This window comes from Neofelis nebulosa, chromosome 1, assembly GCF_028018385.1.
Source record: "Neofelis nebulosa isolate mNeoNeb1 chromosome 1, mNeoNeb1.pri, whole genome shotgun sequence".
Lineage (NCBI taxonomy): Eukaryota > Metazoa > Chordata > Mammalia > Carnivora > Felidae > Neofelis > Neofelis nebulosa.
The window spans coordinates 93,020,020-93,164,198 of record NC_080782.1 but is presented as its reverse complement, the minus strand read 5'-3'; the positions used below and the strand labels follow the sequence as shown (position 1 = coordinate 93,164,198).

Below are 144,179 nucleotides of genomic sequence, written 5' to 3'. Positions count from 1 at the left end.
GGCTCCAGGCTCCGAGCTGTCAGCCCAGAGCCCGATGCAGGGCTTGAACTCACAAACCGCAAGATCATGACCTGAGCCGAAGTCAGATGTTTAACCCACTGAGCCACCCAGACGCCCCTTTTTGTTTTTCTTTTTTCTTCCATATTCCATCTTGTTTGCTTGCTCCCACTCAATCCTATTTCTATTAAGAAGATTTGAGGACTGCAAAACTCCTCCAAACTTGAATTCAAATGACAAAAATAAACTTACCAACCCACCCCTCTTCTCTCCAAGCCATCGCCCTCCTTCCTTCCAGCAGCCTAACCCTTGCCTTTGGCATTTCTCCCAAGAGTGACTTGCTCCTCAAGATCTCAGCTTTCACCTCCATAGGTGAAAAGGGTAGAGGCCTTTAATCAGTGGTATCTTTTTGTTTCATAAGGAAACAACAATAACATCAAAACCACACTCCTTCAACAGCTAGTTGCAATTATAAGGCAACTGAATTTTGACAAACACTGAGGCAAAAGCTTTCTAAGCCAGAGTGGTCCAAAGGGACACTGCCTGTCTCTCTGGTGGTTTTCTTCCACTTTCTCCTAAAGCTCACTTGTCCTTCTTGTCTTATAAGGCTCTGCCCTCTCATGTCATTTTCTTTCTTTCTAAAAAAATTTTTTTAATGTTTATTTATTTTTGAGTGACACAGAGAGAGACAGAGCATGATCAGGGGAAGGGCAGAGAGAGAGGGAGACACAGAATCTGAAGTAGGTTCCAGGCCCTGAGCTCTCAGCACAGAGCCCGATGTGGGGTTCTAACTCACAGACCGCGGGATCATGACCTGAGCCAAATCACATCATTTTCAAAGGCTCAGTGTTCTTAATCTGTGGGCTGAGGATTCTAGCACAAAAGCTTACCACTGGAATCCACGGATAATTTCAAGGGGAAATGACCCTATAAGTATAAAGACCCTTTAAACTATTTTCAAGAGGTGTGTGTGTGTGTGTGTGTGTGTATCTGCCTGTCTGTTTTTCTGTGTGTATGTGTTTATATGTTCATGTGCACAAGCAGTTGCATTTTCTGGGACAAGGATCATATCTATTAGTAAAATCCCAAAGACCCATCCAAAATTAGTCAAAATTTGTAGGACTTTAATGGTTTATTTAAAAACTTAATTCCATTTTTAAAAAATGTTTTTTAGTTTTTGAGAGAGAAAGTGCAAGCAGGGGAGGGGCAGAGAGGGAGAGAGAAATCTCAAGGAGGCCCCACGCTGTCAGTGCGATGCCCAATGCAGGGCTCGATCTCACAAACCATGAGACCATGACCTGAGCCGAAACCAAGAGTCAGACACTTAACCAATGGAGCCATCCAGGTGCCCCCTCAAATGCTTATTTCCATTTATTTCTGTTTTGTTTCCACTTCTCTCATTGCACTTATGTTTTCTTTATACACTAATAACTCTTTCTAGGCATTGCAGATCTCAAAGCAGAAATATTTCTCCCTTATCCACTATTATTTCAGAGGATCGGCTCCCAGTTTGGGCCTATATAATAGATACTTGAATTAAAATGATGGTTTCAAACAATGTGGATGCATGGTGACACAAAACATAATTCAGTTTGGCTCTTGCTGTCCAGGAGCTTATGATATAACAGGAAGGCAGATATATTGGGGAAAAAAAAAGCACCACCAATCACAGCAGTACAGAGTCTTACTTATGGGGAATTGTGGGAAGAATAACTAGTACGTTTTAGAATCTTTCTGGGAGAGTTAGGATAGACCTGTAGAAATAGGTGATGTTTAAATGTATCTTGAGGGGTGCCTGGTTGGCTCAGTAGAAAATGTGACTCTCCTTCTTGGGGTTGTAAATTCAAGTCTTACACTAGGTGTAGGGATTACTTAGAAATAAAATCTAAAAAAAAAAAGAATCTTGAAAGTCTTGGGGAGTTTTTATAGGGACAAGTGGGCATGGGCATTTTTGGCAGGAATGGGAACAGTGATTCGTTTGGGTATACTTGGGGCCTGAGGTGAGTGAATAGGCATGGCAGGATCTGTGACTGGTGGGTAGGGGACATTGGAGTTAGGTGAACCATCTCAAGTGAACAACATGGGATTTCAGGTCAAATCACAGATGTGTGTGTATGCCCACGTGCATGTATGCGTGTGCTTACATACATGCCTATCTAGAGAAAATGTACTTCAGCTCAGTTGTCCAGAACTTCCAGGGTGTGGGAGATAAGGAAGTAGAGGGTGAGCAGACAGAGACCATTTGGAAACAGAGTCGTCCAGCATCTGAGCCCTAGAAAGGCTCAGGTTTGAGGTGGAGATAGGGAGACAGTTCCCTGAGCCATGAATAAAGGACTCAAATCTGTCACAAGGGAAAGAAAACAAAGCTGCTATAAACACTATTTAGTTCTAGGAGCACTTTAGGGGTGCCTGGGTGGTTCAGTCGGTTGAGCGTCCAACTTTGGCTCAGGTCATGATCTCTCAGTCTGTGGGTTCGAGCCCCGCGACGGGCTCTATGCTGACAGCTCGGATGGAGACTGGAGCCTGCTTCAGATTCTGTGTCTCCCTCTCTCTCTGCCCCTTCCCCGCTCATGCTCTGTCTCTCTCTCTCAGAAATAAACATTAAAAAAAAATTTTAATTCTAAGAGCACTTAAAAGGCACCAATGACTATAGATCCTTAAACACTTCTCATTTTGCCTATTTAAACTAGGAACTTACAGCTTACTTTATCAAGAAGTATCTTGGTTTTTTGTGGAGAGCATTGTACAGAGTGCACATGGTTTAGATCACGCAATTATGTTCCAAATGAAACTCTATTATTCACTTATAAAGGTCACAAGTAAAACGACTATTTTTGAAAAAGGTGACTTTCACATAATTCTTTTGCATTTTAATAACATGTTCGTGGACATTTTATTCTGAACATGTCTTTAGTGCCTTAGCAAACAAGCCTACATAATATTTTCACTGATAAATACATTACTAATGGCAGAGCCTATAGACCAAAGAATGTAAGACTAAACATTGTAAGGTTGTTTGTAAGTTATGGCTCTCTGTGAGAGAACCAGACATTTGTATCCTTTGCCTAAGGCTGCTTAGAGACAGTTGAGCTGTCAAATAAAGTTACTAAATGGGCTTTTAATTTACTGTATATATCAGAACCTGAGGATAATGTTGCAAGTATCTGAGAATTGGCTTGTGGAAGAAGCTAAATTTGGCTGTTATCACTATTAAAGGGGCCATATTTGATTCATTGTTTTAGTTTGCAGAATTTAAGTATATTTGAGGAGGTGCTGAGATAATATATTTGAATTAAATATAGTGGGCAGAGTAACTTGGAAAGATCTTTTTGCTCTGAAAATGGTTTTTATTTAGATAAAAGGGCTTAGGCCCTTTTCCATGGGAAAAAAAAATAGAAAATTTATAGGCTGTTATTTTGTTTTGTTTTGTTTTCTCACCAAGGAGTATCTACTAGCTATCTTTCTTGATGACACAAGCCTGTTTCTTCCAATGTTACCCTTGATGATCTTGTCTAAGCATGTTGCTAAGATATGGGTTTAAATCAAGAAACCCCAGGGGTTTGCAAGCAGGAGGGTGCATGATAATGTTTTACAGGTATAGTACAGAGTGTAGTATTTGCTGGAAGTGAAGGGAGGTTTCTGAAGAAGGATCCACCTGAAAATTTCTCTCCTCTTACCAAAGTCTATAGCAGTGTATGGAAATCATGACCAATAGAGCCACAGGGAGAGAAGCATCCTTGCCTGAGTCTTCCCTACAGGGTGCATTTGCAAATGGGAATTAGCAGACAGTGAACCTCTCAGAGTCCAGCTCTGCAGGACTCTGGACATATTGCATACGGACACTTTCCAGAGAAACTGAACCGTGTTAATAATGGCCAAAAAATATTTCTCCATAGTTGGTATATTATCCCTAACCCAAAGATGTGATACGCTCATTGCTGGCCAATTTGGAACACAGAAGAGGAGAAGCAGACAAGATAGATCACAAAGTCAGGACAGAGGAAGCTCTGGGAAGAACGTTCCTCCAACCTGTCTCCTTGAAGACCGGTAATCTCTTGCACGTGTACTTGTTTGAACCTCACTTAGGTAGATCTGTCTATGGGTTCTAGATTGTTGCTTGGGTAGTGGTTTGAAGAAAAGATTTTAGTCACCCATAGTGGAATTTCTGTTAAAGAAAAAGTACCTCGAAAAGGGAAATCATTTGTGTAATAGATCAGGTGAAAGATGAGAGCGTGGAGGTGAATGAAGAGATGGGGAGTGGCTGTGCATTAGGATTTGGAGAGAAGGAAGACATAAGTGGAAGAGAAACAGAGATATGGTTGTATGGTACACATGACAAATAACATTTAAGAATAGGCACTCCTAATATTCAATTTAAAATTTTATGTTGCACACAACACGTCTCTTCCTTGCTCATAACGACAGTCAATGGAGTCAGCTGGGTACTCCAAGGCTTTATGCAGTTGCTAAGATAGTTCTTTTTTTGGCCATCAGAGCCATATGCAAATAATGTAAAAATAAAAATATGTGCAATGTCCTACATCTGTCTTCACCCCTTTAAGTACAGTTGTAAAATGTTAAAATGTTAATCAGAATGTTAATATATGCAGCATGTCTAGGGCCTTTATAGAATTAAACAATAGTTAGAAGTGGTTTCCCACTGTGCTTTTCTATTTATTTCCATTTTTTGGCAACCCACTTGAAATTCTGTCTGAACTATTTAAAAAGTAATTTTATCTGGGGGCTTAAAGTATCTTTATCCTACCTCTTTTATGGCAAGTTATGATTGTTATTATTTAAAAAGCAATTTATTTTTCTAAGTTGACAAATTGTCATAACCAGTTAACTTTGGGTGCTGGAAATCTATGGTGACTTCTAAAGCTTTACATATCTTTTGCGTATACATTGTAAGCTAAAAACATATTGTCCAGAAATGTTACCAGTTAGCAATTTAATTCTTTCTGAAGGTTTCTCTTGTTTAAATGTGAAATCACAACTTACGCTTTTCTCTAGGGACTATTTATCTAAAAACACAGTTATTTTATTTATTTATTTACTTATTTATTTATTAATGTTTATTTATTTTTGAGGAAAGAGAGACAGAGTGTGAGTGGGGCAGGGGCAGAGAGAGAGGGAGACACAGAATCTGAAGCCGGCTCCAGGCTCTGAGCTGTCAGCACAGAGCCCAATGTGGGGTTTGAATCCATGAACCATGAGATCATAACCTGAGCTGAAGTCAGACGCTTAACTGACTGAGCCACCCAGGTGCTCCAATGTTTAAATGTTTTTTACGTAAACACGACATGAGTCTAACAAATAAAAATAATCCAAATAGTCGTTTTAAAATTTTTTTTAATGTTTAATTTTGAGAGAGACAGAGAGAGATGGAGTGTGAATGGAGGAGGAGCAGAGAGAGTGGGTCATAAGATCCGGAGCAGGCTCCAGGCTCTGAGTTGTCAGCACAGAGCCCAACGCTGGGGTCGAACTCATGACCCATGAGATCATGACCTGAGCGAAGTTGGACACTGAACCAAATGAGACACCCAGGCACCCCCAAAGAGTTATGTTTTGTTTTTTTTTTTTTTTTTAATTAATTAATTAATTAATTAATTTATTTTTTAATATATGAAATTTACTGTCAAATTGGTTTCCATACAACACCCAGTGCTCATCCCAAAAGGTGCCCTCCTCAATACCCATCACCCACCCTGCCCTCCCTCCCACCCCCCATCAACCCTCAGTTTGTTCTCAGTTTTTAACAGTCTCTTATGCTTTGGCTCAAGAGTTATGTTTTTAAAGGCAAATAAATCAATACATCTTGGTGTGTGTGTGTAATTTTCTCTTCTTCCTTAGCCTAATCTTGAATTACTTGAACATGTTTGTTTTGTATCTCTGCCAATCTTAACCCCATTTCTCCAGCATTCTGATCAGCACTAGTCCTATATTATCATGAGGTTGTCACCAAAGCTAATATAGAATTTATTCTGAATTCACAAAGCTTCCCTCTTCTCAACACTTAAAAAATGTATATAGGTGGAAAAAAAATTAAGTTCCTTTTCAATGCTTATAGGGAAGTTGTTTACTTAAACTGCTTATTTCTTTAAAGTAATTACCATTCTTTGATGCTATTGACACAATTCCTTAACTTGAGTTTTTTGTTGAAACAGAATATGTAAAAAAGAGCTGTTAAAAATGTATTTTATCACCATGGCTAACGTGTATCAGAATCTTGAAAATCAGTCATTTGATCCATCAGATGAAATATGAAGGTAAGTTAACTCTGGAGGTCACAAAAACCCTTTTTTCTCCAGCTTGTTTCTGGTGAACAGTGATGGTGCAGATGCGGCCCCTTGATGCCACTGCACAGAATTCCTTCTGGCAGAAATGGGGATACAGGTCGGCTGCTTCTAAGTGCTCGGCAAGGCCACAAGGAAAAAAAAAATTATCAACTAGAATTTTAAATTGTTGGCTCGGGGCACGGTCAGAGGATCAGGATTATTTTAGACTGATGTTTCTTTCATTACCACAGGGTTGTCGTAGCTAAAATAAGACCTGAGACTTGCCGATGATGGAAGAAGTTGAATTTACAGCCTCCCTGGATCTCTTGTCTGTGGTTGGGAAGGAGGAAGACCAAGGGGACTGGAAAGGGAGCATCTGTATCAGTTTCAATGATGCTGAGCGTCCTGGTCCCCTCAGGGTCTCCTCTGCCAGCAGAGTAGCTCCTTCTTCCTTGTTGGGGAAGTTGGTGCTGCCTTGCCTGGAAACCTGCAAAGGTGAAGCTGCCTCCCTCACGGACCCTTTCCATTTCTTGTTTTTCCAAACCTGTAATTACCGTCAGGTCCCAGAACACCCTAAGGGTCAGATCCAAAGTGTGACTTGAGAGGAAAGAGCTGACATCATAAGATTTGCAAGACTTTCACAATTCTTGTAATCAGAAAGCCAAGGGGATTGATACTAATGGTCTGCAGACAGGGAGGAAAGAACCTGGTTTGGGGAGGCACTCATTCTCTCAGCTACTGGGCACGTTGGCTGCAGAAGACTCACATCTGAGCTCCTCCCTTGGAGTTGATCTCTCCTGAAGGGACTTCTCCTTGGAGCAGCCTGCATCCAAAAACTGGTCAGCTCAAGGACACAAAGACCTTGTCCCTTTTTTTCTTTTTTTAATGTTTATTTATTTTTGAGAGAGAGAGAGAGAGAGAGAGAATGTGTGTGCACTTGCACTCAGGGGAGGGGCAGAGAGAGAGGGAGAGAAAATCCTGAGCAGGCTCACAAACCATAAAATCATGACCTGACCCAAGTTGGAAGCTTAACTAACTGAGCCACCTAGGCTCCCCTGACCTTGCCCCTTTCTTAATTTGGGAAAGCCATTAATTCAGGAAGGTCTATCCCAGCTCTTAAATGTCTGTGGGGTTGGCCTAGGCCTCTGCTGCAAGTACCCGGCAGTTCAGCTTCTCCTTCTGTCCAGCTCTGCTAGCTGTGGCTCCCTCATAAATGTTATTTCTGAGACCACTGCTCTGTCCATTTCCTGTGCAAATTTGCATCTTAGAATCTGGATGGTTCCAGGAGAAATAGACCTGAGACAGCTGCTGCCAGGACTAATCCACAGAAGTGGACTGTAAAATGAAATGCTTGACTTGAATCCTTCCTGGGCTGCTGGCTGGCAGTTAAAACCCAACCTCCACTTACAGGTAGAATTTGTAGAGCCCTTGGCTTATTATGGTGTTGCAATTGGGAAGACTTTCACTGGTGTTGAATTAATGGACTTTGGTGAAGGAAATGCACTTGTGGGTGCAATATCTTGAAAGTTCCAGAGATTTTGGGAGAAATGATAATTATAAGGGCTGTGGAATGGGATCACTGTTGCTACTGGCCACTGATACATTAGAGAAAGACAAAGAAAAGCTGAGGGTGATTAATCACCACTTATTGGCAAAGTGTGAGTCAGAAGGTGTTTTTGGAAGCATGAAGGATTGGGCTCAGGACTTAATTAGAAGAGTAGCAAAGCTGCAGAGAAGCAATGTGGAAATCCCACCCCTAGCAAGTCTGTATGTCAAGGTCTGGGCTGCCAGAGGGAAAGTACCGGACCCTGAGACTTGTATTTGGTTCACTGAAGTACCTTAAATCTCTGAACCCTCTGAGCCTGTGGAAGTGACCCACCCCTCCCCGTAAGAGGCTAGTGCTCTGACCTTGTTTTGGAGATGACACACAGGGGTCTGCCTCGGAAGATAACAAGCACCTCATTTAGGATATAACCCCACCTCTGCTAGTGAAAACCAGATCAATTGCTAGAGTTGAGTCACAACATAACCTGGTCAGCAAGTGCCAGGCCAAAGAAGGCAGGAAAGACACTGTACTTTGAAGAAGCTATAGGACTTAGCCAACACATACCACCAGAAGTCGGGAGACCATGGATTGGACCAGATTCTGAGGGTGCTGGAGCACAGGAATAGAATGTGAAGTTGGACAAGCAGAGTTTTTCAGTATGTGACAGAGGAAGTAACACCCTGACACGGACCTGGGGGATGGTGCCAACACGTTCTGAAGACAGCTCTTAAAAGCTTGGAAGAAGTAATGGCCCACACTGAGTGAAGGAGAACTGTGAGAACGGCTGAGACCAATAGTGGAAAAAGATGAGATACAAGCTAGAGGTGAGTGTGCTCTGTGGATATATCACGTAAGAGCAGAAAACACTGGCTTAGTTGAATCTGTGAAGAAAAGCAAAACAAAACTTTTGCTGTATTCTTTGAATTCCAGGGTAGAGGTCATTGGCAGTCCATAATTATGCATTACATTCTGGGTTGTCCCTATTAGCATATGGTTCACAGGCTGTTTTTGTTGGTGGTGGCTTGTTGTTCACCATGTGTGTCCTGAGAAAGAGAGTATGTTGGGGGCTGTGTGTTCCACCTCAGAGCCCATTCTGGATAGCCCTCTTTGCTCTGGGAAGGGGCTTTCCCTCTTTCACAAGGTGTAACACGTCTCCTCTGTTCTGGATGGGATGGTTAGGGGGCTGGGAAGTCTTGGGGTGCAAACCATAGTGGATGGTTGATGGCTAGGCAGTGGGCTGAATGATGCAGATTGGTGGCATCAGTTCTGCCCAGACCAGAGCCTTCCTGTTTTTCTTCATCCGTTGTCTTCCATCATTTTTCTAATGCTGGGGAGCAACCTCTCTGCAAGCATCCATCTGAAGCTCTCAGCTCCTATTTGGCCAGAGTGTTGTTGGAGAGTTGAGTATCTTAGCTTTCTTTTCAGGCTCTGCATTGGTGACTCGTGTCCGCCTCCAAGCACTGGGGTGAGAAAGCACTAGGGGGATGTAAGTGAACAAATTGAGTATTTCAGCAGAAAGATGCAAACTGATACTTCAAAATCTTACTGCACCATTTCACGAAACTCTTGATTGTTTGTGGTATGCGAGGTAACAGAAAATAGTTTGAGAACTGCTGAAATACATAACATTGTCAGACTGGACCATTCAGGAAACATTTCAGTCAAGTTGGAAAAATTGGTCTGCTCTTAAAATTTGTGGACTTTTGTAAGTTCTGCTGGGACAAGTTACATACACTTCCACTCATGTATTTACCAAGCTGAGGAACACTTGCAGACTTGGAAATTTATCTTATGACCCTAATTTCTTCTCCTATTTACCAAGACTAACTCACATTAAATCACCCAACAAAACTTGAACAAGCATCAATAACATTTTCCCCCTTACACAATTTCGTTTTCATTAAAGGCTACATCAAGAGGAGAAACTCAATTATTTCAAGATAAAAAGTTAGGTTAGGTGGAACTCTGCATATTTGCCAGACATCTGGTTAAGTCACAAACACCCCAGGGATCCTGACCATATTTGCAACTGAAAAGAATTTGAACTTGAATGACTTTTAAATTGGGACGTAAAATGTGGCAACCCAGACTATGCACAGATACTTAGCAAGGACTAATGAATAAATCTGTTGTGAGCACGATGCTCCGTGATGTTGTCTTTTCTTCAGAGATAACTAGAAGGATGCAAACATTTGTGAATAATTGAATGAAAAATTCTTTCCCTGAAATTAAACCATACCTGTAAAATACATTGTAAATCAATCTACTAACTACCTATACTGCATTTACCTCCTCTAAGGTCTTGACCAACACAGGCTGAGACAAGAGATGTCTCAGGATTATCACTTAATGATATCTCAAACTTTTCATGCAATGTCTTTGACAGTAAACAATTTTGAGACCATTGATTCTAATTTTAAGTCCCAGAGAGAGGATCTTTAGTCAATGAAAAAAAGCTTCACTTGCTACAGGAGGATTTGCTAAAGTAGGAAAAAAATACTTTCAGTTCAAATGTCACTTGTTTCTTATTTTAAGAAACTTCGGCCAGGTCAGACCATGAGAAAATTTTTCAGAGCACGTGGTTGATACAAATTTGACATTGTATTTGGCTTCACAATTCAATACATGTTGGTAAAAACACGTATTTATTAAGAATTTTGGTAATCTTTTTTTGAAAAATATATTGCCAAAGCCAGATTCATTGGGTCTATTAGAAATATGAGTACGACTTGCAAGTTTCACATTTTGACCTTTGGGCAAAAACTGTTTAGGTCTTAAGCTGATCATTGCCAGATTGGAGAAGGAATAACTTGCTTTGTACACAGCTTGGCATATAGTAGACTGAAGGGTAATCATTTTAAGCTTTAAGGCTTGGACCTTGGGAAAAAATTGCTACTTGATGTACTGTGCCTGCAAAGGAAATCACAAATGATGATGATGGTGGTGATGATATTGACGATGAAAATAGCATGAATTGAACAGTTGGTAGTGCCAGGCATTTTTAGAGGTGCTTACACATTAACTCATTTAATTAACAAATAATCTTAACCGATGGGATAAATGCTGAGATGAGTTCATTTCTTTCATAATGGAAGGCACTCCTAAAAGGACTGCCCAGATAAAAGATGAGGGTTGGGTAAAATATCCAGGGGCTTCCTGGAGAGAGTCAACCTTGACGGAGCCACAGAGAGGTGGCTGGTTGAGGGAGGAACACTCCCATCCAGCTCTGGTGGACATCAAGGCAGGAGATTCGTTGTGGCCATTTAGCAGATGGAACAGCTCCACTGGGGAGCATTACAGTTCCTTTAATCCCCCTTCTACTCAGATCATCCACCTTGCAATAAAAAAGGCAGGCATTTCTTTAGAAAGGAACTACTGCCTACCTTGGGGATGTAGGGAAATGTGTGGTGTGCTTTGAGTTGTTGCAATGATTGGAAGGGGGTAATCCCTGGCAATGAGTGCCTCAAAGAGTGGGAGGTGTTAAGTGTCCTGGGAGGTGAGATAATCCCATACAGTAAAGAATTACTTTATTTAAAATGCCCATGGCCCTTCTTGAGAAATACTGGAGGTAATTCAGGTCATTGTGGCTTTACAGTGGCAAAACTGGCATAGAGGATGATGCGGTGGGGGGGAGTTTGTAGAATTAAATGTTGAATGTTTTTCCAGGTTTTTGGGAAATTGTTAGGCTCCAATGACAATGCACTAAAATTGTGGCACGTCACTTTGTTAAATAATTTTTGAATAATATATCTTTGCTGTGGAAACTTTAGAAGTAGTTTTACTAGGCATGTGAACTGACTGATTGCAGCTAGTTGAGATCATAAAGACAACAGACTTTATTAAATCGACATTTTTGTTACTTGCATAGAAGTGAAGAACTCTCATAGCCTCAGATCAATACTGTATGCTTGTAAATTTTGGAGTTTTTTGAAGGTTTCTATATGTGAAGAGATAGATAGAGGTAAGCTTTAATTATATTTTCATTGTTTTATTTATCTCTGTGTTATTTCAAATAGATAAAAGGGAGTTTATTTACATTACACATCAAAACTGACTTGTGCAGTAAAGCTTTACCTTGTGAGATGAGGGTATTTCTGCAGAACAATTGTTACCTGATAGCTTTCCTCCATGGACTCTTAAAACATATAAAACATATGTTTTATATAAACACAGCATATAGATGCTGTGAAGCTATATGCTGGCTCAATGTTTCTGTTTCCAAAGTCCATCCTGAACAGTGTTGTTCCGCCAAATCCTCCAAACACCGATGCCTGGGATTTCCTCCACCGAGCCTTTAATATGGAGTCACCTCTCAATGAATGTCATACTTTGGTGGTTACCTGTATCTTTTTGGTGGCAACTAACTGTTGTCATATGGTTAGTGCAACTTTCTAATTAACGTTTGTTATTTTTAATCCATCCAAGTAATTGGATATCATTCTTTTCTTGGAAATTTAGTTATTCTTCCCAGTAGAGAGGATACAAAATAGAAGTTTATTCTTTCTTTTTCATATAGGAAGTATTCTGATAGGAAGTCTTCATGTCTTTAGCCATTAATCTTTCCTTTGTTTTGTCTAAAGCTAGGGATGAAGGGGCAGGCCTTTATCCACTCTGCCAGGGTCAGATGGTTGGCCTCTGTGCTCTGCAGAAGCCATAGAATTAAGGAGGCTGAAGGGTGGCTAACGGAATTTCAAGCTATGCATTGTTCGTGTTTTACATTTGCCTTGGAGTATGTTGTAGCAGATTCAAGTAGCTGTACCAGAGCCATAGGCAAATTAGGAAATCACTTAATAGATTTATTAATGACATAGTTTATATGTTTTATAATTTGTAGAATTGATTAATCAATTAAGTGTTTGAATAAAATCTATAATTTAATTTTATTAAAAATTATGACCTATTGACATATACAATGGAAAATACGATACTATAAGGCAAAAATTTAACAGTGATTTTGTTTTCTCCCTCTGGATATTTGGATGGGTGATCTTCATTGTTTGGATGCTTATCTGTATTTTCTGGAATTTTTACCATCAGTACATATTAGTTTATGATAAAGACATTAATTATCAATTTACACCTAATACTAGCTTTTGAGGTGAACTATTATTAAAACAGCATTGCTTAGTTCCGGAAGATGGCGGTGTAGGAGGACGCTGGGCTCACCGCGCGTCCTGCTGATCACTTAGATTCCACCTACACCTGCCTAAAGAACCCAGAAAACCGCCAGAGGATTAGCAGATTGGAGTCTCCGGAGCCAAGCGCAGACGAGAGGCCCACGGAAGAGGGTAGGAAGGGCGGCCAGGCAGTGTGCGCTCCACGGACTGGCGGGAGGGAGCCTGGGCAGAGGGGCGGCTCGCCGGCCAAGCGGAGCCCCCGAGTCTGGCTGGCAAAAGCGGAGGGGCCTGATGGACTGTGTTCCGACAGCAAACGCGACTTAGCATCTGTGAGGTCATAAGTTAACAGCTCTGCTCTGAAAGCTGGAAGGCTGGAGGACAAAGGGAGGGAGAGTTGCTGAGCCCCCGGACGACAGAGCTCAGCTTGGCGGGGAACAAAGGCGCTCGCCAGCGCCATCTCCCTCGCCCACCCCCCAGCCAGAATCCCAAAGGGAACCAGTTCCTGCCAGGGAACTTGCTCGCTCCGCGCAAACACCCAACTCTGTGCTTCTGCGGAGCCAACCCTCCGGCAGCGGATCTGACTCCCTCCCGCTGCCACAGGGCCCCTCCTGAAGTGGATCACCTAAGGAGAAGCGAGCTAAGCCTGCCCCTCCCGCCCCCGTGCACCTTGCCTACCCACCCCAGCTAATACGCCAGATCCCCAGCACCACAAGCCTGGCAGGGTCCAAGTAGCCCAGACGGGCCATGCCACCCCACAGTGAATCCCGCCCCTAGGAGAGGGGAAGAGAAGGCACACACCAGTCTGACTGTGGCCCCAGCGGTGGGCTGGGGGCAGACATCAGGTCGGACTGCGGCCCTGCCCACCAACTCCAGTTATACACCACAGCACGGGGGAAGTGCCCTGCAGGTCCTCACCACTCCAGGGACTATCCAAAATGACCAAAGGGAAGAATTCCCCTCAGAAGAATCTCCAGGAAATAACAACAGCTAATGAACTGATCAAAAAGGATTTAAATAATATAACAGAAAGTGAATTTAGAATAATAGTCATAAAATTAATCTCTGGGCTTGAAAACAGTATACAGGACAGCAGAGAATCTCTTGCCACAGAGATCAAGGGACTAAGGAACAGTCACGAGGAGCTGAAAAACGCTTTAAACGAAATGCAAAACAAAATGGAAACCACGACGGCTCGGATTGAAGAGGCAGAGGAGAGAATAGGTGAACTAGAAGATAAAGTTATGGAGAAAGAGGAAGCTGAAAGAAAGAGAGATAAAAAAATCCAGGAGTATGAGGGGAAAATTAGAGAACTAAGTGATACACTAAAAAGAAATAATATACGCATAATTGGTATCCCAGAGGAGGAAGAGAGAGGGAAAGGTGCTGAACGGGTACTTGAAGAAATTATAGCTGAGAACTTCCCTGAACTGGGGAAGGAAAAAGGCATTGAAATCCAAGAGGCACAGAGAACTCCCTTCAGACGTAACTTGAATCGATCTTCTGCACGACATATCATAGTGAAACTGGCAAAATACAAGGATAAAGAGAAAATTCTGAAAGCAGCAAGGGATAAATGTGCCCTCACATATAAAGGGAGACCTATAAGACTCGTGACTGATCTCTCCTTTGAAACTTGGCAGGCCAGAAAGGCTTGGCACGAGATCTTCAGTGTGCTAAACAGAAAAATATGCAGCCGAGAATCCTTTATCCAGCAAGTCTGTCATTTAGAATAGAAGGAGAGATAAAGGTCTTCCTAAACAAACAAAAACTGAAGGAATTTGTCACCACTAAACCAGCCCTACAAGAGATCCTAAGGGGGATCCTGTGAGACAAAGTACCAGAGACATCACTACAAGCATGAAACCTACAGACATCACAATGACTCTAAACCCGTATCTTTCTATAATAACACTGAATGTAAATGGATTAAATGCGCCAACCAAAAGACATAGGGTATCAGAATGGATAAAAAAACAAGACCCATCTATTTGCTGTCTACAAGAGACTCATTTGAGATCTGAGGACACCTTTAGATTGAGAGTGAGGGGATGGAGAACTATGCAGCATGCTACTGGAAGCCAAAAGAAAGCTGGAGTAGCCATACTTATATCAGACAAACTAGACTTTAAATTAAAGGCTGTAACAAGAGATGCAGAAGGGCATTATATAATAATTACAGGGTCTATCCATCAGGAAGAGCTAACAATTATAAATGTCTATGCGCCAAATACCGGAGCCCCCAGATATATAAAACAATTACTCATAAACATAAGCAACCTTATTGATAAGAATGTGGTCATTGCAGGGGACTTTAACACCCCACTTACAGAAATGGATAGATCATCTAGACACACAGTCAATAAAGAAACAAGGGCCCTGAATGATACATTGGATCAGATGGACTTGACAGATATATTTAGAACTCTGCATCCCAAAGCAACAGAATATACTTTCTTCTCGAGTGCACATGGAACATTCTCCAAGATAGATCATATACTGGGTCACAAAACAGCCCTTCATAAGTTTACAAGAATTGAAATTATACCATGCATACTTTCAGACCACAATGCTATGAAGCTTGAAATCAACCACAGGAAAAAGTCTGGAAAACCTCCAAAAGCATGGAGGTTAAAGAACACCCTACTAACGAATGAGTGGGTCAACCAGGCAATTAGAGAAGAAATTAAAAAATATATGGAAACAAACGAAAATGAAAATACAACAATCCAAACGCTTTGGGACGCAGCGAAGGCAGTCCTGAAAGGAAAATACATGGCAATCCAGGCCTATCTCAAGAAACAAGAAAAATCCCAAATACAAAATCTAACAGCACACCTAAAGGAAATAGAAGCAGAACAGCAAAGGCAGCCTAAACCCAGCAGAAGAAGAGAAATCATAAAGATCAGAGCAGAAATAAACAATATAGAATCTAAAAAAACTGCAGACCAGATCAATGAAACCAAGAGGTGGTTTTTTGAAAAAATAAACAAAATTGATAAACCCCTAGCCAGGCTTCTCAAAAAGAAAAGGGAGATGACCCAAATAGATAAAATCATGAATGAAAATGGAATTATTACAACCAATCCCTCAGAGATACAAACAATTATCAGGGAATACTATGAAAAATTATATGCCAACAAACTGGACAACCTGGAAGAAATGGACAAATTCCTAAACACCCACACGCTTCCAAAACTCAATCAGGAGGATATAGAAAGCTTGAACAGACCCATAACCAGCGAAGAAATTGAATCGGTTATCAAATATCTCCCAACAAATAAGAGTCCAGGACCAGATGGCTTCCCAGGGGAGTTCTACCAGACGTTTAAAGCAGAGATAATACCTATCCTTCTCAAGCTATTCCAAGAAATAGAAAGGGAAGGCAAACTTCCAGACTCATTCTATGAAGCCATTATTACTTTGATTCCTAAACCAGACAGAGACCCAGTAAAAAAAGAGAACGACAGGCCAATATCTCTGATGAATATGGATGCAAAAATTCTCAATAAGATACTAGCAAATCGAATTCAACGGCATATAAAAAGAATTATTCACCATGATCAAGTGGGATTCATTCCTGGGATGCAGGGCTGGTTCAACATTCGCAAATCGATCAACGTGATACATCACATTAATAAAAAAAAAGAGAAGAACCATATGATCCTGTCAATCGATGCAGAAAAGGCCTTTGACAAAATCCAGCACGCTTTCTTAATAAAAACCCTTGAGAAAGTCGGGATAGAAGGAACATACTTCAACATCATAAAAGCCATTTATGAAAAGCCCACAGCTAACATCATCCTCAACGGGGAAAAACTGAGAGCTTTTTCCCTGAGATCAGGAACACGACAGGGATGCCCACTCTCACTGCTGTTGTTTAATATAGTGCTGGAAGTTCTAGCATCAGCAATCAGACAACAAAAGGAAATCAAAGGCATCAAAATTGGCAAAGATGAAGTCAAGCTTTCGCTTTTTGCAGATGACATGATCTTATACATGGAAAATCCGATAGACTCCACCAAAAGTCTGCTAGAACTGATACATGAATTCAGCAAAGTTGCAGGATACAAAATCAATGTACAGAAATCAGTTGCATTCTTATACACTAACAATGAAGCAACAGAAAGACAAATAAAGAAACTGATCCCATTCACAATTGCACCAAGAAGCATAAAATACCTAGGAATAAATCTAACCAAAGATGTAAAAGATCTGTATGCTGAAAACTATAGAAAGCTTATGCAGGTAATTGAAGAAGATATAAAGAAATGGAAAGACATTCCCTGCTCATAGATTGGAAGAATAAATATTGTCAAAATGTCAATACTACCCAAAGCTATCTACACATTCAATGCAATCCCAATCAAAATTGCACCAGCATTCTTCTCGAAACTAGAACAAGCAATCCTAAAATTCATATGGAACCACAAAAGGCCCCGAATAGCCAAAGTCATTTTGAAGAAGAAGACCAAAGCAGGAGGCATCACAATCCCAGACTTTAGCCTCTACTACAAAGCTGTCATCATCAAGACAGCATGGTATTGGCATAAAAACAGACACATAGACCAATGGAATCGAATAGAAACCCCAGAACTAGACCCACAAACTTATGGCCAACTCATCTTTGACAAAGCAGGAAAGAACATCCAATGGAAAAAAGACAGTCTCTTTAACAAATGGTGCTGGGAGAACTGGACAGCAACATGCAGAAGGTTGAAACTAGACCACTTTCTCACACCATTCACAAAAATAAACTCAAAATGGATAAAGGACCTGAATGTGAGACAGGAAACCATCAAAACCTTAGAGGAGAAAGCAGGAAAAGACCTCTCTGACCTCAGCCGTAGCAATCTCTTACTCGGCACATCCCCAAAGGCAAGGGAATTAAAAGCAAAAGTGAATTACTGGGACCTTATGAAGATAAAAAGCTTCTGCACAGCAAAGGAAACAACCAACAAAACTAAAAGGCAACCAACGGAATGGGAAAAGATATTTGCAAATGACACATCGGACAAAGGGCTAGTATCCAAAATCTATAAAGAGCTCATCAAACTCCACACCCAAAAAACAAATAACCCAGTGAAGAAATGGGCAGAAAACATGAATAGACACTTCTCTAAAGAAGACATCCGGATGGCCAACAGGCACATGAAAAGATGTTTAACGTCGCTCCTTATCAGGGAAATACAAATGAAAACCACACTCAGATATCACCTCATGCCAGTCAGAGTGGCCAAAATGAAGAAATCAGGAGACTATAGATGCTGGAGAGGATGTGGAGAAACGGGAACCCTCTTGCACTGTTGGTGGGAATGCAAACTGGTGCAGCCGCTCTGGAAAGCAGTGTGGAGGTTCCTCAGAAAATTAAAAATAGACCTACCCTATGACCCAGCAATAGCACTGCTAGGAATTTACCCAAGGGATACAGGAGTACTGAGGCATAGGGGCACTAGTACTCCAATATTTATAGCAGTACTCTCAACAATAACCAAATTATGGAAAGAGCCTAAATGTCCATCAACTGATGAATGGATAAAGAAATTGTGGTTTATATACACAATGGAATACTACGTGGCAATGAGAAAAAATGAAATACGGCCTTTTGTAGCAACGTGGATGGAACTGGAGAGTGTGATGCTAAGTGAAATAAGCCATACAGAGAAAGACAGATACCATATGGTTTCACTCTCATGTGGATCCTGAGAAACTTAACAGAAACCCATGGGGGAGGGGAAGGAAAAAAAAAAAAAGAGGTGAGAGTGGGAGAGAGCCAAAGCATAAGAGACTGTTAAAAACTGAGAACAAACTGAGGGTTGATGGGGGGTGGGAGGGAGGGCAGGGTGGGTGATGGGTATTGAGGAGGGCACCTTTTGGGATGAGCACTGGGTGTTGTATGGAAACCAATTTGACAGTAAATTTCATATATTAAAAAATAAAAACAAACAAACAAACAAACAAAAAAAAACAGCATTATATTGTCCTTGCTTTTGGAAGCTTATAATGTAGCATATTGTCCAAGAGTTATGCAAATAAAAATTTAAATAATTTTATATTAAAAATTTCCATAGTAACAAAATGAACAATAAAGATATTTCATGGTAGTATGTAATGATGGGTGATAAATAACTTTATGCCTTTAGATAATCTCATTTAATTATGAGAAAAAAGAAGTTGTAATGCTGGTATTGTGACCTCTTTTCTGAGATGAGGAAACTGAGACCTGTTTTTCTATTTGATTTGTGAGTCTGTGTATGAATTCTAATATAATACGTAATACTTACAGAGTGCTTACAATGTGCCAGGAGCTGTTCCATCATTTTCCATGAGGTTACGTATGATACAGTGGTTAAGAGGGTGACTCTTTGGACCATCTGCTTGATTTAAATCTTTTTTTGCTAGTTCTAGGAAACTCTGTGACTTTGTGCAAGTCATTTAACCTCTCTGGACCTCCATTTTCTCTTTGTAAAAATGTAGGTAATAATACATGTATCATTATAGGGTTAAGTGAATTAAACAGATTGTATAGGTAAAATACTTTCAATGTAGTGTGGTATATTTTGTTAGCCATTACCAAAATATATTCCCTCAATCAAATTCTATAACCCTATGAGGCAGGCATTTATGAGATCATTAATATTAACATTAATATCTGTACTTTTCGATGGGGGAAATCAACGCCAAGATGATTTTCCGAGAAACAGTAGTGGCAGAGCTAGATTTAACTGAGGGACCCTGGCTCTAGTGTCTGTGCTTTTAACCACTGTATTGAACTCTGTCTTCAAATTATAAGTAGCCCAATATGTTTCATTTGATAAGTGAATTAGTGGTAATGTGATAAGGAATGCATGCCATGTGCACCCTTAGAGTTTAAAAAAGTAAACAGTTATCTCTGGTACTTTATCAAATAACTGAACTATCAAGTAATTGAACCTTATGTCTCTACTTAGGGCAGGGGTAGAATTCTTTATCTTCTCACTTTCCTATATCTTACTTATTCTCTGCCCCCTCCATCCCTGTACCCTCAATTCTCTTCTTTCTCTTACTGGCATTGTGTTGTCTTTTTTCTTTCCTTTTGTTTTGTTTTGTTTTCTTTCTTTTTTTGTCTAAGTGTCCATGTTTGTAAAGTAAAGCTCACAGTGGGCTTAGATCTTTTTTTTTTTTTTCTTCCTGAGATACAACTGAAATATCAGAGGCTGTCAATTTCAGGGTAGAGTTTGAATTCTTGTCCCCAAAATATTCTACACAGTTATTGTTATAGCTCAGTACTTTAAATAGGATAGAGTTTGATTTCAGGATGACATATAAATGGCTTCAATTAGTTTTTATAGAAGGAGTGACAATAATAGGGCAGGCAGGCAGACAGATAAATAGCTTACTAGATACACGTTTGCTGATATAATTGGAATTAACACTGGAAGACAAAGAGCAAATCTAATGAATAAAATATTCATATTTGAAGAATATTCTAAGTTCAATAAATTGAACTGAATTATACTAGTTTAAAAATTTTTAATTGTGAGTTATAAATATCAATTGAACCATGTATCACTTATATGGCTTAGTTTCTTAATCGGTTAAGACTGGTAGTTCTCAACCATGGTTGCATATTAGAATTGACTGTGGTTTGGTGGGGGGGTGGTTTAAAAATTCCCAAAGTCCAGGAACACCTAGGTGGCTCAGTAGATTATCTGATTTCTGCCCAGGTCATGATCTCATGGTTCTTGAGTTTGAGCCCCACATCTGGCTCTACTCTGACAGTAAGGAGCCTACTTGGGATTCTATGTCTCCCTCTCTCTTTGCCCCTCCCCAACTCACACTCTTTCTCTCTGTCTCTAAAAAATAAATAAAAATAAAACATTAAAAAACTTAAAAATAAAAATTCCCAAAGTCCAGACCACACCCTTCACCATAATCTGTTGGGGAGAGATGCAGATCTTAGTGTTTTTCAAAAGTTCCCTAGGTAATTGCAATATGCTGAATACAACTGCTTTAACAGATTACTAAGTTTTCATGTACATTGAACTTAAAGGTTGGCTTTTAAAAACATTATTCCTATTAAAACAACAGAATTTGCTTCTCAGCCACTTGAAATTTGACTCTCCTCACAGGAATAAGTACCTTCCAATGGAGTAAGGACTTAATTCATCTTTTCTCTGCGCTCACAGCAATCATTATACACAAATGTGCTTATTTATCAAAATAGTAAAAGACTCATTCTGCAAGCTCCATTTTAGATTCACATGCAAGATTCTCAGCATCTTCAAAGAAGAGCCATTCAAAGACTCTAAAACCTCAAACTCACTTGATTTTTATCTTTTTCTGCGCTCTTGCTCTCTCGCTTGTGCTCTCTCTCTCTCTGTCTATATATATATATATATATATATATATATATATATGTTTTGGTAGGTAGAATTTTCATTGACCAAAATCAAAAGGAGAAAAATTTTAAAACAAACAAATTTAAAAAAGCCAGATATTTTAAGCAGGGCGAAGAACTGGCAATGGGGCCCTTTCCTTAGAAAGAAAAATATGAGAAGAAAACATTCTTAGAATTCCTTGCCATCCAAGAATCTTGCATTTGTTGTTAAAGCCACTAGCTTTTCATTGTTAGGTAAATGAGGAATCTGAGCTTTTTCCTACACCTTGGGAATACTCCCCTAGATAAATAGAGCTCAGCCTGTAGTCAGATAACAACTAAATAAAGAGCCATCTTTTAATAGCTGAAGCTTGTGATACTGAACAGCCCCAGTGGACAGAGATAAACGGAGAAGGAAAATTGGTTGATTTCAAGAAAGACATGGAATCACTTTCTGGGCTGACCCAAGTTGTTTAAGATGATGAGTGGCTATGGAGGTGACAAAATTTATTGGCCTGAAAGAAATATAGAGAAAATAAATAAGCTTTGTTAGCTTCTTTAGTGAAAAAAACTGTGTGCAGTGAATTTCCTCCCTAAGATTGGTGTGCATAGCCTGATGTCAGTTTCCTAAATATATCACCTTACAGAGAACCAAAGACTCCGGAGCCATCTTAAGCTGTGTCTCTAAGCAATTCTAAATAGAAAGCCCAAGAAATTGAGACAGGAAAGGAAATATCCTTTTCTTACACTTTTGGTATCAGTTTCTTCTTAGTGCATCCCTAGCTCCCTCATACTACCCCATAATCTTTTACTATTTTTAGTCTCCTTACATATCTGACCATAGTAGACGGGTCCCTTTTACTTCAGAATAGTCTCAGTATGAGGTGTTAACACTTGGTAGGGGACTAAGGACATCACATGTGAATAGTTTAACTTGTTTTTAATGTAAGTACGATGGAATTCCATGGGACCCTTTGATGCTAGTACCAACCAGGCTTTGTGTTTGACCAGGCAGTCGTCATACATGAAATTTGCTGGCAAAGTTGAAGATGATATCCTTCATCTCTGCCAGAAGTTAAACACTTAAAGATTATGTAATTTGATATTTACCCTTGAACTTTCTTTTCCAAGGTTGTTCATTGTATTCCACATAAATAGGGGTAAAATTTTAAAGGGCTCTTTTCTATTTGAATGTCAATGCCTCAAACTATTTTGGGTGTGTTTGAATTCAAGTCATTCATTGTACCAGCAACAGCCTCTGTATCCAAGAATCTATTTCTATATACTAGCACTCTCCAGAAACTATTTTCCATGTTGAAAATTCAGGGAAGGGATGGAAACATTGAAAAGTACATTCCTTGTTGCTAGAGTATAGAAACTTTACTATGAAAATAAAGGTGTTTCTTTTAATTCAGTACTAATAATTGAAGTCATAAAGTGTCTCAAGTACATTAATTTAATCAATACCACAGATTTCTGCAATTGCTAACCTGGTGAAGAAAATAAATTAAAGTATTTGAGTTATATAAAAATATTTTTAAAAAGCCAATAGATTTGGGGACATAATATTGCTGATTTATCATTATTATAGATATGTACCTTCCCCCCCCTTAGCTTTGCAAAAACAATAGGAAATGGAAAATGTTATGTGTTTACAATTTGAACTGAAATGTATGAAAACAAGAATGGGTTAAATGTCTTTTCTTGAAATGATGTAACTTACAGAGTTTCACCGAAGAATAATAGCTAAGATTCTACAACTCAGAAGAATCAAAAGATACTGCAGTAACACAAAATTGACTTTTAATGTTTGTTTACCAGTTCATTGTATCTTACAGAAAATGAAAACATTTTTTTTTTTTTTTGGTAATACAGATTGGTTTTTCTCCTCAGATTTGTACTCAGTAGGTATTAAATGCCTTTAAGTACTGATTGTTCTTTTAATCAGGTGGCTTAATGACTTTTGAATTTTGCATTTCTTTTGTTGTACATCATTGCTGCTCTGGCAGTAGTGAGCTATGATACAGTTCACTTATCAACAAAATTATGTCAGTTATCCATTGATTGTTCTTGATGCATTCTATGCTGAAAACTGACAGGTCATTCCCTTTTAATCCTCCCCTCCTTAGTGGTCAGCTACTCCATGAGACCACCATATTCTTTGGAGCACTGAAATCAAGAAACCCAGTATGGCTGCCAGCAACCAAATCAGAATCTCTTTTGAGTCTACTTCTAATTGCCAAAATAATAAGCAACTATATTATTGCATACAATAAAGCTTTAACAGGTACCGGCCCCCTTTCTATGACAGAAAGTTTAAATTTACAAATACCATATTTGACTAAAAATTACTGTGATAAAATATGGCAGCAGTCATTTAAAGATGGTTTCCAGTGTTAATGTGACTTATTTTCATTTCCATTCCTTCTTTTCATATGAATCATTTCTTTTTGTTTGTGTTTTCAAATGTAGGTAACTCAGTGGAATTTTCAAATCAACTTTGTTCTTTATATGGGCCACAAGTGTTAATTATGGACAAAATGATCAAAACAGGATTTCCTAACTCAGACTCCCATCTCATCCCTCTGATACTCTTGGAACCCTAGTCTGAGGAGTAATTTCTGAATTTGTCAGTGCTATGCTGACTTTGTTAGGAATTGTATTTGGATAACTTTTCTTTTTTAGAAATTCTTAATGAGATATCTTGGAGAATGAAGTAGGAAAATAGACATTGGTGGAAAACAGCAAAATAAGAACATTAAAAAAACCCTTACTCAGGTAGAATTCCAAAGGGATAAGAGGATTCTGATCCTTGGAGGGAAGTCAGAAGATAAAAATTCTGCCCAGCAGTATTCATTCTGTTAAGGTTTTTTTTTTCTTTCTTTTTTTCTTTTTTTACAAGCATGGAAAAATGGTGTGCAATCAGTATAGATTTTATTTAGCTAACAGTCACTCCAGAGATTTTGATCAGCACCAATTCCAATACTAGTAAGTATTCAAAAGTTAAGAAACACTACTATGCTTAATATTATAAAGGTAGAGTTCTGCAGCAATAACTGAAAATAATATATCTGCCTCAACAGAAATTTGTTCCCACTTGGATTTCCAATAAAATTATTGTAATGTGGGTCATAATCATTCAAGTATGGGCTTCCTCCAATAAGCTAACCCCCGTATTGGAGGTGTGTTAAAGTTGTTATTTTGGAGATACCCCTCTTTAAATAATATATTCATCTTTTCCTAGACCGTTCAGGTATTTTTAATTTTGAAGTTTGAGTTCTAGTTATATCAGCAGTGTGTTTGAGTTGAACTTCACAATCTCTTTGGATTTATATTTTTGTACAATTTGCATATCCAACCTAATGTAAAAAGTGCATGCATACATTGTCCTCTTTAAATATTAAAGCATCGGGAATTTCCCAGATCTACTTCGACAAAAGAAATGGCCTACTTTTATTTACAATATTTTGTCTAAATAATGTATGGATATAATTATGGTTTCATGGACTTCCGATTGTTCTATACCTTCCACATATGTAACTCTACATTTATATAGAGTGAATTTATTAGAATTATTACAGAGCTTTAAATGCAACCACAATCAATTCAGGAAACAGATTTATTTACTCATGTTCACGGGAGGAAAATCTACATAAAAACATTCATGAAAGCATACCAGCTATGTCATACTTGGATTATTATAGTAAATCCCATTTATTAGAACTCATTGTGAAACAATGGGAAACCATGAAATGTAATTTGAATACAAATATTGGTCCCTGCGGGGTCTCAACAGTCATAAAAATATAGGAAAACAGAGCTTTATTTAATATTGGAGCTGCTAATGTCTAAAGTTGTTTTTCTGAAGCTGGTCTTACCCTTTCATTTACAGCCTTGAAGATTTTAGTGTAAACTCTTTCTTTGCTGAGAGCTTCCACATTTCATTTGAGCCTAATGACGACCAGCAAGGAAAGTGATATCATTGACCACATTTTCTATATGGAGGAAGGTTTAGAACCACTTGTTCACTTTTTTCCTCCCACACAGGCACCAGTTGGGCTTTCTAGTAAACATACAAATAAGAATAGTAAGAATTTTGAATGTCGGGTCCGTATTTGTTTAGGCAAGTGTATAGTTACACATTATTTTGGTGATTTAAGTTTTATTCATGTAAGGTAAATAAGGAAATATTAAATAGTTTAAAGTTATTTTTATAGGACAATAATATTTCATAGGCTAACATAAAATCAAGCTGCTAAATTTTACAATTTTTCTGTCCAGCAGTTTATCTATATAACTGCCCTGAGTAGATGCTAATGCTGCTTAGCAAATGGCCCTTAGAATTTAAATATAATTCAGTAAAGCTACTCAAAAGATAGAACCATTCTTCTCAGGCATGTGTAATTTTAATTAAAAGAAGATAGGAGTCTTTCACTGGTTAAATATTATCTGCTTATTTACGTTTCATACTTCATATAAATGGGGTTATTAAGGAGTTTTAACTGTGCTTGTTAATATGCATTGGAGTCCATATGAATTTTTTTAAATTTTTATTTCTTGGTCAAAAGGCAGGATTTTTTAAGAGTAAAACATTGTGTCTATTGCAGACTTGAAATAATACCTTTTAGAAAAGTGTAGATTGTCCCATGTGTAACTGAGTTTTGTGCAATCTCTCAGAATCTCAGTTTATGTAAAGAAGCCTGTATTTCAAATCTGTTGCTCTAATTTGCTGATTGTAGTACATTTCAAAATTGTACAAATGTGTAAAATTTGTGCTTGTGGGAGCTGCTGCTCTGAGTAGCCGTGCTTCCCTTAATTTAATCCTAGCAATTCTCAAGCTATCGCGTGCCCCATTCAAGAAAGGATACTTCGCTGGGATGATGTAGCCGAAACAGTTTGGCTCTAAAGCCTCCTTGTGTAGCGCTTCCCTTAAAATTATATTAATTTATAATATATACTGAGTGATAGCTTTACAAAAAAACCAAATTGATGAATTGGTCTTTATGAAAATGACTCTTTACAGTAAGTAAAAAAGGGTTATCACAGTTTTGGTAAAACTTGCATGAGTTCGTATTGAAAAAAAAAAAAACACCTTTCACATGTTCTCAATGACCTTGACACTGGCGTGCTCTAGGGGCACCCTCAGTTGTATGCTCTGAAGCAGTAGACGCCATACAGCTTATGCTTTTTGTCTGGGAAACCCACAAAGCGCACGGCAGCCTCAGTAGGACTGCAGCGCCTTCTTGGCCTAGAGATGGGGTAGCGGACACTGCCATCCGCCAACCAGCCCGCATCACAGCGGTCGTATCCCAGAAGTTTCCAGGCAGCGAAGATCTGGCCCACTTTGGCAATCTGAGCACCATCGTTGAGACAAGCCTGCACCGCTTCATCATAGGTCAGCTTGGTGGGGTGGATCAGGTAGTAAAAACGGCCTGTGGAGGAGGAGAGAGAGAGCGCGTCAAAGGCCTGTCTGCGTCTGCGCCGTACAGAGACGGAAGGAGCCCAAACGGAAGCGTTTCTCGAGGGAGGGGGATAGAGAGCAATGTCTATAAAGCTCTGGGAACATAGGATTGTCACTTTAATGTAGTGCCCCTCAGTCATTTGCTGTTAAATTAACTTATTCCTTGCCCCTTAGCATGTGTTCAGACATGCCCTTTTATAGCTTGAAAACAGAAAAGGGAAATGACAGTTGCAGTTTCTGTTAGCTAATTAGTGACTCAAAGGGCCCTTCTGTAGCACTAGAGCGAGAATTCCATGTTAAAAGCAAGAGCTATTTAAATTCTAGCTGTAGCAAGACTGAGCCCCAGCACAAGTTTTTGGAGAGGCAGAATTTGAATGTGAAAAGATCAAAACACATTCCTGACATAAAAGTCCATTTAAAAAAACTCAAAAGCCCTCAAGTCCTTTTCATTACAGGTATCAATAAGACATTATTCTTATTCAGAGACTACAGTATGAAAATGCAAAAAATACAGGAAGTCACTTGCCATAAATAATACGGACTCAGAATGCGAATCCAGTCTGTTCACCTACTAGCAAAGAGAATGAATTTTTTTTTTCAACTTCTCTCCGTGGGAGCCCTGACACCTAACCATATCTTGATTTCACAAGAAAGAGCAAGTTAGTCTCCACCACTTACTGAGTAAAGTTCATTACTGACATCCCTTCAATGTGTATTAAATATGCATACAATGTGTGAAGTATGACACCGACTGCGGTGAAACAATGAAGATTATCTTAGACTTTTAGTTTCAGGTAGCATACAGTCACACTCTTTTATCTGATTACCCTTTGCAATGTGATGTCTTCTTGCCCTCCATTACCTACAGATTATTGAAGAATAAATTAATGCTTGCCAATTCTTCCGTGACTAAGACAATGCGATTTGGAGGGAAGGTAGAGGCCACCGCAACATTAGCTACAAGGTTCGTTCTGTCATCCACACCAGAGGTCCCCAAACTGGAGCACAAGAGTCCACTGAAATTTTGTTAGAACACAGCCACACCCATCCGTGTAGAATTGTCTATGGCTGTTTTGTGTTACAGTGTACAAAACCATATTGAGTGGTTGCAACAGAGACCCTGTGGCCCACAAAACCAAAAATATTTATTATCTGGCCCTTCACAGAAAGTTTGTTGATCCCTGATCCCTTGCTATTTTTCCTAAACCATGTCATCAGGGAGCAAAAATATAAAATGATGGGGCCAGTGTTGGCTTTATGGATGTGTGACGTGTACAGTTACACAGGGCCCCATGCTTGCTTTAACCTACTGCTGTCACCATCTTAAAATTCTTAAATTTTTTTTAACGTTTATTTTTGAGGCAGAGAGAGACAGAGCATGAGCGGGGGAGGGGCAGAGAGAGAGGGGGACACAGAACCGGAAGCAGGCTCCAGGCTCTGAGCCATCAGCCCAGAGCCTGACGCGGGGCTCGAACTCACGGACCGCGAGATCGTGACCTGAGCTGGAGTCGGACGCTCAACCGACTGAGCCACCCAGGCGCCCAAATTCTTAATTTTTGTATGAGGAGCCCTCATTTTCATTTTGCACTGGGCCCCACAAATTACGTAGCTGGCTCTGGATGGAGCAAGACAGGGCTGGGGGTTACATGGAAGGCAATCAGCAACACCGAGGCAACATGATCTCTCTTCTTCTGCTTTCACCTCCAGTGTTACTGCTACTTAATTTTTCTTGCCAAGTTCTCTTTACTCTGAGCTCTCTCCTGATGGTGCACTTTGCTGATCAACCCTGAACATAACTGGCTTTGTAATTTAGAGAAGGAGAGTATGACTCGGAAGCTACCTTCACTTCATTAAGAGCTCTGTATCCCAGGGCACGCATCTGTATTGCGCGCAGGGGCAGCAGCATCTTTGTCAATAAGAAAGAGAACCCTTACAGTTTAAACTATTTTATGATAATCTGATGCAATAAAACCTAAGAATAGTGGCAATAAGCATTTTTGCTTGCCCTGGGTGGATATTTTAAAAAAAATTATGACAGTGAAGAACTTTACATGTTCAAACGGGAACAGTGTATCAAAACCATGTTCTTTTCTAATTGGTAAGATTGAAAGTTGAGCGTGGTGTTATAGTATGCATTGGTCCCCGGGATAGGAAAGAAGGCAGTACAGTTAATAGCTTACCATTGAAGTTAGATGTAAAACAGAAAACATCGTATCTGCTTTTATCTTTGTCCCAAAACCCGTAGTTCCTGACACCGGGCACCGTGTTCTGGCCTCCACAGGGTTCCCTGGGCTTTGTGATGGGATATTGCACAGACCCGTCACTGAGCCAGCCGGCGTTGCACCAATCCAGCCCGCCCCGCCAGGCGTCGTACAGTTGGTCAAAGGAGGCAATCACAGCATCCTGGTCCAGACAAGCCTGCTGTGCCTCGTGAAAATTGAGATTGTAGCGCCCCAGTCGTGGGAAGTAAGGGAACACCACACCTGTCCAAAGGAGAGGCCAAGGGATTAGTGGTACAAAAAGGAACAACTCTGAGCAAATGCCACTTGATTGGTGAAAACCTAACAGAATCTCCATCCAATGAAGTGGCAGTTTTTGGTCAACTTGAAATGGTTTCTCACGGTCCCTTTTCCTCATCAACAGTGTCTCAGCTCTGAGCATGTCATAGTCAGCTATGTGGTTTCATAACTTCGGTGATTTTACCCTTTTGCTAAGAGCTCAATCCAAGCCTTAATATTCTCTTTGCTGGAATGATTCATCCACAGGTTATGTTTTTCAAATAGCTCCCCTTGAGAATTTACCTTCTGCTACTAGTCACTAATCTTAAAAGGGATTTCTACTGAGTCCTTTTCAGCTGGGAAAAAGTCAATATTGAATACTAATAGTGGTAGAGGGTATAGAAACAGTGCTCAGAGAGAAGGTATTTTGTTTTTTCCATGTTTTTCTTAGTAATCTTTCTTATATAATATAGCCTTTTAAATGTATGAACAAACACGGTAACAAATGATTCAAATGTAGGTATATACTTGCTTTTACATATGTTTCTAAAAACTTACAGAGAAGAAATTTTCATTTAGGAGGTTTCTTATTTGGAGAAACTCTAAAGTGAGTTTACATGTCTAGCAAAAACCTAATTAAGCACCCATACTTCATATTAATAAGATAATTCTTTCCAGTGTAGCACAACCTCCATAGAGAGTATCCTGACTTTATCCTTTTTTTCTATGTTTATTTATTTTTGAGAGAGAGAGAGAGAGAGAGAGAGAGAGCGAGTGTGGGGGAGGGGCAGAGATAGAGAGAGAGGCAGAATATGAAGCAGGCTTCATATTGTGAGTTGTCAGCACAGAGCCCGAACTGGGGCTCGAACTCTTGAACGGCGAAATCAGGACCTGAGCCGAAGTCAGACGCTCAACTATCTGAGCCACCCAGGGTTCCTGTGACTCTTATCCACTTCAACTTTTAGTGTAGCCCTTAATCTTATTTTAATTTTTCTGTCCTTGAATGGTGCAGCTAAAATGAAAGGTTTCATTTAAAAAATATTTCTATTACTATTTTTCAGCTTTCATATTCGTATATTGAAATTTGAAACTAGCTTTTAAAAACATTCTTTATTGCAAATTGAAAAATAGAAAAACCTTCCCAAAGCTTGTCCTATACAAGGTAGATACAGAATAAACATCTTTTGAGTTAATGCCAAAGAATTAAGTAAAATATTTGAGAATGCAGAAGCACTTAACGAATGTGAACAGTGTGACTTCGGCACTTGACTTTGCCTGGGAAGATGCAATTACTTTCCAAAAGCATTCTTTTTGGTCAGATCATCACTAGCGGTCATTGAACCGTCTCATAACTTTCTGTACAATTTCCTTAAAGGATAAGAATTACATCACAAGGAAGCAAAGTTGTATCATTTGCCGGACTTTAAGAAAGACCACTGCATCAAAATGTCTCCCTATAAGAGACTGTTAATTTACAAACATTAAAAAAAGGGGGTGCACCTGGGTGGCTCAGTCAGTCGAGCATTGGACTTTGGCTCAGGTCATGATCTCATGGTTCATGAGTTCAAGCCCCACATCAAGCTCATTGCTGTAAGCACAGAGCCCTCTGTCCCCCTCTCTCTGCCCCTTCCCCACTCATTCTCTCTCTCTCAAAAATAAACATTATAAATAAATAAATAAATAAATAAATAAATAAATAAATAAAAGACTATTAATTTAGAGTGGTTATTCAAGGCCTTGCCTTGGATTTTTTACTATAATTAGAAATGATTAATACTTGAGCATGTGGAATATGAAAAATTGTCCCACTGACACAGTAATTGGTAGGTTATATCACAAGTGCTATTTTATGAGACCGCAGACCCTATTCAAGATGAATGTACAATTGACTAATAGTGTAACCAGGACACAGGAAATGTTTTCTTTTATAAGTTGTCCTGGAAGACTCTACAAGAAGAAATTTCAATAGCCTAAATCAAGTCTTGTCCACCCAGGGCCTCTGCAGGACACGTTTGTCCCTCTAGGGCAGTCCAGCTGGCACTCTTCACTGGAGGCAGAGATCCAGGAAGGCTTCCTGATCTCATCCTGCCTTCTCAGGTTCTTGGCTGAGGGATCTGTAAGCTGAATCAGAGCCAAAAGGAAGGAGGAAAAGACTCTGTCAGTTACCACTGCCCCCTGCAGTGATGGGGGTGGAGGGGAGTCTGAGATGGTTCTATCTAAGAAGACCTATTTCCAGGCATCCAGCTAAGAACCCCAGTTAGTGCTGGAAGGATCTGCTGTAGCCCTGCCTGTCCCCTCATGCCTTTCATCCTCTTTGCTCAGAACTCCAGCAATGCCAATGAAAAGAGAAACAATTAATTTATCCAGCAGAGATTTCCTTGGCAGCTAGACCCCAAGTGAAAGGAAAATCTCAGTGTTTCAATCTGGAGAAAGAAAGCATTTGGGTTGGATTTTGTTTCCCAGATGTCTCAAGATGGAAATAGTGGAGAATGTAGGATATTTTAATTTGTAATAATTTTAAAGACCTAGACAACATTTCTGGTTTAAACTCACTGTGGTATATTTGGTGGACTATCATGGACATTAGGAAAAAATTTTCTTTAGTGGTTATTCTTGATGAACAATTGAATGTTACTGAAACACGATTGATTCAGTTCCAAATTTAGTGTACTGTATTTTTATTTAAGTTCTTTTCAAATTTAACATAACTTCATGCAACCCCTTCTTAAAATCAAACTGAAACCCTATATGACAACTTTATTATTTTTTAATTGTAGGAATAAATGGTCAACTTATTGTTATACCAACTCAAAAGATTTACTTGAATTTTAATGTTTGATGATTATGGAAATAATACATTCCAGGCAAATCAGGGTCATTTTCTATGTCTTAGCCAAAGTTGTAGAAGTTTCACTGTATTGAGCACATTGGGTGGACACATTTCAATAATCTTGATTCTTACAAGCAGGGGCATTTCTGAAACTACATGTTTGTTAGCATTTTATTTATTTACTTGTTTTGCTTCCATCGAGTTAATATTTTAATATCTAAGACTATAATTGCAGAAACCTTGGCTCTGTGGAAAAATGTGTAATTCCTACAGCTGAATTATGGAGCAAATGGTTATTGCTTTCATCCAGCATTACAAAAATAAGAAAGGTTACACTTACACAGGTGACACCAAGGGTGTGTGATTATTTTCCACGTATGATTATTTTATAGTTATATGTCAAAATGTTATCAAAAACCATATCTTTTCCCATGAAGGGCTGGTATGTATCACGACAAAGGAGATTAATAAGAATGATATATAGTATGGAAAAGAATAATATCAAATGATGTGAGAAGTTCAGTTAGTCGAAGTAAGTTTTGAAAACACATTCCTTAATATTTATAATTTCGCAGTCCAATTCACCCTAGTTGTTGGCAAATAACAATTTGTTAGACACATAAGATGTTCATACCATGGCCCATATGAAAGCTAATGTAAATTTCAGTAACTTTATAAAGTAAATATATTCAGTAGCAAAAAGACAGAAATCATGGAGTATAATTTTACTGTCTTCAGTGCCTATCAGTTCTGTACACATCCTGTACACATATATATCTGAAATTATTTTTCTATTTGTAAAAGTTCTCATACTATATTTTTGTATATTTGGAGCTGTTGTCACCAGTGGAAAACCAATACGGTGGAATGTCGGAAGCACAAACATCATGTTCTTTTTTGTATCTTTATTTATATATGTGTTGATTGCTGAGATGATTTCTGCAGACCCAACTATTCATTAATTTCTGGTGACATGAATTTCTTCATTATATTGACATGAGGCTATTCTCTTGTTGGGGGCTGTTTTGGGCATGGTGGGTAATCAGGAGTAATCAGAGGGCGTTACCCTACCCAAGATTCTATATGAAGAAATTGTTTGCACGGCTAACTCCAATTTACATGTAGTTCAGTCTCTCAAAAAAATGTCTAATTTTTTTTTTATCAGTGTGATTCAAAAAGTTCATAAGTCACAACTAAGAGCAAGGCACTGTACTCGGTTCTCTAGGATACAGGTTTGGGGTGTGCCTGTTACTGAAGACAGCTCATGATTTGATATGCAATTTGAATCGAAGACAGAATAAAATCTTGGAACATAAATACAAAGCATATAATTTGGACATCTTGAAGAAGAACGATTTTTTCCTAATTAGAAAAATTCTTTGGAGAACATAGCATTTAGTCTCTAATAAAGGGCCAATATAATTTAAGACATTGTTACAATTACAGTTGAAAAGGCAGCATAGTCATGACATTTAAAATGATATTAGTTTTTCGTGCTCTTATTTATGCACATGAGAACATTGACAAGGAGCTTGAGTGAAAGCTGCCTGATTGGTAGATGGTGACATTAAGAATGTAAATGATGAAAAAAAGTCAAAAACTGGGGTGGAGCTAGTAAGTGGTAACTGCAAGCTTGCTTTTGCACATGCAGTTTATTTGAGCCTTTAAAACACACCTTGCTCCTCTATCCCAGACTATGTGGAAACTATCAAGTCACTTTCAGGCAGCAAGCAAGCTCCTGAAATTTTATCCTCCAAGGGTTAGCTTAAATTTTTTTGTGTGCAATTGCATTTTAAAATATGTGTCCTTATCTCTTCTTGCAGTGGGTGTAGATAAAATAATATGCTTTCTGAGTTTTTCTTGAAAAATATTCAGTAGAAATAGGGTTATATAAAGCAAGATAAAATGAGATGCCATCATCATAATTTCTGAAGCTGGACAATAGTATATGGGGGGTCAGTGTTTCTACTTTTCCAAATATTTGAAATTGGCTATAATAAAAATTTGTATCCCACCCTATTGCTGAGCTTAGAGCCCTAACCCAGTCCAGGTGGATGCTGACTGTCTATGGCACCTGGTGTTCACATGTTTACCTTTCAGGAGTTTCTCTCTCATACCCACAATGCCCTCTCCCTTGCTTTTTCACACTCTCTACCCTTTGGAAGGACTCTTTCATCTTTCATGGTCCAAATCAAGTGTTGCTTCCTACTTTCCATGGCCCCTGCATGGCAGGCATATTTTGTTTTCTGTATTTAAAAGTTTAAGCCCCTTTTATCTAACATTCAATCACTTGTAAACTATTTACTGAGCACTAATTTTATTCTTGGCACTTGACTGCCCTCAAGTAGATTGTAGTTAGCAAGTGGAGACAAGCAAGTTTACAAATATTTACAAGACAAAATGTGATGAGAGCTAAATGGAAAGCTGTGTAAGGTGCTGTGAAAACATCACAGTTTAGGAGAGGAGGCAGAAGGTACAAGATAGAACTCTGATCTTATTCTTTGAAGATTTGTATTTTCTTCACTTGTTTAGAAATGGATTCATGTATATGAGGCTAAATGTTAAAATGTTAGCTTTTTCAAGGTAGGTCCACTGGTTACTGATGGCTTCTACCCTTTCTGTAGCACACAAGAAAGATGGAAAAACACTACCTGCAGTGAGGGGAATTTTAACAGCTACCATGAGTACACCAATTAATGCAGTATGACCGAAAGATAGTTTGTCGGTTATCCCCCAAATAACTCTGGGACCTTTAGGAATCCTCTCAAGCTGGGAGCTGCCAAAGACTGCTGTCTTTTTGAAGCCTCTGGTCTTCTCTCCAACAGAGAATTTCTCCTTCCTGTGAATCCCTGGATCATAGTGGATAAAGGCATAGGCTTCTTCCAATGTCTTGGTATCAAATTCTAATTCTAGCTCTTACCACTGGCCATGTTACCTTAGAAAAGGAGTTTTCCCTAAGTCTCATCTGTCAAGTGGGATTACTGCAAGTGGGCAAAATACATAGTGAGCACGATTATAGCAACTGGTTTGTACCCACTTACTTTACCAAATTCTACCTAATTTCATTTATTTATTTTAATTGAAGTGTAGTTGACCTACGAAATTATAACTTCTGCCTTATTTTAAAATACTTACTTTGTAAAGTATGTTAGGATCTTTAATGGCCTGTAAGACTTTTGAATTAAAAGAACCAAGGCTTGGAAATCTTTATATCTCCTGGCACCAAAACAGTCCTTGGAAAAATATTTATCAGTTAAATTGGTTTCTTGGACACATTTGCTTGGCTCGTACGCTTATGGGTTATATGGTATGGAAGTGTTCCAATAGGGCAGAAAGCATGATGATTTGGGATGGTGCAGGGCCTAGGCAGGAAAAAATTATTCTTCTTATAGTTCCTTTTCAGCACCTCTAATTATGTCTTGAGTACAGTCTCAGCTTGACCTTAGAGTGCCTCATCCTCTAACACATGAATCTCCTTTTCAAACAAAGGTAGAGCAGGTTTCATGCTCAAAGCTATTAGCACACAGGTATCCAGGTGGAAGATAGAAGTATCTTATATTAGTTGTATTTATTTTTATGGTGTCCTTCTATTTCTGGTGAGTTATATGGGTTTCTATTCACTTAAAATTTCATTTTAAAATAAATGTGGAGAGACAGTAAATATGCTATGTGAATTACTTGGGTTTAGGAAATACATGGTATAGAAATAGAATTTTAGAAGAAAAAGTAACTCGATGGGTAGTAACAGTTCAACCTATTATTCGTAGAAAAGGAAGCCAGGTATAGTAAGTATAAATAACTTTCCCCAGTTATAAAACTCATACTGGCAGAGCTGGGACTAACCTAAGAGTCTTGGGACTACTAGCTCAAGGCTCCATCCACTGTCTGATGCCCCTTTGATAAAGGAAATTGGCTGTCAATTCATATTTGATGGTTAACAGTCTTCTCTAAGCCAATCACTTCTTTTATCTTGGATAATGCTAATGTTTATGGATATTAATGTAAATCAATAAAAACTGAAAGTACAAGGTGACATATAATCAGGAGCCAAGAAGTACAACTAAAACACACAAGAGAAGGTCACAAAGATGTACTTTATGATACTGTGCAATTTATTAGATACATAAAGCTAATAAATCTCCATACGTGTGATGGGATTCTATAGGATTCAGAAGGTCACATCTTCAGTGATGTGTTAATGAACCAACACACGTGTGGAAAAGGCACAAGTCTGTCCTAGATGTGAAAGGAGCTTCTAACAAACATATACCTATAGTTTATGTGCCTAAGGACGGAAAGTATTCCAACAATATAGCCATTAGTCATCCTTCAGTGTAAAGAAACACTGAAATTCGTGAATATGAGATATTTTGAGATATGAGAAACAGAGAGGAGTTTCCCTGTTAGTGGGGCATATAGACAGTGGGCTTTGGGCAGAGGGGAGGTGGGATGGCGAGGGCACTTTTTATTGTTTAGCATTCTTCACATTTTGGTTTTTAAAACCACTGAAAAGATTGCCTATTTAAGAAATAAAATTCCTCCAGAATGCCTTGAATACGTGGTATTCGGTGTCTAAAAGAGTCTGGACCATTAAAAACGTTTACTTCTTTACTTATTTATTTAAGTAAATCTGGAGGGCACTTTTTTGTTAAATCAAGTTTTCAGTTAGTTGATAGAATACAATTACATGTATTTTAGCTAGCAGATGTCCTTCACAAAAGTTGGCATTATTTGAAACTGAGATAATTTTAGAAGCATAATAAAAATGCATTCAATCTGAATTTCTCAGTAACTATGTAATGAGATTTAAATTTTGAATAGCATAAGGCAGTTTCCAAGTATTGTTAATTCAGTTCCACTGCACGTTTCTCCTACTTGCAAATAGCTTCACTTTTACGTATAACCATTGTGTGTACATTTCAAATATGAAAGCTGGAATCAGTGACAGACTGCAAAACACAAAAGAGCAGAAGCATTCCATTCATGGACTTTTGAGTTCTCACATTATCACTGTGGTAACCACTAGACATTACTCATCATGAAAAATGATTAATTATCATTTCCAAGCTTAACATGATTTATAGGTACTTACCTTGCAAATCTAATGCTACCACAGCAGTATCATCTTCTAATCCTTCAATCACCTCACACTTATATCTCCCATAATCCTCCAGGGTGAGGTCTGCGATCACCAGAGAAGCATCATTATCACTGCCTCCCTTCAGAAACACTCTGCCCTGGTAGCCTGCATAGGCTTTCTTGTGATATCCCATGGAAACAAAAACGTCCACTTCCTTGAGGTAATCTGAAGTTAGCTTGGTCCACTTGATTCGGATTTTGTGGGTTCCTGAGCCAAATGCTGTAGGGTCTCGATAAAATTTACATGGCAGTGTAACATTGCCACCTCTATGTGAGAACACCTTGGTTTGTTCTGCTTCTACGAGTAGACGGGGGCCATTTTCTGCTATTAAAAAAAAAAAAGAAAGAAAGAAAGAAAAGAAAAGAACCATTAAGATGCTTGTAGACTTTTAAAAAAAAATAAAATGAAATATGCTATCTATATATCTATACAGGGTATCTGACAAAGCTTCTCTGCATTCTTGAACACAATCTTTTTTGAAGCACATAGAAAGTTACCTCTAATACCTAGAGGGCATCTATAAGGGAGTCATGCATTTGAAACCACTGAAAAAAAGAAGGGTGTTAATTATATTAATTGAGAAGTATTGAATAGAAAACTCCACAGTCATCAAAATTTGATAATTTAATAGCAAATTCCATTTACTTTTTTCTACATTTCAATATCGAAAATGTAGAAACAAGACCAAGAGAAATGGCATAGTTCCATGACTAATTTCATCAATATAAACCAAAACATCTCAAGATTTCAAACAAAACACCTAAGATTTCTAATATAATAAATCTCTGTTTTATTTATGGGAAGAATATAAAACTACATGATCAGTTTTCATTGCACTGTTCTGGGCAAAGAACTTAGAATATCCTCACATATGTGGCTTTTATTCAAATATACACTTGTAATATGACATTCTGGAGCATTTCAAGCAGTATGTATATATTTTATTTTCATATGAAGACTAGACATCGGAAAGGTACTTTCAGCCAATGCTTTAAAGAGATTCAGGTTTTGAAATATATCCCTTAAAACTTGAATGTTAAAAGTATATCCAAAGTTACATGTTATTTTCTGATTAACCAAAAAATTACTGGTTCTTTTGTACCCTTAAAATCTCCTTCTACTTCTTGCCTTTGCTTTCTGCTACATTTTGTTTTATAGTTTATCTTATCGCTCCCACCTTTCTTCTTCTTGCCCTTTGGTTTCCCTCCTCCCTCCCCCAAGAACAAGAGAGCCTTCCAGAGAGCACCGCAAGAGTCCAAGCCTGCCAAACCAGCAAGGCTCCTGTTCTCTAGGGAGCCAGCTGTTATTTTCACATCTTGGCTTTCTCTGGGGTTTCCCCTGGTTAGCTCATTGTGCTTTTGACCTTGACAAGGTCTCTTGAGGACGTGCAACATTTGAAAATGAGAAAGCAATTGAAAACCTCTAGGACACACACGCCTTCTCATCTCCACACAGCTTTCGAAGCTTGCCAAAAGCTACCTTTCACGAAGTTCTGCAACTCTTCCTGCCTGCGGCAGGCATGTAGTGAATAAACCTTGGCCATCAGTCATTTAACATATACAGGTCAGGAAGAGTACCCACTCACCTCTGGACAGATCCATGCCTTACTTATTTAATGGCATACATAGGATTCAGATTTTAAAATAAAAAGCGTGAGGAATAGAGATGGTAGTTTTATTTTTATCATATAGCAATGAGTATTTTAAAATGAATATATTTCATTTAGAAGTCAGCCCAATGCTCAGAAACTGAAAAGTTTAAGCCATTAATGCCTCCACTTGGAATAGATAATAAAATAAGGATAATGGCTTAATTAAAATGAATCATAAATCCAGCTCATTAAGCATTTCCTTTAGATTTTATTCTTTATCTTTTTATTTAGGATCATAGAATCATAAGGGATGAATGGTAAATCTACCCAACTCTACCCTACGTGTAATTTTTTTCCCCTACAACATCCCTAATGAGTGCATCCAAGTATCTTCTTTCTGGGAGGAGGAAAGTGCTGTCGACTGCTCAGTAGAGCCTGAAGGGTGTAGGGAATATCTCCTACCTAGTTTCTGGAAGGACACCTGCTCCAGGAGGTTGCAGTCTCATGATTCTTTGAAGGCTTTCACTTTAAAGTTAAAACCAATGTCCAAATACACAGGGATAGGGGATATTATTAAGTATTCTTATACTTAGAATTATGTCTGACCAAAAGTAAGCGTGCACTCACTGCTAACTCTTCCTACTGCATAGATTTTGCACAGTATTTCTCAAATATGGTATTGCCTGATATTGAGCCTAATTTTGGCATATATTAACCTTCCACAGTTCTACTTATAAAGTTATGAACCATGTGGGGTGACAAATACATGAAATGCCACTTGTGTCATAAAGGAGATGTAGAAATTATTGTGTGGTTTTACATAATCATAAGGTGTTCCAGAATGAATACAAGGTCTGAGTGTTTCATAAATTAAAGAGTTCAAGCAAAGATCAAAACCCTTGTACAAGGGACTGAGACTTCTAATTTTTTTTCCTGTGGTTACCACATCATCTCGTAGTATTTTAGAATTACAGGTTTCTGATTTTTTTTAAGGTACTATTTGCTTATAATCCAACATTGTGAGTAGGTGATGATTTATGTGGTATAATATTGAGAATTGAACAGACACCAAAAATCCACTGATTTCCCACAAAATAATTTTTCTAACAAGGCTACCAGAATGTGTAAAATTCTACCATTCTTGTTTTTTGGGAAGGGAGGTTGGGGTGTTGTGGTAATCAATGCCACAAGTCTGTGGCTGAAATTCAAAGAACTCTAAGAAAGATGTGCAATATGTAACACATTGGGTGACTGAGGCCATCAATGTGCATTAGCCTACACCCCCAGCCTGGCATTGAGAACAATGGTTTTTTGTTTGTTTGCTTGTTTTTAGAAGATTGACACTGCACATGATACAGCACTGAGGATCGTTGGTGAGAGTGATCTGTTGCAGAACAAGTGAAATGTAGGAAGGAGCACTGGCCAGTGAGTCAGGAGCTCGGGGTGTTTGACTGACTGGTCTGCCTCATGAGAACATTCAGTTTAAGATTCTTGCCAGGCTCCTCATGACAGGCAATCATGTTAGGGGTCAGCCAGGAAACATCAGCTAGAGAGGGGAGAAGGCAGATACAAAGAACAGAAAAGGGAATTGAGTGTGCGCATGACAAACTTTGCACCCATCTTGTCTAGGGTAAGTCTTGAATCTCATCATTGGATGCAAACACCTAAGTGCCTTGAAATTAATGTTTAAATCAGCCTGTTTGATAAGTAGGCAGTTGCAAAGCAAATAAAAAACAAGGGATAAAAATCAACTTTGATCATCAGAATGAGAATTGCTTGGTTTCCTTTTTTTTTTTTTTTAATAAAAAGTATGAAAGAATAAAACTAGGCAACATACATATGCTCATTTAGGAAGGACTGGATTTTTTTTTAAAGTTTAATTTGTAAGTAACAGAAATTTCCTATTTCTATTAGTGTCCAAGACAGTGACTTGACAGATTTGATGCCCTTCAAAGACCACAGTTGTCTCCAGGGGAAACAGCAGGCCCTCATTATTATTTTACAGATTCTGCTGTGAAATCTAGAGGACATCATTCAGTTTCACCAAATTATTAAAGCATCGGCATGACCAAACAACAGATCTTTGCATTGCTGTGTAATTTATATGAAGTCTTTTAAACAATAGGACAAAAGCAATTAGTTGCAGAGAAACAATTTAGAAATATGGTATTGGACTATTACCCATTATTTTTCATTCCTTTAAAAGTGTCATTATTATTATTATTATTATTATTATTATTACTTAGCAGTTCATTGCCAAAGAAATGTATGTACCAGAAAAAAAGAGAAGGTGTTACAAATCGAAGTTTGCCTTGTAAAAAATTTTTTTTCATGTTGATTCATTTTTCAGAGACAGAACACAGCGTGAGCTGGGGAGGGGCAGAGAGAGAGGGAGACACAGAATCCGAAGCAGGTTCCAGGCTCTGAGCTGTCAGCACAAAACCCGACGTGGGGCTCGAACTCACCCTGAGATCATGACCTAGGCCCAAGTTGCCTGCTTAACCTACTGAGCCCAGGCATCCCTTAAAGTCTGTCTTTTAAAAGTGAATTGCAGATTCTGCAAAATAACCAATGTTAGTATTGGTCACTTTCTCAATAGGGTACACAGATGAAGTAGCCTCAAGACTTGAGGATTTCTTAGATTAATAAAATGTAAAAAAAAAAAATAAAACAATAAAACTGGGGAACATATTTAAGATGGCTAAACAAGGACATTAAAAATACTCTTCTCCCAAGAAAAAACTCCACCAACATCATTTGAATTCTTTTTATTGTGGTAAAATGTACATAAAATTTGCCACTTCAACCATTTTTAAGTATACATTTCATTGGCATCAATTACTTTCACAGTGTTGTGTAACCACCACCACCACCAGTATTCCTAAAAATTTTTATCACTTCAAAGAAAAAGCTAATTCCTCCCTGGCATTCCAAACTGGGAGGCAAAAATTCAATTGTCAGCTCCACGCTGAGTCATTTGAGAAAATTGCACAGGTTTTAAAAATGGTTCCTTATTTTTGTGACATTTGTTACCACTTGGCTGGTTTGGATCTGTGAGACTAACACTGTGGAAGGTGTTAGTTTCCTTAGGGCACACAGACTGGTTCTAGGTAGTTTCACCATAAGCATCCTTGCTGCAAGTATTTTTGCTACAAATATTCAGCTGCATGAATAAATGGTAAAGGCAATTTTGCCATAAAAGATTAAAAAAAACACAACTGGTTGCACTTTTGGTTTGGTAGTTTGTTGGTTTCATCAACTGGTTGACAGTTTGGTTTTATTTCTTCGTTGATGCAGTACTCCCATTTTATGTTACATAAATTTTAGCCTTCGTACAGTGACACAGAGTTTGAACCCATGTTTCCCATAGAACTTTGGAATGTCTCAAAGGGACAGGTGACAATATGCCAAGAACAAACAACAACATAACAGGCTTTTCTATTGCGATACAAAGCTCAGTTACAGATGTGAATCCTCATATTTGGAAACTGTTAAGTCTCTTAATGAAGGAAGAGATTGTAGAGAAGAAAGAAGAAGCGAGCTGAACAACGAGTTGAATCAACAGGGAAAAAAAAAAGTCCTAATACTATGAATGAAAGACTTTGAAGACAAGTGCTTAGGAACCATCCACAAAACAAAATCAATTCTTTGCTTGTATTGCCATGACTGTGCACACATTTTAAATGCATTCAAGTATTTTGTATTTCGTAATAAAGTCTTTTTAATTTTGCTATTCCTATTTCATATTTAATTATGCCCCTTTTTTAAAGTTTATTTTTTTTTATTTTGAGAGAGAGAGAGAGCGAGAGAGCGAGAGCACATGCAGGGTAGGAACAGAGAGAATCCCAAGCAGACTCCACACTGGCAGCTCAGAACCTGATGTGGGGCTCGAACTCACCAACCATGAGATCATGACCTGACCTGAAATCAAGAGTTGGATGCTTAACCACCTGAGCTACCCAGGCACCCCTCATTATGCCCTTTTAAATGAATGTGCCTTTTAAAAAAAATTTTGTAGTTTTTTATGGCACAGTGGTCTTACTGCCAGTTAGTTAGGCCATGAAAATATCTGCAGCAAAAATGCTTGTGGTGAAGACGCTTATGGTGAAAATACCATATATAAGCCAAACCTGTTGGAGAATGAGCACCTGAGATGGGTTTCTGTCTTCATGGCTGTGCTTAGCATAACCTGCTGCAAATGACCGATCTGTCTCTCTAGGCCATGCCTTGTTAACATTGTTCCTCCAGAATCAGGTAGGTCCTGGCGGCAACAAGGGTCTAGGACTGCCACGGGCTGGTGCTGCCTAGCGCCTCAGCCAGCTATGGCAGTGAGACGTGGGTGTGACGGGGTTTGCCTTATATCCTGATGTAGCTCCAAGATAAACACATTTTATAGACACAATTAAAGATACCTGTTAAGAGCCCAATATTTAAGCAGAATATATAATTGAGATCTTGGTTTCTCACTGTACCTCACACATTACATTTGAGTAGGATGCATAATTTCGGAAAAAAAGTAAGGAGCATCTTACTCATTTAGCTGAGAATATTTTGTTTCCTTCAAACTGGAATGACTAGTTTTTTCCTGAAGTTGCTCGCCAGGAGTCAGAGCCTCCCATTGTTTGGCTATGATTCTGTTGTGTCTAGTCAGCTGTGCATCAAAAACTTTTATGAGGGCCCTTTCTGCTGTCTTGGCTGCCCCCCTCGGTCCCCAGACAGCCTTCAGTGTCCTTTCCGAGGGATGGTTGCTTTTAATTTGTCAGAGACAGAGCTTCAGTTTCTTCACCAGCTATTCCTAAATGCAAAGGGTGCTGAGCCTCTCCTCCGGGACTCAGCATTTCAGGAAAAGCCAACCTGAAAAGGCCAGAGGACAGGCTCTAATGATCCATTCTTGCCCTGTCCTCATCCAGCCGATATGAGTTTGAGACCTTCTTGGATTTGTCTGTAGCCCATCTTTGCTTTCATCTGGAGTTTAAAGTCTGACCTGGGGCACCTGGCTGGCTCAGTTGGTTAAGTGTCTGACTTCAGCTCAGGTCATGATCTCATGGTTTGTGGGTTTGAGCCCCGCGACGGGTTCTGTGCTCACAGCTCAGGGCCTGGAGCCTGCTTTGTATTCTGTGTCTCCCTCTTTCTCTGTCCCTCCCCTGCTCTCTCTCTCTCTCTCAAAAATAAATAAGCATTAAAAAAAAATAAAGTCTGACCTGAAGATACATAAAGGTATGTGTGTTTCTTGCCATTTACTTAAATTCAAAAGAAATAGTTCTATTTGCTTAAACTGTATCTGAAAGGATTTATAAGAAACACAAGCAGCTAATAACTTTGGTAGCCTGTGGGAAGGTAAGGTGGATATTTGGGAGAGAAACCTTGAGAGATTTTCACTGTGTACACTTATATATATTTCAAAAATTTGGAACTGTGCAAATATATAACCCATGCCCACACTAAATAGAATGATACAAAAATAAACAAAACAGTCGGGGAAATTTAACTGACAAGTAAACGCCAAGCTTTGCCAAAATTATCTCTGGAGAGATGCCCAAGAAGATGGTATAGCCACAACTACAGTATATTGTGTGATTGCAGGAGTATATTTTTGTAGACCTATGCGTCTGTTAATAAAAATGTTATCTTTAAATATGTCTTCAAAGCGTGAACGTTTTACTTCGTTTTCCCTATTCCCAAGCCATTGACAGAGGTCCTGATTGTTGTCTAGTTTTGACTATAAAGGGTAAGTCCAATGCGAGAAATCTGGGAAGTGAGGTCTACTCTTTGCTGTAAAGTGACTGTAGCTGTTTGTGACCATCTGTGACCCTGCCATTTGGACTCACACACTATAAGAATACACTTCTCCCCACATTGGCCCTGACCTCCTGCCAGGGCCCACTTTGTTTCCAACTACTGTATAGTCGGTGCCCTGCTAGCTCCTATCAATCTGCAGCTGAACCAAATTACCTAGAACTGTGGCTTCCCGATGTCCTTAAACGGCACGTGTCCTTTCTGTCAAGACCTGCATTATCTGATGTGATGTGCTATGGAGCATTCTCTTAGATATTGACCATATCCATCTTCCTTCCTTGCCTTAGAGCTAAATGGATTCTGTAATGGGAAACTGCCCACACCAAAATATAGTATTGTTTTGAATGATGTTTATCATGAATGTGCACTGTGTTATTGTCTTATCCAAGTTTCATAGTAAAAAATAAGGATAAATGTTATCATTGTTTTAGAGCCTAGAGGTTGATCTATGGCAATATTTGATTAAAAAAAAAAAAACAACCATTTTTTTTCCCCTTGGGACAGTGGAACTTTTTCTTCCCATAGGATATATTAGACAAACCTTTGCCACATATATCTGATAAAAGGTGAGCTTCTTTGCTTGAAATAGGTATTAGGAGCCTCCAAGTAGCTCTAAGGGATCCATCCATTGAACACAGTGTAAAAATCTTTGTTCTCAGAGGTAAACCTGAAACTGTGTTAATATCCTGAACAATACTCTGTCTCTTCTCTGTTTTTCTAGCAGGAAGAAGTAAGTTGTGATGAGAGTGTTTAGCTCTGTCTGCTAAGTTCTTTGTGGGCTTTGTTTTTCCATGTTCATGATTTGTTCATGTATGTTTTTGGTAGTTATAATTCTTCGATTAAACATATGGGCTCTTGTATTGTGTTACTTAACTTTTCCGTGATTCTGTTTCCTCCTGAGTAAAATGGAGTCAAGCCACCTTCTTCCTAGATTCTTGTGTGAGTGAGATGAGGTCATTCGCTTAGAACTTAGCCTTGTGCCTCGCACACCGTAAGTGCCCAGTGACTCTTACTAACCAACATTTGCTGAGATCCAAATTGTGCCAGGTATGCAAACCAGCCTCTCTTCCACATTGGCTTCTTTCCTGTGCTCTTTCAGAAGACATTTCCTAGAAAGTATTGCTTCCTGAGAAATTGACATCTCATCAACTTTCTTTGATTCTTCTAATCTAGTAGTTCTTAGCAGGACAGGAGTACATCCGGGACCACCACCTTGAAGCCTTTTCAGAAAAACCCAAATCTATCTACATCTATAGAATCTAACTTCTTCCTGCCTCCTCGTCAATTTCCCTGGGGGTTCCAGACAGTCTTCACTTGGGGACAGGGATGGCATGTATTCATTGGCAGCTGTCCCCTGCTCCACCCCGCTCCTCTAACTCCTCTTAAGAATCACTATGGTAGCAGGATTTCTCCAAGAAATAGGAATAGTTCATAAGAATAGTTTCTTCAGGGTCCAAGACCAAATGTTTTTTTGTAGTGATTTGATTTCTTCTGAAACATCGTTGTATCGACGGAATACAATAAAATGAGAGCCATTCTCACCTATTAATTCACTCAACAGTCTTCAAGAGTCGGTTCCCCTTTGGGTTAGGAACATGAGGATTAACTTGCCTGAGTCTGAATCTCAGCTTCCCCCTTAATAACCATATGACTAGGGGCAAGCTTTGAACCTTTCTCAACTTCAGTGAGGATAACCACCTTCATTCAGTGCTGTGGTGAGTCCTAAACGAGATGACTGCGGTAGTGCATTTTCTGTTGCGGATCACACATAGTTAGTGGTTTTCAATGTTAATATTAGCTTATATTATTGCCATTGCTTCATCCAATATAACTGGCCCCAGGACTAGAGATAACCTTACTATCGTTGTCAACTTAGCGTTATCTACTCTGGTTAACAATTTTCAGATTTTAAATTTATGTTATCAAAGACTTTTATGCATAATAAACTAGTATTTAATTACTGTTATTTTAAACCAAATCATAGTGATAGAGAGATTAAGGAATACATTACAGGAAAATAAAATAAAAAATAAAATTTGAATATTTCACTAATAGGGTGAATGACATTCCTAATAAAAATATACTTTTCAGGGTTTTAAATGTCCTACAGGTTTCTTTCAAAGGGTATGGGGAAACCAGAACATTAGCATGAGTCATTTATCTTCATTAGGCTGTAATTAACCACACACTCTTTAATTAGTGGAAATGTGGCTTTATGTGGTAAAGGGGTAGAGATCAAATCTACTTGTCTCTGCTCAGACCACTTCCACTTTGTGGTGAAATGTAAGGTCAAATTATCCGTAATTTGAAGAAAAGACATTGTTGGTTTTATACACTAGTATGGTTAAAGTCTTCACTTAGTATGCAGGACATCAAGATAATACTGTCACAGAGTCAGCCCTGGAGGCACAAGGGATCTTTTGCTTCTTTAGTTAATAAACAATCATAAATTGATAGTCTAGAATGTGTCAAGTATTAAGTTGAGTGCTGAAACAAATGAAAGGTAAGTTGAACACAAATGCCCAGGTGGGCAAGGCTGAGGGAAGTGATGGGAACACCAAGGTGCTGAGAACAACAGGGAGTGGAACGGACCATGCCATTGCGGTGAGCGCATGCTCCATTCTGAAGGGGAGCAGGATACCGATTCCTGCTGATGTTGTCCAACGGGAATGCAGGTTGAAAAACAGCAGGTCTTTGGAATTTTCAGCAGATGCTAGAAATGAAGATTTTCATGCAAATATCTCCAATTTTAAAATGTTTGCAATTAATTTAGATTTTTAAAAAAGTTACATGAAAAAAAAAATACCGCATTTCAGTGAGCAGGATTCAGACTCTGGGAAGCAAATATGTGGTATCTGCATCCTCCTTCCCCCTACCTGTTGCTATTGAGCACCTCCAAAGCTCAGACCGGAGCTGTCTCCTTATCTCTACCTGCATTTCCTCCTTCTCTAGGTGTTCTCAGCTGATCCATGGCTATAAATAGCACTGTGTGCTGATGATTCCAAAACTTTCTAGCAGTGTAATTTTCCCTGAGCACCAAATGAATAAATCCAACTCTCTGCTGGGCATGTACTGGATGCCGAATAGACAACTATTCGGGGAATAGAGGGAAGAGTCCCTCTTCTCCTGCCCAAACCTGTTCTTCCCCCAATTTTCCTCCATTTATTTATGCCTCTACCGTCTGTTCATTTGTTCAAGGCAAAATCTCGAAGTTGAGCTTGATGTGCCTCTTTCCCTTCATCTCTCTATCTATCTCTACTCCTTTTGTTTTCTAATTGGTTCATCTCCACCACCATAGTTTCTCATCTAAAGTACAAGACCTTCTTAAATATCTTACCTTTCCACTTGGCACGTCATAATTCAGTATTAATGTGGACTTTTGTATTTGTAAACCATATGACATTACTCTCTTGCTCAAAACCTTGTAACCACTTTCAAATGCTTTTAGAATAAAGTCTGAACTCTAGACCAAATACAAAGCAATGTGGTCTCACTCCTGCCTACTCTTCCAACTCATCTTAAGTCACACCCTCTTCACTGTGAGGCTGCAGTGCCTCCAGCTTCTTTCCAGCCTAAAGACACCATGTTAGTCCTATCACAGAGAATTTTATGATTTCTCACTCTTTCTACCTGGAGTGATCTGTCCCTGGCTTTTGATGTGACTGGTTCCTGCTTACTATTCAGATCTCAGCTCACAGAACCCTGCTTGACTCTCCTCTACAGCAATTCATCCCATGCCCCGCTGGAGGCCCCCTCACAATCTTAGTATACTGTAGGCAGTTTACAAAAACCCATTACTTTATTCATCTTTTAAAATAAGGTATTCTGTTTCCTTGAAAACATTTCAGGGAAGTACAGTATTAAGCATCTAATCAGCTTTTCATTATTTTACGCTACAAGACTCCTTGTTAATGATTGTGTGATAAAAGAAAAAGCAAAGTGAGAATTAAAATAATTATATGCAGATTTTGGAGATTTAAAACCTATCAGTGTAACTTATGATACTTTTCAAAAGAAAGTAATAATTATTCATAACCCACATTACACTAGGGAAGAAAACTTTAAAATTTACCCATCTATTCTTAAAAAAACAAAACAGGAAAAATAAACTTGTGTGAAGATGTTAATTATTTTTTCTTACCAACATAATTAGCCACAGATAATCAAAAATCCATAGTGAAAAAATAGAGTCCTGTAACTAAGAACATAAGAAATTTACATAATGCCTATCATGACTTATAAGGAAACCTACCTATCTTCAACCTCCACATCTCTTGTTCACCTGTGCTTTCACTATAATTCAGTGAATAACTCTGTAACTCTGAGCCAAATACACAGACATCATTTCCAATGCTTTCCAGGAATAAGGCAAAAGCAAGCACGGTTACAAATAGAATCATCTAGAAGTGGGAATCTCCATACTTCAAGGATAGATTTTCAGTGGTGTTCTTATTTAAAGTTTATGATCCCTCTTTAGAAACAAGGTAGGATACTCCTTTTTTTCCTTCTTCACCTAACTGACCCACTTGACTATAGTGAATGCTCCCTGTTCTAACATGCCTTGTTAATTTCATATGTGATGGACTGTAGACTTTATGTGTTTTTATCTTTAATGTCCCTGACCCTTCTGAGTGGGCAGGGTTGGAAAAGGTAGTTCTGGAGAATTCTTGTTTAACTTCAGTTATTCAATATACTTCACAGAATAATCCATAAGTGTGTGAAAACATACTACTCAGAGCTCATACATGTGGTAACTAGTCAATGAGTAAGCATAAAAGTCAAGTAACCAACATATGTAATTTAAATAAGATTAAAATACCTACTCTTTGTATTGACTACATTTTTGAGGGCACATATGTTTAGTGCTACTACAATATACACAAAATATTTCTGAAGATTTATAGAAATTTTACATTTCTTGTTCTTTCATTGTCTTCATTTTGAAATAAAAATATTTCCATAATGAAGATTTATCCCCACTGGATATTATCAGTTTGATAACCCCTAATTGAATATTTTAACTTTTTACCATTTTGGTAGATTTTTCTATTCCAAAAGACTCTCCTAAAACAGTAATTTTCTACTTCACATTTAAAATAAAGCGCCAAATCAACAAAGAAATCTAAACCTATTTTTTCTTGATATCTAGTAAAGTCAAAGAAACATAGCATGTTGAAATTACTTTAACATTAAGCCATTAAGCTATAGGTCAGTGCTTTAGCTGAGTCAACATTGGTTCTTGCAAAACTGCAACCAGGGGGAAAGGTTTCTGTATTAAATGGATTTTCTCACTATTTGGGAAAGTTTCCAAATAATTATTGGTTTCCTGCATGATTTGCGCATATCAGCACCCAGAATGGAACAGAGAAAGCAATGGCTGTTGGTGTGAATTTGTTGCTACCTGAAGAGATTTAAATTTTTTTTTTTTTATGTTTATTTATTTTTGAGACAGAGAGAACTGGGGAGGGGCAGAGTGAGAGGGAGACACTGAATCTGAGGCAGGCTCCAGGCTCTGAGCTGTCAGCCCAAAGCCTGGACATGGGGCTCAAACCCACGAACTGTGAGATCACATCCTGAGCCAAAGTCAGACACTTAACCAACTGAGCCATCCAGGCGGGCCCAAGAGATTTTTAAATGTAGGTTTTTATACCTGGAAATATTATAAAATGTGTTGCTTTAATGTGCTTTATAGAATAACATAGAATCAGCATTCTAGGTTACTCAGTAACAAGTTTAGAAATATTCTTAAGATGTATTTTATGAGTTTAAATCTACTAAGTGATAAAAACTTTAGTGAGTATGGATACAAAGTTCTAAACAATAAGAGTTTTTTCTTTAGTAGCTGTTTACTCTTTTCTCCATGTTTCCACTTCTGTTTAACACTTACTTTGTTCTTTTTTTGTTACCTTTTGTTACCATAATTTTGTTGGTAATCTCACTGAGGACATGGTCTGTCCTTCCTCAGAGAATAACCCAGTGCTTTGCTTGAAAGAGGCCAATGTTCATCAAGTGCCTGACTGCAGATTTTCTCAAAAGGACACACAAATGCAGGGAAGGCTTGGGCATGGGCTAGCAGATGCAAAGTTGGTATGAAAATATACATATTTCTGAATCAAGATTAAGGAATTTATAGAAATTATCTATTGATCTATAATCATTTAATCCCTTGCCTTTTCTATTCATGACCATTGAGTACGTATGTATATACGTATAATTATACAATGTGTGTGTATCCAGGACTATATAGTTGAAGAAAGGTGTTGCCATGTTTGACTTTTATCTCTAATTTAAAGAAACTGCTTTTTTGGGGCGCCTGGGTGGCGCAGTCGGTTAAGCGTCCGACTTCAGCCAGGTCACGATCTCGCGGTCCGTGAGTTCGAGCCCCGCGTCGGGCTCTGGGCTGATGGCTCGGAGCCTGGAGCCTGTTTCCGATTCTGTGTCTCCCTCTCTCTCTGCTCCTCCCCCGTTCATGCTCTGTCTCTCTCTGTCCCAAAAATAAATAAAAAACGTTGGAAAAAAAAATTTAAAAAAAAAAAAAAAAAAAAAAGGAAAAAAAAAAAAAAGAAACTGCTTTTTTGAATGCTTCTGTTTAAATAAAAGTAATAGTAGGTAATGGTGTTCTCTCTGTAGCATTCCATAATTTTTCGATCAGTTATCATAGTCCTTAGTTCTATATTCATAGTAATGTCTGTTTCATCCTCTTACTGGATGAAAAGCTGCATGAAGACAAAGATTGTGTGTTCTGTTCATCATTCCGTCCCCAATGCCTGTAAGAGTAGGTGCTTGCCACAGACGGAATGTCTGTATGCTCTCAAAATTCCTATGTTAAGGAGAGCTGGGTGCCTCAGTCAGTAAGCATCTGACTCTTGATTTTGGCTCAGGTCATGATCTCACAGTTTATGAGTTCGAGCTCTGCATCGAGCTCCACACTGATAGTGTGGAGCCTGCTTGGGATTCTCTCTCTTTCCCCCTCTCTCTGCCCCTCCCCACTCATACTTTCTCTCTCTCAAAATAAATAAACTTAAAAAATTTTTTTCATATGTTGAACACTGATCCCCAAGTAATGATTTGTAGAGGTAGAACCTTTAGTATGTGATTAGGTCATGAGTATGAGTCCTCATGAATGGGATTAGTGCCCTTATAGAAAAGAGCCAGGAGGGCTACCTTGTTCTTTTCTACCTTGTTCTATGAATCCTGAAGCTAGCTCTCATCAGACACCAAATATTCCAGTGCTATGATTTTGGACTTCTCAGCCTCCAGAACTGTGAGAAATAAGTTTCTGTTATTTATAAGCCACCTGATTTATGGTATTCCCTTATAGCAGCCCCACTAAGTGCATGTACGTTTGTGTGCAGTACATGATTATTTTCCTTCTTTTGATGGCTCATTTATTATATTCATATTCTTAGTTTGACCAAATGATAGGCCTGTGTTTAATGTAGTTGGTTCTTATTATCGTATTTGGCTTTATGTCCTATCGTAAACTAATAGATTTTAGAAAGTTCGTTCAATACTCATGATGTTGCTAAGTTTTATAATTTTATGGTTAACTTTGTTGATATTTTATAGCTAGTAGTTTCTAGATAGAATTATCAATAGTATATATATTTCTGTAAGTGCGACTTGGAAAATACACTTAATCTTTGTGGATTTTAAATTTGTGCCAAATAGCATTATTCTGCCTCAAAACTACAAAAATGAATTAATTTAACTTTTCAAGACAGACTCAGAGTCCAAATGAGTTTTAAGTGGAAGAGAGAAAATTAAGCTGGAATAACACTTATCTCGTTCTCACATTAAACTTTGGCTCTGCAGACGGTTTGTGATCATACATTATTAAATTCATTCCACCCACTGTGATCCACTCTGCACCACCAGATCCCAACTCTGCAGATATTACATAAGGAACAGGATAGCACTGCAGTGACCAAACATAAATCGAACACTCTTCAAAGCTGCCTACACACATCAGGAAGATTGCTGCCTCTTGCCTCTGGTGGACTCTCATGGAGCGTAACGTGCTGTGTGCAGTATGGGAGCCATGCATACGAGCAAACAAAATTTGCTACCACACTCCCAATCCTCCTCCTCCTCGACTGCCTGTCATTCCACGAACTAGAAAGACACCTCATGGCTTTGGTAACACTGAATAGGGCTGGATTAGAAAAAGTACCTGGATGCTGGTCTTGCATTTATTCAACAAACATGTATTGATCACCTACTATGTGCCAGGTAGTGGTTTAGGTGACTGGATATATCAGACGAAGATCCCTATCTACGCTTGTGGAGTGGATGGACACATGAAGCAGAGATGGATACAATTACATAAAAATAAGTAGAGTAGAGGGGTGCCTGCATGGCTCAGTCATTTAAGCACCTGACTTCGACTCAGGGCATCATGTCCTGCTTCATGGTTCGAGCTCCGCACTGGGCTCTGTGCTGACAGCTCAGAGCCTGGAGCCTTCTTCAGATTCTCTGTCTCCTCTCTCACTCTGCCCCTCCCCTGCTCATGTTGTGTGTATCAAAAATAAATGAATAAACGTTAAAAACAATAAGTAGGGTAGATAATCAGTGCTACAGAGAAAAGGAAGAGAAGGTGTGAGAGAGATTGGGGTGTCCGAGGAGGGGCAGAATGCTGCTGAGAGAGAAATTTCATTAAGAAAGTGAGAAATGAGCCCAGATTTGAAGAAAGGGAGGGCATTAGCTGAGAGTCAATTCCCTCATCAGCCATGCAACCTGGGACTAAGCAACCAAAGGCTGTGAGTCTTGATTTCCTCATTTGTACAGTGGACTATTGATCTAGATGATCTACACTAGTTCTTTTGAATTCTCAAATTCTATAAACTATGATTTAACTTATGCCAACATTACAGAATGGAAGCAATCCTCTAGTGTAAAGTGTCACATATGCTAAATGCTGTGAATGACACAGGACTTAAATGTTCATTGTGATAGCAATAATTTGGAAGTATCTCATTACACTTGCTCATTTTTCAACAAACGTATGTTAAGCACCTACTAGGTGCCAAGCGCTACTATACAGTTGGGGTATTACAGAGCTCATGGTCTGATGAGGCAAGGGAGGCATGTTAGTTAGCAAAAAGGAACGCACATTAAACTGGAACAGAGGAGTCGTTTGGGACACGCTGCGAATGGAAGGACCAACCGCAATGAGTGGGAATGTCCATTTCTGTCAAGGGTTCCTGGTACACATTATCTTTTCCTTTTAATATTCTTTCAAAAAATTTAAAGTAGTTTATCTGTGTTTACCTAGTAAGTATGTTAAGGGAAATACTACTTATGTTTGGAAAGCTTCAGTTTCCATAGGAAAGTAAAAATTATAAAATGATGTTTAACAATGTTGAACAAATCTTAAATTGTGAAATTAAGGAGGACAAAGAGGCAACTTATAAAATGTTTACTCCCTTAGAGCTAAGGTAATGATATGGTTCTGTTAACAAATGAATTTGAAAAAGATAACCACTGGTTTTCCACTGGTATTTGTGCTCCTTTTTCTATTTATTTATTTATTTATTTATTTAATTAAATTTTTTTTTTAACGTTTATTCATTTTTGAGAGACAGAGCATGAGCGTGGAAGAGAGAGGGAGACACAGAATCTGAAGCAGTCTCCAGGCTCCAAGCCGTCAGCACAGAGCCTGTCGTGGGGCTCGAACTCACGAACCGTGAGATCATGACCCAAACCAAAGTCGGATGCTCAACCAACTGAGCCACACAGGCGCCCCTCTTTTTTCTATTTAAAAGTCAGGGTTTTGGGGCGCCTGGGTGGCGCAGTCGGTTAAGCGTCCGACTTCAACCAGGTCACCATCTCACGGTCCGTGAGTTCGAGCCCCGCGTCAGGCTCTGGGCTGATGGCTCGGAGCCTGGAGCCTGTTTCCAATTCTGTGTCTCCCTCTCTCTCTGCCCCTCCCCCGTTCATGCTCTGTCTCTCTCTGTCCCAAAAATAAATAAAAAACGTGGAAAAAAAAAATTAAAAAAAAAATAAATTAAAAAAAAAAATAAAAGTCAGGGTTTTGTTGTTGTTGTTGCTGCTGCTGTTATTATTTTTATTGTTTTTTTCACAACTATTTATTTATTTATTTTAAATGTTTGTTTATTTTTGAGAGACAGTGAGAGACAGAGCACAAGCTGGGGAAGGACAGATACAGGGAGACACAGAATTCAAAGCAGGCTCCAGGCTCTGAGCTGTCAGCACAGAGCCTGATGCTGGGCTCACACTCACGAACTGCAAGATCATGGCATGAGCTGAAGTCAGGCGCTTAACTGAGTGAGCCATCCAGGCGGCCCTCAACTTTTTATTTAAATTCCAGCTAATTATCATACATTGCAATATTAGTTTCAGGTATAGAATTTAATGATTCAACACTTCCATACAACACCTTATGTTCATCACAAGTGCCTTCCTTAATCCCCATCACCCATTTAGCCCATCCCCTCCACCCATAAAAACCAGTTTTCCATGATGGTTAGGAAGTAATAACCACAACAACAACAACTATTATCTAGCGGGAGCTTATTGTGTGCCAGGTTCAGTACTAAGCACTTTTCCATGTATTACCTAATTTAATTCTCACAAAACTTTTTGGAATCAGTGATCATGCCCAGTTTCCTAGATGTGATAACTGAGACGTGAAGAGATCAATTGTCCAAGTGCTAAAGCCAGTAAGTGGCATAATGGGTAAAACTCTTGAACTTGCCATCAGATCTTCTCTTGAACACCAGAGGCAGGAAGTGCTGGCTCTCTGACCTGGATAAGGTCAAACAGTTACATGTTCAGGATAACTGTACCTGCTTTGCTTTTCACATTGGTCAATGGGAAAAGGACAACAACATTTCTCTTCTGTCTTAAGACTTGTACTTTAAAAAGCATATTCATCATCTCTGAACTTCTACTAGTAATTGAAAGCCTACACAAAGAGTTTTTGGGCCTGACCCAAATATTTAAAAAATTGTACTTCTGTGTAATTTGGATTTCCATACAAAATCCTTCCCAAAGATCTCAAGTTTCAAAGGATTTGGAAGTTGTTTGACTAGGCACATTATGAAATGAGGAATATAATCCATTAGTTGAGAGGGTTATGGAGAAGGCATTAACGAGAACTGTCTCTTCCTGTACAAGTACTTGAGAAAATGGCCCTCTCCTATATTAAGAGCAGTGTATGACAGCCAATGTAATATCTTGACTGCTCATTTTTAGCAGACTTTATGGACAAGTGATATTTGCTTTCTTGTGTAACCAAATTGATTCAAGAAAAAAAAAGAATAAATTAGTATGCGTGCAATTTTATTTAAAGCTGTGTTTCCCCCCATGGGAATCTGGGAGACTTTTCATCACCAGAAAATTCTTTTCACTAGAAACACTTTGCACAGGGACCTACCCTTGCTGTTTTTTTTTTTTTTTTTCCCTGGTAATCTGACTTTTTTTTTTTAAAAACCCAGATTAAGTTTTTTTTGTGCCTATATCTCCAGAGAACCTTCTAAAACAAAATTGGCAGGAAGCCTTCAGAAAATTAATTAGGTAACTCTTATGCATGAGATTCAAGGATGTATTAAAGTGTTGAACATCTTTACCATTGCAGCCAAGGAGAATTTGAGGGTGATGAGCATTATTCCTCTGGGTGTTATTTAGGCCTGGAGAACTTAGAATACAAAAATCGATATTTAATGAAAAATGGGAGATAGAAGAAGTATTTTTGCAGTAACATGAATCTTGAGCAATTTTCTATCCCTGAGAGAAGCATATACTGCTCTTCAGTCCAGTTCAGGAATCTGAGATTTAGATTCCTAATTTAATCATCTGACTGCAAAATTCATAGAAAATTCACAAGGATTTCAGCTCCCTTGAATCCTTTCTGGGCCAAGTTTGATTAATAACAGTTCCAAATGTGAAAAAATAATGTAGTATTTCAGCAAATAATGAAGGTTGCCTACTTCAGTGATTATCTACTTTGCTGTCTGCTTTACTTTTGTATTGTAAAAGACAACAGAAATTGTGGCAGACCACTGGAAGTGTTTCTCTGAAGGACTGAAGAATATGAAAGTTCCATCTGAGTACAATCATAAAGGAAAAAGAAAACTTTTTATTAAACAAAAGTAACAATGATGAATATTTAGAGCAATTTTAAAATAAATTCTGACTTATGGACCTAGCATCAGAATACTGTCCCAAATCACCTTTCAGTAACAACTTCCATAAGCAAAGTATAGGCCTATGAGTGTTATTACTTGAAAGCTGTGAGTAACTTTCTAAGAATAGGAATTTACAATTAAAATGAGGTGGACTACCAGGTCACTTAAAAAAGTTGGGTAGTGTATGCAAATGATCTGGATAATTCTGATCCCTGTGTAAGAAATTCCTTTGCACTAAATTTCAGCAGAATATATGGGTTGGAAAGGCAGGAGCCAACCAAGTTTTCCTTGCTGAGATAACTTGAGTCTTAGCGACTCCCCAGAGTAAGTTTTAACATGTTAACACGTTTTAAAAATAATATTTGCATACTCTGGGTGCACTTTAGACTAAATGGTTTGTACATAGTTCATAATGTCACAGGAATTTAATAATTACTTGAAACCACAGCTAGAATTTATTTTATAGAGCGCTTCAAACTGCTATTGTTAATGACTAGGTATTCCTATTTTGGCTGCATTTAATTCTGTGATTAGATGTTAAAGGATGTTATCCCTCATTAGAAAATCTCTATGTGTAAACACCGTATAGTCTTTGGGAGACAGCCTGGATTCTACTATACACATTCAAGGAAACAGCTGAGTCAGCAGCTTGCATAGTAAAATTTATGATTATATAATTCCTTTTCATGGTCCAACATTGGAAAACTTAAAGCTGCGGGAAGAAAAGAGAACTGAAAGAGAGATGTCTAAAATAGCTAGACGTCATCAAATTCAGAATTCGATTTGTGTGGTCATAATATACATACAGGAAAATACTTCTAGCCAGACTAGCATTTGACCTTCGCCAACCATACTTTCCAACAGTGGATGCGGTTTTTGGAGGCTACGCTTTTGACCTTGAAGATGTAACTTAATGTTTTATGTCTCTTAGCAAACTTACAATACCTCTGGTCCTCAAACCGAGCTCATCTAAAATTAATATCTTTGTGTGTTTGAACTGTTAAAGTCTATAATTCTTATTTTAATTATTCAGCCTACAAGGGCAAAGAGAGAAGCTGCAAACTATCTTTTTCTTATTGCATAAGTCTGTCGGCTTTCTTAGTGCAGGATGTCCCTCGTCTGAAGCTGGGACTGAGGAAACAGCTGCATTCTACTGCAGCCTTAAATCCTGCTACAGCTCTCAAGCTTAGGATTCAGCTGAGCTGCAAAATATGCAGGGGCAACACATTGGTCTATGGGAACTAAAGCTTTGCCAGAGGAGATTGTCGTAAAGTGAGTTACTCTTTCCTGAACCTTAGCTTGTCCCACTTTCATTTTCACACGGTTTTTCTTAATGATTACTCGAACAGAATGACCTTCCATCGTGAGTTTTACTTCCTATTTCTCCCTCCTTTCGCTTACATTTAAATAAACTTTATGCCCTTCATTCTACTTGGAAGACACCAACCGTAGTAAAAAGCCCTGAACAAATTGCATCAGCCCCTTGCGGTTGGACATTCCTAAGCCATTCTGCTTTAATTGTCCTCAATTCTTTACTATAATGCAATAGCATTCAAAAACCAGAAAAGCATGTTCACCAGTTAACAGAAAGGAAAAGAAAAAGCCAATGCAGCAGAGCTAAAATTAAGAAACACCAACCAAGCACCCCAACTCCAAGTAACTGGAAATTAATTTGGCTTTCATATGAGAACCTGCGTTTTCTTACCTTGGATGTGAATAACTCTGTCATGATCTAGAGTGAAGTTGTCTGAATGATGATCAGCCCAGCAGATTGAAATCAGCACCAGGAGAAGTAGACTCTTCATCATCTTTATAACCCAAAGAATCTTCTTCACTGTGAGAGCATCACATACAAAGAGGCTTGTGAGATTTGGAACCCTTTGGAGTGTTGCACTGCACAACTTATTACCGCCTTATCATCATAGAATGGGTCTGTAAAAATATTTAACCCAATCTGTTCAGAAAGTTACTGTAGCTGTCTTTGGGAGCTGAAGACTGCAGCTTTGAACAATTCCAGTTTCCCTTATGCAGCCAGAGTCCAAATAGTGTTTAACTCTATCTTTGCAGAATTGTAAATCTAGAGATGTAAATCAGTATTGTTTTGATATAGAGAGTTACAGTTAGTTACAAAAAGATATGGCAAGGATATAAAAAGACTTTAAAAATTATTTTGATCTCTGAATTTGAAGTATTACTTAACAAAACCACCATCTGACATAGCTGCCCTGCACGTGAGTATCACCGGGTCTAATTAGAAACTGAATCTTAAACCGGAGCAAATGAAAAATATTTGCATGAAACTTGACATCGTCATTCATTTTACATGTGGATTCCTAAGCAAGTTGGATTTGCTTGTTCTAAAGAAGAAGAAGAAGAAGAAGAAGAAGAAGAAGAAGAAGAAGAAGAAACAAACAAACAAAAATCCCTGATTAAGTAAAAGCAGCATATTTATTACAGATTCACTTACCATCTTAAACACTGCTTGGGTCGATGGTGAAGAGTTGAAGATTATGGACAAACTAGGTTAGAGTTGTGCATGGTACCACTGCAGTCATCCTGATTGATTTTTCATTCATTTCTCCCTAAAATGCTGACGCACCAACTTAGAGTGCCAGGTGGGGTCTCTGCAGTCAGCAGAGGCACGGCTGCAGGGAGCGTCCCTGCCAGCCTCCCAGGGCAATTATGCAAATGAAAGGCTGAGATGACAGCTAAGCACAGCCCTGGTCCTAAGTGAAAGAGGCAGAGCCCTCACTTGGCTGTTCTTTACTGCGAGACCAATTTGATCAAAGGGGACACAATGCCCCCAAACGTTGTCATTGGAAGGGCCAAAAAGTGACTCCAAGTGATACAAACCTTATGACCTTGGCAATAGCTGCCAGGGAAGAATTTGAGTGTAGCTCCTCTGTTTCCATGTGAAAGCCGAGGCAGATATTAACAAGGGCTTCCTTTTTTTTCCCATGCACATCGCAGCCTTAACAACACTTGGCTATTTTTAAAACTGAAATTGCACAGCACTGGCTTCTCACACTAATTTGTTTCTTCCAGGAAAGCCTGATTCCCTGGAATACTCATTACAGAGCGCTGAGTCTGTTCCTGGAGGTCCTTGCAGGCCTGCCTTGACTCCAGAGCCTGAAGACACACGAGACACAGGCGTCCCCGTCTCTCCTGGGACAGAACTCCCTCTTTGCGTTCTCCTAACACTGGGCATTGCTGTGGTGCCTGTGGCTTCAGTCTTTCATGTTAGCTTGAACCCTTTTCTTTCTCTTCCTTATGACACAGAAAGAAGACAGTGGATGAGCAAATGAAGAAACTTACTTCTCCAGGACACTGAGGGTATCACTTTTAAAATGTTATTTGATTTGCTCATCTTATTTTCTGAAGTTCACTTGACTGTGTCTCTGAGGGTTTTTTGGAAATGCTTGTTGTTGTTTTTTTTAATTTTAAAAATATTAATTTTTGAGAGAGTGAGACACACACAGAGCATGCGTGGGGGCAGGGGTAGAGACAGAGGGAGACTGAATCTGAAGCAGGCTCCAGGCTCTGAGCTGTCAGCACAGAGCCCGATGTGGGGCACGAACCCATTAACTGTGAGATGATGACCTGAGCCAAAGTCGGACACTTAACCAACTGAGCCACCCAGATGCCCCAGAAATGATTACGTTTTTGAAGATACTGACTTTTGTCCATAGGAATATTATTAATAAATATTATCTCTTTTCAGCCCACACTGTACTTTGGTTGAATACACATAATAAAAGTGATCTTTTCGAATTTGGAATATAATGGGGACAATTCCATACTCAAGCATAAGACAGTGGGGAAACCAACACAAGAGGTATCATGGGCTCTCTGCCTGCTACAGGAATCAAAGGAGAGGGAAATGTGGGGCCACCTGGGGGGCTCAGGTGGTTAAGCATCAACTTTGGTTCAGGTCATGATCTCAAGGTTCGAGAGTTCGAGCCCGCATTAGGCTCTGTGCTGACAGCTTAGGGCCTGGAGCCTGCTTCACATGCTGTGTCTCCCTCTCTCTCTGCCCCTCCCCCTCACTCACACTCTGTCTCTCTCCTTCAAAAATAAACAAACATTTAAAAAGTTGTTTTTTTTTTTTAAAGGAGAGGGAAATGTTGAAGAGGGAGTGGGAGGAAAGCATATATAATTTCATCACTTAAAGAGCGGAAAAATTCTAAGTGAGGGATCAGATGAGCAGAAGCAGAGAATTTGCTATGTTAATTTCCACACTTGCGTGGTCATTTACAGCAGAATTTATGCACACACACACACACACACACACACACATACACATGCACACTCTTACAGTTGTACATCCTAGACCTACAGTCATCCTCATTTCTATTCACTTCTACTTAAAGCATATTCCACACAAATTTGTGCATCTCCTTTAATTCCATACCAGAGAATTAGAAATTGTATCACTGGAGGTTCTTTCCATTGAATTAACATATTCATTGTCCAACAGCTCAATTTTAAAATGCAAACATCCCAGGTGGGGTGAGGGGTATAAATAATAATAACAATAATAATAATAACAGCAGTTCCTTTTACTTGAATGTCTACTATTTGCCAAGTGCTATGCTAAGCACGGTACCTACAATGCCTTGAGACCGTGAGACCAAAATTTCCATTTTTCCTGACACGGACAGTTACCTTGCTGAAGGTCACACATCTAGTAAGTTGTATTTGCTTTCAAGCAAAAGCACCCCCTACCCTGAGCTACGCTTGTTGCTCTGAAAGTGAAACTTGTTATTTGTTTTATTGCCTTTTTTATTTAGCCTCTTTAACTTGAACCTACCAAGCTCTGAAAACCTTAATTTGTGTTATATGTGAATATAAACTTTTTTTTTTCACAGCTTATAGATGAGAAGTCAGACGGCAGTTTTTGTAATATGACTGTGCCCTGCCTCACTTGTGATACCAACCTAGGGCCACAAACCCTGCCTTGGTGCTCATGTGTGTACCTGTACACACACACACACACACACACACACACACACACACTGACACACACACCATCTTCATTTTAACAAGGATATGGCACATCTTCAGTGATTTGTGATTCAAATACAGGCGTGGGTCGGTGCACACTTTAAAGCACCCTCACTGGCGTTAATGCACTCCAGGCAGGATAGCGTGGGACTATGACATGCTAAACTCCCCTAGAACAAACTTTAGGGCCACAGTGTTCAGGTGTCAAAGCCAACTGCACTGTGACGTGAGGTCCTAGGGTGTGGTTCTAGAGCACAAGGGCTGTGCCAGAGGCCTGCGTGCTGGTGCTCAGTGGAGAAGGATGCCTCGGAGGTAGCAGGCGGTCATGTGAGGGAATGAATTGAATCCTGCTTATTTGCATTTTGTAACAACATTTTCTCTGAATATCCAGGTGTGTTAGAAAAAAGTTTCAGTTTTTGATATGAGTAAAATTTAGGAAATCTAGGGAACCTTTATACCACCACCTATTTACCAACCTTGAATTAGCACTCAGTTCACCTGCAGCGCACACCATTGACGTCTCTTTTTATAGCCGACCAAGCCTGGCTGCCTGATGCTGCAGCCATCTTCAAGATGGGTTCAAACAGAAATGCCTGTGTTCTTCGTCAAAGACATAGGATAGGGCTGTAATTTTCCAGTGCTGCTTTGGTGATAATTAAACCGCTATTCGGAAGCAAGATAGTGTGGTCAACATAGAAGTCTAGTAGTTTGATACAAGTATAGATATACCAATACCAGTAGTCTAATAGCGAAGTGGCCAATTGCTATTTCTTTTTTTATTTTTTTTATTTTTGAGACAGAGAGAGACAGAGCATGAACGGGGGAGGGTCAGAGAGAGAGGGAGACACAGAATCTGAAGCAGGCTCCAGGCTCTGAGCTGTCAGCAGAGAGTCTGACGCGGGGCTCGAACTCACGGAGCGTGAGATCATGACCTGAGCCGAAGTCGGACGCCCAACCAACTGAGCCACCCAGGCGCCCCGCCAATTGCTATTTCTTAAACACTGCTAAAATTTGTGTTACGATGGTGGCTACACTGTGACACAAGGTAACATATAGGCTTGTCAAATCACTCTGGTACACCTGAATCTAATGTAACACTGTGTGTCAACTCTACTTCAGTTTAAGAAAATAACAAAAAATAAAATTACTGTATGAGGTAGTAGGTTAATAAAACTCAATGGAAGGCGTGGGTGCTGTTTTCTGTGCCTAGAGGACTATGCCACACATTTCCTGAACCCATTTAATTATTACTTCTCAAAACAATGCAATTGAAGAATTGTGTTATTATACACATTTTACAGTTACAGAACCAGAGTCGGAGTGGTGGAGTTCCAAGCACATAAAATGAGAAACTGGGGATCTGGGCAGTCTGACCCAACCCCCCCCCCCCCCCCCCCAGCTCTGGCTTGCACTCTCCAGCACCACTCACAGCATCTGTCCTTTGTGCCTTGAGAAAGACCTTCAACTCTCCCAGTCAGGTCTCCCAGATCTCTTACAGTTCACACAGGTTGGAATGCTGTCTTTCATCCCTTTCTCACTGGGTTATAGGAGTAGCACTTAATCACAGCCCTGTTTGCACAAGACATGTTTGAGTGCACAGTATGAATGCTTTTCTCACTGCACACCCAGCACCCAGAACCTCCCTGTGCCAAGAGGAAGAATGAATGGAAAATTGAATCTGGGAGAAACAGCTATGAGGACTAAAGCAGCTGAGACTGAGGAGAGTTTAATACTGTGTAAAGAGTTACACTTATTATTATATGGAGAATGGTAAAGTTACTTCTTCTCCACTGAGAACTTAATGAAGTAAACCAGGTTTCAGGTTAGTACTTGAAACTTAGTTTAGAAATTACAAGAATCAATACAAAGGTTGCTAAAGATTGACTAAGAATCTCCTTTGACAGAATTACTTTGAAATAGATGGAATCTTTTCCTCTTTGGTATCTTATAAGTCTGATCTAGTTACAGGCAGAAGAGGGTTTATGATCAGTGTTTCTTCAAACTTGGTCAGTGGTAAAACCTGGGCAATGAAAAAAAAAAAAGAAAGAAAAACAAAAGAGAAGGGACTCCAAAAGTGTAATTTTTCATTAGGTAACGTTAATCCATTAAAAAATTAGTTCTCTTTTTTGAAGTAACCTTTTTTTTTCTTTTACCCTTTTGCTATTAGAATGGCCTTTATTTCATGGAATTAAGAGTTGTAGACTTCTCAAATTGTGTATTTTTTGTGTGTTGAGCAATTTTTTTTTTTTAAATAACCTTATGTCAGTTTCTCTGTTGTTTTACTGTTGTTGGTTGGCCTTGTTTTCTGCTTTTTAAAAATTTTTTTAATGTTTATTTATTTTTGACAGACAGAGAGACACAGAGTATGAGTGGGAGAGGGGCAGAGAGAGAGAGAGAGAGAGTGTGTGTGAAACAGGCCCCAGGCTCTGAGCTGTCAGCACAGAGCCTGACACAGGGCTCAAACTCACAAAACCGTGAGATCATGACCTGAGCCGAAGTCAGATGCCTAACCGACTGAGCCACCCAGGCGCCCTTGTTTTCTGTTTTGACTCTACACATAGGTACAATCCAGTAGTCAGACCTTTGACCCAGATGATGGCTAATGAATTGACCCTAATCATGCGTTTGATTTGTTCAGTGTGCAGAGGGACACTTGGATTTTTACCTAAGCCCTGAGATTCATTGCACACATGGGGGTAGTAGAATGCAGAACTGCTTGGAATATACCCATTGCTCAAGAGAAAAGCCATAATTGAAAAAAAAAAAAAAAGAAATCTTTGTTCAATGATACAACTCCCCTCAGGGAGTGAGTCTATATAAACTTCAAGTGAACGTGGCATTTTCGCCTGTCATCTTGCATTGTTATATGAAAGCACAAGCTGTTGGAGAAGCTAAAGAGCATTTATGATGCCCTGAATTAGACGGCCAGCCATGGTCACTTTCTAATCTGGTGGTGGTCGGTCTGTTGCTTCCTAGGATCCTCATGACTCTCAGAATAACTTGCGTCTTAAAATGTATTAGTTACTTCTTTTTCTTCCTCTGTAGTTTGAAATCACCTACTTTATTTCCAATTTTTCTCTACATTTTCCATCATTGTTTTATCTCTTCTTGTTTTTCCTTTCTAATTCTATTTCTCTATTCATTGAATATAAATCTTACCCTACCTCTCCATTCTTCTCTTCTTCCTATATTTTATTATATTTATCATATTATTCAATATTTGACACAATCATCTGATTTATCATACAAACCAGGGCATAGAATGTACAGGAAAACTATAATTACATGGAAAAACAGTAGCGTGTAAATTGGAGCTCTTCTAGGCAGATGGGGAGATAGGGTAGAAGGGTAAAAAAGGGAAGGCAGAATTTAGTTTCATTCCTTGCTTTGCCACTATCTAGTTATGTGACCCTGAGAGAAGTCATGCTTTGAAGGGGTCAAGTTTTTTATCCATCAATTGGAACAGCTGATGACAAATGTCAATGCTCTATGCACATTTTTATTATTGTTTTTATGTAATTTTTTTCCTACTGGAGAGATCAGGCCCTCCTCCAATTTACTTATATTGCATTTTAGGACTGTCCTCCTCAGCAAACAAATTCATGGATTTTTAAAGGGATGATATCAATAATACTTGTTTAAATAGCCAATTCAATTCACTTACTGCTTTCGGCTGGTTATTCTTTTTTTTTTGAAAAATTTTTTTTTCAACATTTTTTATTTATTTTTGGGACAGAGAGAGACAGAGCATGAACGGGGGAGGGGCAGAGAGAGAGGGAGACACAGAATCGGAAACAGGCTCCAGGCTCCGAGCCATCAGCCCAGAGCCTGACGCGGGGCTCGAACTCACGGACCGCGAGATCGTGACCTGGCTGAAGTCGGACGCTTAACCGACTGCGCCACCCAGGCGCCCCTTGGCTGGTTATTCTTTGCCAGCTCTCTCTGAGAGAATATTGATGGAGTTTGGGACAAACTCAGCATCCCTTCACTTAATCAAAGTGCATTTGCTCAAGCTGTTCATTGACCCACCTGAAACTGCTTTAAATAATTCTTGAGCTAAGAGTTAGACTTCCCCCAAACCATTTTTATGAAAGAGTTCTACAGTGGTTTTGTTTGCTGATAGGTTTTCCCAAATAAATTGAAACAAGGCGTGCATGAATAAAAGTAGGAACTGTATTTGATGTTTATAGTGTTCAATTCTGCAAGCTTTTGTTGAATATCTAGGGGGTGTGGAGGAAGCAGTGCATACACATATTAATAAGTTTAAGAACTTGTTTCTGAGTAACAGTCTGGCATTGCTGGATGAATAAATGAATGAAGCACATGTAGCAGGATTCTGATATGTCTAGGTCATAAACTATGTAAAACCCTAAACTGAAAGTAATACTTAAAAGTTGCAAACATGTCATTCAAAGTTTATTGGCATGCAATACCTTCCTTTGGAATTGTGTTATCTATCCCAGCTCATATTGAGGTTGGAGATGGATTTATGGATATAATATAGTATTTTATATTTATTTTACATCTTATTTGACTCATTTTTCTTCTATGAAAAGAGTAAGCAGAGTAAACTATGGCTCTCCAATGTTGTAGTGTGTCCTCTTCACCCAAGAATCTCTCGAAGTGGGTTAATACCACAGGACAGGTAGTTGTCAAAGTTCACTCACGTGACAGGAAGGAAAGAATGTACATTGTAACTATAGTAAAAGATGACTTTCTCGTGATTGTATGTTCTTAGTGACTTTTGCATGTATAGCCACATCATATGGGTGGGATGGCATGTGGACACAGACACACCTATTCATTCTGAAATTACATACTTAAAAATGTGTTTCTCTGCACATTTATATGGACAGTCAGTAAGACCCTCCTTTCTGGTCATTCAAAGGAAATCACAGACATGCCGTCAATATATTCCAATATTCTGGTTCTACTGTTAGCATATAATTCACAGTTTGTTGGAGAAAAATAGGTGGACAAGAAGACTTATGGTTTCAAAGCCCTAGAGTGTAGAAGAAATTGCACAGTAGCTTTAGTGTATTTTTGCCAGCTCTGGCTACATACTATCTGCAGGTGTTCTCACTGTCTACTCAAAAGCTTTCCTTTACATGAGGTTTCTAAGTTTTCAGGTTCAGGCAGGAACATGTCTTCTATAATTAATAGTTTGTTTCTTAACCAGACAGTTCTTAGTAGAGGAAGTCAATAAGTACATTGTTAACATATTAACAAAAATACATTTTGATGATGGTGATGCTAAAAGAAAATCTCTTATCTTCCCTTCTATTTATCTTTGGCGAATGGATCCTACTTTTGCTGCCCTGAAAACCATAATTTTACCATAAAACATTAAAAATCAGAGTATATTTGATATGAATATTATATTGCTTGTTCTTAAAAGTGCATCCTTCATGGAATACAGAGGAAAATATTCATTTCCTATCATTACACATAAAGAAAATGGTCAAAAATCAAATCACATCATGAAGAATTCTTAAAAGATAATTCAATTTGTTAGAATATAAATTAATGTTGCTGCCACTTCTCAGGCCATCTTATAGTTTCTTTATTGTTTACTAGGCTAAATGCTGCATTATATTGACATTATAGTAATGATTATATTACAGAAATAGTAAGTCCACATGCTAAATTTTGACTAAAATAAAAATTTCACTAAAATTTTCTTCATTTCTAGCCTAGAGTAATTTCTTCAAAAACCAAACAATAAAGCATGTACCTATGTTAGCATCGTTCTGGGGGGGAAAAAAAAAGCTTTCTCTGTAGAGTGAATAAGCATGCTCTAAAGAGTATTCTTGCTAGGCACACTTGTGCAAGAAAGACTTCATTTTATAATTCATTCCTCTTTGATTCCATGATCAAAAATCTCAGTAGCATCAACAACTTACGTTGAGTAATAGAAAATTAGACTTCAAAAATATTTTTTTCTTAATGTGTAAAATCAAATGACTTATTGTCATTATCAGTAACAGTAAATGATTTTTGAACATGGAACTAGGAATTTGGCACTAAATTAAGAACTCTATGAAATATGGCCTTTTGTAGCAACGTGGATGGAACTGGAGAGTGTGATGCTAAGTGAAATAAGCCATACAGAGAAAGACAGATACCATATGGTTTCACTCTTATGTGGATCCTGAGAAACGTAACAGAAACCCATGGGGGAGGGGAAGGAAAAAAAAAAAAAAAGAGGTTAGAGTGGGAGAGAGCCAAAGCATAAGAGACTGTTAAAAACTGAGAACAAACTGAGGGTTGATGGGGGGTGGGAGGGAGGGCAGGGTGGGTGATGGGTATTGAGGAGGGCACCTTTTGGGATGAGCACTGGGTGTTGTATGGAAACCAATTTGACAGTAAATTTCATATATTAAAATAAATAAATAAATAAATAAATAAATAAACATTTAAAAATTTAAATAAAAAAAAAAAGAACTCTACAAAGGTAGACATATTCCCTAGTGAACGGCAATTCAAATAGAACTTAATTAAACACAGCATTTAAAAGAGATTGAAACGAACCCTTTAACCAACAATGTAGACATATAAACACTATTAAACATTATAAAAGAATCAATATATATATAAGATTAAGAATTTAGATTGCTACCTCATTTTGTCCTAACAAATAACAAATCCAAAAACAGACAATAGCAAATAAAATAAAACCACTTCCATTTTTTATTACCCATTTACATCATTTTAAAACCATAGAAAGTAACTCCCTTTTTAATATTTTAATGTGCAAATATGAATAAAATTGAGAAATGCTAGAACTGCTTTTAAGTGTAGGTTACATAAAAACGAGTTTAGAATCTAGCTCATATGAATACTAGTAATTGGATGCAAACGTCCACAGGCCTTAGAATTTGAAAGAAAAATTTTTAAATAAAATATTTAGAAGCAGAGTTTATATGGGTAAAAAACTCATCATAACATCACTTTCAATTAAACTATCTTTGAAAGTATGTCTAATTGAGCTAGCAAAACAATATTTTAGGACTCCGTTTCATTTAAAATCTTAGCATTTCTTTAAAAGCTCAAAAATTTCAACATCTCTCAGTTAAACATTATATTAACACTGGATCTAAAAATACAACTGCACATCATCTACAAGACAGCTTTGGTGGCATCACAGATGTAACAGTCACAAGTTTTCTACACAATGCAAAACCCAACTCTTAACTCACCACGGCATCCCACATCTAATTCTAAAATAGTTGACAAACAACAAGAATGAGGCAACTCACATATATTTTTTACGGTGATCAGATTCTGAGAAGGTGTAGAAAGATTTTAAATGTATGTCAATTCTGATTTTTTACTAAATACAAGGAAGAACTTTATGATCGATGATTTACTGAGGTATCTGATTGTACTAAGTCATGATAAAAACAAAAAAATCCATTAATGATCGTTTGCAGCAGAAACTTCTGTCTCCTTCTTGCTTGGTGCAGTCCCCACCTCTTTTGGCTGCCACTTTTAAGGTCTCTTCCAAGACCCTGAGGCAGGTTTAGTATTGGTTCACATCCTACGTCAAAGCACAATTCTCATCAGAATTCAGTTCATTGGCTTATGAGTAACAAAGCTTGTTCCAGCCCAAAAGGCTGTGTCTACACTGCACAAAAAGGGAGAATACGATATTCTTGAATTAACTTGGCAAATATCGACAGTTAAGCTCATTAAGTTAAGTTTCCAAATTGATTTTATGATGCAAGATACAGCCCAAGAATTCACCTTGATAGGTTTTTAAGTTATAGTAATCTTTGAAAGTATTTTTTAAGCTTTTAAAACAAAATTATCCTCATTTACATCTTCTTTAGCTGAGGAATTTGTTCATTCTGAAAGCAGCTAAAATCATTTAAATAATCTTCTTTATAGGCATTGAAGCACTGACTTAGTCACTTAGAACTGACTACTCTAGACTCTAAAGATACCTACATAATTTATAACTTTCTTTTATAAATAACAATATCAGTTAAAACTTTTGTAGTATGTATTAGGCTTGCCTTTGACTTAGAACCAAATAATCATCTATGAGTATAAAACATAAAAGTGAGTTGTATTCTCGCAAGAAGTAAGGAAAACATGTACACCTGAATCTCAAAGGTTTTCAGTGTCCTTGAACACCATAAAATTACCACCCCCACCCCTTCCACAGACTCTTCCTTTCAACCTGGCTCCAAATTCCCACCACTGGAGTTACCAATGCTAAGTTTCTCAGGGTCTTTTCCATTTCAAATGTGACCGTGGCTTTGTAAATGTTAATAGAGGGTCTCAAGTCCCTGCAAGTGAGAGCCTAGGAGAGGTGCCTTTGTTCCTGGGTGGGTTTTGCCAAAGTTCAGAGGAAAGGAACAACTATAAAAACTATGTTTTTTACTCTTCCATAATTTTCATAGAAAGCAGCATTCATTCCACAAACATAAAAGTCCCAAATTCTCATCAATGTTGAGCAAATGACAGTTGAGAATTATTTGTGTACTAAGGACCTATGAGTAATCTCTTTTACCTTGTTAACTTTAGCAGGTATGCAGATGTATTTATACCTAGGTGATGAAATGTGATCCTGAGAATACACAGTACCTAGAAAGCAAGAGAAATGGTAACATTTGCACAACTCTTCAAAAAAGAAACTGCTGTCCAAAAATAGCACATACACACCTCACATACACAGCTCTCAGTCACTGTGCTCAGATGTTGGTAATAACTGCACACCTGAAAATAATTTGTAGTGCATGCTACAGAGCAAATACCGAGAGGACCACTAAAGCTACAAATGTCATGGGCAATAAAATGTCCATGGCTGATTCAGAGATTGGGTTCTAGAAAAGTGTGCTTTTGTAAGCAGTCGTTTAAAGTGCCAAAGCCCGTATCAATGAGAAGCCTACGAAAAGAACAGGAGAAGAGAAGAGAACAGAAGAGAAGAGAAGCAAGAGGGGAATGGGGAACTGGGGAGATGAGAGAGAGAAGGGGAAGAGGAGGAAGAGAAAGAGGAGGGGGGAGGAGGAGGAGAAGGAGAGGAAAAACCCAGCCGCTGGAAGAGAAGGAGCAGTGCTCCTTAGTGCTAATGGACACCTGAAAAAGGCGGCCGGCAGCAACAGCCCCTGGAAATGGGAGAAATGACTTGAAGTACAGAAATCACAACCAAGAAAAACCCACCAGATAGGCTAAGTCAACAATCTGAGCAGATCCAGAGAGGGAAAACCCAGCTTTACATAGCTTAAGGGCCCCTAAATTATGTACTGTGCCATATGAAGCCACAATTCACGTAATTATCCACTAAGCACCACTTTATGCCAGGCAAGTAGAAATAAGGCTTCAGATCCCAAAGTCACCCTTCAGGGAGGCTGCAAAGAAGTAGCACGGAGCAGAATGCTAAGTGCATAGAGACGACTCGGGATGCTGTTGGAGAAAGAGGAAGGGCTCCCCAGAACGCAATGGGATGGGCACCCTCTGGAGTTGTAGGACGCAGCAGCCTTGGCAGGCACCTAAGCCAGCCTGGGAGGGGACAGGGGTGGTTTCGCAAAGAGGATGATGGCACAGCTGGATCTGCAAGACAAGGAGATAGAGAAGGGGGCAGAGGATGTTGCTGTGTGTCAGAATAGCACGCACAAAGGAAATGAGCTGGGAGAGGCCTTGGGGCGCTGAACGGTTGCACGAGGCCCCGCGTGACTGCAGAGTAGGATAATCAGAAGAGCGATGTGGATAAGCTGGAGCGTGGTTGGACAGGCATCCAGGGCACGGGCAAGAAGGCCTTGCACGGCACGCTAATTTGCATTTTTCTTGATGCCAGCCGGTTTTCTAACCAAATCTTCACCACGTGAAGATTCTTACACATGTCGTGTTCTATTGACTAAGGAAGATGCATCCGTAACACACTTTCCAAAGATTTCTAGTGTTTTACAAAAGTATGATGTAAACATTTCAAAGCCTATTAGGCTAACTTTTAGTATTGGGTTCCACTTACTGTTCCGAAATGCCAGATTCACACAGATGTTACTGTACGTTCAACATCAGTGTAGTCACAGAGCACACCAAAAATTTTATACATTTTCATACTGGGTTATATCAAAAGAGTGTCAAGCCACATACTTGAAAGTAGTTCTCTGAATATTGTGTGGGATTCAAGAGCAGAATATACGCCATTGCATGGGTGCGTAACTACTGGAATGAAAGCTCCAGAAGGGTAGAAACTATCTACCATGATATCCCCTGGGACCCACTGGGAGTTCAGGGGCATTGGTGTTGCACTGTGCACTGCAGAATGGATGGCAACCCCCAGTGTTGTACAGTACACAACCTACACAACCATATGTTTTAGCCTTCTTGATATGAGACATAACACACACGCACACATACACACAACTAACCTGTTGAAACAATCATCACATTTTCTACAAATGAAACAATCATAAAATTTTCAAATGATTAATGAACCACCTCAAAGTGATTCCATTTTAATGTTACAGAAGTTTAAGCCCCACTGAGGACAAAAACTGGATTTCAGAACTTTATGATATTTTATAAAGATACTCCTAGCATCGTGTGAGTTTCTTCTGAGTGTACATGAATAATAATGAATGAATTATTCAGTACTTACAGCTGATGTAAGGGTGATCCAGAGTTAACTAGTTACCAGAGTAACTCAGTTACTCCTTTGCTTCTGTGGATTGCTACGATCCTTTCTCGCTTACCTCAATCTCAACCTACCATGGGCATATCTTGCATGTTTGCTGCTCATTTGAAGCACATAATCTAACCTAAAAGACCACTTTTGGCCCAGGGCCTACGTCTTCCCATGCCTTTTCTCAAGTATGTCCACACAAGTTTTTGTAGTCCGTTTGTGGAAGAACATAGAGCATAAAAGTTACTGAAGCATTTACACAGGCTCTCGTTGCTAACTGCCCACCTCCTCTACCTCTGTCACCAATCCCTCAGCCATCTTCTTGATAGAGTATTCTCACACTGGTGGAAACTAAACATAGCATAAGCCTCTGAAAGCTTAGTGTGAGTGAGCCAATATTTCGTCAGTATTTCCCATTTTATTTCTTCACACTGGTACTTTGGAGATTGAAGTTGTACCTCCAGTGAAGGCAGAGTCAGACAAAAATTAGGGATGTAAAATGCAGTCAAATAGGGGGAAGAACAGGAAAGGAAAGAACAGGACTTGAGGCCAAATTTTCTATCTCGTTTTCTCCTACCTGCTCATTTAAATTTACTTAAGAATCATGCCCTCTGGCCAACTCCTTGCATGATTATCTGACCTCTGTGTTAAAAAGGGAAAGACATGACCAGGAAAACAAACAAGCAGCGGTTATGAGTGGTGAAAAGGTAGCATAGGGAACAAGACCAGTCTGTCCAATATAATCACCTTAGTGAGGGGTTCTGAACTCTGCTGGTCTCTTCCTGCACAGCTTCTAGAACCTTCCCTTGGCTTATATGAGAGGCAAAGATAGTGAAAGCCACGTACTTTAATTCTCATCTGAGTTGGTAATAGCAAGAGCAGCAAAGAAATAAAAAGGCTCAGTGTGGTTGGACTTCAGGTGGTAATTTCTAGCAATGAATTCTGAAGCAACCATGTCACCTCTTCATTCTGCTGATGCTGACTAAAAATGTAGTGCAGCAAATCCAGTGCCAACACAGGCACAGGCCCCACGCCTCACGCCATCCCAGCCATTTCAGAGACTCAGCATGTGAACTCAGGAAAGTCCTTGAATCTACACTGCCAAGCCAAAGGGTGGGAGAGGAGAGTAAAACAGGTGGGGTGCAAAGTGACACAAAACAAAAGAAGGTCAATTAAATTTCAGGAAGTTCAAAGCAGGATAAGGTTTATTTTCTCCACATCTGGGAGGGTGTGTTGTTGTTTTTGTTTTTTCATTCCTGATTTTCAAGGGGGAGAATTTCATTCTGTAAAAATTCCATTAGAGAAAAAAAAGCTAATAGGTTAAGTTGGCTGTTTGTAAGTTAAGATAATTAATGTGACAGGTATTTAAAAATATATGCAAAAGAGGAAATGTACTTGAAAATACTGACAGGACTTCAACATAACAGGTATAACAAGGGCAACTAGTTATTAAAAAGCAAAACACACCCACACCCACATACACACACACAGAGGAAAAGAGGGAAAGTCAATGATCTCACTGAATCATTAACCTCAATGATCTAGTCCAGTCAAAATCAATTTTTTAAAAACTGCACAATTGGCAAATATTCTCTCAGTATGTAGTGAATGGCCTAAGGATGCATCTGCTGTTTCTCCCATTGAGAGGAAGGGCTTGCCCCTCATTTAAGGAACCCTTGCCCAAAATTTGCATTTTTAGTGATACTGTAGGCACATCTTTGCAAAATACCCTGTTCAGCAAAAGCATAAATTTCTGTTTAGTCTCCTGCAGAATGACAGAATAAATATCTACTCCCTGGCATAGTATTCAAAGCATTTATTCAACAATGTTTTAGAAGTAAGCATATAAAATGCAATCCATAGCCCCAAATATCTTACCATTATGGAATCCAAACCAGCAATGACCTCTTGAAATCCCATTGGATTGCATTGGATGTGACACTAATGTGATTAGATGCTCAGTTTCCCCAACTAGAATGTAACTCCATTGCCCTTATTGTATTATCAGCCCTTGAATCTCCAGCATGCAGGCTGGAAGAATGTCTTCAGACTATTGTGTAAGTTATCTGTCAATTTTAATATTTTAGGACATCCTACTCTTTAATATGGATAATGAAAAAAAAAAGAAAGTATCAGGAGAATTGATTAACTTTGTATTTTTGTTCTTTGGTGTTACAATGTCTAAATTATGGAAGTGCATTTATAAGAACATTCCCCGTTACTGCTCTTCAACTGACACATCAAAAGGCTGTTTTTACCCCCTTGGTTTCATTAAGAAACAAATACTGGATAGACAAGAATTTCTAGTCACAAAATAAGCCAAATGGGATGAAGAAAATGTGTTCTCATATCCCTCAATTCCTTCCTTTGTTTCTTTTCTTTCTTCTTCCTCTTTCTAGAATACCCTGATGTCTGAGACATTTTACCTATTCATGGATTTACATTTCAAGGCTCTCTCCTCAGACCTGCCATCCCTGACCCAAGTGATAGCTATTTTCTGACCCTCTCTACCCTTAAATCCAGTATTTCCTTTGCCTTTAGTCTTCTGTTGGTCTCTTGCTTCTTGAACAATGCCTTTGATTTTTATCTTCCATAGTGAACATTTTGGGCAGTGGGAGAAATATTTTGCTCAGGAAGTCATCCCAATGACCACTGAATCACACCATCCACCTTGGCTGCCTTTTCTGAGGCACAGGCTATGTTTATCTCTATATAGCAGAATAGTTCCTGCCATTCTTTATTTGGTTCTCTTCACCAGTTAAACTTTTCAATATCCACAATGGATCTGGCATGAAATCACTGGCATAGTCCCCACTTTAAGAAGTCTTCATTCTTAATTGTAAAATGAAGTTGCTTTAAAATACTACCATAATTGGCAAATCAAATTCTCTCCAATAATTAAATGCACATGAAAAGCAAATGGTTGTTGACCTCTTTTGTGGGCGCCCACGATTGTGGATAATTTCCTGGGATAGTATTTGCCAAATGCGGGCAGGTTTGAATCTTTTTTTTTTTTTTTTTTTTTTTTTTTTTACTTTGGAAAATGGATATTTGAGGAAATGTTATTTAAATGGGAGACATTAGTATAGACTGAGGAGACAATAACGCTGTAAGATGATGCATTCAGGGCAATAGTGGACAGAGGCAGAAAACTTCTATCACTTTCTGCTTATGTACAATGAGAAATAGCTACTAATAATTCTACGAATAAAGCCTTAAACTAAGAAAACTAAGCTGAAGACCAGACAATATTCATTTGCTCACTGGTGCCCATTTGGCCAATAGAAGATGAAGCCTATCAGCACCATGGGGGAACTTATTCACGCTTATGTACAATTCTTAGTACAGACATTGTGTTGGTACAGAAAAAAATGCCATTTAATATGAGCTTGCCTGGAGGACTTGCGAAGTCTACAACAGGTACAGATAAAGTCTACTTTATTGGAGTTTTCTCAGTCCATTAACCAATCATTCTAATTATTAGGCCCCCATTTATATAAGATTTTCTTTTTTCATGACAAAATTAATTTGGCCATCTTTTCTGTTTGGGGTGGATGGTGGGGAGGGTTTGGAGTCACTGGATTTAGCCAAGTCTCTAACTGAATATTCTGAGCCTAAATGGTGACTCTTTTCATTGTCAAACTGTTAGGTAGACAAAGCCAGTGTAGTAATGAAAACCACAGTTATGGGTATTTGAGTAGTGACAATTACTAATATTGTCAGCCTGTCTTATGTTTCTCTGGAGGGAACAGCTGCCCAAATGGTTATTTTTTGGGCAATAAACGTCCTCAAAACGGAAATACAATTTTTTTTTCACTGACCAGCCAAGAAGTGTAAAAAGGAAAAAGGAGACTTTGGAAGAATGAAGTGCTGACAAAAACCTACTTCAACTACTTTAGTGTTTTGCATAGGGCAGGCTGTAATCGGGGGGACAGAGGGTGGATGGTATCTGTAGAACACATGGGGTGACTTCAGACTTGAAAGTAGAATCAAATATGCAAACTAAGGCCAAGTAATGGACAATTTTTCTCAGAAATGGAGGAAGTTATTTATTTGCCAAATATCCTTAGATATTCTAAATTTATTGTATGCTGATTTTAATATAAAATGTAGTATGCATGTAGGCATCTATTTCCATATAAAAATAATAAAACCAAGTAGTTTACACACACACACACACACACACACACACACAATTACACTCAGTTAATTCTAAGTCCAAATATATATGCATCTTTAAACTTTTTTTCTTCCACTGGATTTACATAGTTTTCCCTCTTAAAAGTCGGAGATAGGAAATTCTATATTAATAAACACAAAACATTAAAATTCATCCTTCCTTAGTTTCAAAGTTAAATAACTAATATTATTTTACATTTGCAGTTTTATTTGTTCACTATTTTCTTCAGAGAACTATTTGTTAAGAGACCACCCAGAAGTTTGAACTAATTGAGGAAGCAATCTTCAGCTTACTTGAGAAGAAAGACTGCATGGAACACATTCCTGGCACTAGTCCTTGGTCATATCTACTTGGATATAATGCAAAGGACAATCATTTTGAAAATACCTTGGTCTTTTCTTTTTGCCCTTAAAAGCCCAAGACATTCATAGTTAAGAATCTCTGATACTTTTTTTTTCAGAAAAATTCCTTCGTAATTTGAGGTTTAGAAATGCCAGGAATAAACGAGCCACCCAAGGAGATCATAAAAGCCAAAGTCACAGATGTAGAAACAGGTTTTTAGTAGTGTGATGAATCTGACTTTGGGAAAAGTGAAAGATGTAATTCAAAGTAGAGCATTTAGGCCTTGGAATTCTCATTAACTATTTGGTCATGAGAGAAACATCTGCAAATGGGGACTAAAAGGTTTATGAAAAAATATTGAGGGAACACATTGGAACCTAGAATAAGAAAAATGTTGGGCAACTTCTATTTAGAGCCAAGTTAATGGTATTTTCATCAGTACAATTGTAGCATTTTAGGGTTATTAATATGAGTTTGATATTGTGACAAGAGCCACAAGTCCATTTTTTAAAGATTTTGCCCCATTTTCCTCTCTCAAATTATGATATTTGTTTGCCTTTTCTCCACTCAGGGAAAAGTACTTGATATAATTTGAAAACCATTTATGTAACTATTTGTTAGATATTCAAGCATGTTAGTATGATTAATAACCAAGTAAATCCTTTAGTACTGTCCTGTCTACTTTATTAAAATAAGTCATATATTTTTATTATCATAAGTTTCTATTTATGCATATGTGTATTACTTTAGAAAAACTACAAAAATAAAGAAAAGCAAAAGATGAAAATAAAACCATGTAGAACTTCTGCTTCTGATAAAGATGGAGTAAGAGGGGCAGGATCTATAACCTCTTGTCTAAAATAACTAAAAGGAAAATGGACAAAATATAGAAAAAAACAGCACTCAAAATGTGCTTTGTGTGTGATTGTCCGAGGTTATTGCCAAAAGAAAGTTTCCATGCTACAGTGCAGGATGATGGAGTCTACATCGATGCCACTGGAAAACTTGAGTTGAGGGGATAGAGTCCAGAGTTCTGGAAATCCAATGAAGTCAGAGATCACAGGGCAGAATGTTGGAGAGGAGAGAAAAGAGAAGAAGAGAGGAGACGAGAGGAGAGGTGTGAGGATAGGGGAAGAGAGGGGAGGGGTGTGGGGAGGAGAGAGTGGCTCAAAGAAAGAACTTAAGCAATCTATACACCCAATGTGGGGTTGGAATTCACAACTCTGAGATGAAGAGTCATGCTCTACTGACTGAGCCAGCCAGATGCCCTGAAAAATTTTTAATGTTAAATTAATCCAAAAAAGAAAAAGGAGGGGGGCAGGTAATGAAGAATAGAAGAAGCGAGTAGAAAATTACCAAGATGATAGATTCAAAACCAACAATATCAATATTTATGTTAAATGTAAGTGATCCAAATAAAACAATTAAAATTCAAAGATTGTCAGATTTAGTTGAAAAGAAAGACTTAACTGTATATTTCTTAAAAGATAGTCACTTTAAATGAAAAAGACAAAAATATATTAAAAGTAAGAGGATGGAGAAGTATTTAACATGCTAATACTAATAAAAAAAAAGATGGGGAGACTATATTAAAATCAGAAAGTAGATTTCAGAACCAAAAAATATCAGCAAGGAGAAGAGGATAATTTCATAATGATAAGTTGATAAAATCATTAGTAAGACATTACAATCTTAAAAAAAAAATGTATGCCCCTAATAACAGAGTTTCAAAATACATGAAGGTTTTAACCTGATACAATGTAAGGAGAGAATATCTCTTTATCAGTAATTTATAGAATAACTAGTCAAAAAAACAGTAAACACAAAGAAGACTTGGACACTATAAATCAGCCTGATCTCATTTATATTTATACAACATTCTATTCAATAACAGTAGAATATACATTCCTTTCATGTGTATACCAGGCATCTACAAGGATTCTACATACATTCTGGGCCATAAAATAATTCTTATAAATGTAGAAGGATCCAAGTCATGCACAATATACTCTCTGACCATAGTAGAATTATGTTAGAAATCAATTGAAAAAAGACAGGTGGATACACGGATCAGTGGAACAGGATAGAGATACAAGAAATAAACCCAAACTTCTGTGGTTAATTAAGCTATGCAAATGAAGCAAGAATATATAATGGGGAGACGACAGTCTTTTTTAATAAAGGGTGTTTGGAAAACTGGACAGCTACATGCAAAAAAGAAAGAAGAGAAAGAAACTGGATCACTTTCTTATAGCATACACAAATATAAACTCAAAATGAATTAAAGACCTAAATCTGAGACCCGAAAACCTAAATCTCCTAAAAGAAAATATAGACAATAATCTCTTGGACATTCCCCCTGGTAACATATTTATGGATATGTCTCCTCAGTCAAGGAAAACACTAGCAAAAATAAACTATTGGGACTAATCAAAAATAAAAGCTTTTGCACAGCAAAAGGAACTATCAACAAAATGAAAGGTAACCTACTGAATGGGAGAAGATGTTTGCAAATGATATCTCTGATAAGGGTTAGTATCCAAAATATATAAAGAACTTCTACAATGCAACACCATAAAACAACAAATAATCTTATTAAACATAGGCAGATGATCTGAATAGACATTTTTCCAAAGAGGACATACAGATGTTCAACATCACTAATCATCAAGGAAATGCAAACCAAAACAACAATAAGCTATCACTTCAAAATACTCAGAATGGCTAGTATCAAAAAGACCAGAAATAAGTTTTGGTGAAGATGTAGAGAAAAGGGAACTCTTGTGCACTTTTGGTGGGAATGTAAATTGATGCATCCACTGTGGGAAACAATATGGAGTCTCCTTGAAAAACTAAAAATAGAACCACCGTACGATCCAGTAATTCCACCAGTGGGTATTTACCCAAAGAAAACAAAAATACAAATTCAAAATGATATATGTACCACTATGTTTATTGCAGCCTTATTTTTATAATAGCAAGATATTTATTGCATACATATCTGAACATTTTAGCCAATAACAAGTGCTATTTTTATTTTCACTGAAATAAAACCAAATTATACAGTGTCTTTAAAAGTGATTTTTAAAAATTGAATATATGACCGGCATCTTTCCATTTCATCAAATCTTCTTTTACATGGATATGGATGTTTATGTGTGTATAAAATATACATGCCAAAAATATTTTAAACAATCATGCATTTTGTGTATTTAAGTATGTTTTTATTGTTTTTCTAATAAAACATTGTCATCGCATAGCTATAGGTAAATTTTTAGCAATCTAAATTTATTTTCTTAGGCTCAATTCTACAAAGTGAGATTAGTAAATTAAAGATACATATTCACAAAGTTGTGCAACCATTACCATTATCTAATTCTGGAACACTTCATTACTCCTAAAAGAAACCTTATACCTGTGATAGTCACTCTCCATTCTCTGACAACCACAAATCCACTTTCTGTCTGTTTCAATTTATCATATTCTGGACATTTCATATAAATGGAATGATACACTATGTGTTTTGTTTTTTTTTATGACTGGCTTCCTTCATTTGGCATCATGTTTTCAATCTGTAGCATATATAAGTACTTCATTCTTTTTAATAATTCTTTGCATGAATATATCACATTTTGCTTATCCATTTAGAAGTTGATGGCTATTAGGCTTACATTTTCACTTTTTGCCTCTGATGAACAATGCTGCTATGAACATCCATGTACAAGTTTTTGTGTGGACTAGTAATGGGATTGCACTTCACTATTTTACATTCCTACAAACAATGCATGAGGGTTCCAATTTCTCTACGTCCTTACCAGGATAGGTTTTAATTAAACAAATTATTGTCTGTCTTTTTAATTATAGCCATCCTAGTGGGTGTGAAGTGGCATCTCATTTTTTTTTCTGCTTATTTATTTACTTTAAGAGAGAGAGAGAGAGAGAGAGAGAGAGAGAGAGAGAGAAGCAGAGAGAGAGGGAGAGAGAATCCCAGGCAGGTTCCACATCAGTGCAGAGCCCAATGTGGGGTTCGATCTCACAAACCGTAATATCAAGACCTGAGGCAAAATCAAGAGTTGGATACTTAACCGGCTGAGCCACCCGGGCAGCCCTCATTTTGGTTTTTGTGTTTCCCCAGTGACTAATGATGTTGAGCAACTTTTCATGTGTCTGTTGCTCATTTGTATATCTTCTTGGGAGAAATGTCTATTCAAATTCTTTGCCCATTTTTAAATTGAGTTGTTTTTTTATCATTGAGTTGTAAGTGTTCTTTATATATTCTAGATATGAGACACTTAATAGATGTATGATTTGCAAATATTTCTCCCAATCTGTGTATTGTTCTTTCATTTTCTTGATATTGACATTTGGAGCACAAAGCTTTTTAATTTTGATGAAGCCCAGTTTATCCATTTGTTCTTTGGTTGCTTGTGCTTTTAATGTCATCTCTAAGAGACCACTGCCTAATTCGCGGTCATGAATATATACTCCTCTGTTTTCTTCTAAGAATTTTATAGTTTTAGCTCTTATGTTTAGGCCTTTGATCTATGTTCAATGAATATTGTGTATAGTATGAGGTAGAGGTCCAGACTGATTCTTCTGTATGTGGCTGTTTACTTTTTCCAGCATCATTTGTTGAAAAGAGTATAGTTTCTCCATTGAATTGTCTTGGCACTCCTGTTGAAACTATGCTATTGATTTTTAAGAACTTTTTGCATATTAGGGATACTGCTCTTTTTGTTTTCGGTGCATAATGATGATAAGGTACATCACACTGAATATTTTATATCTGTTTGGTTACTTCAGCTATGGGCTGTGTAGAGAGAACCTTGAAGTAATCAAACAAATGTAAAATATCCAGTGTGATGAGCTTACCTTCAATAAACTACTGAAGGAACATTTTTGTTTGTTTGCTTTTTGGGATTTGGGTTTTTTGGTAGAACTTATTCTTTCTGTCCTCTCTCTCCTTCCATACTGTCCCTTGAAGTAAGCTTCCAATCCCTATTACACTTTGTATCTCAGCCAACAAGCGTGCTTTCCAGCATCTAAACATAAAGATCTGGCTTTATAAATAAAGATACAGTTTGTTTTTATCTCCATTCACCACTTTTCAATTTGCTATTTAACCAGTTAATAATCCTCCAAGAGTGGAGAATCTTAAAGGAGATTATTATTTTTTTCATCAGGTGTGTCCAAAATATTTTTGGTGACTTCATATGATTACTATCAGGGTAACTTACATAGAGCCTACTCATGCTGAATAACACTCCTTTGGTTGTCCTTAAGGAGCAAAATAGTTCAAATTGTAAATTATCAAGGCCCAGAATGCCTTTGTTTTACTTCAAGAGAAATCCCATGGGCTATATAGAAAGTTGCTCTGCTCTGGAACAATCTTCTTTAATCGAAGGATCCTAAGCATTACACAGAGCACGAATGCAATTATATCAAAATCTCAACTTCACAGGCAGTCAATACACTGCAAGACATTTTGTGTACGCTTAGATAATTTTCAATTGTACAGCAGGGCACAGATGAGGGGAAATGTTTTTATATAGTCCATTCAAACTTGAATTTCCTGTAGTGCTCACCCATGCACCAAAAATTTGGATTTGTAATTCATGAGAACATTCTGATACATAAATGAAATACATAAACAAAGAAAGAACTGATTCCTGATAAATTTCATAGTAAACCAGTCCTGTTCCATAATTTAGGATAATAGGCTTAATTAACAACCGATTTAAAATGTTGATAATAACAGGAGCATAATTTCTATACTTCTACTTTAACATTAGGAGAATGGAACAACTGGAATCCCTTCTGTTGGTTGGTTAAAACACATGCTTTATTTAAAATTACACTTATCTACTACTATGCTGCATAGAAACCAGGATTTTTAAAAAGAGGGCACCCTGGCATTCTAGGTATTGTAGGTATGTCATATCTGAATGGCTTTCTCCCCTTCTGAGGTGGCAGCTACTGGCCTATAGCAAAGCCATGGAATAATTATTATCCAGGAGTCATAGATTGTTTACTTCTGATCCTTAGCATGGACATTTTCATGCTGGTGCAGACAAAGAGGGATGAGGGGAGGCAGTGCATTTTTTTTCACAGAATGCATAGTAACACACATTAAGATCACGTTTTGCTCTATACTGATTTTTTTTTTTTTAATTTGAGAGAGAGTGTGAGTTTGAGTGTGGGAGGAGCAGAGAGAGAGGGAAAAGAATCCCAAGCAAGTTCTATGCTGTCAGTGCAGAGCCCTTAACCGGGACTCGGCTTGAACTAAGGAACCGTGAGGTCGTCACCCGAGCCAAAGTCAGGAGTTGGATGCTTAATCAACTGAGCTACCCAGGTGGCCCTGCTCTATATCAATTATAGTAAATTGGTATTTTCCTTCACTGTTTAGACCTCAAACTCTTCGAACTATTTTGTTTTATGTTTGGGCAATTAATGCATTACCATGAATGATTTCACTATGAGACCAAGCTAGGTTTCAATTTTTGACATAACCTAACCTTTTATGGGATGCAGATGTTTAAATGATGATGCACTGTTCTTCTCATTCTGCCATCTGAAGATTAATTTGAAATAGTAATAATACATAATGAGATAGTCACAATAAAGGAGTACAGAAGATCAATGCCTTCCATTTTGAAAATAAAGGTTTTCAACTCTGCATTGACATTTATTTTCCATTTTTCTGGTGCACCAGCTATTTGTTTAATAAAAGGAGACCTTTCCAGTGACAAGGACATTATCTTACTCATTTCTATAATTCTGTGAGCACTATCAATCAGGAGGTTTGCTTTCAAGTCATGGTAATACAAATTGGGTTTTTCCTTTCAGTCATAGACTTCCAAGGCTCAAAGCCTGTACGTGGGCTATAAAGCTAATACTAAGAGTGATTGCAATGTGGCTTAGAAGCTAGAAGAAATAAAAGGATCTGCAGAGTTTGGAATGATGTGCCCCAAATAATAAACTTTTATAGAACAAAACGTACTGTTTTGCATTTAGAAATAAATTGCCCAAATACGAACTAGGAAGATAATAAACTTATTCAAGGTAGCTTCACAGGACAAAACTAGAACAAATGGATGACGGTGAGGAAAGTTGATTTCGCACAATGTCAGCAAGAACTTTTTGGTAAGTCCTCTCAAAGTGAAACGAATTGCCCTGCAAAATACATAGTGCTTTCTGAGGCTGCAGGTGTTGAAGTAGATCAACAAATTCTATCACACAAGGGATTCCTGTGGTGGGTGGAACACTGGAACAGATCAGGTTCTTTGAACTCTGATTCAAACCTTTCAGGTTTGAATCTGATCTAACCTTTCAGGTCAAAAGTCTTAAGAATATCAGGTGGATAAAACAGTCCATTAACAAGGAGGCTATAAATGAGTGACAGACATGTCAATAATTAATTACAGCATAAATACATAGAAAACTGTGCTACGTAGAGTAATGGTGATGCAAATAAAATACTAAGAAGGAACTGAGACAAAAGTGACTAATTTCAGCGGGCAGGCGGTACAATGTAAGGTTGCCTGGAGGAAGTGTTCTGTTAATGATCCTATTGGGAGCCATAGTTCAGGAGGGAGGGATCAAGGGTAAGCGATTCCTGCCTGAGAGAAGTGAAGGAGCAAAGGGTGAAAGAACTGCATGAATGTTTGGCAAGAAAGATCTGGAGAATGAAGTCTGGAGACTGTCATTGTCATCATCTTTGTGATAAGTTTGCATTTACTTTAGCTACCAAGATCTGCCTCTTGGTGCCTTAAATAGTTACAATATTGTAAACTATCCTATATAAATCATAAACTTTACGATCATTCTATTGATTTCCTCTTTGTAATGTAAAATAACATTGGAGAGTGATAAAGTTACAAAGTTAGGAAGCTTCTTCCCTCAGAAGGAAAAAAAAAAAGTAAATAATGTTTTAAATCATAGACCTAGTCTGATCTGCTCACAAGATCCATCGGGTCCCAATTTCGGGTCAAATAGCTGTAAAATTCATGTGGCAGTTTATTTTTAGCCATACTCTATTTATTGAGTTCCATCTTTTAATTGTTCTCTTTAGAATGTTTTTCTGAGCATCTGATGTTTGCACTTTCTACTTTTTTGACAACAAAGTATCCCAGATAACCAAAATAAATACATAAATAACATTAGATCATATTACAGATGGATATGAACCTCCCAAACGTGTCCATAATTTTTCCTAAACAGCAATACGACTGGACGACATCTGAAAACAGACTGCAGGAACTGAGTCACCACTAAGTCTCAGTATCTCAGTTTAGCTCCTTCAGGGAACTGATATCTCTCTGATACCCTTCAAGCCCTCTGGGCTCAAAGACTTCGCTCTCTCAGAGAAAGTAGGCTCAGCAGATAAGAGCCACCCAGTCAAGCCAACCTGCTGACTTTGGGCATTTTCTAATGTGGAAAAAAAAAAAAAAGGCAAAATTTCCAGCTGGCTAATTTTGCTATTTGTTAGTCTACCTGAAGCCTTTTATTGCCAGAACATATTAACAGTCTTTGTTGTTGTCAGCAGTTTTTTATGTCCTGTGCCTGGGTGCGGGTTGTTGGTTTTTTGTTTTTGTTTTGTTTTGTTTTTTGTATTTATTCTGTTGTGGCTTTGTAGTATTTCTTGAATTTGTGACATGGACAGTCACAAGCTATTTTTTCAAATGTTTACTTTTTTATTTTTAAGAGAGCGAGAGAGACAGAGTGTGAGGGAGGGAGGGGCAGAGAAAGAGGGAGACACAGAATCCGAAGCAGACTCCAGACTCTGAGCTGTCAGCACAGAGCCCAATGTGGGGCTCAAACCCACCAACTGAGAGATCATGACCTGAGCTTAATAGACTGAGCCACCCAGGCGCCTCACAAGCATTTATTTCTAAAACATTGTTTCTGCCCCACTTGCTGTTTCTCCTTCTGGGATGGATGGCAATGTCCACAATGCCCAGAGATGTTTTACTCTCCTTTCCCCACACACCTAGCTTCCCAAGCCCCAGTACTTTTTCCCCTTCTTCTCTTAGGTTTCAGTCTGCTTCTTATTGTCATTGTTGCTTTTCAGAACTATTTTCCATTTACTAATTATCTCTTCAATGTGTCTCAACTTTTCAGAAACTCCTGGATTGAGTTTTTAATTTTAGTTATTAGTATTTAATTATTAATTGTTTTCCCAGTTTTAGAATTTCCATTTGAATGCTCTTTTTTTGTTGTTGTAGTTTCCAGTTCTTTGGCAAAATTCTCTCAGAGTCTAATTTCTTAAACATATTACTCACATAAAATCTGTATCTGATAATTTTAATATTTAGATCTCTTATTGATCTGTTTCTATTTTCTGTTTTATTACCTGGATTTTTTTGATTGTTTCTTTTTTTAATGTTTTTATTTTTGAGAGAGAGAGAGGGAGAGAGAGAGAGAGAGAGAGAGAGAAGGAGACAGCAACAGTGTGAGTGGAGCAGGAGCAGAGAGAGACACACACACACACACACACACAGAATCTCTAGCAGGCTCCAGGCTCTGAGCTGTCAGCACAGACCCCAAAGTGGGGTCGAACCCACAGACCACGAGATCACAACCTGAGCCAAAGTCCTATGTTCAACCCACTGAGCCACCCAGGTGCCCCTTTGCTTGTTTGTTTTGGTCCTTTGGGCCTGCCATCTGGTATGCTGCGTAACTGTAGATGAGAAGAGGTGAAGCTAGAAAGGTAAGCTAGCACTGGTCCCTGAGAACCTTGCAAATGATATTAAATAATTTGAACTTAATGTTCACAGTAATAGAAAGGTGTTGAAGGGGTTAAACGGGCAACTTTTTTCAGATTCACACTTGAGAAACACTAGCTTCTGTGTGGGAGAGTGCATTAGAAAGTAACAAGACTGAAGAGGCAGACACCAATGGGTAAGGTTTGCAGGAATTTAGACAAGAGGGGATGGTCATGGAAGGTAGGGTTTATGCTAATTGAGATAGAAAAGGAGATATTTATGGGATAGAATCAACATGGTGACTCTGTTTTTGGAAATAGAATGGAGAGAAAACAGTATAATTTACTACACTAGATAAAACTGGGAGCAGTTCAAATTTCAGAGAAAGAAAATGTATCAAAAGAAATCATTAGTGACTCTGATGAGGAGCGTTCCACTGGAGTAGTTGAGGGAAAAAGCACATTGTTGTGAGTTGAAAAGTGGATGCGGTGAAAGGGTAGAGAGTGACCACATGTAATTAATTCATGAAGCTTGGCTCTGATGGGAAGAAGAGAGATTGGTAGATAGAATGTATGTGAGATTATGGAGAGTTATATATTTTTAAGACAAAAAGTTATGACCATGGTTAAATGCCAATAAATAGGAAGAAATAACCAGAGTGGAGAGGTTGAAGATACAAGAGAGAAAAACCTTAATTAATCGGGACTGTTTCTGAGAAGAGGATATGGGATCTTGAGCTCAGGGTGCAATGTCTGCCTTAGACTCTTAGAGGTAAAGCATAGCTTTTTTTTTTCTTCTTTCCCTAATAGAAAGGAAAAGAGAATCTATGGAGGTGCTGGTAGTCAAAAACAAGTTTTGGTGGCAGAACAGTGACAAAATTCTTTCCAGATGGCTTCTATTTTTAGTATGAATTAGGGAGGCTTAGATATCTGCTACAGGGTGTTCAAGAAACAGAAAACCTTTAAGAAATCTGATAGAACTGCCACATAGCATTAAAGATCCATCTGAGGTCAGATGTGATGATCTGTGGTCCAGATATGATGACCCATTATGCAAGGTGTTAGGAGGTTTTCCTAGCAGTCCCCAGCAATTTGGAGCAAGTATAGAAGAGGTAGGCTGTTAGATTTTCCTGAAAAAGCATTTCTGGCTGGTGGGTCCCTCGGTAGACAATAGGTCAAAGACAGTGACAATGTTGGCAAGCTGATGGACAACAGAAGAGAAAGCAAAGGGTGAGGGAGCAAACAGGTAGAAGAAAGACAGGAAGTCTGGGATGGAAGTTTCAGGTCAGTTTGATGGACCGGTCGTCCAAAAGTCCAGACATTCTTGTTAGGATGACTGGGATGATGACAATTTTTGACTTATGTATAAGAAAACCAGTTTGCTTGAGGCAATCTTGATTTATATTACTTTGCTGGAATAATTAATAAGTCACCTTACTAATTTCACCTTCAAAGTGTTCCCGATTGGCTAATAAATTATATGGCCTTGGTATCTATGTAGAATTGGAATGGACCAGGCTTGGTAGAAGGAAGATAATGAGTTCAAGTATGGACATGTTGAGTTCAACTAGTTTAAGGGAAATTCAGGGTGAAAGGTCAAGTAAACTTTACATGCACATACAACCAAAATTCTATCATAAAACATAAAACAGTACTAAATGACTTCTAATTTATTATCTTAAGAATGATATACTAATTTGCAGACAATAAACTTCTAGAAAATATTTGCATTAAAAATTTGAGAGGCCTTTTGAGGTATAAAAATAAATGACATTTTTTGGTAAAATGAAAAACATTAATCACCTGAGGAATAATTTTAATATTGACCAAATGGTAAATGGACTGAGTTAAGTTGAATCATACCTCAAAACATCACAAGGTGGCAGCACAACTACAAAATGACATAGTTAAGACAAGATCCCTTTCAGCTATTTCTGCAGTTAGAGTATTTGGGAGTTTATACCCATTGTACATGCTTGTATGAATGTATGCTTTTTCATTTAAAAATAATTGCTTGTTTTATCATTATTGCTGACTTGCAAAAGTGAAAATTAAAAAGTTTGTTTTTAACATGTACATTATTTTATAACATTTTACATAGACCAAAACACATTACTAATATACATTATGTCATTTTTATAACTGTTGGTGTATAGGCTATATATACAAAACACCATAGTTATAAATGATTTATAAATTTGCATCAATTGGTATATTGTAGTTAGACAATTTTATTTCGATGATCTTTTTAATACATTTAACTAGTGAAAATAAATTCAGTAACTTCATTTGGTGACTTTTAGAAGGAAAGTGTTCAGAAGTCTCATGGAGAAACTCTTGTTTGCCATATTCTAGTAGTAAGAACTTCAAGTGTAGGGTAGGGTTATCCAATTTAGTCAATGAAAAATACAGGACACCCAGATAAATTTGAACTTCAGATAAACAACAAATAATCTCATTAGCGTAAGTATGTACCATGAGATCTTTGAGACATACTTCTACTAAACATTATTCAGTTATCCTTTGGTTTTTATATGGCAGTCCTAGTGGGGAGGACAATGGGAGGGAGAAGAACTGGGCCGGGGTGGGGGGGGGGGGGAACAAATTGCTGGAAAAACCAGAGAAATCCAGGATTCTGGCTCCAAATCTGATCTAAGATTTAGAGGTCTTCAAGATCAAGGAACTAGGAAAAGAATTATAAATGGACCTGAACTAGGCTGCATTCTGTGGCGAACTCATTTGTATGTTAAGCTAAACAACATGGGCTAAGGTTAATCAAGTACTCTGGTGAATTACCATCTACACCACACATTGATTACTGATCTTTAAACAACAAAATGCAACAACATATATTTAAAGCTAGCTCAGTATCAGACAAAATTGAATAAATAACTACAATTCAGACATTTTGGGGTCTTACCCATGTTCAGAGTTATCATTATGAAAATCTGTCATTAGAGTATCAAGGCTCGGAAATACCATTTTAATTTCATTTAATTTAAAACATGTCTGGCACCTTCTATACGCAGAGGACTGACTAAGACTCTGAGACATAAGGATTAATAACACACTGATGTTATCCAACTCAGTGGACATTTATAATTGATAAAGTAAGAGTTAAAATCACACACGATGGCAAAACTCATTCTTACCAATTTTTTCCTGGGTTTCAGTTCATGGTCAGCTGTTTTCCCCTTTGTTCTTCCCTGGGATGATGTCTTTCCCTCTTCTGTATGATTTTCAACTACCATTTTAATACTAAAGACTTCCAAATCTATTTTCAGCCATGAGTTCTCTCCTGTGCTTAAAATATATACATTCAACTAACATGGGTTCTCCACTGTCCTGTCAGTCTGTCCTAAATTAGATTCACAATATTCTTCAAGAAACCTTTATTCTTCCTTTATTCTCAATCTTAGTCTATTGTATTTCTCTTCATGTTATCGTCTGCCCTTGAAAAAGTCACACTATCCTTGACTTCTTTCTTTCATCCAATAAATGCATCCTTTTTAGACCATGCCTACACTGTTCCAAAGCCTCTCTAAACTCATTTCCAGGCTTTAGTCTTGCTTTTCTTAAATTTAGAGATTTTTTGAAATTATCAATTATTTCTACTTACATTATTCATTTTATACCGATTATTATTTAAATCTGAGAAGATTTTATGCACTTAACAACACTGAAAGATGGGAAGAAGACTAAAAAGGAAACAAAGAGTCAGGGAATGGCCTGAGGTTGGGAAGTGTTCAGACATCTGGAACATAGGCACTTGAGATAAAAGGCCAGGAGATGAAGAAAGCCCCATATTCTGCACTGTACTGTGCATTGACAACAACAGTAAGCATTTATAGGGCACCTACTGAATGTGAGCATCTATATCTTCTAGCTAGGTGAATAATGCAGATAAATGTTCCTTTTCCTCTAGGCTGCCGGGAAGAAAGGGAAGGAAACGGGACTTTCTAAATCTGGGTTATCTGACCTGGCAATTTAAAAAGTGGTGAGCATATCTTTATATAAGAACAGATAGTATCTTACAGGACTAGCAAACTATGGTGGCATAATCCAAGGAATGTAATCAATGAGAACATAAATCTGAAACAACCAATAAAATATGACTATTGTTATACTGTATGTTAATTAAACATAAAACGGGAAAGAATTTACACAAATGACTGATTAGTACTTCTTATATAAAGCCAAAGCAAATGTTCAATTTTTTTCCTGTAGTTAGTTTTCCAGAATCTAGAATCAGCATCAATGTCAAAATTTCTCTGTAGCTAATCATAGTTAGGTACCTGAGCATAATTTAAAAGATATTGACTTTGACCCATCTTTTCAACACGAGGGCTCATTCCTATGCTTGCCCTACACATATTTCATCTTCTTCCCTCAGCCCCTTCACTTAGAGGAGTCCTTGGACCAAATATGTGGATTCCTGTTGCTCTTTCCCTCTATACCTGGACATTCAGGGCGACCTAAGGGCTCAAAGAGTAGAACGTAAGAAGCTCTAGGTGTCCTCTTTGTCCAGGGGCAGCGACCCAAGTGCTGCAGAGGACGTGAGGGCAGGTTTTGGCAAAGTAAAGGGATGGGCTTTGGAAGCCCCTCCAGGTAGGAGAGGGGAAACTTGGTCTGGGCAAAGCTCTGGGAAGAGGATGAAAGGACAGGCTGATCCGGCTCAGCTGAAAGGAGCCAATCATTAACAGAATCCAACATCCTTCAAGTTTCTAGAAATGGGCCTTGAGGGAGTCCCTCTAGCCTCACACACGGAATGGGGTAACTGAGAGATTGAAGACCATGGAGGACTAAATCAGCTTAATTACACCCTTTGGTGTAAGGATAGGAAGGCCCCCAAATGTTTGAAATTCTTTTTACAGAAAACAAAACATTTGCTTTAGGGACATAAAAGGCTTGAAATGTAAATGCATGAGTGAAACTCATTCACACTGAAGTGTAATCAGTCAGTCAAGAAATCAATAAACCAGAGAAGTATCAGATCTTCCGGAGTGGGGGTAGAGAGCAGGAGTCTCACTTTATGAGGTAGAGGCGAGGTGGAAAGTTTGGATAAAGGCAAAGAAAAGAGACCCAGGAGACTATGAAGCCAAACTTCACCTACGTGGCAAATTTTACTAGTGATTCATGATGTGCGTCCATCTGTCTTCTCCACTAGCTTGTGAACTCCTTGAGCCAATTACTGTGCAACCCCTAGTATGGTGCCTGGTGCAAATGGTAAGCACTACATCATCCTGTGCTCCATCTGAATTTAGCCGCAAACTGGCAGACAGCAACTGTGTGCAAATGAATTTTTGCTTTTCCTGTCCATCCAAGCAGACGGATTATTGGAACCCTAGCCCTCCTGGAGTTCTGGAGTGTCAGAGCTGCCCTCCCAGGCCCATCTGTGCCCACACAACTGAATAAAACAAAGCTCTTATCCACTCAGCTAGATAGCAAATAAGGAAAATGATTGTGAAGATGTATGCCCCAAATTCTCTTAATATAAAAACTACGAGGCTAGAATTTTTTAGTTGTTTCTGTTTCTCAGTATACCTTAGGATCCTGTGCATTTTAGATTCATTATCATTAATTTTGACTTTCTGATTTTTTTAGAATGAATTTTCATGGAAGGGTCCCAGCACATAGTGCTAGCATAGTACCAGGCAAATAGCAAGTATTTGATAACTTTTCATTGAATGAACAAAATGAATGCAAGAATGATCAAATGAAGTGATCCCCAATTCAAAATAAGAGAGTCAAAATAAGAAAAAATCAGACAGTGTAGGTGGAGACTGATCCAAGATATCCATGAAACTTTAAAAGTTTAGGAAAATCCAGATTCACCATCAAAATAATTTGAATTTTATTTAACTTAATTGGATTTTATTCAATACAGTAAATGTAACTGGAGTATAGTAATTGGAATTTAGTAACAAATCAAGTGATTTGTGTTCCCTGTAGGGAAATTTCTATGGCTTCCAAGACTGAGAACCAACCCCTGAACCGTAGTCAGTTTTCTGTCACTTTTATTTTGTGAGTTTGTTTTGTTTGTTTTTGTCTTGCCTTGTTTTGCAAATGGCCTCCTGGCCTTCTAGCACCCCCTGCCACTCCTATATCAGGTGTCACTCTCCCACCCCCACCCCCACCCCCCGTTAGACTATAAAACAATGAATAGAAGCTCAAAATAGTCCAGCACCATTTGATATTTTAAACAAATCCTGGCTTTATCTGAACATGACTAGGAAGCCTTCAATCCCAGGAGCCTTCTCATCTCCATCACCAGGAGAGGCCATTCTGTGGACCTACTACTTATGATACAGCTGAGAATGCAGTAGCAACAGAGCATTTCAGAGAGCTTGACTGGGTCTTTCTCATAAACTCTAGTATCCTTAAGTCATCTGAAATCATTAACGACAATTTTGTAATCCATGTTTGAATTTCTTCTTTCACGGCCTCTGACTTTTAGGTGCTTAAACTACAAGTATGGGATTCATTCTAAATCACGAGGATGGTCAGAGGAAATTGTTGACAGAATGGTTTGTTTCTGGTGGATAACAGCTTATTGGAAATAAGAATTAAGATAATATGCCTTATTTTACATGATTGATAGTGTTTTCAGCCACCACTTCTGATCAACTCAGGCTATAATTTTGTGGAATTAATGAAAAAGGACTTAATGAGAGGCTGTCCTTCTTTCACCGTGTAGGTCTCACTGCCATACACAAAACCGAAGTCCCCTGAATAGGGAACTTCCATTCCACACCAGCATGCCCTAACTCGATATGTGGATGACACCTCTAGAGCTCAGCAAGTAACAAATTAATCATTATTTTCTTACTGAGGCATTTTACCTTCTAATGTGAATTTCAGAACTTGTCTTGATTAATGTCAGTGTGCTGAACACTGTTGCCATTAAGTCATAGATCTTGCAAAAAGCCAATTGGAATAATAATTCATGTATCTCCTGGAGAAAAGGTTTTCCAAATTCTCAATGCAGTATTCTGATGGATTAATCTATGCCTTCCTGATGCTCCTTTCAAACACTGGCTTTCCTGGCAATAGTTCTTTTTTTAGGATTTTTTCTATTATGTCAATTTAATGAAAACAATGTTCCTACTTCAAAACTGCATATGAGCAACAGGTATCCAAGACGTTGTTCTACATGAATTATTAGTGTTTGAGGGCAATATTCTGTAAAATATTCCTCCAGGACCCCCAACAAATTTTACTACTATCCTTTTACATTTAATGAAAAAATGTCTAGAGAATATGTAATAATATATGTTAGTATATGTGTGCTAGTCTTTTAATCTAGTATTTATTTACCCATTTAAACTCAGTAACACTGAACTTTACAGAAATATATTTCCATGTGAGAAACAGTGATTCCAGACAGAAATATATTTTCATTTGAGAAAGAGTGATTCAAGATTCCAACTCTCCAGTCCTTTCTTGAGCTAGGTAGGTCATGACATCCTTCTACAAAACACATCCTGTGTTGGAAGTGAGTTACAGTTATTAAACTGTATACTCATGGAGGCAGAATGTTGATGGTAAATTACCCAGTAAAGATTAAGCTGATTTTAAATGCAACCACTGGGAATTTAATCAACTGTTAAGTGGTGCCTTGATTTTTAAATTATATGAAAGTCACTTACTGTATTTTCTACTCTGAGCTCCTACCCCAACATCTGGCATACAGTTAGTGTTCAGTGTCAACCCAATGGAAGTCTCAGATTTTTTTTAGGGAGAGAGGCTCGTGAAAAAAAACCTTCTTTGACTCATCCACTAGGTGGCACACAGGGACCATACTTCACACACAACCATCACAGAGTCTACCTTTCATGGTGTAAATAAAGAGCTGCATTATTAATTTATGCTATCACGGCCACTCTACACCTAATATTTGCTTAACCAGCTGTTTCCTCTAATTCTCCTTAAACACTATTGATTAAAATCCTAAGCATATTCAGGGTTCCATCCCTCCCCATTTTCCTCCAACAATATTTTGTTACCTTTAAATAACAAACTAAGTACATTTAAATAGCACAAACCAAGTACCATGGTTACTAATAATGAATCCAGGATGTTGGAAAATCAACTAAAGGCAACAGAAGACTCTGATGTAAAAGTTATTTTCAAATTTGCTTTGCATTTTGTTGGAATTTTAATTGGTGGAATACCATTACCTTAAAAATGTAATCTGGAAAATAAAACATGCATGGGAAACACGCAAAAGGAGATGAAAAGAAAGCTGGCACTAGCATTTTCTGGAAATGAGAGTTATTTTCTGAACATGATTCGCGTTCATTTTTCCTGAAACAAAGTACAGTGTTACCTTAAGATTCAAAGACTTCTTCAACTCTTCAGAAAATACCAGCATTCCACAACCAAGATGTTAAAAGGCAGGACTGTTCCGTAAACCATCTACACATAAAGTATCTTTCTGCATATTCCGCCAAATGTATTTATCCTGGATGTGTTACTTGCTCCCAAAGGAAGGAAGAGGAAGTGAAACTACTAGGGATATAATGAATTGATTCTTCTCTGTGAAAGTCTCTTCAGTACTTCTAAATTACAGTGTCCGTCATTCCTCTGAAAGACAGGGCCTGCTGACAATAAATAAATGGCTCACTTTATAAGAACATGATGCGCTCCTCTTTCTTCTTTTCTCATGGAAAGCCCAGGCCCACTGGACACTTCTGTTTGGAATACTGGCTTCTGGGCATGTTCTCCCAGGGGGCCAGTGATCTTTTAAGTTTGTTGGTTTTCTCTTGCTCATTTAATTAAGCTTAAAGAAAATTACTCCTACTTATCTATTTTCTCCCATTTTTAAGCTGTTTCCAATTTTGTGAAGAGGTTACCAAAAATGTAACGTCAGCTCTTAGCTTAAACAATTAAATTATTAAGAACAGATAGCCCCCAAATGACTAAAGACTAATAAATGTTCAATAGACCTCTGGCATACATTGTATTTTACTGAATGGAATTGAAAACTTTTTTATTAGTAGAAATAAATGCAAATGAGGATAAAAACTAATGCAAGAATCAAGAACTATCACACTAAAAGTTATCCAAAAAGAACTTGTATGATATATTTGTGGTACAACAATATTCCCATTTTATGATTCCATTAAAATATTGAAGTCACTGGAGTATGTATAAAATTACTGCAAAATTTAGTACACTGAAATAATCAAATAGAATGATTACCAGAAACTACATTTGTAATGAATAAATATTACATTTCACTTAGAAATTAATTCACAGGCTTTATTTCTTAAGAACCGTTAGCTTCCAAGAAGCCAGCCAGTATGTTTGATTTTATGACATCACGCTGGAACATGTACAGGAACACTTTCCACCCTAAAAATTCCCAAATGTACTAGCCACTTTGTGTATTTTTCCAGTGATAAATGAAAATAAAATAACTTATTTTCAAAGTAATAAACCATCTCATTTTGAACACAACAGTCAAATTCAATGGAAGAAAACAACTTCATTTAAGCCCCAAAGTGTTCAGATTTGCTTAGGGTGGTGAACAGTCTCAATACATGAATCGTTTAACCAACTTTTAACAGTAATCTTAATAACTATGACTTTAAAATATTTTGCAGTGCCTTAAAATTATCTAGCAACATTATTCTATGTATGACACACATAATTCTATAATCTTCATTTCACAATTAATCGGAGAAGCTGGGAACAAAACTGGTAACACCTCAAAGATTATCAATCTAACAGGTATTACCTACATGATTGCCGTATCTTTCTTTTCCACACAAACTTATATATTCCCTAAAATAAAACTCATAAGTCTGGAATGGTCATTCCCATTCCTCAGCATTTCCTTCAATCTATACTATCTTTTTTTTTTTTTTTTTAATTTCAGGTGCTATAAAAATGCTTGTTGAAACACAGATGGAAAAGCCAAGAGTTGGAAACCACATGCCTACCAGATTTATAGTAGCACTAGCAAAACCCAGGATACTAGAGTTAATCCTTACCCCAAAGTAGACTGAACTTTTTTTATTGCACTTCAGCATTTTGTCTGACAATATGACTCTTCAAAAAAAAAAAAAAAAAGTGGAGATGTCATGTTAAACCCAAAAGAAAATTAAAGAAAATAAGAAAAATTGTTTTAATGTATATATACATCATAATATGTATTGCTCTCTGAAATCTTAAAGGCATAAGGTTTGAGAGGAAGAGTGAAAAATTTATGGAAGTTTTACCTTGTCCTGAAATCCAGAAGTTCAGATGCTCTCAAGTCCTGCTGAGGTTGGAGCCTGGAGATCAAGTGAAGCTAGCGCTCTTTCTCCTCACCTTAAGTTTGTCTCTGGGCAAGTGTGTGTGTGTGTGTGTGTGTGTGTGTGTGTGTGTGTGTGTGCCTGAGCGCAGAATGTGTCTTTGTGGCGCTGGATGGCAGAGGTCCTGGTCCTGGGAAGAAGGAGGCACTTTCTCACCAAGAGCAGAAGAAAAGCAAAGCGTCACCAGGAAAGTTCTCCTCCCAGATCCCCTAATTACAGCCTAACGTGCACTTCATGCAAACTTCAGGGAGGAAGGGAGGGGCAGCTCTGTGCCCAGATCTTGTGAAACAGCAGCTTCTTAGATGACTTTCCACTCTGCTCAGATCCCTGAGTATCCCGCTCAGGGGTTCAGGGAAAGCAGCAGCTACAGGCGCAGCCCCCACCCACACCACACCTCCTGAACTCTCACCACTCCTAGGTCTGTACAGAGGGGCTGGGGTAAGGGGTCTGGAGGATGGTCTATGGGGCAGCAGTGTGAGACAGAAACTCCAGGACAGTGCATTTTCGCGCGCGCTAGCGTGTGTGTGTGTGTGTGTGTGTGTGTGTGTTTGCCTTGGTTAAAAGAAAAATCCAAAGGTAGAAAAGGTCCTGGCTTTTCCACCTCCCTCTCCCCAAAGTAGATCTAGGGTGAATAGGTAGAGAGGCAATCATGACAACAGGAGACAAAATTTCATAAACTGGAGGTACCCGTCCACCCAAATTGCAAGAAGTGTATTTTCTTGTTAACTGGACTCAGTTATCAATCTGGGTTTGACAACAACTGCTATTGTATCCTTGGATGACAGAGCTCAAAGAACCTGGATTTATTTATAGAGTGAGGAATGCGAGGGGCAGACGAGATGGGTGGGGTTGGCTTATGGATCCATACCCAGGATTAGAACCAGATGGGCACAGGGTGCGCGCGCGCGCGCGCAACACACACACACACCCCTAAAATAACCACTGGGGAAGATGCTGGGACACGCGGGAAAACGCCTCCTGAACAAACAGACGTTTATTTATAACTCCTGGGAGAGTATATAGGTCCATTGATTCCCGCCTTGAGTAACCAAGGGTTTTGGAGAGGAAATGGCTTCATATTTCAATAACAGAGCCACCTTTGATGGAGCCTAGGAGGGGAAAAAAAGAAACACACCGCAGGAAGCAAACGGCTGTTGAAGCAGCCGGGAGGGAGCGGGGTTGGCCCGGGGATGAGGACAAGCAAACAAACCTGAGGGGCTCCGGGCCAGCGAGGAGGCGAGACGTGGGCTGGCCCGCCCGAGAGCCCGGGGGTGCAGGGCACCGTGGGCGCTGGGCGCTGGGAGGCGTCCAGGGGCTCGCGGCCTCATGCCGGCTCTGGCCCGAGGGCCGGGGAATGTGCAGGCTGGACTGACTGCGGGCTCTTCACGACCACCGCTGCAGCCCAGCTGGGGCGCTCATGGGGCGGGGAGACCCGTGGGGCAGAGGGTCCGGCGGGGCCGAGGATTGATGAGCAGAGGGATTGGCGCGGCTGGGGGACTTGCGGGCAGATGAGCTAGTGGAGTGGCGGCGTCAGTGGGACACAGGCGCAGTGAGGCAGGGACGTCCGCGGGGCAGGTGACTCGCGGGGCAGATGAGCTGGCCAGGCGGGGGGACGAGGGCGCGGGCAGGGCAGGGCAGGGCAGGGCAGGGCGAGAGGTCTGAGCTGCGCCCGAGGCGGCGAGCGGCGCTATTGTCTCAGAGATAAAGTCTAAGCCTAAACCGCTGTGGTGGCTTCCCCTTTGGAGAGAGGCGGGAAAGAGATCTTAAAAAAAAAAAAAAAAAAATCCCCCCCCCCCCCCCCATCCCCAAGCTTTCCCTTGACGTATTTCACTGATTCTTGCCCCAGACTCGTCGTCCTTGCCATTCAGGTGCTTGGTAAATTAACACGTGCCTCTTGGAAAGATTTTGTTCCAAAAACAAACCCAACACCCATAAATCCTCACTAAAAGAAGACAGTTATATTCAAACTGAAATAATTAAAAATGAATCTCCCAACAGCCAATCTAACACCTTTCTTGTACAGTCGTTCCAAAACCCCGGAAAGACGCCGTTTTAGTCATATTTTTCTATTTCTCCCCACAGAAAACAGGCCGCTAAAGGTTTTGCGATTTTTTTATTTAATGGCTATTGAGACAGCTGTTATAGTGTAGGCCCCCACATTAACTGCCAATAAAAATAAGATACCTCTCTGCTTTTCAATCATGAGAAGAGTTTTTGTGCCATTTCCTGTAAATGTTCATGATGATCCGTATTCTAAGGAACATAAAGGAATTAGACTTAAAAACAAGTATCTTACAATTTTTATATCAAAGCTTCATAACGATGGCGAGGCTGGTAGTGTGTGGTTATGAAACCGTGTAAAGAGAGCTTAGACCCTAATCTTGTTCTTTCAGCTTAAAAACCTAATTTCTGGGAGTTGCTTGGAGAGTCCATCAGATGGGCTGGCCCATGCATGGCACTTGTTCCCTTTATTTTGTGGTCTGCTCCATGAATTTATTCTCTTCAGAAATTGTCTGTTAGGCACACAAGACCATCTGTTTTGCGATTTGATTGGATCGCAGTGAGTTCTTCTAGAATTTTTGTTTGTTTCAGTCTCAGGTACAACCCCACCAAGTGAGATAAGCTTCAAGAAATAAGGACAGCTACTTACCTCTACTGTTCCAGACAAGAGTTATCCTACCCTTATTTCCTAGCTCCCTTTCCAAGTTACCTAGTTACTAGTCTTTGTTAAAAGATCTCCAGTATTTTTAATCACAGATACTTAAACTGCCAAAAGTGTGTGTTTTAAGTCTTATTCAGACTTAATTTGACATTATATACATTTCCATTCATTTTTGAGTTCACATATTTTAGTAATAATTTAAAATTTACACTGGAATCAGCTTTAAGAATCTTAAGAATATTTTTATGTTTAAGTTAATTAATATTCACCTAAATAATGCTTTATAGAGGTAGACATTACTTTGATCTGTTACTATAATTATGCATCAGGGCAAAGTCATATTAATAAATTTTGGTTAAAAAGTCTAATTAAGGAACTAACTAAATAAATTCAAATCTATTTCATGACCAAATATTTTGTGAAAGTATAAGTTGTGAAAGAAAATGGAAGACCCAAATACTTGCATTCTGTGTATGAATCTTCTAATTATTAACATTAGTAATTCATGTGGAAACACATGCTTTTCATGGCATATTGAGGTATTTTTGGTTTTGTTTGGGGAAGGCTGGGCAACCAGCTTTTTAACGTTTTAAGAAAAGCCAAATCTTTTCTCCAGTATTAATTTTTAAAACGACTATGTGCTTAAAATGTATGTCAGGTTCTACCTTAAGTTACTTGGCTAGTGCTCGCGATACAAAACCTAAAAATCAAAATTGAAAATCCAGGCCAGTACGAGGAAAAGCAAATACAAATTTAGAGCTAATGGACACACACACACACACACACAAATCAGCACATTTTGAAAAGATCTTGTTTAGCATGGTGCAAAAATACTTTTTAAGAATAAATTAGGTCAGGATGGTGTTATAAAATGTAACTTTGCATTCTTTCCCTAATTGTAAGACAGCTTAAATAGTCAGGTTGAACCAGATAAAATGGAATATTCAACCATTTTTGACCTACAGAAAAAGGCAATTTCATCCAGCTAACATAATACAAACTTAAATATGTGCATAAACATTGCAGAAGCATCCTCACCATTTAAAAAAATCAGCCTAAAATATCATGAATTTTTAATATGTGATACATTTGCAAGGAGAATGGCATTCCTCCTGGCATATTATATCAGTAATGAAATATACATTTGTATTCAAATGGTGATTATCTAAATTCATCTGCTCTTCAAACTCTGAAAGAGGCTGTTCTGTTATCCACTGAATTCCAAAGAACTCTTAACCCCGTGAGTTCACATTTCCTGGAATTTTCGCCTCTGGCTAATATTATACCTGGTTGAACATCTGTGAGGATAAAGGTGTAGCTATGTGCACTTTGAGGGACCAGGGGAGGAAAGCCATTTGACCTTTCCTGTCTGAGGGCTCAGAACTTCATTAAACCATCCCTTGGGATTGCGGGCATAACCATGAGAAAGACATCATTTGTAATTAAGTCCTTCCCACTGGCTATATTCCTGTTGAACTCCAAGATTAAAATACAAATTCAATATTCAAAATGGTCACAAAGCATTTGATAAAAGGTTATTTTGCTTTTAATGCAATGGGGAGAGGATACCTTTCCAAGGGCCCCCTTTTTGTGCTCTCACTCCCAGAAAGTGTCCTGTAGAGAGCCTCTTCAAAAGGGCAGATGAAATAATTAGGCAATAAATTGTTCAAATGTTAAGAGCAGAGCTGTTCTAGAAGCTAGTGAGGCCATATGAATATCATATCAAGTGATAAATATCCTCAGCTCCTGAGAAGTGAGCGCCTACATTGTCCCCTGCTTGCCTATTGGATTGGTTTTGGTGTCATAGCAACTTTATTCTAATCTATTGTTTTCTCAGTGTGTTTCTTTTGTCCAGAATGCCCAAACTCTTTCTTCACTTTTTCAATAAATTGCTGCTATTTCATTATTAACCAGATTCTTCCCATTTTGCAGTGAGGCCCAGATTCAGTCCCATGACCTTTGTCATGTTGTCTTTGATTGTCCTAGTATCAGAAAATTTCTTCATCTTTCACAAATGCATACTGTGTTAAGAACACCCACTCGCCACTTTATGCTGCCTTGCATTTTATTGGTATTTTCATATATTCAGTTTTTTTAATCGGCTATGTCATAAACTTCCTGAAAGACAATATTATATCTTTGTATATTCAATTTCTAGCACACAGCCTTGCTGTTAGAACCTGATCAAAAAATGTTTATTGCTATTGTTGAAGGTAATGATGAGAGTCTAAATTCAACAGAGAAAGTAAAAAAAAAAAATGAGGAAAGCTAGTTATTGAACAAGCTAGTTCAGAGTATTTCGTACCTAATAGCCAATGGCATAAAGAATAAATCATTGAAGGTTGATTAATAATTTGTATCATTGTTATTGATCTAATAAAATTAAGAGAAACATAATACATATTTTTCTTCCATGCTTGGCTGCTGAGTGATTTTATAAACGATAATAAACAAAGGTAAACTGTTTTACTCTTCTAAGAAACTAGGTTGAGGTTAGGAGAAAATAAGGTTATTGTCTTAGAATTATAATATTAACCACTTGAATTGATTTTTTTGCTTATATTGTTATAATATTGTTATTTTAAATTTAAACCAATTGTAACTATCAGCAAATGTAGTCCTTTTTGTATTTTTTTTTCTTATTCTCTTTTCTTACAACCTTTAAAGAAAAGGATGTCAAGTTTAATTGGGCTGGAGTGATTAATATGTAATTCTTCTTAGGCTAAAATGGGTGAATTAGCTAAGGTTGGCATAGAGAAGACTACCCAGGAGAGACTGGAGTGTAGGGCTTTGATTATTTGAAAGTGAAGGAAATGGTCTAGAGGTGTCAGACAGATGGAGGGAAAGACAAGATTATATTGTATCAGAAGCCTATGAAGAATTTCAAAAAGGAGAGATTAGTCAAGTGCCAAGCTTCGGGACAATTCTACCAGAAGGCTGGAAGAGAATATTAACATAAATACTTAGAGCAACATGCCTCTTAGTAAATTGTGATTTAAGCTTGGATTGGAATAAACATTGAGATGCTTTGAAATTTTATGTACAAATCTGTGCTAAACTTGATAGGTAAAATCTAATTTTTTCCTCATATGACCAAATATACAGAATTAATTCTCTCTTTATATCCAAAGCAGGCACTAGACAGTTTTTAAAAGAATAGCTAAGACTTAATATATATACACATACATCTATCATATATAGACAGATATGTATCCTTTTTTGCATCAAGGTCATTAGAAAGCTCACTTGTGGTTTATTTTAAGTGCTGAGGAAAGAAAAGGATTTTAGAAGGAGCCTCTGAACAGTGAGAGTAGAAATAGCTTTACATACATTTATCTTCAATACTTGCTCTCACAGCCTGGCTCAGCCAATTCATTCCATTGTAAATAGGAAATCTGAACTTCTTTCTTAACCATAATCTAATTTTTCCAACATAAGGCTAAATTAAGTTAGGAAAGGTTAAACTGGAAGAAAGACTCAATTTGTAAACAAAGAAAAAGAGGAAGTATTTCCCCCATTTTGTGTCTAATTGCTACTAGCCTTGCTGCTGAACACACTGTAATTTTTCAGTAATCCTGCCTTAAATGTCAACTAGAAAATGCTTGCTGGTGTAAATACCCAGTGTCACATCTCTTTTGAGCTTAAAGGCAGGTAATTTGGGAACATGAAATCTTCTGAACATCAGCAAAGTTGAGGTGACTACCTCTCAGCTTATACAGGGAAAACCTCATCAGTAACTTCAGAATCCTGTAAATGTCCTCTACTCTAAGCCCTCCTTACCCCCTTCCAATAATACTTAAGTAGAAGTAGAAAGTTTTTAGAATTAAAAGTAAGCTAAAATGATTTAACTCAATCCTTTACTTTCTTTTTTTTTTTTTTTCAACGTTTTTTATTTATTTTTGGGACAGAGAGAAACAGAGCATGAACGGGGGAGGGGCAGAGAGAGAGGGAGACACAGAATCGGAAACAGGCTCCAGGCTCCGAGCCATCAGCCCAGAGCCTGACGCGGGGCTCGAACTCACAGACCGCGAGATCGTGACCTGGCTGAAGTCGGACGCTTAACCGACTGCGCCACCCAGGCGCCCCAATCCTTTACTTTCTTGATAAGTAAACTGAGTCTCCTGAGATTAAGGAATTGTCCCAAAGTCACCCTGGTATTATGTGAAATGTTCTCAGCCACCTATTTCTGTAAATCAGAGTACTTAGAATACGGTTGTAACTAGTGTATTTCTTCTAGAACATAACTAGGAATTAATTATTTCCTCCTCTCTGTTTATTACCTCATAACTCTATTACAGAATTTTGCATAGTTCAACTCATTAGTTAGGTATATACCTATCTCCCTCATTATACTATAAGCACATTGACTGCTTATGTCAAATGTATTTTGAAACCCTCCTGTGTTGCCTACTACCCACCCCAAGCACAATCCCTTCTACATGTAGGAATGAAGGAAAGTTTGCTGAACTGAATCACCTCAAAACCACAGAGAAAGTATGTTAGCAGGAAGAAACTGGAAAGTGATTTCTTTTTTTTTTTTAATTTTTAAAAATGTTTACTTATTTTTGAGAGAGACAGAGACCGAATGAGAGTGCGTTGGGGCAGAGAGAGAGGGAGGCACAGAATCCGAAGCAGGCTCCAGGCTCCGAGCTGTCAGCACAGAGCCCGACGCGGGGCTTGAACTCACGAGCTGTGAGATCATGACCTGAGCCAAAGTTGGACACTCAACTGACTGAGCCACCCAGGGACCCCTGGAAAGTGATTTCTGACTGAACTCTCAGGTTTATCTTCTGTTAAAAAATAACAATGTGATTTGATTTGGGACTCGACTCATTTTTATGGCCTCTTCCCTCTTAGTTTTTCTCTTCATCATCTCAGTGCCTTGCCACACAAATGCCTGAGCATTCCTGCAAATTGAATTAACATGTCAGGATTCTATTGCCCCTAGAAAGACGTCTGAAGGATTTTTCATACCTGTCACCTCTTTCTCATTTTGAATATCCCTTTCTTATTTGAACCTCATTCTTTTTTTTTTTTTTTTTTTAATTTTTTTTTCAATGTTTTTTATTTATTTTTTGGGACAGAGAGAGACAGAGCATGAATGGGGGAGGGGCAGAGAGAGAGGGAGACACAGAATCGGAAACAGGCTCCAGGCTCCGAGCCATCGGCCCAGAGCCTGACGCGGGGCTCGAACTCACGGACCGCGAGATCGTGACCTGGCTGAAGTCGGACGCTCAACCGACTGCGCCACCCAGGCGCCCCTGAACCTCATTCTTGTATTAGCATCCTGCTTGCCTTCCCTGACTCAGCTCCCATCAGGAATCCATTTCTACTTGCTCACGATACCATTTCCCTCTGTCATGACTCTGAACATAACACTGCCTTTATCAAAACCTTTTTGACAAAGCTTACTGGATAGCTAAGCTCTAAAACCCTGAGATGCATATTTGGTCTTGTGATCTAGATGTTAAAAACCACATTGCTTTACTACACTTGGCCTGAGTGTGGCATTCTCTACTCTTTGAATTAATTAAGTTGTTTGGATGAAGTAGAAACTATCTTTGCATAAAGTTGAGTGAATATAGTTGTTCATCAGACTCTGGCAGCTCCTAAAATATATTTTTTGATTCCTTATATAACTATGCATGAAACTTAAACATGTAGGTCACTGCTGAATGGAATTTTGCACTCCAATTTCATAGACAGTTACTATGCTACCTTTCTGTGTATCTAAAAACAATAGAGAAATATTTGTAGACCATTTTGTGTTATAGTTTGATCCCTTTGTGGATTTACTTGTGGCTGTAAGGCTTGAGCTATTTGAGTATTACTTATTATTTGAGTATCGCTATTAGAATAGTGTACAGAGTTCAGAAGCTACCCCCCCCCCGCCCCCAGCTGGAATAAAAACAGAAAATAAAAACAGAAAACTGTGTACATTGCCTTATTGAGTCTTATTTTTTAGAGCAGTTTTAGGTTAACAGCAAAATTAAGAAAAGGGTATAGAGATCACCCAAATTTTCCTTTCCCCTCACATGTGCATAGTCTCCCCCATTATTAACACCCCACTGGAGTGATACATTTATTACAAATGATGGATCTACTACACTGACATATCCTTATCCTCCAAAGTTCTTAGTTACTCTTGGTGGTGTACATTCTTTGGGTTTGGACAAAAGTGTAATGACATGTATCCGCTATTACAGTATCTTACAAAATGTTTTCACTGCCCTAAAAATCCTCTGTGGTCCACATATTCATCCCTCTTTCCACCTAGCTCCTAGCAATCACTTGACTGAGTTTCCATTTTTGATGCTTCTCGATAATTGAAGAAGCTAAGAATGAGTTTCTATGAGATCCCATTCTGAATGAATATAAGTACTAGCACCCACTTAGAAAACACAATAAAGCACAAATTTGGGAGCTTAAAATACATGTTATTTATTTTAAAATATGTCCTAATATTGTCTAGCTTCTATATAGGAAAGGATAAATATAAGTTTTAAGGTAAAATCAGTGTAGTAGGAGTATATTCCTGGCCCTTTAATAAGGGTAAAGCTTTTTTTTTTTTTTTTTTTTTTCTGTCTGTTAGACTATCATGAAGGCTGGTTCACATTCCTGATAGTTAATTCATTAATTAACCTTTGATGGTATTATTTTGTTTTGTAGTTTTGCTATTAAAAATCATGAATCATCTTTAATCAACTTTATAATTTAAGGTAAAATTAAGGTTCATGGCTTTATTTTCATTTCAATGTAAAATATGTATGTCATTTTGTAACTGCCCTTTGAAAAGTTAACTGTGAAAATGATTTCTTTCTACCATTTAAAAAAAATAATTGAATTTGAAGGATATTTTATCTCACTGATTCTTCAAAGTTCTGGTTGTCAAAAGATATCTTTTTTTCCTTAGGGTTTAGAGAAAAAAGATGACTCTTAAATAATAAAACACTTAAATTTAATGCCTGTAATCTTTCTGATATTATGTATGCTAGTATTATCAAATAATAAGAGAAATAATAGACCCATGGCTATAATTTCCATTCTTCACTTGACCTCTAGAAAAGGGGTAATTTGATACAACCCATCTTTGTTGTTTTTAAAGTGATGACTATTTTGGTTAAAATTTTTGTTGTTTTCATTTGAAAATGGAAGCAGGTTTTACCCCAAACCATGGATTGGGCAACGACATTAATCAATTGATCAGTAAAATAACATAACAGTAGTCCATTCTTTATGTTGTGAGTCATCTAGTTTGTATTCTCAATGAATTAATAATTCATTAGCAATTATTGAGACTATTTGGATTATTCATGCAATGAAAATAATAATTCATAGGGGTGCCTGGGTGGCTTAGTTGGTTAAACATCCAACTTGATCTCTTGATCTCAGCTCAGGTTTTGATCTCAGGGTCATGAGTTCAAGCCCCAGTTGGGCTCTGCATTGGGAATCTCCATTTTACTTAAAAAAAATAATTCATACAATAAAAGGCATATAAATATATGTATATTGGACAAGTGAGCATTACAGTACCTCTGTCTAGTTTTGAGGCTACAGGCTTAGATGGACTTGTACTTTATTTATTGGTAAATCATTCTCTGTAGAGGTCTTTGTGTTCTCCTGTTCAAAAGAATACATGTTGTGTCAAGGACAGAATCTGTGAAAATTTGATGCTTGGAAAAGTTGTAATAGGGCAGTAAGTTTAGAACCCCAATTGCCTTGCCAGATACAGTTCTGTTGGTTTTTCTTAGAGACATTGCATGATTTTCTCTTCTTTAGAAGTGTTTACCAGCACAGTGGTAAAAGGGGCTGTAATCACTGCTATTTTTATTTGTACTTGAGGAATAGTTTTTGGGAAAAACCACTCACTTGATCTGTCAAAATACCGGAAGACTTCTGCTTATGCTGTCTTTGAATTTCAGTCTCTTTAAAATTATACTCTAGATTAAGCTGTTATAGTTAGAATATGTAAGATTACTACCTACCAAGTTCTAACCCTATGTAGAAATTAAAAGTGCAGTTATATATGAACAAGAATCTGAAAAGGACCTCAATTAAATTCTCTTTTGCTCTCATTTCTTCTCTTATGATATTTTTCACAAGAGGAATGATAAAGTATGAAAACTGTAATAGATCTAGAAGTAAATGATATCTAAGTTTTTCCTCTTAAGAATTATAGCTTTATTATCTAGAATAATTATGCTTATTAATATTTCTGTAGGGATAGTGGCTTAGAAAATTTTCAGTTAAATGGAACATTGTGCTGCAGTCAATACCAATAAATTTTGGAACCAAAACACAAACACACGCACAGACACACACACAGAATTATAGTTTCAGTCTCTGTGTCATATACTTCCTTAGCAACCTGAACCCCTTTACATCATGTTTTTATGACTTGTTTGATATTTGTCTTCCTTGGTCTAAGCTACCCTAGGACAACAACTAAGTCATTTTGTTCACCACTTTATTTTCAGTGACTAGCATGTGGAAAGTTAATGACAAATATCTGACAAATGTTAAAAAATAAAGTTTATTTTAAAGGTAAAAAAAATAAAGGGATGCCTGGGTTGTTCAATCGGTTGAGAGTCTGACTTTCGCTCAGGTCATGATCTCACAGCTCGTGAGTTCAAGCCCCGCGTCAGGCTCTGTGCTGACAGCTCAGAGACTGGAGCCTGCTTTGGATTCTGTATCTCCCTCTGTTTGCCCCTCCCCCACTCACACTCTGTCTCTTTCTCTATCTCTCTCTCAAAAATAAACACTAAAAAAATTAAAAGTAACAAAATAAAAATAAAAAAGATCAAAAACTCCATAACTAAAATTAGATTTCATGTCCAGAGTGTCCTTATTTTTTTTTTTTTTTTAATTTTTTTTCAATGTTTTTAATTTATTTTTGGGACAGAGAGAGACAGAGCATGAACGGGGGAGGGGCAGAGAGAGAGGGAGACACAGAATCGGAAACAGGCTCCAGGCTCCGAGCCATCAGCCCAGAGCCTGACGCGGGGCTCGAACTCACGGACCGCGAGATCGTGACCTGGCTGAAGTCGGACGCTTAACCGACTGCGCCACCCAGGCGCCCCCAGAGTGTCCTTATTTTTTATTTTTATTTTATTTTATTATTTTTTAATATGAAATTTATTGTCAAATAAATTAGAGAGGAACTAACACCCAGTGCTCATCCCAACAGGTGCCCTCCTCAGTGCCATCACCCACTTTCCTCTCCCTCCCACCCCCCATCAACCCACAGTTTATTCTCAGTTTTTAAAAGGCGAAAGATTTATGCAATCTGAAGAGCATTATTCTCAGTTTTTAAGAGTCTCTTATGACTTGTCTCCCTCCCTCTCTAACTTTTTTTTCCTTCCCCTCCCCCATGGTCTTCTGTTAAGTTGCTCAGGATCCACATAAGAGTGAAACCATATGGTATCTGTCTTTCTCTGTATGACTTATTTCACTTAGCATAACACTTTCCAGTTCCTGCAAAAGGCCATATTTCATTCTTTTTCATTGCCAAGTAGTATTTCATTGTGTATATAAACCACAATTTCTTTATCCATTCATCAGTTGATGGACATTTAGGCTCTTTCCATAATTTGGCTATTGTTGAAAGTGCTGCTATAAACATTGGGGTACAAGTGCCCCTATGCATCAGTACTCCTGTATCCCTTGGGTATATTCCTAGCAATGTTACTGCTGGGTCATAGGGTAGATCTATTTTTAATTTTTTGAGGAACCTCCACACTGTTTTCCAGAGCGGCTGCACCAGTTTGCATTCCCACCAACAGTGAAAGAGGGTTCCTGTTTCTCCACATCCTCTCCAGCATCTATAGTCTCCTGATTTGTTCATTTTAGCCACAGAGTGTCCTTAATTGAATCTTTGAATCACATTGACGGTGGAGAGAAAAATATTTTCCTATTCTAATTTACTTGCTCCTCTGTACAAATCTTCTTCCAGATCTATTAATAAGAAATGTTAGTGAATTTGTTTGAGGTAGGGTGATCCCACTTATAAACAGAGTAGGAGGCAATGCCAGTGGTATAATTTGAGGGACAGAGAGAGGTGTGTTTGTTCAAAAATAGCCCCCACCTGGCTACCGCATCTTTGGAATCCTCATCATTGGAGTTGTGTGTTGTTGTTGCTAAAGTGTCTCCAGGAGGCCCATTTTAAACTTATTTATTCTGGTTGTTGTGAAAACAAAAGGACGTACTACCTCCTTTATGGGGCAGGACTTGTTAAATGACATCAGACGTGCTATCATTTTGTTGAATAGGCAGAGATTTTCCATCTGAAAATTTGAGAAAGGGTCAGGGGGAACCTCTAAAAAGACCTGCTAAACTTCAGAAAAGGATTAGAAGGTATTCCTGTAAGGAGGGTAAATGGATAAGAGATTAAACAATGTCAGCTACAAGATTATTTGTGTAAAATTTAAGGAAATAAAAACCCTAAAATATTCTTGAAGTGTGGAAGAACCTTGGAATGTGGAAATTCAATGTACATGTATGTATTTGGCTTATGGAATGAGTAAGATGACAGGGCCAGAGTTTGTTCAACAGTGATGGGGACAGACCTGGGGGTGAGAAAGGTAAGTTGCTTAGCAACTCAAAGGCCATCAAAGCAATGAGACCTTGTCAGAAGAGATGCTCTGGCTTAAGAAACCACCATCTGCCCATTCACCTAAGCCAGGAAGCAAAGGAGAGGTGGGGTGAGGGATGGTGCAGATTTCACTTGTTTTACATAAGCCTAAATGGGATACTGTGATTTATAATAACAAATGTAGATTTGTTCTTCATCCCTGTTTCTGGCACAGAGCTCCTAAAACCTTTGAAATTTCCAAAGTGAAGAGAGCAATGAAGATGTCTTTTTTTATGTTAATGAGGTGACTTTTGGACAGTGCTTAAGGATGGGGCTAGTTGCCAGAACCAACAATGATTTGAGGATTAGAACTTTGAGTCCAACCCCAGGGCGTCCCTTGAGAGTGGAGGGGCTGGAATTTGAATCAATTGCCAGTGGCCGATGGTTTAGTCATGCCTATGTAATCAAGCCTATGTAATGAAGCTGTAATAAAAATCCAAAAGGAGAGCGTTTGAAGAACTTTCAGGTTCGTGAACAGGTAGAGATTCAGGGAGAGAAGTGCACTCTGAGACGGTATGGAAACTCCATGCCTTTCCTTCATACCCTGTTCTACACATCTCTTTCATCTGGTTGTTTCTAAATTTTATAATCATGTAATCAAAGTGGGGGGGAAGGGAGGCAAATCAAGAAACAGATTCTTTTTTTTTTAATGTTTATTTCCTTTGGGGGAGAGAGAGACACACACACAGAGAGAGAGAGAGAGAGAGAGAGAGAGAGACAGAGAGAGACAGAGAGAGAGACAGAGAGAGAGAGAAAGCTAGGGAGGAACAGAGAGAGAGAGGGAGACAGAGGTCCCAAGCAGGCTCCATAGTGTCAGTGCAGAGCCCCAAGTGGGGCTCAAACTCAAGAGCTGTGAGATCATGATCCGAGTCCAAATCAAGAGTCTGGATGCTTAACCGAATGAGCCACCCAGGCACCCCAAGATTTTAACTATAGACAAAAAACTGATGGTTACCAGAGGGGAGGTAGGAGAGGGGTTGGGTTAAACAGATGATAGCAATTAAGGAGTGTACTTGCTGTGAAGAGGACAGGGTGTTGTATACAAGTGTTTAATCACCCGAAACTAAACATTACACTGTATGTTAACTAAATGGAATTTGAATAAAACCTATTTTTTTTTTTTAAATAAACAGGTAGTCAAGTAAGTAAAGTGTTTCTGAGTTCTGTAAGCTGTTTTAGCCCTGGTAACAACCTGTACTTATGACTGTCATCTGAAGTTGGGAGTTAAGGGGGGCCATGGTTGTAGGACTGAACTCTTAAATCTGTGGGATTTGCTGCTCTCTCTAGGTAGAAAATGTCAGAATTGAATTGAAATTTGAGTTAAATTGTAGGACACTCAGTTGGTCTCCTGGGCATTGCTAGGAGGTGTGGAGGATCCTCTCGTCCTCCACACACACGAGAATTGAGTGCTGTTTGGTAGTGTGGGGAAAACCTTCACACATCAGGTGACTAGAAGTGTTCTGTGGGAGTCTGGTAGTGTGAGAGTAAAGAGGAAACACAGGAAGGACTGGGTTTTTCCTTACACCTGTAGATCACACTGCTTTTCCTATTTACTGCTTTTCTTTTTCGAGATTGCTTTGGCTATTCGGGGTCTTTTGTGGTTCCATACAAATTTTAGGATTGTTTGTTCTAGCTATGTGAAAAATGCTGGTGGTATTTTGATAGGGATTGCATTGAATGTGTAGATTGCTTTGGGTAGTATTGACATTTTAACAATATCTCTTCTTCCAATTCATGGGCATGGAATGTTTATCCATTTCTTTGCGTCGTCTTCAATTTCTTTCCACACTGTTGTATAGTTTTCAGAGTACAGGTCTTTCACCTCTTTGGTTGGGTTTATTCCTGGGTATCTCATTGGCTTTGGTGCAGTTGTAAATGGGATCGATCCCATAACTTCTCTTTCTGTTCTTTCATTATTGGTGTATAGTTTTTATTTAAATTCCAGTTAACATACAGTGTAATATTAGTTTCAGCTGTACGATATAGTGATTCAGCACTTTCATTCAACACCTGGTGCTCATCACAAGTGCATTCCTTAATCCCCATCATCTATTTACAAAGTTTAAATCACCTGTCTGGGAATTGCGTGGAAGAGGGCATGCTCAGATTTAAATATAAATAGAAATCCGCTGTGGTTGTTGTTGTTGTTTTTTTTTTTTTTTTCCAGTTCTCCTCTGTAGGTGCACCGCTCATTTGTTCATTGGAAGAATTGTTAGCTTAAGAAAACAGGTAAGGGGTGCCTGGGTGGCTCAGTTGGTTAAGTGTCCGACTTCATCTCAGGTCATGATCTCGCAGTTCGTGGGTTCAGGGGTTCGTGGGTTTGTGAGTTCGAGCCCCGTATTGGGCTCTGTGCTGACAGCTCAGGGCCTGGAGCCTGCTTCAGATTCTGTGTCTCCCTCTCTCTCTGCCCCTCCCCCGCTCACATTCTGTCTCTTTCCCTCAAAAATAAATAAACATTAAAAAAAAAAGACAGGTAAAAAGTGACTCAAATTCTTAATGATTCAGGAGACTGTTTATTATGGGAATATTCATTTATTACTCTACTTTTTTCTTTTCTGATTTTGCTGAGTAGCCACTACCGAAGACATTATCACCTTTAATGAAGAGAAAGAAAGCAAAAAATACAAAAGGTAAACTAAACCTACTTTGTTGAGGGGTTTTTATCACTAATGTATTTTGTACTTTGTCAAATGCTTTTTCTGTGTCTATTGAGAGGATCATATGGTTCTTATCCTTTCTTATATTAATGTGGCATATCATGTTGATTGATTTGTGGGTATTGAACAACCCTTGAAAAACAGGAGTAAATTCCACTTGATCACGGGGAATGACTTTTTAAATGTACTGTTGGATATGATTTGCTAGTATTTTGTTGAAGATCTTTTGCTTCGATGTTCATCAGGGATTTTGGCCTGTAGTTCTCTTTTTTAGTGAGCTTTATATGGTTTGGGTATCAGGGTAATGCTGGCGTTAAGGAATGAATTTGGAAGTTTTCTTCCCTTTCTTATGTTTTGGAATAGTTTGAGAAGAATAGGAGTTTACTTTTCTTTAAATGTTTGTTAGAATTCACCTCAAAGCTCACTGCCCTTTCCAAAACTTAACTATTTTTTTCTTGAATAAACACTCCTTGGATTCTGGCGTGTATTAGTTAACTTTCAGAGGTCTGAGAAAGTTGGTTTTGTCCGTGTTTTCTTTACTTGTATGGAGGAGTGGATTTTTGGAGATCCTTATCCTACTGTCCCAGAAACCTGTCTCTTCAACAGCATCTTTTTTTTTTTTTCCACGTTTTTTATTTATTTTTGGGACAGAGAGAGACAGAGCATGAACGGGGGAGGGGCAGAGAGAGAGGGAGACACAGAATCGGAAACAGGCTCCAGGCTCCGAGCCATTAGCCCAGAGCCTGACGCGGGGCTCGAACTCACGGACAGCGAGATCGTGACCTGGCTGAAGTCGGACGCTTAACCGACTGCGCCACCCAGGCGCCCCTTCAACAGCATCTTAATAGTCTCATTTCCTGCCAACCTTGATCAAGCATGTTATTTAACATCAGTGAGCCCTAATCTCCTCATCTGTAAATTGAAAACCATAACATAAGCCTCATCGGGTTGCTGTAGATAATGAAAGAGAAGTTACCAAGCTCTGTCCCTTGATTGTTAGGAGCGGTTGTTTCTCCCCTCCCTCTTTTGTACTTCTAGTTCATTTTGCACCATTGAAATATTTCCAGAGTCTAGCTTAAAAACCAGAAGTGATTATTCATACTTGCTAAAATCTACTACTCTTTTTATCTCTTTGTGCCTTCCATGTTTGAATCCCAGTTCACCTTTTCATTTAGAGTTCTTTCTATACCCTGCCATTAATGCTTGGTTCCTGCCAACCTGTTTCATCCAATTGTGCTTGGAGTACATATGGAGTACATATGGGGTTTTTTTCCAACTATTTATCTGTTTATTTTCTGGGTTTTCTTCTCTTTTATCTCTGCTTTCTCACTGATACCCTGCACACTATTTTCCCCCCTCCTTCCCAAACCAGAGCAGAATCAATGAATCAAGGCATTTCTTTACTGAAAGGCAAAAGAATTTGGTCTCTGTTAGCAGAGCTGTTTCTGGATCTCCTATGCCTTCAAAGCTCTTTCTGTCCTTATCCTATACACACTTCAGGACCTAAAGTTCCACCGTCTCCTTTAGCTCTTCATTCATACCCAGTTTGACACTCAGTCTATTTCTGTACATGATTGCAATCAGTTTATTTAACTACACTATCTTTTGGTCTTTTTGATTGCTTTATGACTAAAGCTTTGGCAAGGTGTATATATTAGCATATCAGTCCAATGTACAAACATGGGAAGAAAATACAATTTTAAAAGGTTTGAGTATGAAAATAGGCAGTATTTCAGAGAGGCATTAATAAAAAGAATTTTTGTGCAGTTTGTTCCTGCATAATTTTGCCCACGGCTTCTAAAATAAAAGTGAGTTATCTTTTAAACAATGTCATTCAGAAAATGTAACTTTAGATACTATCAATTAAATGACTGCTGTAAATGATTAGGAAATGAATTGCCCACACAATTTGCTACTTCCTATCAAACAACTTTATACTGCTTTTGTCAAGCATATTACTACTTTTTACATTTTCAAGGTTTATAGTCTATCCATTCTTAAACCGACCGAAATATGTACATGCTTTTAAGTTGATAAATACATTTTGCAGCATTTGTCCTATGGATGCAAAGTCGACTCCATGGCAAGGCCATACCATAACTGATAAAACCTATGTCCTGTTATAGGACATGTATAATAGTTTCCATTTTTCTTAAACAATATTCTGATGATTTTCCCTAGCAAGTTTTGCTCACTAATTTTCCCATCCTTTCTTCCTTATCTTTATGAAGAAAAAACAGAGAAAAGTTAAAAAACATTAAGTCTGGGTAATCATTGGCTATCATGTTGACCAAGCATACAGGAATTTCAATTAATGTATACTAAACCTACCATAGTTCACCCATAAAATTAAAATGTAAATGCCTTTCTCCCCAGGGTTTTGAAAGTTGCATTTAGATAATATCTGAAAAAGATAGACTATCAAACCATTGCAGTATATTGCTAATTTCATTGTTGAGGCAGTTTTATGAAACCACTGCCACCATAGCACCATTTTTATGCTGTATTACTTTTTGACGTAAATGACTACTTACAAAAACTGAAAACACTATGAAAATGTCACGACAGTCCTGGGCTCTACACATCCCTAGCTTTATAGACTCCAGCGGATCATGAGGTTGCAAAGTATGCTGTCATTAGGAATTCCTGACACATCTTTTTGGAACAATACATGATAATGATTTTTTCAAATATTTCATTTACTAACTATTGTGTTATGAATTATAAACCTAAAAATTTAATAGGCAGATTATTTTTCCTGTAATTGCAGTGCAATCCCACCAATTGTAGTGATGGCATTTTGTGTGCTTAAAAAAAATGGTCATAGTCTCTACATGTACCTTGTAAATACAGATGTTAAAATAATCGCTTGTATCTTGTTAGTGCCTTTCATGATATTTCCAAAATTTGCACTGAAATACATGACTTCACAGAATGGATTAAGGTTGGAGGATTTTATTTCTAAGAATCCACCTGAATATGTACTTACATTAAAGGAGAGATCATGTGGATTAATAATTCAAAAGGCTACCATTTATACTTGCCTCATTAAAAAAAAACTCTTCACTGAATCTGTTGAGTGGGATGTCTGTATATTACTGAAGTCTCTTCACCTTTAGCTTTCGTCTTCTGTTTAGAAGTGTTTAACAGAGAAACAAATGCTACTGTAAATATGCCACAACTTTGCAAGGGATAGGCAGTTAAGCAAACATGTAGTAAGATCCTACTATGTAGCGAGCACTATAGTGCTTGCTGGAAGCCCCAAGATCAATGGTTGGTGGTTTTTGTGTCTAATGAGTTTATAGTTTGGAGAGAGAAACAGATCCACGAACAAGTTATCTTGATATAATTGTCTTAAATTAGTATTTAGGCAGAAACATTACAAATACTTTGAGGAACAGAGTATTGACCGTGTCTGGTAAGGTGAGGTGATGCTTAAACTCAGTTTTCAGGGATGAAAACTAGCCACATAAAGGGTGGTCCATGAAGTTAGAAGTCCCACCATGGCCAGCATGTTGGATGCAGTTGCACAGGCTGTGCCCTGAAGTCCAGCTCCTGATGATCTGACTTGCTCTCATACGCCGTTTTGTAATTCATCTGCCCAGAGGAGGCACCTTTCTGTAATCTCTCTGTTGAGTATGGTTCCTTCTTGTGTTGGTTCACTCAGAAGGGGCACTTACACATTTATACAAAGTGTTTATATAAATTATGCCATTTATGTGACAGTACTGTACTGTTAACCTTCCACTGTTGGTCAGAGGACTAGAACTTCTCTTGGTATCCTCTTTAACTCACAAATTTTCTAAGATCTAACATCCTTTACCCTCTCTTCCGGAAGCTTCCACAAATCCTGAGATTTCCTGCTAGCAAAGAGTTAGCAGATTCAGAAGCTGATGGAAAGGGCTGGTCTGAGCTCTGGGCTGTCTCTCCGATCTAGATCAAAGTTAATACAAACTGAAGGAAACTTGGGCAACTGGCTGACTGCTCAAGGGAATGGTTCTCAAAAGGCAACAGCTGCATATTTAGTTAGATTCCAGAAAAGTTAGCTTCCAGGGACTAGTGGTTTCCTTACTTTCTTTTTCTTTCTACGTGTTATATGCCTTCCTCCCAACAGTTTCCTTCCAGAGCTTCTGCCAGTGGAAAACTTCTTCTGCTGTAACTGAATCTTTCTATCTTCCGTTGTTCTCAGGCTCTGTTTATGTTTCTGCGTTGGATGATTCACATCTACTTTTCCCTGTGCAGCCTTGGGAGAGGGAAGAGGCCCCTGGAGGAAACAACTGGAAAAGTTCAGGGAACTAAATTCAGACAAGGTGTGCATATAGGGAAAACAGATTTAAATTTGGAAATACTATACTACCATGTGTGTATATGCTGGGAATCACTTAGAAAAGAATGCTTTGGAAATACCTAGGATAGTGGCCAGTACATACAGTCATGAATGAAGGATTCAGATAAAACGAATCTCTGAGAAATAGGTCTGTGGTACCGGTAATGAATAGTGTGCAGTACAATATCAGAACTCCAGCAAAGAGAGAAGCTTGGTCAGTCACTGTATTTGAAGTTGTTAGGCAAATATTAACCTCATAGATACTAAAGGATTGATAGTAAGTAGTTTGAATTGCTGTTCTGCTCCTCAAGGGAGACAAGAGAAGACCCTTAAGAGTATTCACAAGCCTTTGGGGCACCTGGCTGGCTCAGGCAGTAGAGGGTGCGACTCTTAATCTCAGGGTCGTGAGTTTGAGCTCCATGTTGGGTGTAGAGTTGACCTAATAATTTTTTTTAAAGAGTATTCAAAAGTCTTTAAATTTCTTACTAGGTGTCTCTGAGGAGCTCCAAGGAAAAGGTTGTAACCTGGGAAGCATGATTTTGAACAGAAGTTGTGTGATCTTTGGGAAGTCCCAACCCAGTAAAGTCTTTTTTTACTTAAAGGTTGGACACAAAAGTCTGATCCTTAGCCAAGAAACCCAGCAGTAGCTGTTCAGCAGCAATCAGTTGGCAAGTAAAATATACATTTTGGAGAGGAAAAGTGCTGGGATAGAATTATCCAGACAAATTGGAGGAGGAGATAATTTGATCAGGGCTCCTAGAAGAGAGGTGATTATTGACACGTAAGCATGACCTAGAGAGACGGAACAAATACTGCTCCTTAGAGTAGGCGGGTTCAAGTTAATTTTTGGCAAGGTGACCAAAACTCTGCAGACACTCTGCCACCACCTTCTACACCACCTTATGGCAGTGTTTCATAGGTGCAGGCTGAGGATCACTTGGAGCACAAGCACTGGGGATACTGTGAAATGTCTGGCCTCTAGATCGTACCCTAGGTTTGCAGCATTGGTATCTCTGAGAGTGACATGGGAAAATCTGACTGTTTTTGTAATGACCCCGAGTAATCCCAAGTCTATTAGCACTTAAGAATCCACAGCTTACAGCATACTGTGTACTGTACAGTAAGAGAGGTGAACATTGAAGAGTCTGTTTCCATAAAGAAGCTACAGATGTAGACTCTGAGATGCAGGTATTCCATGGTGTGCAGATGACTCTTTGTGAGAAGACTACAGAGACATATTGCTACTTGAGAATAAGAGTACTACCAAGTCAATATGCTTTTCACTTCGGTTTTTCTTCCTTTAAAAATCATCAGAGAGTTTTATATAGATGCACTGGGAGTGCATAGATGAGAAAAAGGGAAAGAATTCTGGTATTTACATAGTCGCCTGCCCATAATTAAAGTGATACATGTGCATAAATAAATTACACTGAGGGGCGCCTGGGTGGCTTGGTCGGTTAAGCGTCTGACTTCGGCTCAGGTCATGATCTCACGGTCCGTGAGTTCGAGCCCCGCGTCAGGCTCTGTGCTGACAGCTCAGAGCCTGGAGCCTGTTTCAGATTGTGTGTCTCCCTCTCTCTCTGCCCCTCCCCTGTTCATGCTCTGTCTCCCTCTGTCTCAAAAACAAATAAACGTTAAAAAAAAAGAAAAAAAAATTACACTGAATATTATGGTGATACGTTTGCAAATGTGGAACCACTAGCTCTTTGGGAAAAAGTCCTAATGTGTAAAATTAGCTTACTTGTGTGGTGTAAATACTTGCATGTTGATCAATTTCAAACTACCACAAAGTTCCTAAAATTTTAATAAGTCCGTTCTTACGAACCAGTATAAGCCAGCTCTGCTGATTTTATATGTAAACTATTATATTTATATCTGTTATTTCAAAGTTAACTCTGAAACTTACTGTAGTGAACAGTACCTACTTACTTCTCCAGGTCCCTGCCAACATTCATATTTCTATGCATTTTCCCCCTTTTGCTGCTCTTTGTGCGCCATTATGATTTTGATGTGTTAGTGTGGCCAGTACACTTCTCAGATAAATTGTTTTTCTAGGGTTACACATCTTGAATGTGATTTGAACAGGAACAAAAAGACCTTACAATAGTGATAAAAAACTAACAACTGCCAGATGAAGGAAGTTGAAGTTATTTTTTAAAAGTATTTATAAAGCTAAATGGCATCAATATATCAGACACAATCTGATTCTTTAAAAAAAATCTCTTCTGAAAAATAATTGGGTTCATAGACTTGGAGAATAAGAAGGTATCTGGCTCATTGCTAGAAAACTCTAAATAACTGTGTTTGATATTTGCTGAGAATTGGAGGCCGATGGGCTCTGGCAGCCAATGGGTCTGGCAGGGAAATATTTGTTGTATAATTTTCTGGAGAGAGGGAAGTCACGGGAGAAATCTGGGGAGTTCTTAGAACAGTATCTAAAGATAACTACATAATACTTTGCAGAGTTGGAGAGGTTAGTGAAAAAGGTATATTTTGAGGAAGCTCCAGAAGATAATTGTGACTTAATTATTGTGTACCATCTATGGGCTGCTACCCCTTCCTCTGCCCAATCCGCCCTCCCTTATGAAGTATTTAGGTAGGATATAGGCAAATACTGGATTAGAGGTATGATTAATTCAGTTCTACCTGAAAATGTCAGTTTTATAGGAAGGTAGCAACTAGGAATTTAATTGTACAAAGCATCATTAAATTGTTCTTCTATTGAGTAATTCAGCTAAAGTAATGTGGGCTAATTAGTGGGGAGGGATATTGTGGTGAGATTGGCTAAAAAATGTGAAATACATGGATTATATGTAGAGGACTGAATTGTTGAGGACTGAAAATTGTGTCCCCTTCCCTACCCCCAAATTCACAGTTTGAAGCCTTAACCCCGTGTGTGACTGTATTTGAAGGCAGGGCCTATAAGGAGGTAATTAGGGTTAAATGAAGTCATAAGGAAGGACCCTAATTGAATAGGACTAGTGTCCTTAGAAGAAGAGGATGGAAGAACTCTCTCCCACTCTCCCTCCCTCCTTTCCTTGTTTCCTTCTCTCCTTGTTTCCTCCCTTTCTCCCTGTCATCCTTTCCCACTCTCCCGTTCTCCTTTCCTCCCCATGTGTCTCTATCTCTCCTTCTTTCCCCCTCTCCTTTGCTCCCTGTCTTCCCCTTTGTGCCTGTGTGTGTGCGCACACAGAACAAAGGCCCGAGAAGAGAGCCTTCACCAGAACCCAACCTCTGAGGCCTTCATCTTGGACTTTGTGATACCAAAACTGTGAGAAGGTAAGTTTCTGTTGTTTAACCCACCCAATCTATGATATTCTGTTATGGCAGCCTGAGCAGATTAATACATATGTATTATAAAATAATGCATATTAGTACTTGCAAGCATATAAAATAATTACAGATGGGCTGCATATTTGTTTAACGCTATGAAAACAATAACAGCTTATACTTCCTGAATTCTGCTACTGCTGCTTGTTTGTCTTCTGTTTTGGCCAGGCACAGTCTCAACCTCTCTGCTAGTATCAACCCATTTAAGTGTCACAAGGCTATTAAGCTGGTACTCACATTTTTGTTTTTCCTGTGTTGCAAAATGAGGAGATGGGAGGCACAAGAGTTTTAGGAACTTACTGAATACCACGAACTAAGTAAGTGGCAGCATCTTTGAACCCATCATTTGGCTCAAGAGTACAAGCTCTTACCTACCATGCTGTGAGAGCAATTTATTTGCAAATTATAATAATTCTGTGCTTCTATAAAGTTTTATTTTCCTAAAAGCAAATTACCCACCTAAATTGCTTATCATTCTCGACCACTAACCTACCATTTGTACAAGTTATTTCCAGGGGAATTTTGGTGAAGGGTAATAGTAAAAATTCATTTAAGCTTCTTTAAAAATCCATCCCTGTTGGTCCCTACCCTTACTTTAGCCAGAGCGAGCCCCTGCTATTGATAGGAATTATCACATATCCCAAGAGTGCAGGGAAGGGAGATGTTTGAGAACAACTGGTTGATACCATTAGATTTTTTAAAATAATAATGAGGGGCCTGAATGAGTCTCTAGCCCATGACCTCTGCTTACTTGACAGCACATGCAGTAGAGTCTGTATAAACATAATTACTTGAATAACAAAAATGTTTTTGGACATCCAACAGTACCTAGGAGTGTGAGTCAATCAGAAAAGTTAAGTCAATATCTATTTAAAAAAAATTTTTTTTAATGTTTATTTATTTTTGAGACAGAGAGAGACAGAGCATGAACGGGGGAGGGGCAGAGAGAGAGGGAGACACAGAATCGGAAGCAGGCTCCAGGCTCCAAGCCATCAGCACAGAGCCCGACGCGGGGTTCGAACTCAAGGACCATGAGATCATGACCTGAGCCAAAGTCGGACGCTTGACCAACTGAGCCACCCAGGCGCCCCTCAGTATCTATTCTCAATGAGTTTCCATGATACTGAGAAAACTCTAATATGCCTTGGAGAAAAAATGTAAATGGGAAGAAAATATATTTCATAGTGGAGATGAAAATAATTTAAGGCAGGACTCTGTTGTCTAGTGATCTGTGTTGTTATAAATAGAGATTTTACTCTCCCAAATATAAGGTGGGTTTTAAAACGAACAAGTACATAACTATGCTAGGTTCTTGTGTATATTCCTAAATGTGGTAGCATTAAAAATAAAAAGTGAAGCCAGAAATCACATGGTAAAGAAAAGTAGCTGTTCTCACCAGGGATAAGATGGTCTGTACAAGTGCATGTTGAATGGGCTTTGAGAGTGTTGGTAGTTTAAGCAAAGCATAATCTGGTAGCTTACATCGATCTCCTTGATGGTATAACTCACTTCATAGTTATACCAGTACATCTCAGTCCAAACTCTGGTTAAGGTTCTGCTATTGAACAGAATTAGTTGATTTCTAAGAATAAATAATGATGGATCTGTAGGGTTCATCAATTTACTCTGGTGCAGGTTTTCTCTGTGGCCTGTAACTTTCTCCTACAGTTCGGTGACTGCAGTATGTGATAGGTTCTGGCTTCATAAAAAGGAGGAAAAGGCTGACTACTGCCCAGTTCTTTTTTTTTTTTTTTTTTTTTTTTTTAAGTATCTATATCTAATACCTCCCTCCCCCCCCAACACACACATTTCCTGGCTAGAACAAAGGGTGACTTTGGTAGTCATCAAGATCCTTCCTGTTTTTGCTATATTTGGTGTTTTGCTGCATTCTTCTCTCTGGCTTGTCAGCTCCTTCAGATCCTCAGTCTTGCCTATTTGCTTGAACTTTGAACTTCCATTGGCACCTTGTTGGAGTAGTTGTGTTCCTGTCTCTGACAGTGTAAGATGTTTAGTATTTCTGATGATTCTTCTTTTTTCATTGAATAACTACCCAAAGGTTAACTTATGGTTCCAATAATTAGAACTATTTTTTAAAGAACTATTTTAAATGTGAATTCAAAGACTTGGTAATTCTTTAACTTCTTTTTAGCTTACACATCTTACTATTGTAATTTGTAAGTCTAGCAACTTTTAACCATCATTTTAAATTACTTTTGAAATAATATTTGGCACCATTTGAAACTTAATTGACATCTTCAAATATACTTAGCTGAATTTATAGATTATATACTATATGTTGAATATTCTTCTTAAATATTTCACTTGTGCAAAAGTACAGTCATGTGCAAAATAAAAAAATCATCTTTCTGAATAGTAAATACTTCCAATTAATATGACAAACTTAAAATACCTTCAATTTTCTTAATAATTGCACAAAATGGCATAACTTTAATTGAACTCTGTCCTGTAACACCTCCTCCTCAAAAAAACTTCTGCTTTCTGTTTGGTTTCTACTTTGCTGCTGTGTGCTGGTGAGACTCTCGTATAGAGGAAAAGCCATGTAAATGTGGATATCCCTCAGTGCAGTTCTTTTCTTTAGTTTAATAATTTTTTTCAAAGTTTTAATTGTTTTCTATGGGAGAGTTACTCTGATACCAACTACTTTGTCATTACTTGAACTGGACCTGTCAGACCAGAGACTCTGAATAAATATAAAATAGAGACTGAGGAAATAAAGATATCACAGATAATTACCCAACAACAAATAATATCTTCTTTCATAGCCAAAGGTGGAAGATTTAAATGCAGAATTCACACATGTCTTGGGTCATACTGATGAAGTAAAATGTTTGAAATTTTGTTTTGCGGGCAGCGAAGCTCTTGACTTCCTGGCAAAACAGAAGGGAAGCTGCCATTTCATTTGTGTGACCAGTGGTGCTCTGGACTTGGCAGTGGCTCAAAACTGGTCTTCCAGCTCCTTGGCCTAGAACCTATGCTGTGTTTTGTTCTTCCTTAAGTGGCTTAGATACCTGACAAATAGAAGATGACTGGTCTTTTAGCTTGCAAAAAAAGAGTGCATACGCCTTAAGTATATCCGGGCTCTTACAGACTTTGATAACTATAAATTCTGTGAGTTTAAACTTGGGAGAGAATTTGTCATTACTCCATTTGAAACTTACATTCTACTAAAATGCCTCCTTTAATGCTATGGATAAAAAAATAGCAAGGAAGAAGTACAGAGAAGGATGGTGGAGAAAACAATTTTCAACAAAGCATTACACATAAAATGTATCTGAGAAAAAGGAACAAAGAAACCTAGGGAGCTGGGATAACCATCTCAAACAAAAGAGTAACCACTTTTGTGAACCAGTCTAAGCCAGGTTGGCTCAACAACGTCACATCAGATAAATAGAGATATGTGGGAGGCTACCTTTGATGTTACCGGGTGATACTTGAGGTTGAAAGCAAGTCTTAGCCTAAACCCCAGTTCTGCCTAATGTATAAACCTTTATTAATGAATAGGAAAAAACATATGCATAAAATCTGTTCTTGATTTCTCTGGAACATCCATCTCTCTGTCCTTAGCCACTCTGACAGGTAGCTTACATGAAAAATTTAACCTAAGGCCAATGCTACAATATTTTGATGGCCATGTCAGCCACTGGTTACTGGGGTCAAATGACAGAGTTGTTCCTGAAATGGAGTGGCCCAAGGCCTTTGGAGTCTTGAATATTAAGTGATTGCCAATTTGGGTTTGTTGAATTTTTATGCCATCTTCATTTAGTCTCGCATTTAGCCAACCATATATTTCAGAAATCATTCATTTTAGCAATGAAAATTTACTGCTGAGTTTCTTTGTGATTAACAAAATTTCTTGTAAAGATTTTGATAAAATATTTGAAATGCCTAAGTGCACTGAGTGTGGATTCCTCTTTAATCTATTTCAAATGCTAACTGGATGCCTTTGCCTTGAGTATTAAAGTTAACCCATACCTGTATATATTACACTGCTTACTGATGGATTTTAAAAGCAATTTACTTCACAGATTATATAACAACTCTTGATGACAATCAGATTTGTCTAGAATCCCTTTGCCCAAATGAACAGATCTGAATCACGATCTGAATCATGCACTGAGGGTAGACATTGCTAATGAATAATTAACAGCTTTCTGCTAGGATTAAATACAGATTCACCGTCTTCAGCACAGGCAGCCATTACCAATCCAAACGTTCAGTCCAGATAAAACTTGTCATCCTGGCCTTCGTTTTCCTCAGTTTAATGTCCAATGTTTATTTTACTTAAATTTTTAGGCAATAACTGACCCTCTCCATTTCACATAGTGCATGACAGTAGCTTCAGGCAATACACGTTTGACATTTGTAGACAAATAAAGTGGGAGGCAATTCTGTCCTGAGTATCACTGCTTTGAGAAGTCAACATTGCGGATGATTGCTTCAGAGCTGTAGGAGCAAGAGACCGCCTATCAGGAAAATAGAGATAATTACAAACAACAATCACAGCTGCTAGCAGCAGCACTCATAACACATCATCAGAGTGAAAAGATTGCAACTAATGCATCAGACATTGAGCCACACTCAGTCACCTTGATGGACCCAGAGCAGAGACAATCTAAAGACAAAGCCAGCACTAATAGGGGAGGTGGAAACTAAAGTCCAGGGTTTGCCTTGCATGAGAAATTCTTACTCATTTCAGAATTAAGGCCCAAAGACTTAGCTCATTTTGCATAAGAGATTTATTATCTAAAGATTACTTGTCAATCAACTCTGCAAGCTTTCTTAACGTACTTGAACATTTCCTATAGATGGCACTTGAATCATTATGCTTATTTTTCCCAACTGTATGAAGAACCACCCTTCATGTAGGTATTGTGCCCTGCACTCTAGTTCCAAAGCCATTTAGGAAACATTTCATTGTTCCTTGACAGAGACATAGAATTTTCAGTAGCCAAGGCTTAGTTAAGTTTGACTCTTCTCCAGAAAAAGATAATTATGATTTATTAAACAATATTCATTTTTGGAAATACTCATTTCATTTCCTGTGAAGCATTTTAAATATTAGGATTATTTAGTAAATGCATTTTTTCCTTTAATTTCCTTTGCATTAATATCTTACCAAACTCCCAAAAATAACCAGCAACTAATAAAACAAAACATGCATAAAAATAATAATAGCATAAGTCGAATAGATTAAATTCGGATAAAATCATATTCTGCTTTGAAATAAGCAGTATAATCAGAATATATAAAAATTTATAAATAAGGTAGAGGAGGATAATATTGCCATCATTCTTTTTCTTTGTGTTCCAAATCTGCATATCCTATTAACATAAATTATATGCATTTGCAATGTTTATTGTCACTCACAGAAAAGATGTTTTGATTTTAGCCAAGTGTTAGTAATGTGTTTGCTTAAGGGACACCAAATGCAAAAATAGATAGATGAATTTAGTTTTTGTTTGAAGTAAATATGGGTTAACTGCTCTATAGCGAGATGTAACTGGAAGTATGTATTTGAGAGATGAAAATACACATATTAGTTACAGCCTTGGCCAGAAATGAGCTTGCATGGGGAATGTATACAGCATCATCTCTGATACTAAGGCAAGCAAACAATGGTGTGTGTGGATTTAGGTAACTTAATGAGAAGGGGGGATATTAAGGTAATTCCTGCATCATTGCTACTTCTGTTTGCTCTTAGAAGAAAGGTGAGGTTACTTTCAAAACTCCTAGTGACAATTCCTTTTTAGAAGTGTCAAAAGTAGCCCCGTTTCTTTTTCAAATCTTACTGTGGTTTTTTTTTGCCCCCGTAAACCTGATTTCCCTGTTGATGTAGATTTTGGAAGGAACTTTCTAGAAAACATACTTTTTCCATGCTCCTGGACTATGCTCCATGCTCCTGTGCAGATAGGTCATGAGTAAAGTGATGACCATGGGAAAAACTGCACATGTTCCTTTCCTACCTTTTGCATGGGTGCCAATTCATCAACAAACTAAAGAACTTTTACATATATCCAAGTGCATTCTACATATAAACTATGTTTAGCATTGTCACATATAATATTTTACTTGATCTGAATGATAATCCCGAAAGAAGAAAGGGAAGACATTCTTATTATTAATCAGACTCTAAAAGCATCTCCTATTTATAAAGTATCATACAATATGCAAAATGTTTTCATACAGTCTTATTCCAGCTTCAAACAAATTACCATGGTATCAGGACAATTTGCAAGAGAAATAAGTGTGAGTAGTTAGTATTCACAAAAGTTGTTCAAGGTCACTTATGACCAAATAAGTACAAATTAAAATTACCAGAAAACATTTTCACCTGTCAAATAATTGAGGAAATGATATACTCCGTTTTGTCAAGGGCATGTGTTGGTAAAAAGGGTACTATTATAGGCTGATGGTGAAGTTATCATTTGTTATACCCTTTCTGAATGATTATTTTGGCACTAGGAATTCACTCAAGGTAAATGGGAGATATAAACAAAGGTTTCTGTGTAAATGAATTCATTACAGAGCTATTTATAATACACAACATGAGAGACCACATTTATTTGGGTAAATGTAATTAGAGGTAGCCATTTTGGACCATGGGGAAATCTTGCCGATTGAGACCTTACAAAGGGAAACAAAAGTTGGAAGAAGGCTGGGAGCAGAATGGCCCTAATCATCCACACTGCCCTTCCTTAGAGTTTTATATGAGAAAAATAAAATGCTTGTGTAAGGTACTATTCTTTTGGGATTCAGCTGTTACAGCCCAAACTAATTTTGACTGACGTAACCATACTTGCTGGCTTATGCATATATTAATGCATGTATTTAATATTTAAAAATATGTTTTAGAAAACCTCAATCCTTTTATTGTAAGCACAGATTGGTTATTAGGGAAAAGGTAGGAATGAATCTACATAGTAATCACTGACTCGTTAGCCAATAGAAATTGAAAATCTGAAGTTCTTTTCACAAGTATAGAAATATATATCTCTGATTAAACTGCTTAGGTAATACCCTTTATGCTTCTTCTAGGACTTGATGATCCTGAGATTTCTTTTAGCTTTATGAGTCTACAGTTGATTTAGCAGCCACATTTATTATTTGAAGAAAGCAGGAAAGCTGGTGTTAAATGTTCCTCAAAGTAGTATTGAGGTTTTAATTGTTACAGGACATATGGAGGAAAGAGACCCTGAGCAGCTCACTTCCAAGCCTGAAAATTTTTCAGTGAATATTTCAAAACACAATAGTGTGCCTGTTCAATTAGGAAGCTGTTGGTGTTTATTTGCTTTCACTGCACATAACTTTGGCTACTCAAGTCATTGTAGCCCTTCCAAATTAATAAAGAGAAAACTTTTTGTTCACTGGTGAATATTCTATTAATTTTCACTTATGCAAAATCAATGCTACAAAAACTATGGAACACTTTTGATTATGGATTCATATTTTGGGATGTAATTTTGAGGGCACCATTACAGTTAATGAACTCTGCCAAGTTCAATTCAGTATACTGAGCTATAGGAAATTCTCAAATTTTTTCTCTTTGTGAATAGTGAAGGCAGCAAACATTTTGACTACTAAAACAGCTTTCCTTAAAAAATAAGGTGTTTCTCTTCCTCAGATGCCTTCTCAGAAGACTTTTTCTAATCCTTTTTTTAGCCGACAACCCTCATACTTCTTAATTTTTCTATAGCATCTTACTTTATGTAACATTTTCTCCTTTCTCCCCATCTCTTGCCTTTAGACTTCCCTTTTTTCCTTCTCAGTGAGAGATGAAAATGTTAGTACTACTATAGATAAGGCTCATGGGAAATGGTGGCTTTATTTGGGCGTCCGAGTGGGACTAAAATACTCCCTTGAACGAATTAGCCCACCTGGATCCTGGCATAGATGACTCTGCAGGGCCATCTGGAAGTGCACATAGTGGAGAGCAGAGAATGGTTGTGTGTTCTGAGGACATGGGGCTCCAAAGGAGAGCTCTGCCCTCCTGGAATCCATGCCCATGCCCCCCGGCCCTTGTTTTGTTCTATTGCTGCTCAATGTTCGGTTCCTTATCCCCTGTACATGTCTTGTCCACCTAATTTTTTTTTCTTCATTGCTGCCTCTTCTTCCTTAACTTGTTATCCTGAAGCTTGGCTATTCCTGGGGTTCATTCTTCTTCCTTATACTCACCCCCTTTGGAGTCACCTTTTACAGTTGTGGCTTCGCTTATTTATAAAGGCACTAAATTTATTTCTCCAGTTCTGGCTTCAGGACTCCTCATTGGACATCAGTACTAAAACTCGTTTTTAAAACCAAACCCATTCATTTTCCCCTATACAAACCATCCCTTTGATGTCACATTTTTGCTACTGTATCACACTTCTCTAGTCACCCAGACGCAGAAAGTCTGATAGCCTTTCCTCTAATCAGACATTCCTTTGCTGTATCTCCTGAATCCATCCTTTCCTTTCCATTCCCACTGATACCACGCTGGCTCCATCCGCTTCGAGATCACTTGCACCGAATTTGAAAGGCCACACAAAGATTAGCTTATGCTCAAAGCGTTTTTAGCCTCTCCCTGGTCCAGCTCACCCTGCATACATCAATCTTCTTTAAGGTTAATCTCCCTTGCCTTTGGGACTAAATCCCTTTATACTGCATCTGAGGGCTCACACAATTTACCCTTTATATACCTTTGGAGCTAATCTACTTTTCTCACACAAAGCTTCAATTCCAATCCAATTCCTTTAACATTGTTTTTCCTCCATGTCTTTGCTCACTCTGTTCTCCCTACAAAGAGATTTTCAACACATTTCTCTATCAAAATCCTACCTTTTCTTAAAGGTCCAAGTTAAAATTTCACCCTTTCATGAGGCTCTCTCAACATGAAATTATATATGCTGCCTTTTCAACTCAATGATGTTTTTATGACAATTTTGATTGTCAGTTTTGTGATGCTTTGTTACTATATCTCTTTAATATCTTTTATCTCTAATTTTAGATTGTAAACTACTTGAGGGGAAGGTGTTTATTTGTATTTTCCACTGTTAATAGTAAGGAACAGCATACCAGTTTACTGATGGCTATCTGGAGATGATACCATCTATTATAAAAACTTTTCACCTCCCTTCTCTCCATGAATGGTGACTAATGCTGAAAGTTATTATTCAAAATAGCTACCTACAGAATAGGGATTGGATTTTTCTTGGTGATATATGTACTTAGTTTTTTTCCTCACTCAAATGCCAATGTAGGTTTTGATCTATCATTATTTGATTCCCTTCTTGGGGTTTTTAGAGTTCCATGCCTCTAGTTATTGTTGGTAAGTAATATCATCATGTGCAAAGAAGTCAGTCTCTGGAAATTAACAAAACCAATTTCCTCATTGTATAGCCACATGCAACATTGCCAGATTTAAACTGAGGACCCAGGGCTCTCCCATAAGAAGGTTTCTCTGTGACAATCCATAAAGCTTGAAGAAATTTCCAAGGCTAAAAGTAATACATGGTCAAGTTGGGGGCCAAGAAAACTAATGGAAAGACTTTTCCCAGAAAGATTGTGTGGTGTCTTTGTCCTGGGAAATGATCCCCCTTCCTCCTCCAGGGTGTGTGTTGACAATTAGGCTAACAGCACGTTCCTCTCCAGCTTTTGGAAATAAGGTTGGTAGTGGGCAGTAAGTAAACCAGTACAATCAAAGCAACTGCTTAATAAAAAAGCCACACTACTTTAGTTTCAGCACGAAATCAAAAAAGTTTAATACGTGGAATTCATGCTCTAAAAAAGCAGCTCACATAATTTGTAGTACTTACTCTCCCTCAAAAACAAACAAACAAACAACAACAACAACCAAAAAAAAAAAAAAGAAGAAAAGTAAGAGAACTTGACCAGAAAATGATCCAGTGGCTGTGAGAGAGAGCTCTTTTTCTTCTCAAATGTGAAATAATTTTGACTTTTTTGTACATTGAAAGGAGCATTGAGTTAGAGCCACTCTGGAGTTGTAAAGGTCTATAGAATCCTCTCTTTAAAATAATTTTTATTGATTCATCTATAAGCAGAAATATTAGAATCCAATTTTCTGTAAACTGCTTTCATCAGATATTCTTTAAAATGTGTCATGAATATTTCCCATAGCTTCTTCTTTGTGTTCTCTTTTCTGCGCAAACTGCACTACTAAGCATTCACTTGGTATAATTTCCCGCCTCTGAATCTCTGTTCTCATTATATTTGCATCAGAAATCCCAAAGGATTGCAGTATATAAGCACCCTATCTTAAGTTAGTTACGATATAACTAACCATACTCTTCTTGTAGGCGACAAATAAGGATTTAAGTTCACCCATAAATTATATCACACACAGTTATCTGGCTACCTGATAAACATCATCTTATAAGTAGCAAAGGGAGGACCCTGAAAGGGTTAAAGTAGTGTGTATACAAACCACCCTTGCAGTTGTAATGGTGACCTTAGGAAAAAAAAAATATCACTGTCTCTAATTTTTAAGTTTTAAAATACATGCTGAAAGAGCAAGAACATACAGTTTTTAACATCTAGATCTCACTTTCAGGACTGCATTCAGAATTTTTATAACACACCAAATTTGCAATGATTTCTATGGCTGTTTATGGCCTCTGTGTCAGCCAGTTCAGGTGGAGGTTAAAGTTGACTGTGGGGCAATTTTCTGGTTTTTGGCAGTGTGTGACTTTTAATATTGGTTGCAATCTGTACTTTGCTAAGGTTTTCAGACTTTGTTTTTGAAGCAAGAGGTTTGAAGGTTCTAGCTTTAACTAATCATGTTTAGCATGCTTAGAAATTAAAGAAACAGCATCTGATTAGATGCTTACGGGAGACTACTGAGCAAAAGGCAAATATCTAGCTTTCAAAGAAATGGGTAAAACGCCTGGATACAATAAGCTTATCTATATAAGTAAGGTTTTTAAAAAATAATTGCCAAAAGTCATTATGTCCACTGCTTTGCTGAAGTTACCTTGTGAATTTGTCATAGTGGTTCTGTAAAATAGGAATGGGTAGGCCATGTTGTAGACTTGTACAATTTTTAAATTGCTTTTGTCATTTTCTTTCTGGAACTACGCCTCCGTGTAATTTTGATGGTACAGAAGGTAATTGTGCCTTCATTTCTATGTAACATAGATCAAAGCTGCCATTTTTAAAAACTAATCTCAGTAGCCAAAATTATGGTCCCAAGGGTGAAAACCGACCCCCAAAAAAGTCATCCAGAATCCATGTTGGAGATTGATGGGGTTCGTGGGGAGAGACACCTTGCCATTTTATCTGGGTTTTCTAGTATTGGGGAAATCTGTATACTTGGAATGATAAGGGCCCATTTTTGCTGGTCCATGGGAAGAATCTTCCTATAAATGAAGCCAACCCAAAAGAAAGCAGAGCCAATAAATGATGCTAGCCAATGCATTTTTTTTTTTGTTTTCAGTTAAGCCACCTTAAGTAGGGTTTTTGACATGAACAAACAAAAGAATTCTAAGATTCCTTTCCATTTTATATAGAAGAGTTTACCTGACTTCCCCCCAAATACACAGCTTATTGGTGGCAGGCCCAGGTTTTAATCTAAATCTCTGATTCCAGAACCACAGTCCTATAATGAAACTGAGAATAGCTTGGGGAATTTGGCACCAGTCAGTTACTTAAGATATCAAGATGGCCATAGGCTCTGACTCCAATTGAACTAACCATTTTCTTCCGAAGAGGTTTTTGTGTGCCCTAAAATGATAAGGGGAATAGTTTTTGAAGTATGGATGTAGCCCAGAAGATTCAGGCACATAGCCTCTGTTTTTGTTGAGACGATTTTGAAGAATAGTTGTTTATCTTAACCTTGGCAAGTGAAAATGTTTTGTAGAAATTTTTTTTCACCTCTATCAGTGTTGACTTGGACTGGTTATACATGGTGGTTTATTGTGGTGCACATAGTCAATATAACCTAGTATTTATCAATGGGAGCTGCTGCAAAAATCCCTGGATTTGATCACCATCCTCTCCTGAGATGAATCTTCCTCATATGCTCTTCCATAAGCTGAAGAGAGGCTGTTCCTTTAGCCCTCACTGTGTTTTGATGACCTAGTTAGTAAGAGGTCTCTGCTTGGACGGCATGGATAGCTATACTGTGGGTAAGCTACTTCTTAGATGTCTGAGACATTTAGTGAAATATTAAAGTCTGGTAAATATTCATGGACCACTGAGTATATCCTTTGGTTGAGATAAAAACAAGTATAGGAATTCTTGTCAAATAAGATTTCAAAACTTGTTCTAGAATTTCCTCAAATTAACATGTTTGAAAAAAGTTTCAGTATTAAGATAGATGGCACACTTCTTAGGTGTAGGGAAAAGTGCCTTCACTTCTTCCTGAAATTTAAATTTCTTAACAATAATTTATGGGGATAAGGTCGCAGGTATTCAATAATTTAAGTATCTCAGACTTAGATGTTCAGGTCTCACAGATGTTCAAGTTTTTGTTTCATTTTTGGGACCCTTTTGTTTACTCCAAAACAGAAAGAAAACTTTCAGTACACTGTTTCCAAAAGTTAGGATACAAATGCTCAATATTGGTCAGAGTGCACATTTTAAACTCTGTTTACCAGGTTCCAGGACCAAGGCTGAGTTAAATATCATATCAAATTATTTTAAAATATATTTGTACTGCCTGCTATCCCCTTACATACAGTTGGAGGGGGGAAAAAAGAACTGACTCCAAGTTTATTGCTAGAAAATCTAGTGTTTGGGGTTTACAATAAATAAGCAGACATTGCTACTTGAGGCCTAATTTTTGAAGTCTTTAAAAAATAAAAGTCTAGTATAAAATGCAAATTGGGAAGTTAAGCACAGTGAGTTGAATAGGCAGTAGCCTCTGCTCCCTCCTGAAAATTCAATAAAATGACAGTACAGGTATTTTTAAAGATGATAGATACCTAAGGACAAAGAGAAGAGGAAATGTCAGTAATGAAACATTGGAAGCCAAAGAACAGATGGAAGAATTAAAACTGACTTAGCAGATCCCAGAATGCTGAATCCTAATTACACAGTGGAGAAAGCAAAGAAGCCAAGTGATTTATACCATGAGACCTGCAAAGGGCTCCAGAATTGCTGATGCTAGAAAGTGCTGGAAGTGGAGACAAAAGTGGGTTGAAAACAAGAATTTTGGTTGAAAGTCTTTCCAGAAAGCCAGTCACCCAGTTTGCTCCTCTCCTCTGCTCAATCGGCCACTGCTTTCCTCCGATGCTGGCAGGTTTGTCCTCTCTAGAAGGTCTCTGTCCTGCAGAGACAGAGAAGCAGGGGAATGAAGTAAAGATTGATATATCTATGTTGACTCTCCCAGCTTGCCTGTTAGGATTATATTCACAAGCAAGAATTGAAGAAACTGTCTCTGAGGAATGATTGATCCTCTAAGTAAAGATGCTGACTACCTCCAGTGGATTAATTTAGGCAGACAACCCTAAAAAGAATACACATTCAACAACCATCTCTGTCCACCGCAGGTAGACTTTCTAATTAACAGTTTTTTGGCTGAGTCATAAGTGGGAGCAGACTGTAGAGGATCACCGAGCATTTGAAAAAGCCTCCAAAGTGAAAAGCATACACCAAAAATAAAGAAACAAAGAAATAAATAAAGTAATTTGGAGGGAAGAGTTTCTGTTGTATAGAAAACACAAAATGATCATAGTATAGTGAATAGTCCACCATGACTGAAAATGAATATTGATTTAATGAAAATTATGTTTTGTTATCTTAATAGGAAATGGGAAATATGAATGCATGGGTGGGAGCCTCATCTTCACAGTGGGAAGTCAATAGTGTCTAAAACTCAAAGGTCAAGAAGAAGCAATTAAAGTAAATTACTCAGAAAAATAAAAATTAATAAAAAATTGTTAAAGGATTCAGAAGTGGTTGCCTCTAGAAATCAGGAAGCAGTGGCATATGGGAGGTCAGAGGCATGCTGTTTTTTTAAAAACAAGAGCTATTGGGCGCCTGGGTGGCGCAGTCGGTTAAGCGTCCGACTTCAGCCAGGTCACGATCTCGCGGTCCGTGAGTTCGAGCCCCGCGTCAGGCTCTGGGCTGATGGCTCGGAGCCTGGAGCCTGTTTCCGATTCTGTGTCTCCCTCTCTCTCTGCCCCTCCCCCGTTCATGCTCTGTCTCTCTCTGTCCCAAAAATAAATAAAAAATGTTGAAAAAAAAAAAAATTAAAAAAAAAACAAAAAAAAACAAAAAAAAAACAAGAGCTATTAATTCTGAACTGTGTTCATGCATAACTTTGACAAAAATAAAAATTGAAATAAATACACGGCATAAAAATTTTTCAAAAGATACATAGGTATCTGGAATACAATTTTTACAGATCTGTTTACCATTCTATGTCATAATGTGTTGTCATTATTAACTGTGCATATATATATATAACAGAAATATTCATGTTTCTTTTTACTAATGAGAATAAAGCTGCACTTAACATCCCTACTCATATAACTTTATTCTTAAATTTTTATATGTGTGTAGATGTATGCATACATACTCACATACTTATGTATATATCCAAATAACTGACTTGTGATTTAGATGTGAGGGTCTCCAGAAGGGAAAACAACAGAGAAACTTCCAAAATTGCACTAAAGCCCCTTCTGGCACACATAAAGGATGAATGTTCAATTCTTATCCATGTGTTAAGACCCAGTTCGAATGCCACTTCTCCAAGTCTTCCCTGACCCATCCATCTGAAAGCAGTCAACTGTATGTTCCTTTACCTTTTGACATTTGTCACAAGCGATTGTCTTTCTGTTTTTGCCTCTATTCTTCTGTTGCCATTGATAACTCCCTAGCTTTACTTTTCACAAATTCAAACTCTTGGTGAGACTGCTTAATGATTTCTTTAGTTCCAAACCTGAAACCAGCTTGAGTCAGGTACTCCTCTTTGTGGCCAGGGCTTAGGGAGGGTTTGGTTGAATGAGGTGCTGCCTTCTTCTTTTGTCTTCTTTTTCTTTCTTTTTCACTTACTTATTTTGAGAGAGGGAGAGCATGCATGCACATGCACTCATGCACACACAAGCAGGGTAGGAGCAGAAAGAGAGGGAGAAAGAGAGAATCCCAAGCAAGTTTCAAGCCCAAAGCAGAGCCTCATGTGGGGCTCAATCTCATGACTTTGACATCTTTACTTCACCCGAAACCGAGAGTCAGATGCTTAACTGTCAGACACCCCGTGAGGTGTCTCTTCTTAAGACATCTGACTGTATGAAGGAGAAAGGGTATTTCCAGAAGGTACTGGACAGATGCCTCAAATATTTTCTACACCAGTGTTTATTATTAGTTCTTTGGGTAAGAGGATGAGTAATTATTGGTAAAATCGTGTTGAGTCAAAACTGTTAAAGTGAGAAGGGAAAGCTGTCTTGAGGTTTGTTAAAGAAACTGGCCCTTCTCTCCTGGCCCAATTCTGTTCTATTCATTGATTAATTTATTCTGTTACTAGATTTGGTATTGTACAACATTTTTAACAATTTTTATCATATATAGATATGGTAGTCAAAACAATAACTTGATGAACTATTAACTCTCTTTACTGATAACATTTATCCAGCAATGCAGTTTTCAGATGCATGTTCTCAAGTGTTTAATTCTTCCTAATTTCTATAGAAATTCCAGTAAAAGGTTAAGATGAATCATTATGGAAAAATTAGATTAAACCAGAATCTGATCAATAGAAAAATGAATGTGACTATAGGAAACAGAAAATATTTGGGCAGTTGACCAGTTGACCAGTTTGATGTAGCGATAAAATTGTCCAACACAACTCAATGATTCAGGTACTGTCATTGAGGATTCTGTAGCTAAGCAATTATGTACAGCAACAGGGATTTTAGAAAATCTAGGTGAGGTTTAGATTATGAATATCCACTCATAAATATCAATTCATTTAGGGGTAATGACCTCACTAAGAAATGATTCACGTGAATAACCATATTCTTTTTAAATATTTTTTAACCTTATTTATTTTGAGAGTATGTGTGTGCGCGCGTGTGTGCGCGCGCGCACACACACACACACACACACACACACACAAGCAAGCGAGAGACACAGAGAGAGGGAGAGAGACAATCCCAAGCTGAGCACAGAGCCCAACACGGGTTTGGAACCCATGAACCATGAAATCATGATCTGAACTGAGATCAAGAGCCGGATGCTTAACTGACTGAGCCACTCAGGCACCCCAACCATATTCTGATTTGTTGGCATTACATGATTCAGTTTTTCACACTGAAAATACATTGTCCTTTGTCTAAACACATGTCTGTTCACTTATCCTTAGTCTGGAGCAGGAAAAAAAAGCATTTTTCTACGAAGAAATTTTTATTCTTTGGGAAAAGTTGTATTTTTATGCTTGATTCTTTTGTAATTAATGGATTAATTTTGTGTTCCTCTTTCTTTTGCACAAATGGGTATCTTCTTGCTTGTGTATTCCAAGTACATATTCCTCATTTAAAATACAAAACCTAATCACCCTATTTCCCTTGCTTTGGGAGCCTTGCTCTCCCAGCTAACCATTCATCATTGGCCTTTAAATTGCTGTAGGCAAGCAGAAAAGGATTTCCTTCTTTATATTTTCTTAGTATAATTTCACAGAAAAGAAAATTAATAGAAGTGTAAAAGACTCCCTGAGAACTTCTGCGGCCACTGCAATTTAGAAATGTTATTGAATTGGTACAAAAGTATGAAATAAAAGAAACGAAAATATTAGGCTAAAGAAACCTGCAGTTTTGCTTTTTAAAATATCTGTAACGAGGTTCAGGCTGACCGCCGTAGACTTTCAAAGCCTGCTGCTCTGCAAAGACTGATGCCGCCTCACTCACTGTCTCATCAGCCCAAATGTTAGACGATGACCATGACAGAGGCAGACACACCCAGTCTCATTCTGAATGAAACACAGGTAAATCACAACTGTGATGAAATACTGTTTCCAGCTACCAGACTGGCAGAGATGAAAAGGTTTGCTAATACACTTGGAGAGTAAGTGAGCTTTCTGCCCTCCAACCCTATTGGGAATGTGAGTTGATATGACCTCCACAGAGGACAATTTGGCATATTTACCAAAATTAAAAGTGCTCATGCTCTTGGCCTAGAATTCGACTTCTAAAAACTTACCCTTTAGAAAATATATCCATATGTACAAAGATACTCATTGTGACTTTTATTTTTGAAAATAAAATGATAAGCCAGGGAATACTTGAAATAGGGGAAAGTCTGTACCATATACAAGGGGTATTATTAAGTGCAGAGTAGTGTGTGCAGGCAGAACAGTACCATTTTGGTTTTTCTCCCTTTTTTCCTTGTTTTTAAAGACTTAGACCATAATTCAGAAAGGCAGCATAAGAAGCTGAATACATGGGGTGCCTGGGTAGCTCAGTTGGTTAAGTGTCTGACTTTGGCTTAGGTCATGATCTCCTGGTTTCTGAGTTCGAACCCTGTGTTGGGCTCTGTGCTGACAGCTCGGATCCTGGAGCCTGCTTCAGATTCTGTCTGTCCCTCTTTCTCTGCCTCTTCCCCACTCACGCTCTGTCTCTCTCAGAAATTACAAACATTAAGAAGCTGAGTATAGGATTTGCCTTGGGAAGGGAGGTTTGAGGGGACCTTTGATATTGTGAAAAAATTTCACCATGTCAAACACAACATTTTCTGCTGAGTTAAGAAAAAAATGGCAAGTCCGGTTTCATAAGCTCATATTCCTACTGGTCGCTGCAGCTCGAACCTGTCATGGACCCCTAAACGTTAACAGCAGGCTCCAGAGAGAAAAGTAGGAAACAGATGGAACAAATCCTGTGACAGGAGTAACAATAGGAATCGTGATACTACTTCGTGTCCTTTGAATACTGACAGTGTGCCTGGTATTGTAAGCATTTTACGTGGATTAACTACTTAACTCTTACATCTATCCTAGAAAGTATATATTGTCATCTTCCTTATTTCTCAGAGGAGGTAGACCCGAGAGACAGAAAGGTTGAGGAACCGGCCCAAGATCACCTAATTATGAAATGCCCATGATTTCAAGGACTGCCCTCAGCAAAGTGGAGAGCTTCCTGCACTTACAATCAGCACTATTTTGCCCTTTATGTTCAACTGGATTCCCAGTCCAATAAAAAGGTATTTTTCTCCGTGTGCTCATCCTCAAAAAAGGAGACCTGTTTTAGTTCACTATTTGAATTTGCAAATATTTGCAGAGACTGTGTGGGCACTATTAAAACTATTTAGTTCCCTTGGAAATTGAAAGGCTAAACAGACAAAGAAATGAGTGGAAGATAGGCCAGGCAGATGCCAAGAGAATGATAGTGGGTAGTCAATATTAATATCAGAAAACACTATAGGAAAGTCATAATTTGGAAGAAAGATTTTTAAAAATATTGACAAAATATTAAATAACCGCAGTAAAATATCATAACCATGAACGTTGAGTCATTAAATATATGAAATATACAAAACCAAAGGTAGTAAAAATTCAAGAAGTAGACAAAACCAGTCTTAGTGGCAGAATTTAACACACATTTCCATCTGTCGTTGTCACATCAAATAAAATGATATAAATACTAAAGAAATGAAAAAAGAATTAAAATAAGCTTAGTGAAGTAAATGGTTTACAACTCTGCATCTCAAAATTTGCATATGCATTTATTAAAATTTTTAATGATATGGGATTTTGATGCTACTGTAAGATGGTAGGATGTCTTTCCCTATACCGTTTCTTTTCTTTTCTTTTTTTCAATGTTTATTTATTTTTGAGAGAGAAACAGAGTGGGGAGGGGCAGAGAGAGTGGGAGACACAGAATCTGAAGCAGGATCCAGGCTCTGAGCTGTCAGCACAGAGCCTGACGCGGGGTTCGAACTTGAGAACTATGAGATTATGACCTGAGCCAAAGTCAGAAGCTTAACCCGACTGAACCCACCCCCACCCCGGGGGGGGGCCCTCCCTATACCATTTCTTGATGATAGTATAGGTTATTTTAAAAGATAGGAAAAAGATAAGACCGTATAATAGGAAGTGTACTCAGATGCAGGCAACAGTAGCGTTCTTAATAAGGTAGAGAAAAGAGATTCTGTTAATAAGGTAACTGGAGTCATGCCATTCAATACTGTCAACTTTTAGGGTAAAAAGATAGGCTTGCTTTGTGGCTTTTTCATCCTGATGCTGAACCAGAAAAAGTGGATGGATGGATGGATTTATCTATTTATTTAAATTGTATTTTTTTTAATGTTTATTCATTTTTTTGAGAGACAGAGAGACAAAGCATGAACGGGGGGAGGGTCAGAGAGAGAGGGAGACACAGAATCTGAAACAGGCTCCAGGCTCTGAGGGTCAGAGAGAGAGGGAGACACAGAATCTGAAACAGGCTCCAGGCTCTGAGCTGTCAGCACAGGGCCCGATGCGGGGCTCGAACTCACGAACTGTGAGATCATGACCTGAGCCGAACTTGGACGCTCAACCGACTGAGCCACCCAGGCTCCAGTGGATTTTTTTTTTTTTTTTTTTTTTTTTAATATTCTCTGCCTGCAAGCAGAGTCTGATAAAATCATTGGGTGGAGCCAAATGACTGACAATTTAGGCCAGAGCTCATGCCCGAGAAGCAGCAAGATGCAGACCAGAGATTAGAAGGGAACAGAAAATTCATCTTTTGCTTATTGGTTTCTAGAAGCTGTTGATATATTATTGATGTTAACTTTTAATTTTATATTCAAATTATATCTAAATATATGCAAATATTTGTATTTTATTCAAATAATTATATCTATTAAATATTTTTTAAATTTTTATTTTTTTAAGTTTTTGTTTAAATTCTAGTTGAAATACAGTGTAATAATAGTTTCAGGAGTAGAATTTAGTGATTCAACACTTGCATACAACACTTGGTGTTCATCATAGCAAGTGCACTCCTTAAACCCCGTCACCTATTTTACCCATCTTCCACCCTCCTCTCTTCTGTAACCACCTTTGTTCTCTATAGTTGAGTGTTCCTTGGTTTGCCTCCCTCTCTCTTTTTTCCCCTTTGTTCATTTGCTTTGTTTCTTAAATTCCACATATAAGTGAAATCATACATTTTTCTCTGTCTGACTTATTTCGCTTAGTATAATACTCAGTAGCTCCATCCACATCATTGCAAATGCCAAGAATTCATTATTTTTTATGGCTGAGTTATATACTCCATTGTGTGTGTGTGTTCACATATATATACATACCTCCTTTTTATCCATTCATCAGTCGATGGACAGACACTTAGGCTATTCGCATAATTTGGCTATTGGAGATAATGCTGCTATAAAGATCGAGGTGTATGTATCCTTTCAAGTTAGTATTTTTGTATCCTTTGGGTAACAACCTAGTAGTGCAATTGCTGGATCATAGGGTAGTTCTATTTTTAACTTCTTGAGAAAACTCCATACGGTTTTCCAGAATGGCTGCACCAGTTTGTGTCTCCACACACACACAAAAGAGTGTTCCCCTTTCTCCACATCTTTGCCAGTACCTGTAGTTCCTTGTATTGATGATTTTAGCCATTCTGACAGGAGGGAAGTGATATCTTATTGTAGTTTTGATTTGTATTTACCTGATTATGAATGAGGTTGAACATCTTTTCATGTGTCTGTTGGCATTCTGTATGTCTTTTTTGGAAAAATGTCTATGCATGTCTTTTGCTCATTTGTTAACTGAATCATTTGTTTTTTGAGCATTGAGTTTTATAAATTCTTTATAAATTTTGGATACTAACCCTGTATCAGTTACGTCATTTGCAAATATCCTCTCCTATTCCATCAGTTGACTTTTAGTTTTGTTGATTGTCTACTTCATTGTGCAGAAGTTTTTATTTTGATGAAGTCTCAATAGTTTATTTATGCTTTTGTTTCCCTTGCTTCTAGAGACACATGTAGTAAGAAGTTGATATGACTGACGGGTTACTGTGTTCTCCTGTAGGATTTTGATGGCTTCCTGTCTCACACTTAGGCCTTTATCCATTTTGAATTTATTTTTGTGTATGGTGTAAGAAAATGGTACAGTTTTATTCTTGTGCATGCTATTTTTGTAAATATCATTAAAATTTTTTTTTAATGTTTATTTATTTTTGAGAGAGAGAGACAGAGACAGAACATGAGCAGGGGAGGGGCAGAGAGAGAGGGAGACACAGAATCTGAAGCAGGCTCCAGGCTCTGAGCTTTCAGCACAGAGCCTTATGTGGGGCTTGAACTCATGAACCATGAGACCATGACCTGAGTCAAAGTCAGAGGTTTAACCTACTGAGTCACCAGGTGCCCCTATTTTTGCCAATATCATTTTTTGAAGAGACTGTCTCTTGCCCATTGGATAATATTTACTGCTCTGTCAGAGTTTAAATTACCATAGAGTTTTGGGTTCATTGTTGGGTTTTTTATTCTGGTCTATTGATATATGTGACTGTTTTTGTGCCAGTACCATACTGTTTTGATAACTAGAGCTTTGTAATAGAACTTGAGGTCCAGAATTTGATCCCTCCAGCTTTGCTTTTCTTATTCAATGTTTCTTTGACTATTCAGGCTCTTCTTTGGTTCCATACAAAGTTTAGGATTGTTTGTTCTAGCTCTGTGAAAAATGTTGTTGGTAGTTTGATAGGGATTGCATTAAATGTGTAGGTTACTTTGGGTAATATAGATATTTTAACAATTTTCTTCCAATCCATGAGCATGGAATCTTTTTCCATTTCTTTGTGTTTTCTTCAATTTCTTTCATCAGTGTTCTATAGTTTTCATAATATAGGTTTCACCTCTTGGTAGGTATAATCCTATGTATCGTATGGTTTTTGATGCAATTGTAAATGGGACTGATTTTTAAATTTCTTTTTATGCTTCTTCATTATTGGTGTATAGAAATGCAATGGATTTCTGTATGTTGACTTTGCATCCTGAGATTTTACTGAATTTGTTTATCAGTTCTAGCACTTGTTGGTAAAGTCTTCCGGGTTTTCTATATAGAGAATCATGTCATTTGAAATACTGAGAGCTTGAATTCTTCCTTGCCAATTTGGATGCCTTTTATCTATTTGTGTTGTCTGATTGCTGTGGCTAGGGCCTCTAATACTATGTTAAATAACAGTGGTGAGAGTGGACATCCCTGTCTTGTTCCTGACTATAGATGAAAAGCTGTCAGTTTTTCCTAATTGAGGCTGATACTAGCTCAGTTTTTTTTGTTTTTGCTTTTAGTTATTTTTGTTTGTTTCTTAATTTTATTTAAATATAAGTTAGTTAACATATAGTGTAATATTGGTTTCAGGAGTAGAATTTAGTGATCCATCACTTTTATATAACACACAGTGCTTATCCCAACAAGTGCCCTTCTTAATGCCCATCACCCAGGTAGCCCATCCCCCCACCTGACACCTCTTCAGCGACCCTCAGTTTGTTCTCTGTAATTAAGGGTCTGTTATGATTTACTTCTCTCTCTGTTTTTATCTTATTTTTCCCTCCCTTCCACTATGTTCATCTGTTTTGTATCTTAAATTCCACATATGAGTGAAATCATAGGATATTTATCTTTGACTGACTGACTTTGCTTGGCAGAACACATTCTAGTTCCATCAATGTTGTTGCAATGGTAACATTTCATTCTTTATGATCATCGAGTAATATTCCATTGTATATCTATACCACATTTTTTTTTCTCCTTCCTTCTGGTACAGAGTATTTCCCTTCATTTTTTTTTTAATTTTATTTTTTTATTTTTTAAAGTTTATATCCAAATTAGTTAGCATATAGTGCAACAATGATGTCAGGAGTAGAATCCTTAGTGCCCCTTACTCATTTAGCCCATCCCCCCCCACAATCCCTCCAGTAACCCTCAGTTTGTTCTCCATATTTATGAGTCTCTTCTGTTTTGTCCCCCTCCCTGTTTTTATATTATTTTTGTTTCCCTTCCCTTATGTTCATCTGTTTTGTCTCTTAAAGTCCTCATATGAGTGAAGTCATATGATGTTTGTTTTTCTCTCATTTCACTTAGCATAATACCCTCCAGTTCGATCCACATAGTTGCAAATGGCAAGATTTCATTCTTTTTGATTGCTGGGTAATACTCCATTATATATATATATATATACCACATCTTCTTTATCCATTCATCCATCCATGGACATTTGGGGTCTTTCCATACTTTGGCTATTGTTGATAGTGCTGCTATAAACATTGGGTGCATGTGTCCCTTCGAAACAGCACACCTGTGTCCCTTGGATAAATACCTAGTAGTACAATTGCTGGGTCATAGGATAGTTATATTTTTAGTTTTGTGAGGAACCTCCATACTGTTTTCCAGAGTGGCTGCACCAGCTTGCATTCCCATAACCACATTTTCTTTATCCACTTATCAGTCAATGGACATTTGGGCTCCTTCCATACTTTGGCTGTTGTCGATAGTGCTGCTATATATAAACACTGGGGTGGATATGCCCCTTTGAATCTGCATGTAAAAAAAATTTTTTTTAATGTTTATTTATTTTTGACAGAGAGAGAGAGACAGGGCATGAGTGGGGGAGGGGCAGAGAGAGAGGGAGACACAGAATCTGAAACAGGTTCCAGGCTCCGAGCTGCCAGCACAGAGCCTGACCTGGGGCTCGAACTCATAGACTGCGAGATCA

The 144,179-nt window shown here is 38.1% G+C and overlaps 1 protein-coding gene and 1 long non-coding RNA gene across 5 annotated transcripts; one reads left to right on the top strand and one right to left on the bottom strand.

Moving 5' to 3' along the window:
* Positions 1 to 24,899: 24,899 nt before the first annotated feature.
* Positions 24,900 to 97,246, bottom strand: HAPLN1 (hyaluronan and proteoglycan link protein 1). Of its 4 annotated transcripts, none has more exons than XM_058727854.1 (5): positions 96,848 to 97,246; positions 58,465 to 58,593; positions 37,176 to 37,544; positions 28,936 to 29,238; positions 24,900 to 26,726 (listed from the first exon to the last, which is right to left on the bottom strand). In XM_058727854.1, the coding sequence occupies exons 2-5, from the start codon at positions 58,565 to 58,567 to the stop codon at positions 26,437 to 26,439; spliced, it is 1,065 nt and encodes a 354-aa protein (XP_058583837.1). In that variant the 5' UTR covers positions 58,568 to 58,593; positions 96,848 to 97,246; the 3' UTR covers positions 24,900 to 26,436. The 4 variants fall into 4 exon arrangements, with proteins under 4 accessions (XP_058583837.1, XP_058583813.1, XP_058583828.1 ...); XM_058727830.1 differs by having other exon boundaries at positions 37,176 to 37,547; positions 96,848 to 97,238; XM_058727845.1 differs by lacking the exon at positions 96,848 to 97,246 and adding an exon at positions 69,023 to 69,237 and having other exon boundaries at positions 37,176 to 37,547.
* Positions 97,247 to 110,668: 13,422 nt separating this feature from the next.
* LOC131510560 (uncharacterized) lies at positions 110,669 to 117,176 on the top strand. The gene is made up of 3 exons (XR_009261097.1): positions 110,669 to 110,807; positions 112,784 to 112,844; positions 117,061 to 117,176. It is a non-coding gene; the product is annotated as an uncharacterized LOC131510560 (long non-coding RNA).
* Positions 117,177 to 144,179: the final 27,003 nt, after the last annotated feature.

What these genes read in the sequence shown, in the direction of transcription:
- HAPLN1 (XM_058727830.1), bottom strand. Translation starts at nt 58,567, where the DNA reads ATGATGAAGAGTCTACTTCTCCTGGTGCTGATTTCAATCTGCTGGGCT. An exon ending in GGTAGCATTAGATTTGCAAG is followed by an intron (nt 29,239 to 37,175) that starts GTAAGTACCTAT and finishes TCCTTTGGACAG; the next exon opens with GTGTGGTGTTCCCTTACTTC. An exon ending in TTTTACATCTAACTTCAATG is followed by an intron (nt 26,727 to 28,935) that starts GTAAGCTATTAA and finishes CCTCCTCCACAG; the next exon opens with GCCGTTTTTACTACCTGATC.